Source organism: Azolla caroliniana, unplaced genomic scaffold (assembly GCF_043228905.1).
Source record: "Azolla caroliniana isolate FFs.n. ecotype wild unplaced genomic scaffold, voAzoCaro1.0.p SCAF_15, whole genome shotgun sequence".
Classification (NCBI taxonomy): Eukaryota; Viridiplantae; Streptophyta; class Polypodiopsida; order Salviniales; family Salviniaceae; genus Azolla; species Azolla caroliniana.
In genome coordinates this window covers 13,049,057-13,191,758 of record NW_028230450.1, presented here as the reverse complement: position 1 = coordinate 13,191,758, position 142,702 = coordinate 13,049,057, and the positions used below count along the sequence as shown (strand labels likewise).

General features: G+C 39.7%; 4 protein-coding genes and 40 non-coding genes across 49 annotated transcripts; all 44 read left to right on the top strand.

The window, feature by feature from the left end:
- Window positions 1–3,375: 3,375 nt before the first annotated feature.
- Window positions 3,376–6,926, top strand: LOC147854703 (GCN5-related N-acetyltransferase 4, chloroplastic-like). Its single transcript, XM_087331626.1, has 4 exons — window positions 3,376–3,548; window positions 3,669–3,903; window positions 4,558–4,809; window positions 6,286–6,926. Exons 1-4 carry the CDS (start codon window positions 3,434–3,436, stop codon window positions 6,563–6,565), a joined length of 882 nt encoding a protein of 293 aa, XP_087187752.1. The 5' UTR covers window positions 3,376–3,433; the 3' UTR covers window positions 6,566–6,926.
- A 29,101-nt stretch (window positions 6,927–36,027) lies between these two features.
- LOC147854702 (thylakoid lumenal protein (Mog1/PsbP/DUF1795-like photosystem II reaction center PsbP family protein)) lies at window positions 36,028–37,022 on the top strand. Its single transcript, XM_087331783.1, has one exon. It carries the CDS (start codon window positions 36,106–36,108, stop codon window positions 36,940–36,942), a length of 837 nt encoding a protein of 278 aa, XP_087187909.1. The 5' UTR covers window positions 36,028–36,105; the 3' UTR covers window positions 36,943–37,022.
- Window positions 37,023–45,028: 8,006 nt separating this feature from the next.
- Window positions 45,029–58,582, top strand: LOC147854701 (uncharacterized). Of its 6 annotated transcripts, XM_087331521.1 has the most exons (15): window positions 45,029–45,174; window positions 45,325–45,401; window positions 46,202–46,277; window positions 46,400–46,517; window positions 50,495–50,597; window positions 50,746–50,805; window positions 50,894–51,102; window positions 53,362–53,497; window positions 54,220–54,299; window positions 54,387–54,627; window positions 57,161–57,223; window positions 57,329–57,376; window positions 57,604–57,657; window positions 57,928–57,970; window positions 58,114–58,582. In XM_087331521.1, coding segments are annotated over exons 1-15 (1,404 nt in total). In that variant the 5' UTR covers window positions 45,029–45,080; the 3' UTR covers window positions 58,116–58,582. The 6 variants fall into 6 exon arrangements, 5 of the variants coding, with proteins under 5 accessions (XP_087187647.1, XP_087187649.1, XP_087187650.1 ...); XM_087331527.1 differs by lacking the exons at window positions 45,029–45,174; window positions 45,325–45,401 and having other exon boundaries at window positions 46,375–46,517; XR_015531050.1 differs by lacking the exons at window positions 57,161–57,223; window positions 57,329–57,376; window positions 57,604–57,657; window positions 57,928–57,970; window positions 58,114–58,582 and adding exons at window positions 55,304–55,385; window positions 55,516–55,743.
- Window positions 58,583–60,434: 1,852 nt separating this feature from the next.
- ALDH11A3 (aldehyde dehydrogenase 11A3) lies at window positions 60,435–64,373 on the top strand. Its single transcript, XM_087331227.1, has 10 exons — window positions 60,435–60,676; window positions 61,098–61,291; window positions 61,743–61,871; window positions 61,959–62,078; window positions 62,210–62,346; window positions 62,463–62,618; window positions 62,716–62,926; window positions 63,129–63,296; window positions 63,735–63,851; window positions 64,119–64,373. The coding sequence occupies exons 1-10, from the start codon at window positions 60,526–60,528 to the stop codon at window positions 64,230–64,232; spliced, it is 1,497 nt and encodes a 498-aa protein (XP_087187353.1). The 5' UTR covers window positions 60,435–60,525; the 3' UTR covers window positions 64,233–64,373.
- Window positions 64,374–73,634: 9,261 nt separating this feature from the next.
- Window positions 73,635–73,708, top strand: TRNAI-AAU (transfer RNA isoleucine (anticodon AAU)). Its single transcript has one exon. It is a non-coding gene; the product is annotated as a tRNA-Ile (tRNA).
- Window positions 73,709–74,050: 342 nt separating this feature from the next.
- On the top strand, window positions 74,051–74,124 carry TRNAI-AAU (transfer RNA isoleucine (anticodon AAU)). Its single transcript has one exon. It is a non-coding gene; the product is annotated as a tRNA-Ile (tRNA).
- A 2,046-nt stretch (window positions 74,125–76,170) lies between these two features.
- TRNAI-AAU (transfer RNA isoleucine (anticodon AAU)) lies at window positions 76,171–76,244 on the top strand. The gene has a single exon. It is a non-coding gene; the product is annotated as a tRNA-Ile (tRNA).
- Window positions 76,245–76,586: 342 nt separating this feature from the next.
- TRNAI-AAU (transfer RNA isoleucine (anticodon AAU)) lies at window positions 76,587–76,660 on the top strand. The gene has a single exon. It is a non-coding gene; the product is annotated as a tRNA-Ile (tRNA).
- A 428-nt stretch (window positions 76,661–77,088) lies between these two features.
- Window positions 77,089–77,162, top strand: TRNAI-AAU (transfer RNA isoleucine (anticodon AAU)). Its single transcript has one exon. It is a non-coding gene; the product is annotated as a tRNA-Ile (tRNA).
- Window positions 77,163–77,985: 823 nt separating this feature from the next.
- TRNAI-AAU (transfer RNA isoleucine (anticodon AAU)) lies at window positions 77,986–78,059 on the top strand. The gene has a single exon. It is a non-coding gene; the product is annotated as a tRNA-Ile (tRNA).
- Window positions 78,060–78,401: 342 nt separating this feature from the next.
- Window positions 78,402–78,475, top strand: TRNAI-AAU (transfer RNA isoleucine (anticodon AAU)). The gene has a single exon. It is a non-coding gene; the product is annotated as a tRNA-Ile (tRNA).
- A 342-nt stretch (window positions 78,476–78,817) lies between these two features.
- On the top strand, window positions 78,818–78,891 carry TRNAI-AAU (transfer RNA isoleucine (anticodon AAU)). The gene has a single exon. It is a non-coding gene; the product is annotated as a tRNA-Ile (tRNA).
- Window positions 78,892–79,130: 239 nt separating this feature from the next.
- On the top strand, window positions 79,131–79,204 carry TRNAI-AAU (transfer RNA isoleucine (anticodon AAU)). The gene has a single exon. It is a non-coding gene; the product is annotated as a tRNA-Ile (tRNA).
- A 1,260-nt stretch (window positions 79,205–80,464) lies between these two features.
- TRNAI-AAU (transfer RNA isoleucine (anticodon AAU)) lies at window positions 80,465–80,538 on the top strand. The gene has a single exon. It is a non-coding gene; the product is annotated as a tRNA-Ile (tRNA).
- A 428-nt stretch (window positions 80,539–80,966) lies between these two features.
- On the top strand, window positions 80,967–81,040 carry TRNAI-AAU (transfer RNA isoleucine (anticodon AAU)). Its single transcript has one exon. It is a non-coding gene; the product is annotated as a tRNA-Ile (tRNA).
- An 823-nt stretch (window positions 81,041–81,863) lies between these two features.
- Window positions 81,864–81,937, top strand: TRNAI-AAU (transfer RNA isoleucine (anticodon AAU)). Its single transcript has one exon. It is a non-coding gene; the product is annotated as a tRNA-Ile (tRNA).
- Window positions 81,938–82,279: 342 nt separating this feature from the next.
- Window positions 82,280–82,353, top strand: TRNAI-AAU (transfer RNA isoleucine (anticodon AAU)). Its single transcript has one exon. It is a non-coding gene; the product is annotated as a tRNA-Ile (tRNA).
- Window positions 82,354–82,695: 342 nt separating this feature from the next.
- TRNAI-AAU (transfer RNA isoleucine (anticodon AAU)) lies at window positions 82,696–82,769 on the top strand. The gene has a single exon. It is a non-coding gene; the product is annotated as a tRNA-Ile (tRNA).
- Window positions 82,770–83,008: 239 nt separating this feature from the next.
- On the top strand, window positions 83,009–83,082 carry TRNAI-AAU (transfer RNA isoleucine (anticodon AAU)). Its single transcript has one exon. It is a non-coding gene; the product is annotated as a tRNA-Ile (tRNA).
- Window positions 83,083–84,843: 1,761 nt separating this feature from the next.
- On the top strand, window positions 84,844–84,917 carry TRNAI-AAU (transfer RNA isoleucine (anticodon AAU)). The gene has a single exon. It is a non-coding gene; the product is annotated as a tRNA-Ile (tRNA).
- Window positions 84,918–85,788: 871 nt separating this feature from the next.
- Window positions 85,789–85,862, top strand: TRNAI-AAU (transfer RNA isoleucine (anticodon AAU)). The gene has a single exon. It is a non-coding gene; the product is annotated as a tRNA-Ile (tRNA).
- A 791-nt stretch (window positions 85,863–86,653) lies between these two features.
- On the top strand, window positions 86,654–86,727 carry TRNAI-AAU (transfer RNA isoleucine (anticodon AAU)). The gene has a single exon. It is a non-coding gene; the product is annotated as a tRNA-Ile (tRNA).
- A 758-nt stretch (window positions 86,728–87,485) lies between these two features.
- TRNAI-AAU (transfer RNA isoleucine (anticodon AAU)) lies at window positions 87,486–87,559 on the top strand. Its single transcript has one exon. It is a non-coding gene; the product is annotated as a tRNA-Ile (tRNA).
- Window positions 87,560–88,300: 741 nt separating this feature from the next.
- On the top strand, window positions 88,301–88,374 carry TRNAI-AAU (transfer RNA isoleucine (anticodon AAU)). The gene has a single exon. It is a non-coding gene; the product is annotated as a tRNA-Ile (tRNA).
- A 1,238-nt stretch (window positions 88,375–89,612) lies between these two features.
- TRNAI-AAU (transfer RNA isoleucine (anticodon AAU)) lies at window positions 89,613–89,686 on the top strand. Its single transcript has one exon. It is a non-coding gene; the product is annotated as a tRNA-Ile (tRNA).
- A 737-nt stretch (window positions 89,687–90,423) lies between these two features.
- TRNAI-AAU (transfer RNA isoleucine (anticodon AAU)) lies at window positions 90,424–90,497 on the top strand. The gene has a single exon. It is a non-coding gene; the product is annotated as a tRNA-Ile (tRNA).
- A 1,173-nt stretch (window positions 90,498–91,670) lies between these two features.
- On the top strand, window positions 91,671–91,744 carry TRNAI-AAU (transfer RNA isoleucine (anticodon AAU)). The gene has a single exon. It is a non-coding gene; the product is annotated as a tRNA-Ile (tRNA).
- Window positions 91,745–92,535: 791 nt separating this feature from the next.
- On the top strand, window positions 92,536–92,609 carry TRNAI-AAU (transfer RNA isoleucine (anticodon AAU)). Its single transcript has one exon. It is a non-coding gene; the product is annotated as a tRNA-Ile (tRNA).
- Window positions 92,610–93,367: 758 nt separating this feature from the next.
- On the top strand, window positions 93,368–93,441 carry TRNAI-AAU (transfer RNA isoleucine (anticodon AAU)). Its single transcript has one exon. It is a non-coding gene; the product is annotated as a tRNA-Ile (tRNA).
- A 741-nt stretch (window positions 93,442–94,182) lies between these two features.
- On the top strand, window positions 94,183–94,256 carry TRNAI-AAU (transfer RNA isoleucine (anticodon AAU)). Its single transcript has one exon. It is a non-coding gene; the product is annotated as a tRNA-Ile (tRNA).
- Window positions 94,257–95,494: 1,238 nt separating this feature from the next.
- TRNAI-AAU (transfer RNA isoleucine (anticodon AAU)) lies at window positions 95,495–95,568 on the top strand. The gene has a single exon. It is a non-coding gene; the product is annotated as a tRNA-Ile (tRNA).
- A 737-nt stretch (window positions 95,569–96,305) lies between these two features.
- On the top strand, window positions 96,306–96,379 carry TRNAI-AAU (transfer RNA isoleucine (anticodon AAU)). The gene has a single exon. It is a non-coding gene; the product is annotated as a tRNA-Ile (tRNA).
- Window positions 96,380–97,552: 1,173 nt separating this feature from the next.
- On the top strand, window positions 97,553–97,626 carry TRNAI-AAU (transfer RNA isoleucine (anticodon AAU)). The gene has a single exon. It is a non-coding gene; the product is annotated as a tRNA-Ile (tRNA).
- A 791-nt stretch (window positions 97,627–98,417) lies between these two features.
- TRNAI-AAU (transfer RNA isoleucine (anticodon AAU)) lies at window positions 98,418–98,491 on the top strand. Its single transcript has one exon. It is a non-coding gene; the product is annotated as a tRNA-Ile (tRNA).
- A 758-nt stretch (window positions 98,492–99,249) lies between these two features.
- Window positions 99,250–99,323, top strand: TRNAI-AAU (transfer RNA isoleucine (anticodon AAU)). The gene has a single exon. It is a non-coding gene; the product is annotated as a tRNA-Ile (tRNA).
- A 741-nt stretch (window positions 99,324–100,064) lies between these two features.
- TRNAI-AAU (transfer RNA isoleucine (anticodon AAU)) lies at window positions 100,065–100,138 on the top strand. The gene has a single exon. It is a non-coding gene; the product is annotated as a tRNA-Ile (tRNA).
- Window positions 100,139–101,376: 1,238 nt separating this feature from the next.
- Window positions 101,377–101,450, top strand: TRNAI-AAU (transfer RNA isoleucine (anticodon AAU)). The gene has a single exon. It is a non-coding gene; the product is annotated as a tRNA-Ile (tRNA).
- Window positions 101,451–102,187: 737 nt separating this feature from the next.
- Window positions 102,188–102,261, top strand: TRNAI-AAU (transfer RNA isoleucine (anticodon AAU)). Its single transcript has one exon. It is a non-coding gene; the product is annotated as a tRNA-Ile (tRNA).
- Window positions 102,262–103,434: 1,173 nt separating this feature from the next.
- On the top strand, window positions 103,435–103,508 carry TRNAI-AAU (transfer RNA isoleucine (anticodon AAU)). Its single transcript has one exon. It is a non-coding gene; the product is annotated as a tRNA-Ile (tRNA).
- Window positions 103,509–104,299: 791 nt separating this feature from the next.
- On the top strand, window positions 104,300–104,373 carry TRNAI-AAU (transfer RNA isoleucine (anticodon AAU)). Its single transcript has one exon. It is a non-coding gene; the product is annotated as a tRNA-Ile (tRNA).
- Window positions 104,374–105,131: 758 nt separating this feature from the next.
- Window positions 105,132–105,205, top strand: TRNAI-AAU (transfer RNA isoleucine (anticodon AAU)). The gene has a single exon. It is a non-coding gene; the product is annotated as a tRNA-Ile (tRNA).
- A 1,244-nt stretch (window positions 105,206–106,449) lies between these two features.
- Window positions 106,450–106,523, top strand: TRNAI-AAU (transfer RNA isoleucine (anticodon AAU)). Its single transcript has one exon. It is a non-coding gene; the product is annotated as a tRNA-Ile (tRNA).
- An 820-nt stretch (window positions 106,524–107,343) lies between these two features.
- Window positions 107,344–107,417, top strand: TRNAI-AAU (transfer RNA isoleucine (anticodon AAU)). The gene has a single exon. It is a non-coding gene; the product is annotated as a tRNA-Ile (tRNA).
- Window positions 107,418–107,759: 342 nt separating this feature from the next.
- On the top strand, window positions 107,760–107,833 carry TRNAI-AAU (transfer RNA isoleucine (anticodon AAU)). The gene has a single exon. It is a non-coding gene; the product is annotated as a tRNA-Ile (tRNA).
- The last annotated feature ends 34,869 nt before the right edge of the window (window positions 107,834–142,702 follow it).

Sequence of the window (142,702 nt, the reverse complement as noted above, 5' to 3'; positions counted from 1 at the left end):
ATGGAGGCGCATGAAGAGTCGTCTCACGCTTAGAAATGAGAATGCAATACACCTTAAGGCATCGCCTCATCTTCAGATTACACACGTAGAGAAATGGAGGGAGATAGTATTGGCGTCACATTGTGGCACATCGCACCGTTCTTTGACAAGTACTCTATCAAAGTTAAAGAGACTTTGGTCCAATGACCTTCGTGACCATGGGATCCCTAGTGCGTATGTGAAAGCAGTGATTGACCAATGTGGTTGTCAAGTTGTGTCGAGGTTAACTCCATGTGACATGGAGGGGACAAGTGTTGTGAAATATAAAAAGTCTAGACCCATAGAAGTGATCAAGATAGAGGCACATAGGGTTGATGATACGCTCATAGATGTTCAATTGAGGTATCACACACGCTTCCGTATAGGGATCACAAGGGGTGCACATGTGACTAGGTATAATTGTCACCAATGCGGTGTGGCCAACAAGCAATATCCATGCACTCGACGTAGAAAGCATTCATCTTGATGTGGGTGTACTTTTCATGTGAACGCTCGAATGAATGGCGGGGTTGACCATAGGACAGTGACCGTTTCAATATATGGACCTCATACGGATCATGTACTGGGAAGTAGACCAGATGCGTACTATTTGCCAATGGCCCCAAATGTTATAAGTTGTTGTAGAGATGACCTTTTTTATGTTGGTTGCGCATGACATGTGGCACGGATGAGCATGCGTAAGGAAGCATATCATAAGTCCAAGGCTAGTCCATTAGACCTTGTGAGTTATAGGTTCTTTATGATACCAAAGGAGGTCAATAACATGACCAACAAGTTAAAATTTGGGAGTGTCATGTCAGGGGTTGATTGGTCTTTGATGATGCAAGATGCCTATGCCCTCCGAGATCTTGGGAAGGTCGCTCATGTCCAACCCTACTTGCCTGGTGAATATGGATCTCCCGCAAGGCAACCGTTCATCTTGGTGCTCCAAGATGAATGGATGTTAGAGATGTGTGAGCGATTGGCAATAAACAACTCTTGGGCAATTGACTCCACGTTTAAAACAAACCAATTTTGCTTGCCATTATATGCAGTTGTGGCCCCAAATGCCATGGGAGTTGGTATCCCATTATGGTACATGATATGTAGTTCTGATAAGGGGTCTAACCATGAGCAAGTAGCTTTAGAAACTTGCTTGAGAGTCATATTTGCACGGATGCCTAGTGTGATGCCAAATGCCATAGTCATCGATAAAAGTTGGACATCATATAATGCCATAAGTAATGTGGTTGCAACAAACCGATTATCTTGGATAGTTACAAATGGGCAAAGGTCGCAAACACATTGTCGACTTTTGTTGTGTCACTTCCACGCAAAAAAAACATGGTTGGACAACTTGTTGCCAAAGGTAAGTGCAACTGAGAGAAACCATCTTTATAATCGGATGTGCCAACTCATGCAATGCATTATGGAATCCACATTCAATGCCCAATGTGAGGAGTTAAAGGTAGAATATGCAAACAAGCCAGGTGTTTGGCAATAATAGGAGGAGGATTGTGTGGCTTGACATGTGTGTGGAGGAAATTGTGGCCCAAATTTGGTAGAATGTTCAACTATGGACATGTTGACACTACCAATCTCGTGGAGAGACATTGGCAGTTTATCAAATATATTGCCTTAAGAGGGAGGATAAACTGATCAATTACCGATCTTGTGCATGTTTTAATTGAGGACAATCAAACTGGCACTTGCATCGGGGGTACTGTTATTGAATGGTACAAGCAACGACAAGAAATATGTGAGAGTGGTAGATTTGCACCACGTGCAAATTGTAGGGATCAAACAACAAGACTTAAAGAGGCCGAAAGGCTACTAGAGAGGTATGAAACTAATGATGTGACAATGCATATTGTGGACGAGCCCCGATATTGGTTTAAAATATTGAGCTTGACAAAACCGAATGTATGGTATAATGTATCGCTCCAATGTTTATATTGTGATTGCCTAGACCCTACGAGTAAATGTAAGCATATACTCGGCATCAGGATGATTATTGAGAGGCACATGCCACATCTATGTGGGTCGTTGCCTTTTATAGATCATGCAACCCATATGCGCAATGACCATTTCACAGAGACGGAAGTGGAGACAGAGGTAGGACCAGTCGAGGAGACAAACCCTATAACATCACAAATGGAGGAATGGGAGTCGAAAATACAAACGGTTGAGGGGGCTATTCAATGTCTTAGGCAAGGGTTACGATCCCTCAACCGTGCAACAATTTTGGGATGTATGGAGTCCATTGAAGAAATAGGTCAGACGCTAGTGTATCACCTAGGTGCACCAAAACCAACCAATGAAGAAGACTGTGGATCCATAGGGCGTAAGCAAGCAATTGGTGCAAAAAGGGGAGCATCAATCAACATTTCACAAGATCTTATTGGCAGCTCCCCAAGCACTTCCAAGGCACACACAGGAAAAATGCAAAGAGGCGCAAGTCGAGCTAGGAGGCGGTTGCCAATATGTGCAACAGAGAAGATGCGATGCTTGCATTGCGATGCCTTGACCTTTAGATCAAGGAACTCAAATGTTGATTGTTGCAAGAATTGTGGTCGTTTGCCATCATCTCCGGATGAGCCATAAACATAGCTTGAGTGGTTTTGCGGACCGGTGCATTTGGGTTTACAATGTTTCAAGTGGATTTATGTTGATTTATGAGTGCATTTGGGAGTATGTCATATGTTGATTTATGTTTTAAGTTTCCTTATTCAAGTAGGTCATCCTTTGATTTGGGTTTACGGTGTTTAAAGTGGATTTACATTCTCAGTTTTAAGTTTTATGTTTTTTAACTTTTATGTTTTATGTTTTAATATGATTATTTGTTTTAACATAAGTATGGTAAAGATCGTCGATTTTGAATAATTTAAGGTTGGATTTTGTGACTGTTTGATATGTTATTGTAAGTTTTAAGGGTAATGAACAAGCTTATTTGAAGATTTTGGTCGAAATGATACATTTGGTTGGGCGACCTGCAACGGTTGGGCGACCAATCGGTTGGGCAACCTGCAAATGTCAGGGTTGGGTGACCTAAAACAGTTGGGCGACTTGCAACAGTCAGAGTTGGGCGACCAATTGTGGTTGGGCGACCAACAACTCAGAGTTGGGCGACCTCTGACAGGGTTGGGCGACCATCGACTCAGAGTTGGGCGACCTCTGACAACTTTTTTTTTCGCGCGTTCTTCCTTATCGAAATCTGACGGTGCAGATCGCACGCGCCTTCCTCTAAGCGACCTACACCGTCTGTGGCCGCGATTCCCTCGCCAGCCCTCTCTATCATTTGATGCAGAATAGACACACGAGCGAGAGGGTCTCATATGAATGTTGTATCTCTCTCTCTCTCTCTCTCTCTCTCTCTCTCTGTCTCAGGCCTAAAGTCTACACCAAGGGATTGGCCATGTTACTGCTTCCTTCTTCCTCCTCCTCCTCCTCCTCTTCTTCTTCTTCTTCTTCTTTCTCTGTTATCCACCGTCGCCAGAGATTGTACCCAACCTCCCTCCATGTTTCACAGAGTAAGCTTCACTCACTCACTCACTCACTCACTCACTCACTCACACCCCGCGCTCCTTTTCTTGATTCATTTCTCGACCTTTAAGGTATGCATTCTCACCTCCTATTTGGATTTCCGACAGAACCCATCGGCAGAACAAGAACCCACAGGAAGGGTTGCAGATATTCTGAATCTGGATTGGATCCGAGACTCACAAATGATGATGGTTTATCAGTGGATTCTTTGGAGCAGCGCCGATTACGCCTCACCATTAAAGAGGCACAGGTTGGAGACTATTGGGCAGTTTCAGACACACATTGTAGCGCTTTTCTTCCTGATCTGATCTTCCCCATGGATGCTATTCTAAGGGTTGACAGGTAATTGACAAATAACTTGATAGAAGAAAGTTGCATATGGATAAATTGATGTGAGTTAAAAAAGATGGGGTACCATGGATGCTATTCTAAGGCTTGGCAAGTAATTGGCAAATAACATGATAGAAGAAAGTTGCATGTGGATAAATTGATGTGAGTTAAAAAGACGGGGTAAGAAATTGAGGTGAGAAGAAGGTTAATGTATCAATCAATGCTAACTGAAATTTGAAAGACGGTTGTGAAATGGATGTAAGTTGAAAGCCAGTGAAAATACTAATGTAAGTGGAAAGTCGTGAAGAACTGACTTAGGTTGAAAGACAGTGAAGAACTTGATGTAAGTTAAAAGGCAGTGAAGAACTTTATGCAAGTTAAAAGATGTCGAAGAACTTGATGTAAGGCAAGGGTTAATGAAATAATTGATGCCAGTTGAAACTTGAAAGATGGCATGTAATAGATGTGAAGAACTTGATGTAAGTTAAAAGATGGTGATGAGCTTGATGCAAAGTGAGACAATGAAGAAATGGATGCCAGTTGAAAGATGGTGAATAGCAGATTATATGTATGTTGCTCGAAGATAGCAGCTCCATTGATGTAAGTTTATATTACGCTAATGTAAATGCTCTTCTCATGCATACAAAATGCTTTTTCTTGATATAGGTTTTTGGCAATGTTTGGATCATTGCTATTGCCCGTTGGTTGTGAGAGGAAATGGCTGATTGCTGCCGGTTCATGCACATCTACACACTGTCCGGAGCATGATGAAATTGCTACTGGAGAACCTTTGCTTAGTTGGAAGAGATCAGATGAAGGCTACAGAGATAGCTCTCAGTTGGAGAGCATATTGGGTATTCTAACAGTCGACACTGTGGCAGAATTTTTACCAAAGCGAAAATCAACTCGTACAAGAAGGTTTGAACTCTAAATATATCTCTCCTATCAGATTTTATTACCTTCATGCTGTAGGTAATTTTTGTACCCAATAGGTCCTCACCATGAACCTTGGAAAGACCTAGTTCATGAAGTAACTGGGACACATGGGTGTCAGTCAGGATACATTCTCCACGTTTATCCAGGGTAACCTTTTAAGCACATTTGGTTGGAAAGTTCCCCATTGTTGATTTGACCAATAATTGAATGACCAACGGACATGCAATATAGTCCATAATAGAGAGGAAATGTCAGTAAGTACACTTTCAATAGTCCCACATGAAGTATTGGTTGTTTGACAATGTGGTTATGGTCATATTATGCCCTAACATTTAAATGTTAAAAATCATTTTTAATTCGTCAGAGTTTAGAGTTTTTTAATTATTAAAGAAAAAAGAGTACAAATATGTTAACACCACAAACCTCCCATAAAACTGAATAAATATCACGAATATGAGCAGTAGATTATTGACCAACTTGGGATGTCTAGGCTTAGGGTTGTAATGAGTAAGTGGTATGTGTGAGAAAGAAAGAAGTGGAATAGGTTTTTTGTATGGGTAAGAGAGTTGCTTGGAAGGTCTAGGCTTAGGTTGACTCAGGCCAACTTTTAGAAGAAAAACAAATTCAGCAATTTAGGAAATTCAGGAAATTTGTTTTGGATGCAATTTCTTCAAGACCTATTCTTGCTCAACAATTTCTTGCTTTTTTCCTCGTTCTAATTTCTAACTTAAAAAATTTACTCAATTTCTTTCATGTTTTTACGTCTGATCGTTTGTCAGATGTTAAAAATCTATGATTTTGGACAGTTTACAATGCACTTTTACTTTCTAAATTGTACCATTTTCTTGTCAATTGAGTCTGAATGTTTTTATGTTTAAATTTAGCGATGGAATTTCTTCTCTATATTTATTATATTGTATGATATATAAGTCTTAAAATAGTGCAAGTACACTGTGCAATTGAACATCATACAAGTACCATATTGTGCATCATGACAAGCTAAGAACATTTGACATGGAATTGGCAGAATTATTGCAGCCCCCAACCTGATCATTTTATTTCATTTTGGGGTCTACATTTAGTGAATATTGAATGGATACTTTGATAACCAATAACTTTGGCTATAGAAGGCAAAAGGACATTTAGGATGTAGAGGGTCCTGTTTTATCATTTGTGGCAATTATGTAATGGTATGGGATTCTGAATGCATTGCCATCCTTCAAATTTTAGAGTTAGATTTGGAGCACATTTCTTTTTCTTTTATTGGTATCTGAATGAAGCTAATTTGCTAGTGTTCTTGTATACCGTAGAAGATTGCAACACTGGTCTTGAACATGTGTTTTTCAGTCAGTATCTCCTTTTGAAATAAAATTATCCTTACTTTTTGTAACTAGCTTATGTTATTCGTCTTATTTAAGTTGGCTTATGAATTCGTTAATTATGTGGTTTCTTCTGTAGGACTGGAATAGCCTATATTTCGAATGTGGCCGTAAAGAAGAAAGCACGGAGGAAAGGCATTGCAAGGAGCTTAATCCAAGAATCAGAGAAAGTAGCAACAAGCTGGGGCTGCCATTCCATTGCTTTACACTGTGACAAAAACAATCCAGCTGCCATAGGTCTCTATTTAGGGGCTGGTTATAAGGTTGTGAAAACTCCTCCAGATGCAAAATGGCCACAACCAAAGGCCATTTCAGGCTCTGAGTTCTGCTTGATGATGAAACACTTGGGATTCAGCTAAGGTGTTTATCTGGTTTGTACAACAAATGACCATAAGCAGCTGTATTATATCTCAGGAAATGTTGACAAAAATGGAGCTAGCCATCACAGGTCAAGGATTAAACTTGCCACTTGTAGTATATCCTCCGACATGTCAAACACCATCATATTAGGCACTTGATTATGTACATTATTAACCCTAAATCCTATACCCTGGTCTCATATGGACCATTATTGAAAGGCTGTTCAGTTCATTTTAGTTCTATGTGGCTGTAAATTCAAGAAGGGGATTCAGGAGAATGCTATACAAACCATATGAGAACATCATGTTTGAGAACCCTGGATTGATTCATCAGATTTCTCAATACTCGAAGATGTTTTTAGTCAATTTACCAAGCATACCCACTAAATCTTGGTGCTCACATTTTGACATGTAAATGCTAGCTACCATAACATGTTCTCATGAAAGATATTGCATCACACGTTATAATTGTTGTTCTTACGGAACATGTTCATCCTTTGAAGAAGTTGCAATGTTTGCACCGGATAATATGGAGATGTGAGATATGATAAAAGTCCATGAATATATGATGACTAAATGGGGGGAAACAAATTGATTGACCTTACAAACCAAACAAAAGCTAATCAAATCCATTTCTTACATGCACACATCAATGTTGCATACTAAACGAAAGACAAGTCCCAACATACTTATGGAGGTTATTGATATCTAAGGAGAACCTTTCTTGTTATGCTTGAAATGTCAAAGATGCAACACATACAAATAACTCCAACCTTTCTTGCTTCTTTAATGCTTTAATTTCCCAATTGTGACTTGTGTAGCCTTTTATAAATATATAAAGTAGGTAGGGCTTCCATACATGTGCACTCTACACCTTGAGCATATGAAAGATCAAATTGGAGTTGAAACAAGCCCCAAACAGGAACCACAAAATGCTCATAATTGAGCTAGAGCCAAGCAAGTTATGCTAGTCTCATTATATGTACATTAACCTCATAAAGGGAGCATAAGAGGATAACAAAATGTTATGCAATATTATCATATACTATCAATTGCAATTTTGAGTGTATTAATGGATGTAAGGCCAATTGCATGATCTGTGTATATCTAGTGGGCAAGACATAGGACACAAGGGTATTGTTGAGGTTAGGGCTGCTTAGAAATGAAGAAGATGTGAATATGCATGGCATTTGTAGCTACGATAAGTAAAAAAATGTTGATTATTAGCGTATGGCTATATTATATTATAGTAGGGTGAGAAATAGTGGCACATCTCTCTTATACTAATTTAAAACCATAGACATGTAGAAATACCTAATATGTAGCACATTGATGTTTCTTTGAGACGAGTTATGATATCAATGTTAGATGGCACTTGGGTAAAGGGTTGTTAATAGTCTGCTATGTTCAAAAGGGGACTTAGAAACCCATCCACTATATGTACATTGTAAACTCTCCAAGCTAAAGAGTAGAAATTGGGAACAATTTGGTTTGCGATGAATGTCTGAACCACATAAACTATTGTTGTGAAGTTATTCACTTGCATGTGAAATGTGAGTAGGATCATCGAGGACTTGAACCAAAGAGGATGGGTTGTAGACTCAAATTGTCGTGTTGGAAACTTCAAGCTACCTTTTGATATTTGATTTAGTGTATCTATATAAATTTTAAATAAATCAGAACCATAAGAATAGTTAACCTATTTGTAAATACAAAGCTTCAAACACTAAAGGTGCATGGTTCAAATCTTGCTTTACATGAATACATCAATGTGGCACATTAGACCTGCCTACATAGTCATATTATTATTTTAATCCCTATTCGGACGTTAGAAGATGTAGAAGGCTCCAACTTCTCATCTGGTGATCGGAATCTCGTTCTGAAAGAACCAACATGAACCTTGTGACGAACTCTTCTCTTCGATAGTGTGAGTCTTACAAAACAATAATTTGAGGATGCTTCTTTTCACAAATCCGGCAACTTCATGCTCCGAACTCAAATCACAAACAAAATTTCTAACACGATCCTTGTTCAATAACAAGTAGTACTAAATAATAGATTACAAAATTTAGTTTTATATGGGTTCGTCGGCAATTGCCACGACCACAGCAAGAGCTTTTCATAATCGCGGTTCTGAAATTATCTCAACTTTGGTACATGGAGTGGCTTAGACGGGATACATGAATAAAGAGGTTCGAGATGGAAGCTTTGTGGTGAAGATTCAAAGGGATATCCTCAAGTTTTGGTTTATAGAACCAGTGAATCGACTTCGTTGCTTCTTGTAGTTTGTTGTCTTTAATGCCCTCTTGTTTTGCTACTCCAAACTAGTTCGAGATTTCGGCATTGCTTCGACATTGATCCCAAAATCCCCCCCAAAACAAAAAGTTCTCCTCTCCCTTTTATAAGTTTTAAGAGGGCTTTTATCAAAATAAAAAGTTTCTTTTTGTAGCACTTGACTTCAACTCAACTATACACCTTGTTGTTTACTATAGATCACGTTTGTCCCTTCATCATCCATTTCAAGATTTGAACCCTTCACCTTTCATTCATAATTTAAACTCATTAAAGTTAAGCTAAATATTTTTATTATCTTTAACTTTATCTTACCTCATGTCCTCTTGCTATACCTTTGGTCTATGCTTCAATCTTTTATGTATGTTTTGTTTAACTCATTTCCTAATATACACTAACAACATCACGACACCGCCGCAGGTTAATGGTTTAAACGGTTTGGTTTGGTTCAAGTTTAAATATTTGTAAACAATTCAATTTTGGTTTGTTTCTGAAATCCTTTATGAACTTAATGGTTTAAATGTTGTCGTGATGTGGTGTGGCCAAAGGTAGAAAGTGGGAAAAAGAAGGACAGAAGCTTGTGGAGAAAAGGGCAGAAATGCAAAAAGGAGGAAAGAAAAGGGGCGCACTAGTACATTAAAAAAATTATGAAAACATGGTGAATGAGGGTGGGGATTTTGAAATCCCTACAGTGAATCAAGGACTCTTTTATTCTCTTTTCATTTTCGAATAATGGCATTTTTGAGCTGTGCTCCCCCTTTAAAAGGAGGGGAAGAGGTCACATTTTGCTCTTTTAGTTCATTTTGGTGTTTTGGTTTTCTTCTTCTTCTTCTTCTTCTTGTGCATTTTGGTGTTATGGGTGCTCATCTTCGTCTCCTTTGTCTTCTGTGTTTGGCGTCTCGAACCTTCAAGGAGAGGTTCAACGAGCTCGTGCACTGATCGCTCGAAGGGAGGATAGAGTAGCTCGAGAACTCGGCCCCAATTCGTTGAAACGTAGCCATCGGTGGTAACTGCGGTCTTGGCAGCCCACTCGACTCACCATCACCGGGAGCTTCAACCCTCCTCTTCTATCTTTCTTTTTCTCTTAGTAACTTAATTAGTGGTTAGTGTTGCTACCACCATTGTAATTATCCACTCAAACCGTTGCACACCCCAACCTAAAAAGGGGTTTTCCTTGTTTAATCTAAATGTTTACGACCTAATATAAATCTCCCCATTCTTAATCTTGCTTGTCAATCCTTAAGTTTATTGTGAATGTTAACGTGCGGAAGCGTTAGATAGAACCGGCTCAGTCGGATAGCAACAGAGAAAAAGATGAAGGTTTAATAGAGAAGCTTAATACACAGAGAGTATATGCGGGAGAGACAGAGAGCAGAATGTAAACGTAGATTCAAAAAATAAAAACACTTTGTACATACAATGTGCTATAACAACACTATTTATACAAGTCCATGAAATGACTGACAGAAGTACCGCGTACTTCAATATTCCTATGTGCAATTGACACTAACTACGAGACAATGATTATCTAGTAGTCTAGGCTACTACTAGGCTTTCGGTTCGCGCTCGAATCCGACTCTCCGATCCGGCTGGTTGTTTCCGGATACCGATCCGGCTCACACTTATCCAGCCGATCCGGATCCCGGTTGACCTTGCTCGCTCAACACTCCCCCTCAAGCTCAACTTGAGGTCGAATCGTGATGTTAGTATCCGCGGCAGTCGGTTCTTCTACCCGGCTCCTTTTGGCGTCACTCCGCCTTGCTCGCACTCCCCGTCCAGTCCGGTCTTGTTTGTCGCAACCCTTCTGGTTCTGTGCACCTCGACCTCCTTGGTCGGCTTGTTTGCTCAACAGGCCCATTTAAGCTCCCTTGCTGCTGCGACTCCAGCGCTTGTCGATCCGTTAGTTCCTTCGTGTTGACGTCGACTTCTGCTGCATCCGTATCCACTTGGCCTTTAGTTGATTCGGCTCCTCTGAATCCAACTGTTGAAGCGAATCGGCTATCTCCGATTCATTTCCGCTCTTGTCTGAGTCAGTGTTCTCCAACTCGTCTTTTGGTTTCAAGCCCTTCACCACATCAGACCATGTCCGGGTCTTGGCCTTCTCCTTTCGGTCAGCTTTGTCCTTCTTTACTCTACCGTCGTTGCTACTCGTTCCAACTTCGACTTCCTTCATCGACTCGGCTTCCTTTTTCCTCTTGTCTCCCCTGTTGGTTCTTCCCTTTCCGGTTCCTTGTCCGGTGCCGTCAGTTGTTTCTTTGCCTTTGCCCGTTATGGCACCGGTTTCTTTGCCTTTGCCCGTTGTTGTGAAGATTTTCGGCAACGGTGTGAAAATCGCGTGGAATGGAGAAAATCGAGAAGGTCCAATGTGCACACGAATGAATGGGGCGATGGTTACACTCGTACGTTAGCAGGTTGTAAATATAAATGAAATGAGAACCCCTAAGGCCTAGTACCATTTTTGTGCATACCAAGGGGTGCAAGTTAAGTTTGAACCTTGCACCTCCAAGTTAAGACACAATTGACTTACCATTATGCTAAGTTATTACTTATTATACTTTCATCATTGTATTTTTCACATGTAAATGCTCATACATTAGAGCTTGAATGAGGGACATGGTCATCATGCATCACATGCGATGCATGAGCACCAAATGGCAATCATGCATTGCATGCATCTCATGCATCTCATGCATCTCATGCATTGTATGCATGTCTTACACCCTCACATGCATCATATGCATGGGGGCATCTATATAAGAAAGAAAGAAGGGGGGATCAATCAATCTATGAATCCGTCAAGTTATGTATCAAATTAATAATTAATAATAATAATAAACCTAGTTATCTTATTGGTGATGTGTCTTGTTTCTCTAAATTGAAGTCAAGGGTTCAAACTTAGAATTGGAATTTTAGTCCGTCTATCTATCTATCTATCTTAAACACTTTCTCAATTTTCTTTTCTCTAGATCTCTCACTCTCAACCACATCAGTGCGTCACTTCAGTTGCCTACACGTCAATCCACTGCACCATTGAGTCGGGTTCGGGTGCGTCTTCGACAATGAAGGACGACTCGACGATAAACCTAAACGACCAATTCCTTACAAGCAAAACTCACCCGATTCGTTCTCCCTGGTCAAAGACCTCAATGGTCCCATTCGACCGACCTGTAGGCGTGGAAATCCCATCATCAATCCTCCATAACCACTAGCGGATAGAGGCTCGGTGCTTGTCCGCACTTGTGGCGCTCACATTACGACACTTGGCACGTGTGTCACGCACCACGCGACACCATTCTGGCACCGGTTTCTTTGCCTTTGCCCGTTCTCCCCCTGAAGTGCGGCACGTCGAGATGCTGAACACCAAGAATTTCGGTGAAGTGTTGCAACTTGTCCAATCCAAGCGGTTTACTGAAGATGTCGGCAACCTGCCGATCCGTCTGAACATACCGAAGGTCGACTTCACCGCTCAAGACCCGCTCACACACAAAGTGATAATGCTCTTCTACGTGCTTCGTTCGAGCATGGAATATGGGGTTTTTGGCGAGCTGTATGCTGCTTATGCTGTCGTAGTAGATTAGGATCGGGGTCGGCACCTCAATCCGGAGATCTCGCAATAATCGCCCCGGTATTCAGCCTCAGTGCTTGACAGAGCCACTGTTGGCTGCTTTTTGCTACTCCACGCAACAGTTGCGCTACCAAGGGAAAACATGTACCCGGAGGTGGATTGGCGATCCAATCCATCACTAACCTAGTCGGCATCTGTGTATCCGACTAGCTCTTTAGTTATACCATGCTAGTATAATAGTCCCTGATCCTTCGTGTCGCTCACATACCGCAATATTCGATGCGTGCACTAAAGGTGCTCCATGGTTGGCTTCTGCATGAATTGGTTGATCACACCGACTGGATAACTGATGTTGGGTTGGGTGATTGTCAAGTATATCACGCTTCCGACTATTTGTCTGAACCGTTTCTCATCACAAGCCGGTCCAGAGTTGGGACGGAGCTTCTGGTTCCGGTCCAAAGGTGTGGAGATAGGTCAGCATTCCATCATGCCGAACTTGGACAACATATTCAACACATATTGTCGTTGGGAGAGCAATATGCCGTTGGGGGTTCGGATCACCTTGATCCCAATGAAATAATGAAGGTCCCCCAGGTCCTTAATCTCAAATGTGTCCGACAGTTGGGCCTTGACACGACCGATTTCATTGAGTTCGGGTCCGCTGATGACTAAATCATCTACATAAAGTAAGATGCAAACCGGACCGTCCGGACCTTGCCGGATGAACAACGATGAGTCGGATTTAGAGGTTACAAACCCCATCTTACGCAACCGGTGCGTGATCTTTGCATTCCAAGCTCAAGGGGCTTGTTTTAGACCGTAAAGTGACTTTAAGCCGGCACACCGCCGACTTGTTCATCTCCGACTGAAAACCAGGAGGTTGGATCATATAGACCCGTTCTTCAAGGTTACCTTGAAGAAACGTATTCTTCACGTCCATCTGATGAAGATGCCACCCCCTTGCTGCAGCAACCGTCGGGACCACACAAACCGTCGTCATCTTCGCTACCGGAGCGAAGGTCTCGTCATAGTCGATTCCGTGGGTTTGTGAGTATCCCTTCGCCACTAACCGGGCCTTGTACCGGTTAACCAAACCGTCAGCACCGTACTTTACCTTGTACACCCATTTGCAACTGATCAGTTTACAATGTCGGGGAGGGTCAACGAGGTTCCATGTGTCGTTGGCATTGAGTGCCCACATTTCTTCTTCAATAGCGGCACACCAATTTGCGTCCTTTGCCACTTTTGCGTAGCTCTCCGGCTCACGCACTTCCGCCACTTTGGTCATGTACGCATAGTGATGCACCATGTACTCATTGTACCCATACCGCGTAACAGGGTTCTTCTGGCAAGAAGACCGGCATAACTTGTCATCACCTGGTTTGGAGCCCTTCTTGGCTGGTTCGGACTTCGTTCCCGAAGATCTTCCTTCATCCTTTCCGGAGTCGGATTCTCTTCGATCCAACTCAACGTTGCCGGTTTCGTATTCCGACATTTTCTGCTTCCTTTTCTCTTTGCGCGTGAATCGTCTCCTTGGTTCCTTACACAGGGAGAGCATGGCAGAGTCTCCACTATTCGCCGATTCCTCATCCGACTAGTCAGTTTGACCCAGTCGCTCATTCGGTCCACTCAACCGAAACGAATCCGGACTCTCTTCTAGAGTCTCAAGCTCGTCGTCTTCTATTTGGACCGGTTCAACCTCACTGGCCTCAGCCTCCGAGATCGGGTTGGAGTTGGAAGTCGGAATCGGTAGAGAGTACCACGATGTCGTCTCGTCGAACTCAACATCTCGACTTACTCGGGCCCATTTCGTTCGGGGGTTATAGCACTTATACCCCTTCTGCTCATGCGAGTAACCGACCAGGATGCACTTCTCCGACTTCGGATCAAGCTTCCTCCGCTTCTCATCCGGTACATGCACATATGCTATGCTGCCAAATATCTGAAGGTGTCTCAAATTCGTCTTGCGCCCGAAATACATCTCGTGTGCTAACACCTTGTCACCGATCCAGGTTTTGGATGTAGACGACCATCTAGACCGCCTCAGCCCAGTAGAATTTGGGCATGCGCTTCTCCTCCAGCATTGTCCTCGCTGCATCGACAATCGATCGGTTCTTCCTTTCGGCCACACTGTTCTGATCTGATGTGTACCTACAGTTGAATTCTCTCCGAATTCCCTTTTGCTGCAGATAACTGTTGAATTGGCCGAAAATGTATTCTTTTCTGCCATCTGACCGCATGCACTTGATCTTCCTCTCTATTTCCCATTCAACCAAGCTGTGAAGGTTCCGGAAACACTCGAAGACTTCCCTCTTCCTCTGGATGAAGTAGATCCACGTGTGCCGGCTATGGTCGTCGATGAAGGAGACGAAGTATCGACTCCTGCCAAGACTGACGTTCTATGTCGGTCCCCATACATCCGAATGGATGAGGTCGAGCTTGTTACGGCTCCGGTTTCGTTCAGTGGGGAATGGAAGCCAATGTTGCTTCCCAAGTTGGCAGGGTTCACAAATTTCAGCCTTCCGGCCGCTAAATTTCGGCAAACCGAAATCGACTTGTTTCAATTGCAGGGCTTGAAGCCTCCGATAATTGACGTAGCTGATCCGCTTGTGCCATAGTTCTATGTCCGATTCAATCTTCTGTCCTTTGGCAAACAAGGCGGTGCCAACATCGTTTGTATCGAGGATGAACATCCTCCCATCTCTACGCCCTTGCGCAATAATCTGGCCCTCTTCTTCGATGAAGCACCCAAGGTGCATAAACCGAACTTGAATCCCCTGTTCAACGATTTGTTTGACCGACACAAGGTTCTTTGTGATTTTCGGAACGTGTAATACGTTCATCAGCTTCCCCCTCTGTCCGACATGGCTCAAAGGGACTTCTCCGACATGCACAATCAAGTGAGGAGTGTCATCTCCGGTTTCGACATCTCTCGGTTGATCCGGTATCTCTAGAAAAGAGAACCACTCTTCGTGGCTCGTCATGTGGTTCGACGCACCAAAATCAACGTACCGTACTTCCTCCGATTTGGAAGTAGTCTCCTTCATCGGGTTTGCCTTGTGTCTCATTACGAAGATTGGCCCCTTTCCGGTTTTCCCGGTTCTGGATCCCTCTAATCCTTTAGCGTAGTGCAAGCTTTGCCGATTTTCCCGACCTGATTTGTCGGATCCGGATTTGTCTGAATCGGTGCGCTTGTTCTAGCACTCGCTTTCCCTGTCCTTTTTGCCACAGTACCAACATTTCGTGTCAGGCATTCCTTGCCGGTTCCCGGCGCCACTTTGACTCCCCCTAATTGTGGAGGGTCTGGAACTGTTGTCGGCACTGTTTTTGTGTTGTTTGTCATGTTCTTGTCGGGCGCCTCCATTGTGTGCCGACCCACCTCGTCCTCCATGTCCAAGGGGCCGATCTGACTCCGTGTACAACATCCGGTTGTCCGATTGAGTGGTCCTCAACCCGCTCGTGTGGTTTTCTTCTACCATCAACATTGATTGTAAGTTAAAGAATGACAATGCCTTCTCCCAGGTGCAGATCGCCGTCCGGATTGGCCTGTACTGTTGTGCAAGTGCGTCACAAATCTCCTTTATTTTAGTGGTGTAGTCCGTAACCGACATATCTCTTTGCCTGATGTTGTTTAGCTCTTACCAGAGCTACAACTTACAGGCTATGGTACTCGCGGTGAAAATCTTCCGAAGATTTTCCCAGACCTCCTTCGGCATCTTTGCATCGTTGATGTAGCCGAGCATCTGATTGTGCACATAGGACGCGAGGCAATACAGTACTCGGCTCGCTCCTTGCTCCCATGCCGGGAAGTCCTTGTGTGTCGACTCTGACACTACCTCGTTGGTTCCTTCCACGTAGCTCCAATATCCATGCCCCAGCAGGTACTAGTGCATTTTATATGACCAGGACGTGTAGTTGCTCTGGTTGAGCTTCTCTGTGGGAAGTGAACTTGTCATACCTCTGTCCATATCTTTCTCTCTGTCTGTTGTTACTGGGTTCTAGGGTTCGTCTACGAAAGCAAGTGTCAATTGCAGAGGTTCTCAACTCTCGCGCTCTGATACCATGTGAATGTTAACGTGCAGAAGCGTTAGACAGAACCAACTCAGTCGGATAGCAACAGCGAAAAAGATGAAGGTTTAATGGAGAAGCTTAATACACAGAGAGTATATGCAGGAGAGATAGAGAGAGAGCAGAATGTAAATGTAGATTCAAAAAATAAAAACACTCTATACATACAATGTGCTATAACAGTACTATTTATACAAGTCCATAAAAGGACTGACAAAAGTACCGCGTACTTCAATATTCCTACGTGTGAGTGACACTAACTACGAGACAATGATTACCTAGTAGTCTAGGCTACTACTAGGCTTCCGGTTCGTGCTCGAATCCGGCTCTCCAATCCATCTCCCCAATCCAGTCGGTTATTACCAAATACCATCCGGATACCAATCCTGCTCAAGCTTATACAACCGATCCGGATCCAGTTGAGCTTGCTCGCTCAACATTTATGCTCTTTACTTAATCACTTGTTTCCACCCTAACCTCATGCATAAATTGTTGGCCTACTTGCGAGAGCAAGAAGGAGAAAAGAGAAGGACTTTGCTTCCTGTCAATTCTCGGCTCCCTTCAACTCTTCGCTCCCTTCGACTTTGCTTCTCGTCGACTCTGTGCTCCCTTCGAGTCTGCCTTCTCTTCAACTCTAGGGATTTTTCGACTCGTGAGAGGTTTCAACTCTAGAAAACCTTTGACTCTAAAGAGGTTTTGACTCTAGAGAACCATCGACATGGATGAGCTTCCAAGTCTGAGAAGCGCTTGACTCTATGGAGCTTTCGACTCTTAAGAGCCTTCGAGTCCCCTATCATTTGCACCCTCTTAGCCCTTCTGTCCTCCCTTGTCGAAGACCTCCATGGTCTTGTCATCATGTGTGGTGCGGCCAAAGGTAGAAAGTGGGAAAAGGAGGTGTGGAAGCGTGTGGAGAAGGAGGGGGAAGATGTAAAAAAAGGGGAAAAAGAAAACATTAGAGAGAAGAAAAGAAAAAAGGGGGCAACAGTCTGTGTAGAGATATTGAACGGAATAAAAGATTTGTCAGGACAACACGGATTAAGGAGAGCATTCATGTTGTATGCTCTCAGTAAACACAGGTCGGATACTTATTCCCTAAGCACCCTTATCAAATGTTGTGGTTGCGGATGGAATTTACAAATCAGAAGTTAATACAAATGGATTACTTACTAGTATTGTCCAATCGGCTCTACATTCTACACCTTAACCTCGAACTAAAATCAATTACACAAACACAATAACACAATAGACAAGGTGTATCCAAAGATAATTTTCTATTAAAATTCTCACACACTTGTACAACACATCTGCCCCTTTATATAGGGAGCATGGAAGGATTACATCAAGAATACATTGTCGTTCGGCAACGGTTACTAACTAACTACCTGTTCAGAATCAAGCTCAACCTAACATTGAGTGTGAACACACCCTTTGACAATCAATGAGCACTCTCTACACATTAACTATGTGTCATAGAATCATATTCTATAACACATCATTAATGAGTTCTATATTCCCCATGACTAACGAGTCTTCACATTCCTTAAGGTTCTAGAGAGAGAGTGGACATTGTAGTGAGTTAATGAAGAGAGAGGGCGACCTTATAAAAAGCACCCTCCTCCTACTTCATATAGTGTCGGTTGTGACTCCTTGTAATGCTACATTTTGTATTTGCTATTCTCCTTGTTAATGTACACCTTCTTCTTGAGTACTTCATTTTTCTTTCATCTATCTATCTTGTGTTTTCTCTTCTCTCATCTCTTTCCCCTTACACATACACATAACAAACATCTCTTCTGCTGCACAAGAATCATATCTGATTCTTTACTTGATATCAGAGTGATTTGGTAGCTCAATGTAGCCCATTCGCGTGTGTCAAGTGCTCTATGCCAACGTTCATGAAGAACCGGCTCATCGCTATCGTAGTGCGACTACATAGCTCGTGTTCGGGATCTGAGAAGGAAAAGAAGAAGTAGATATTCGTCGACAATGAATACTCAAATGGGGAGCGCTCTCCCTAACGAGAAGTTAGATAGAAACAATTTTGCATCTTGGGAGTACACGATGCACCAATACCTTGCTAGCCAAGGCTATTGGAGCTACATCAAAGGAGCACAAGAAAATCGACCCGACCCAAAGGATGCCGACTACTCAACATGGGAGCAAGCAGTGAATCGAGTAATGTATTGCTTGGCGACATGTGTTCATGACGACATGCTCGGCTACATTCGAGACGCCGAGATGCCGAAGGAAGCATGGGAGAAAGCTTTAACTCCACCAAGAGTTGAACAACATCCAACAAAGGGATTTGTCCATCACAAGCTACACCTTGAAGATCAATGAGCTTTGTGACTCGCTCGGCTCAATAAGTGTCAATGTGGATGACAATGAGATGGTGCAAATATGCCTCAGTGGCCTTGTACTACGGTTCGGCGCGATGAGGACCGTTGTACTAGCACGGGAGAATCCTCCCTCTTTCTTTGATCTTCAATCCATGTTATTGACTGAAGAAAACCATGTTTGAATGAGGAGAAATGCCTCGGAAGGCCACATGCTCCCTCTTTCTTCGATCTTCAATCCATGTTATTGACTGAAGAAAACCATGTTTGAACGAGGAGAAATGCCTCGGAATGTTATTGGGCACACATTCGAACGGAGGAATAGGACGTGGCCGAGCAAGAGACTGATTCGGCCAAGGACAAGGTGGACGAGGTCCGACTTATGAAAAATTTCCCAATTTCGGCAACAAGACGGAAGCCATTGAGGAACCTTCGGAAGAAGGGGGAGCTTCCATTCCGGTCCGAACTGACAAACCTCGATTGAGTGCGGATATTGCGGTTAAATCGGCCACCACGAAGAAGAGTGCCAAAAGAAGAAGCGTGAGTCAGCTTCCACAAGCCGACAACTCACCAATTACGCCACCAACTCCGACTATGACGATCATGGCGGAATGTTCATGATGAGTCATAGAGCAAATTCTATGTCAGCTTCTACTTCGAATAGTGCCTCTAGTTTGGAAGACATATGGTTCATCGACTCCTGTGCCTCAAACCATATGATGTCTCATCAAGAATGGTTCCGAGAACTTCGAGAGCCGGACCGACTCGGCTATGTCGAAATCAAAGACGACACTACTCATCCGATTTAGCACATCGGCAATGTTCCATTCGGAAATGAAGGTAACCAAACTTACATTAAGAATGTCTTGCATGTACCAACCATTACGAAGAATTTGGTCTCCGCCGGCCAAATTGTTGAGCTAGGGATGCAAGTTTGATTTAATCAAGGCGGTTGCTTCATCGAGAAAGAGGGTTGACTCATCGCTCGTAGACGAAGAGAGCCAAATCTTCATTCTCGACTCGCACGAGATGAAATCGGCCATGTTTGCAAAAGGTACCAAAGCCGACACCGACATAGATTTGTGGCACAAGTGGATTGGCCACATCAACCTCCAAAAGCTTAAGGCAATACAATCGAAAGGAGTCATCATCGCACTCCCGACCTTCAAAGAGAAAGAGATTGAAGGCGTATGTGCAGCCTGCCAATTCGGCAAGCAACATCGGCACCCATTTCCTAAGGAAAGGAATGTGAGCAAAGGCGTACTCGACGTAATTCATTCCGATGTATGGGGCCCAACTCAAATGGCTACATTCGGCGGATGTTGATCCTATGTGGCCTTCATCGACGACTTCTCCAAGCACACCTGGATCTATCCCATGCGGCAAAAGAGCGAAGTGTTCGGACACTTCCAAAAATTCAACAATGGAGTTGAAATAGAAACAGGTAGACATGTACGATGTCTTCGGTCGGATGGAGGAAAAGAGTACTTCTCCGACGAATTTTCAGCGTTTCTTCGGAAAGAAGGAATTTGGCAAGAGTTTTCGTGTCTACATACGCCACAATAGAACAGAGTAGCCAAACGAAAGAATCAGCACATCCTCGAAGTAGCACGGGCCATGCTTAAAGAGAAGCACATGCCGAAGTCGTACTGGGCAGAAGCCACCAATACAGCCTTCTACCAAATGAACTGGTGTACAACATCCAACGTGCATGAGGTTACTGCGCACCAGAAGTTTTTCGGAAACAAGCCGGATCTATCACATGTTTGGATATTTGGCTCACATTGCATACATGCACATCCCCGACGAGAAGCGACAAAATCTCAACCCAAAGTCAGAGAAATGTATCGTCGTAGGATACTCACTGGACCAAAAGGGGTAAAAGTGTTACAACCCCTCGACTCAGAAGGTTCATGTGAGTCGAGATGTAGTCTTCGACAAATCGGCATCATGGTACAAACCCGAGCAGACTCCTCCCGAATCATGTCTGGTCGACCCGGAATCCGCCAAACAAGAGATAGAAGATGGAAATCAACTCGAACACATGTTCGAAGAAAGCCCGATTACGACAAGGCTTAGTGGGCCACAAGAGCCCCCGAACGACCAAAGCACATCTCGGCCTACTTCGAAGATGGACAAAGACAAGGCGAAAAATAAGCCTAAGGCCTAGTGGCACTTGGGTTCATATAGAGGGAAACATATGTGGTTAGAAAATAGGGTAATTAAGGTATGGTCTTTTCATAGACCAACAATTTGGTGGAAGAATGTACTTCAGAAGGGTTGGTGTTCACATTTGTCATTTAGAGCGAAGGTGTTTATTTGGAGGGTTATGGTTGGTGGATTACCATTGGGTGATGCTTTATGCAAAAGGAAAATTACTAATGGTTTCTATTTCTTTTGTACGGTGGAAGTAGAGCACAATCGACATCGATTTATTTCATGTCCTGTTACAAAGATGGTTTGGAGATTTATTAATGCAATATGGATGTCCTTGACAAGAGTGATTCCATCTCCTTTCAAATGGGTTTTTGCACAAGTAGAATTAGGAGGTCTTTTACCTTCTTTTTAGATTATTTTGGATTATTTGAGGTATTATGGGCTTTGGTTTATTTGGCATATGCGAAATGCTTTTATATTTGATGAACAAAGGGGAGTACACTATTATGTGTTGAGATTGAAGGGGTTCCTTTTATGGCAATTTTCATTGTTGGAGATGTCAAGCATCTTCAATCATGAAGAGAAACAAGTATGTAAGTTAGTTGGACATCACATTTGTCATTTGGTCTGATAAGAAAGGTTAGGGGATGTTGAGAGACATATTCATGGTAATGTTATGAATATTTATCTCTCTATGTATGTAAAGTTGACTAACAAGTTGTAATAGGGGGTTTTTTTACATGCAATCAATATAATTGTGTGATTTTACCAAAAAAAAAAAAAAGACAAGGCGAAAATGCCGGAATATGAAGATGATCAATTCGATGGCAATGAATCGACTCACTCCCTCGACAATGAGTTCGGTGGCTTCGATGTACCTATCATGAGGACACCTTGTGTAAAGAAAGTAAAGAAAAACTTTGTCGCTCCACCCATGAGAAGAATCTTGTTAGCCGATTCGGCGACAACAATTATATGGCATACCACTATGCCTTTATGATGAAGGTGGTGACAGTTCGAGAACTGGAAAGTTTTTCGGAAGCAGCCAAGGATCCATGATGGGTCGAAGCAATGAACGAGGAGATGTAGGCACTATGCAAGAACGAGACATGGGATCTTGTTCCCCACTCACCGCACAAGAAGCCAATCGGCTGCAGATGGATTTACAAGGTGAAGTATAATGCCGACGGCTCCGTCAACCGCTACAAAGATCGACTCGTAGCGAAAAGATACACACAAACACATGGAGTCGACTATGAAGAGACCTTTGCCCCGGTGACCAAGATGACGACTGTGCGGACCGTAATTGCAGTTGCAACGGCGAAAGGGTGGCACCTCCATCAAATGGACGTAAAGAACATCTTTCTTCAAGGCGAATTAGAAGAGGTGTACATTGTACAACCACCCAATTTCGAATCGAGCATCCATTTGAAAGCAATCTGTTGATTGAAGAAGCCACTCTACAGCCTTAAGCAAGCACCGTGTGCTTGGCACTCGATGATAACACAATATCTTCATCAAATCGTCTTTCAAATGTCGAAATCTGACAATTCCCTCTACGTACGAAACGACTCTGAAAGCCTAATTGTCATCATCCTATATGTGGATGATCTGGTCATTGGAGGTGAAAGTCTTGTCGACATCGACAAGGTCAAGTCCCTCCTCTCTGGCAAATTCGAGATGGCGGACATGAAGGAGCTCCATTAATTCCTTGGCATCGAGGTAATTCGAACTCCAACCAGTATTATGATCTCTCAACGACACTACATCCTCAACTTGTTATACAATTTAAGGATGACTAAGTGCAAATCTATGGCAACTCCTCTCAATCGAACCCTCAAACTAGACACTGACTTCGGCACAAACGAGTGCGAGCTGACTCAGTATCAACAACTGATCAGGAGCCTCATCTATCTCACAATCACTCGACCCGACCTCAGTTATCTGGTTGGCCTCCTTAGCCAATTCATGCAAACTCCGCGAGATATTCATTTTGATTGTGCTAAATGAGTGTTACGATACGTGAGTGGAACGATGGACTATGGAATTCTCTATAGATCGGCCACGCCAATTCGTCTCGAAGGTTACACAGATGTTGATTGGCCCGGCTATAGAGCTGATCAACGATCGACCTCCAGATTTGTTTTCTCCCTCGGCAACGGAATGATTTCATGGAGTAGCAAGAAGCAGCGAACCATTGCTCTTTCGAGCACAGAGTCCGAATACAGGGGCGCAGCCATGGTTGCATGTGAAGCCGTATGGCTCAAGAGGATATTGAAGGATCTGGGTGTTCCCATCAAAGATCCGATTCCCCTTTACTGCGACAACACAAGCAGTATTCATCTGGCTCAGAACCCGGTGTTCCACGCACGCACGAAGCATATCGAAGTGCACTATCACTTCATTCGACAGCGTGTTCAAGCAGGAGATGTCGACCTTCAAGTCATCAACACGAATCTTCAAACAACCGACATCTTCACCAAGGCCCTAGGAGCCAACAGGCTTTGATAATTCATGTCAAACCTTGGATTGACGATCCCTAACTTGCCAAGCTTGAGGGGGAGTACAAGAGAGAACTGGATACCGTCCGAACCGGGTACCAACCGAAACGAACACCGGAGATCGCCCAAACCGGATACCAGCCGAAGCGGACATCAATTGAAAGGAACAGACCCGAGTTGAGCTTGAGGGGGCGTGTTGAGAATCAAGCTCAACCTAACATTGAGTGTGAACACGCCCTTTGAGAATCAATGAGCACTCAAAGGTCAAGAGTCACACCACTCTCTACACATTAACTATGTGTCATAGAATCATATTCTATAACACATCACTAATGAGTTCTATATTCCCCATGACGAATGAGTCTTCACATTCCTCAAGGTTGTAGAGAGAGAGTGGACATTGTAGTGAGTTAATGAAGAGAGAGGGCGACCTGATATAAAGCACCCTCCTCCTACTTCATATAGTGTCGGTTGTGACTCCTTGTAATGCTACATTTTGTATTTGCTATTCTCCTTGTTAATGTACACCTTCTTCTTGAGTACTTCATTTGTCTTTCATCTATTTATCTTGTGTTTTCTCTTCTCTCATCTTTTTCCTCTCACGCATACACATAACACACATCTCTTCCGCTACACAAGAATCATATCTGATTCCTTACATTACCTAATATTTACACGTAGGCATATTAATTTCGACTATTACGAAATCAACTTCGGCCCTGTCCGGCTCCTACTGTTTCGGGTACACAACTCCTTTTACATATCATTCGGCCTTTCAGCCAGAAAACTCGTTTTACACTCTAGTCGACCTGCCTAGCTAACAATTGAATGCAAAGGGCGCACCTCTTCCTATAAAAGGAGGGTCGGAGGGCACATTTTGAGTCCTATAGGATTTTGGGTGTTCTAGTCTCCTACAAACTCTATTGTGTTCTTCGCCTTTGACATCTTATACATTCAACACTTGGAGGAGTTTTAGAGAGTGGATCTTCAAGGTAGTACGCCAGTCCCTCAAAGAGAGAATGGAATGGCTTGAAAACACTACCTTGACTCATGGTGTCAATGACATCAGTGGTTGTAGCGGTCTTGGCAGCCCACTCATCTACTCTTCATTGGAAGGTTAATCCCTCTTTTTTCGTCTTTCTTTGTTGCTTAATTAGTGGTTATTATTACCACTACCATTGCAATTGCCAGCCCTTACTGCTATACAGCTTGACATATAAATTTATGAGTTTCTTGTAATTAATCAAACGTTTTATAATCCTAAGTAAGGATCTTTGAGTTTGAGACTCCTGAACTGAACCATTGTCAATTGCTGCTAAAGTGTAAAATGCTATCTATTTGCACTCCCATTGTTTTCTCTGTTTGTCCTCTCTATTCCCATCGTTTCGGACAAGGAAATAGTTCATTGTAGCCTTTCTTACATTGCGGGTGGACACAATCTATGGCTACAAATGCCTCTCCCTTTTCACAAGTGCTTGTTGGCATAAAAGGCCGACTCCTTCCTAATTCTATCCGTCCGAGTGTGAACTCGTTAATAAGTTAGGGCTTAATATATAAGCGAATACCTAACATTGTAATGAGTGATGACGAGTGGAGTATCGTATCTCTGAGAAAGAACAAAGTAATAAAAAGCTTTCCATTAAAGCTCCATCTGTGTAAGTCTCCACGCCTATTCTATTTTCTATATGTGTTGTTTGTTGTTCAGTACCGACTACAGATCCATACACGTTTCCGCACATAGCACTCGTACTCACAACTGGTATCAAGGTTGAATCTTTGTTGTTCGGCGACAACAGACAACAGAAGAAGCTGAAAGAAAAGACCAGGTCAGAAATCTCAAGTTCACAAACAGAATATGGCTTCAACATTCGGAACAAGAGTTGAAATCAAAAAAATTGACGGCAAAAACTTTGCCTTGTGGAAGGAGATGATGCAGGATGTGCTGATCATTCGAAGACAGGTCGAAGCCATTCCGCACGGCGAAAAACCTGCTTCAATGACTGTCGAGGAGTGGAGATCAACGGACAAAATTGCTCGCTCCACCATCTGAATGCATCTGGTCGAAAACATCTATTTCAGCATAGCGAAAGAGACAACAATGTTCTCATTGTGGGAGACGCTATAAGTTGTCTATGAGAAGAAGTCCTCATCTTCGAAACTGATCTTGATCAAACAATTGTTCAACATGAAGGTGAAAGAGACTGATTCGGCAACCTCCCACATCAACACCTTCAGTCGGGTGTTGTCAGAGCTCTCGTCACAAGGGATCAACTTCGAAGAAGAAGTGAAAGCCCTTGCCCTCCTATCGAGCTTGCCAGCAAGTTGGGAGGTATTCTGTACGACTTACGCCAATAGCCGACCGATCCTAAATCTAGACGAAACAACCAGCCAAGTCCTCATAGAGGACATCAGGCGAAAATCGATGGGACTAACCATCGATGAGTCTGCAGAAGCCCATCACTCGATCGAGTCATTCGACCGACAAAGTAGAACAAAAGAACAAGCCGATAGACCCAGTCGGCGCTACAACCGATCGAAAACAATGGGACCGACAACAGTCGAAGTCGAGAACAGGTCGAACAAGTGAGTACTGCACACACTGTAGGAAAGCTGGCCACAATGTTTCCGACTACTAGTCAATAAAAAGAAAAGAGAGTGGTCGGCGATCAGAGCGGAATCGGGAACTTTCCGACTCGAACCACTCTCTAGTCAGCAACCAGATCAATGTTGTCGACACCCAATCCGGAGAAATCCTCTCACTAGAGGATTCGATGATCGGAGAAGTCCTCTACATTGCACAAGTTGCACACACGTGGCTACTAGACTCTGGTGCCACATTTCATGCGACCCCCAACGTTGAATGGTTCTCGAACCATTCAACCAACACTAGCGGCACAGTCTGACTGGGAAACAGGCAAGAGTGCAAGGTAGCCGGAACTGGGGAGGTTCCCATCAGATTGCCAAATGGCAACACGATAACCCTGCACCGAGTTCGGCATGTACCCAATCTAAAGAGGAGTCTGGTCTCCATCAGCATGTTAGCCGAAGAAGGGTATCGAATGACTCTACACAAGTCAACATGGGTGATCAGCCGAGGAAACCTCAAAATCGGTAGTGGGCATAAGTATAATAATCTATACCCATTGATGGTGATCAACCCTGAAGGGGCCGTGAACGTAGTTGAGAAAACCGACCCGAACTTATGGCATGGCCAACTTGGCCACATGTCTCAAGCCGGACTTGATCGGCTGATGTCGGTCGACTACATCCCGAAACTCCACGCAAAGATGGACTTCTACGAGCATTGTCGATATGGGAAACAGACCCAAAGTCCGCACTCTCTCCACTACGAGACGGTACGACAATCCCTAGAGTTCGTGCACACAGACATATGTGGGCCCATGCTAGAGTGATCACTAGGAGGCTCCTGGTACTTCATCACATTCGTAGATGACTGTACACGGAAAGTTTGGGCATACTCCATCAAGTCCAAAGATGAAGCACTCGAGGTCTTCACTCGATGGATATATGAAGTGGAGAACAGGTCGGGACACAAAGTGAAGACACTCTTATCCGACAACGGAGGTGAGTACACCTCTAGAGCCTTCAAATAGTACCTGTCCGAAAAAGGGATCCGGCATCAAATCACCGTTCCTTACACACCCATGTAGAATGGGGTGGTTGAACGGATCAACCGAACAATCCAAGAGAGGGTGACGACAATGCTCCAGCAAGCCGGACTGAAGCTGGATATCTGGGCCGAGGCATTGCAAACGGCAGTATACTTGATAAATCTGGCGCCGTCAAGAGCAATTAGGCTCGAAGTGCCACAGGCACTATTGTTATGTACACATAACGTTGGTGAGGGTAGGTCACTAATATTTACATTAGTGAAGGGTATGTTCACTATTATTAAAAAGGGGACTAATGATTGGATAGAATGAATGATATGTGCATGCACTATCATGATTTAGACAACCAATGAATAGAGAGCCTTTTAGAAAGGCACATCTATTCAAGGGGCCTAGGAAAAGGTATAAATATGAGGCTTAGCTACCCTCATAGAAATCACGTCGGAAGGCTGCTGTCGTAGACACCGGTGGTGCGGGCTAGGCTTTCGTCTCGACGATCGTGTTTATCTCTTCCAAGGTATTAGTCATCCTAATATCCGGCGGTATGGGACGTCGGTGGTAGGTTGGCTATGTCTAGATCATAGCTCGGGGGTGGTCGGGTGGAACGGGTTCTTCTATCCAATCTATTTTCTTCCTTTTTTCTTGATTTGGTCTATTGATTAGTAATAGACTCTTAACAGTGGTATCAGAGCTTTTACTAACAATTTTTTTGTTGTTTTGATGTTTTTTGCGTGTGAGCGAGGGGGATCTAACAAGGCTCGTCATGCTCTTCTCAGGATCAAAACAACACTCTAAACCCGGTATTCTTCTTTTTTGATCTCTTCTCTTTTTCTATTATGCGTTCTTTATGGTCGAATCAAATTGGTATTACGTTTTATTCTCTTTCTTTCTACCTCCTACTACGCTACGATTTTACTTATTATTATGCATCGGGCCGAGCGTGTTTGCACTAATCGCACACGCTCAACTCATGGCCTTTTGCATATTGCGATATATATCCCACTCTCTCCTCTCTTGAACTCTTACGATAATAATTATTCTTGTGCATTGGGTCGAGCGTGTTTGCTCTAATCGCACACGCTTATCTCATGGTCGTTTTGCATATGATGTTGAGTATACCACTCTTCCCCTCTATTGAGCCATCACTTGGCCGATTCTAAGGGATGATGTGGCCTTGACGAGGTGTATGTTGCCTACCTATGCCACTCTACTCTCTATTAAGCCATCAATTGGCCGATTCTATGGGATGTTGTGGCCTTGACAAGGTATATGTAGCTTACATATGCCACTTTCCTTTTTAATTAGCCATCAATTGGCCGATTCTAAGGGATGATGTGGCCTTGACGAGGTATATGTCACTTACCTATGCCACTTTCCTCTTTAATTAGCCATTACTTGGCCGATTCTAGGGATATGTGGTGGTCTTGAGGAGGTGCATGTCAACTACCCTAGGGTTTCGTATCTTAGGGCATGTTTGATTCCATACACCTAATTGTTGATTATTCTAATTAAATTTTAATTTCATAAGTATTGTTTCACTTATATGATTTTCTAGTATTGTTTGGTTATGTCGGTCGTGAGTTAGGTGGCCGAGCTGCTGCTTGGTGGCGTGGCCTAAGGACCGCAAAAAACTTACCCACAATTTGGGAAGGTTTCGTTGATGTTTTTAAGAAACAATTCTTGCAGCCACCTTCTCAAACCGAACAAGCGCAACACTTGCTCACATTGTCTAGTAAGCCATTTACCTCTCTCGAGGATTATGTGCATCACGCTCGGACCCAGATCCAAAAATCGGGACTTACGGGTGAGAAATGGTTTGTCGCTTGTTTTTTGAATGGTATTCCCAATGGGGATTATCATTGGATTGTCCATGACAAGGACCCGACAACTTTCGAGGAAGCCGTCAACATTGTGTTGCGATACCATAGGACTTCCAAGAAAGACCACAATAAACCTGAGTTCGCCAAAACTCTGAATGTCAAGTTCATTGGGAAACGTAAGCAATCCAGTGACACTCTTGACCGCGACTCAAAGAAACCGAACCTCTTCTGTGCATATTGCAAGAAGCGGGGCCACACAAAGGATACCTGTCGTCGTCTTGAGAGGAAGTCAATGAACACCCCTCCTCAAGACAAATCTACGAGTCACACAGGTGAGTCTTTTGATATTGTTGAAGTTCATACCAATCACTTAAGTTTATGTGAATGCACTTTTCCTTCACATTTACTTGGACCTAATGATTTACTCCGAGCAGTCGGATATATCAATGGAACACAAGCACATTTCTTGTTTGATTCCGGTAGTTCTCACAATTTTCTTAATGATCACTTTGCGCAGCAAATGGAGCTCCACATAAACGCAAGTGATCATATCTATCGAGTTCACATGGCAAATGGAAACGTTCAATACATCAGTGGCATTGTTTGTCAACTGCCAATTCAAATAGATACTTATTTGGAGAAGCTTGACTTTCATGTTATGAAATTACAATCCGCAGATGTCATTTTAGGATATCCTTGGTTTTTTAATAAAAACCCTTCTTTGTCCATTGATTGGGTTAATCACTCAATCACATTTGAACTTAATAATTGTAAACATTTTATTCAATGTTCCAAACTTCCTTCTCATTCACTTGTGTCTTCTAAATCTTTAAGTGAGTATTCTAGTTCATTAATTTATTCGTGTGTAATTGATCCTGCGGTTCAATTTTATTATTTTAATATTGACGCCACACAATTACCACATTTTGAGCAACGATTACTCGACTCTATTTTAGAGGATTTTCAAGATGTGTTTCCTACTGAATTACCGCTTACTTTACCACCTAAACGTAATGTGGACCATCAAATTGAACTCATCCCTGGGGCTGCTCCTGTGAGCATTCCACCTTACCGACTTAGTCGATTAGAAGAGGATGAGATCGCTAAACAACTTAAGGAATACTTGAGTATGGGCCACATTAGGTATAGTAAATCACCTTGGGGTGCGCCAGTTCTATTAGTCAAGAAGAAGGAAGGTTCGTGGCGAATGTGTATCAATTATCGCCGTTTGAATAAAATGACAATTAAGAATGCATATCCATTACCTCGTGCCGATGATTTGATTGATCGTTTGCACGGGGCTCGATATTTTACGAAAATTGACTTACGAACTGGTTATCATCAGATTCGCATCGCCGAGGATGATATTCCTAAAACCGCTTTTCGTACACGCTATGGCCATTATGAGTTTTTAGTCATGCCCTTTGGGTTGACTAATGCTCCAGCCACATTCCAACAAGCGATGAATGATGTTTTCCGAGATCAACTCGGTGATTTTGTTGTCGTCTTCTTGGATGATATTTTGATATATAGTCGTACCTTGCAAGATCATGTTCAACATGTTCGATTTGTTTTGCGAAAGTTGCGTGACAACTCTTTCTATGCAAAACATTCAAAATGTGACTTCTTCCAAAAATCTATTGTGTACCTAGGTCATTTAATTACAGAAAATGGCGTTGAAATTGAACCTTCTCGTATTGAAAAGGTTAAACTTTGGCCCATTCCTCGTAATATTCGTGAACTTAGATCATTCTTAGGGTTTGTTGGATTTTTACGAAAATCAATTCGTAACTATTCCAAATTGACTACGCCATTAACTGACCTTTTAAAAGGTCATCTACGTAAGTCTGTCAAACCAATTTCATGGAATGAACAACTTGACAAATCATTTGAGACACTCAAGGAGCATGTGTGTCAGGCTCCCACTCTTCTATTACCAGACCCTTCTAAGCCTTTCTCAATTGAAACCGATGCTAGTGATTATGCTATTGGTGCCGTTCTTTATCAAGGTGATCACCCTATTGCTTTTGAAAGTAAGAAGCTTGATGCTGCTCAATCTCGGTATTCGGTTCAAGAGAAAGAGTTGTTTGCGGTGATACACGCACTTAAAACATGGAGGCACTATCTCTATGGAAATAAATTTGTGGTTACAACAGACCATCAATCATTAAAGTATTTTTGTGACCAGCCCGATCTTGTTGGTCGTAAAGGCCGTTGGGCTGACCTTATGCAAGATTTTGATTTTTCCATACGATATCGCAAGGGTTCTATGAACACCGTTGCTGATGCTCTTAGTCGCATTAAAGAAGTTAACATGCTTAGCTTCACGGAAATAAAATCTGATCTTTTAGATCACCTTCGAGGGAAATACCTTGATGACAGTTATTTCTCAAAATACTGGACGAAAGCCGAATCTGGTTTAGATGCCGATACTAGCACCCTACCCTCGAAGGCGACCTTTCACATTACAAACGGTTTGCTCTACCGTAGTGGAAAGGTCTGTGTTCCAGATTTACCAAATGTTAAACAGAAAATTTTTCATGAATGTCATGATGCACCATCTGCTGGTCATCCTGGAATACAACGCACACTCGTTCTCATCTCGTGTACTTTTTTTTGGCCTAAGATGCGCTCTGACGTGCATAAATACGTAACTCAATGCTTACAATGTCAGATTAATAAGTCGGAACGACTTAAAGCTGCTGGTCTTTTACATCCCTTAGATATTCCCAACAATAAATGGGAAAGTATCTCGATGGATTTTATTGTTAGTTTACCTCGTACACAGAGGGGTCATGATGCCATATGGGTTGTCGTTGACAGGCTAACAAAATTAGCTAGATTTATTCCTACAAAAACCACGGTAACCGCTCAACAGTTGGCTTATCAATTTGTTGATGAGTTATTTCGTTTTTATGGATTACCGATGGATATTGTTAGTGATCGAGATTCCAAGTTTACTAGTGACTTTTGGACTCAGGTCTTTAAGAAACTAGAAACTACGTTGAGCATGAGTTCCGCAGATCATCCTCAGTCTGATGGACAAACTGAACGAGTTAATCAAATTATTGAGGACATGCTTCGAGCTTATGTAGCAAAAACCCCTTCTAAGTGGGAGCAATACCTTCCTATCTTAGAATTTGCCTATAATAGCTCTAAACATACATCCACTGGATATAGTCCTTTTATGTTGATGTATGGTTTTCAGCCACGTGCCCCAGTTGATGTCACGATTCATCGTGATACATTAGACAGTACACGCAATTTTTTGCAAGACATGAACCAAATGCTGCATATTGCCAAAGAAAATGTCAAGACAGCTCAAGATCGTGCTCGATTTTATGCTGATCAGGATAGACGTCCTCGTGCATTTACTATTGGTCAAAAAGTTTTTTTGCGTGTCCCGACTGATTCTACGTCATTATCTACGGGCAAGTGCGCTAAGTTAGCCCCACGATATTGTGGCCCATTTGAAATCCTTAAGCGAGTTGGGTCATCTGCTTATCACCTTGCCTTACCTCGTAACGTTGGTATTCATCCTGTTTTTCACGTCAGTCGTCTAAAACCATTTTTAGGCTCTGGTGATAACACCATCACAATCCAAGATCTTGTAACATTAGAGGATTTTTCTTACAAACCTCATGTTCCTGAACGAATTCTTGATTCTCGTACTAAACGTTTACGTTCTAAAGAGATTCGGCTATTCAAGATCAAATGGATGGATAAACCTATTGATGATGCCACATGGGAACGCGAGCATTCGCTTAAGGCACAATTTCCTCACTTTATATTGCAAGAGTGCAATCTTTTGAAGTAGGGGAGTATGTTATGTACACATAACGTTGGTGAGGGTAGGTCACTAATATTTACATTAGTGAAGGGCATGTTCACTATTATTAAAAAGGGGACTAATGATTGGATAGAATGAATGATATGTGCATGCACTATCATGATTTAGACAACCAATGAATAGAGAGCCTTTTAGAAAGGCACATCTATTCAAGGGGCCTAGGAAAAGGTATAAATATGAGGCTTAGCTACCCTCATAGAAATCACGTCGGAAGGCTGTTGTCGTAGACACCGGTGGTGCGGGCTAGGCTTTCGTCTCGACGATCGTGTTTATCTCTTCCAAGGTATTAGTCATCCTAATATCCGGCGGTATGGGACGTCGGTGGTAGGTTGGCTATGTCTAGATCATAGCTCGGGGGTGGTCGGGTGGAACGGGTTCTTCTATCCAATCTATTTTCTTCCTTTTTTCTTGATTTGGTCTATTGATTAGTAATAGACTCTTAACAACTATGGTCTGGCAAACAACCGACCTACAATAGGCTCTGTATATTCGGATGTGAAACCTACTCGTTCATCCCCAGGGACAAAAGGACGAAGCTGGCACCCCGTGCAACAAAGTGCATATTTCTCGGTTATGGAACTGATGGGGACTTCGGCTACCAGCTATGGGACCCTGAGAACCGGAAATTGATCCGGAGCAGCAACGTAGTCTTCAATGAATACTCTATCTTCTCTCAACGGAACCAACAGAAAATAGTTGGTAAGAAGGTATCCTTCAAAGATGTCAGCACTGTCGTAGAAGGACCGACCTTGCAAATGGGTGTTCCGATACAAGTATGTATCCGACTCAGAGAAACCCAAGTACAAAGCTCGGCTTGTCGTGAAAGGATTCAAACAAGAATACAGGGTCGACGACGATGATATATTCTCACCAGTAGTCAAGATGACCACCCTCTGACTCCTACTAGGAGTCGTGGCGACAGAAAATTTAGAGCTCGAGCAAATGGACGTAAAGATAGCATTCCTACACGGAGATCTGGAAGAAGACATATACATGTCTCAACCGGCAGGCTTCACGGCAACGCGGGAGGACAATCACCTCGTATGTTGACTAAAGAAAAGTCTACATGGCCTAAAACAAGCGTCGAGAATGTGGTACCAGAAGTTTGACTCCTACATATGGCAGCTTTGATACAACAGATCAGACTTCGACCCATGCATGTATGTTCGGCAATTGGCCGACAAGTCAAGGATCCATCTGATCCTATACGTCGACAACATGTTGATTGCAGGGAGCAACCAAGTAGAGATCGGTAAGCTCAAGTGCAGCCTTCACGCAAAGTTTGCGATGAAGGAACTCGGACAAGCCCGACACATACTGGGCATGAGGATAGAGCGAAATCGGACGACTAAAACTCTCCAACTCTCCCAGTCCGAATACATCCGCAAGGTGCTGAAGTGCTTCAACATGGAGAACGTGAAGCCAGCACCGACACCGCTTCCAACGTCGATCAGACTATCAAATAGAGACTCTCCTGCAACGGACAAGGAGAGAGATCTTAATGGAAAGATACCCTACGCATCAGCATTAGGAAGTATCATGTACGCAATGGTGGTGACCGAACCCGACCTAGCCTATGTCGTAGGGGTGGTCAGCCGGTACATGTCAAACCCAGGAAAGAAGCATTGGGAGGCCGTCAAACACATTCTTAGGTATCTAAAAGGAACCACGGATGCACAGCTGACTTTCAGACTGACAATCTCAGCCGAAATCGAAGGCTACACCAACTCTGACTATGCCGGGAACACGGACAATCGAAAATCGACATCAGGTTACATCTTCACCTATGGTGGTGGTGCGATATCATGGAGGTCGAAACTTCATGAGTGCGCAGCTCTATCTACCACAAAAGTCGAGTATATAGCAGCATTGGAAGCAACGAAGGAAGCGATCTGGCTGCACCGACTGACTGCCGACTTTGGAACTGCAAACCGAATAGACCGACCAGCGCCAACTATCTATTGCGACTTACAGAGTGCAATACACCTCATCAACAATCCCGTCTACCATGCGAAGACGAAGCACATTGAGGTGCGGTATCATCATATTCGGGAGCTCATGACCAAGAAGAAACTCGAAGTCCAGAAGCTCGAACTGAGGTGAACATCGCCGATTGCCTGAAAAAGCCACTCCTAGATCAACGTTTCGGAATGCTAAGGACGAAGATGGGGCTATGACAAGCGACCAAGCAGAAGAAAGCCAAACGAGGAGCAGAAGGTAAGAGCTGACCGACACTCATACTATACCTCTGTCGACTCGACCACTTGCCGACAGACTTGTAACATAAGATCTAGTTAAATTTGTAATCTAGGTTTACGGGGGAGATAACCCCAAGCACTTGTACATGCAAGAAAGAGTAGTCCTTTTACGGGGGAGTTTGTTGGCATAAAAGGCTGACTCCTTCCAAATTGTATCCGTCCGAGTGTGAACTCGTTAATAAGTTAGGGCTTAGTATATAAGCGAATACCTAACATTGTAATGAGTGATGACAAGTAGAGTATCGTATCTCTGAGAAAGAACAAAGTAATAAGAAGCTTTCCATTAAAGCTCCATCTGTGTAAGCCTATTCTATTTTCTGTATGTGTTGTTTGTTGTTCAATACCGACTACAGATCCATACACGTTTCCGCACATAGCACTCGTACTCACAGTGCTTCAACACTATCATCAAATCGTATGAAAAAATGTCACTTCAAGTTTGGTGACCACCAATAAAAGGGATGACTCATTATTGGTAACCCCCTCCTATTGGAGTTAAAAAAAGATGTAATCAAAATATGAATTGCGTAACGTCAATAAAAAGAACAATGTGATCCATAGGTGATCAAAGTCGGTGTTGGTTGGGAATCAGGATAAGAGGGCTCGAACCAATATGTGAGACCGAGACACACGCAAAGCTTAACAAGACATCCAAGTGAGCTTTTTCTTACTCATCTTACGCGCGGCCGAAGGTCCATCCGCCAATGTGATGTCCGCCCAAAATCGTGGACATATCATGAGATTGTGTGTGTTGTGTGCGTGTGAAAGAAAGGCTAACAAACAAGCAAACAAAAGATTTGAGGAATAAAGAGAAGAAGAAGAAGAAGAATTGGATTTGGAATGGATGGATGGATTGGATATATCATATACAGATACATATATGATATATGATATGTGTGTTATGTGTGCAGGCAGGCATACATATGGTTAAATAGATGAAGAGAGCAGCAGATTTAGCAGAAGAAGAAGAAGAAGAAGAAGAAGCAGCAGAGTTTCACAGGTAAGGCTATATATATATATATATATATATATATCTAGATCATCATCTTCCTCCTTCAGCCATGGCTTCTTCTACTTGGGCCCTCGGCTCCTCCCTATCTCTGCTAAAGCCCCCAACTGTAAGTGACCAAATCTGGTGTGGCCGCAATGCATCACTTCACCATCGCCATCATCACTCCACACTCGTCATCAGAGCAGGCTCAGGAAGTAGCGGAGGCATGTCGGATCGCAACGATATGAAAGGCATAAACAGAGCAGTCACAGCTGCTGCTGGGGCAGCGGCAGCCATTTTACTAAGCTTTTCTGGTGCCATGGATGGCTGCTCAGTGGCCATGGCCATGGCGGCGGAGGAGGCGGTTGCAGCGGGGGGCTTCTACGAGTATTACGGCACGGCCGCGAGCGCATCTAGCTATGGCGGATTCGGAGGCAACGCATCGAAGAAGGACACAGCAGAGTATGTGTATGATGTCCCGAATGGCTGGAAAGAGAGGCTGATCTCCAAGGTGGAGAAAGGCACCAATGGCACCGACAGCGAGTTCTTCAACCCTAGGCGGCGAGCCGAGAAAGTGTACCTCACCTTCTTGTCGGGATTCAGCCGTCTTTCGGGCCGAGACACGGTCCTCGGGAACCTCGCCCTCTCGGACGTAAACCTCCAGGACATGATCTCCTCGGCCGACAACATCCAGGCGGCCGACCGCACCGACCCCGCCTCGGGCCAACTCTACTATGATTTCGAGATCGATAGCCCCGTCGCCCATTCCCTCATCTCCGTCACTTGCGCCAACAACAAGCTTTATGCCCATTTTGTGAATTCCCCGCCCGCCAATTGGGCCACCGATGCCCCCGTGCTCCGCCACATCCATGACTCCTTCACCACCTCCGTCGCGCCCCGCGATTGATCTGTGATGTGTACATCCACTTCATCGTTTTGTATGAAACTTCTACATATATATATATACATGTACTTTGAGATTGTCAAGCCCCTCCTGACATCTTACATTGGTATGGTTTGTTTTGCTTTCTTCTTGTTTTTTGTTTTTTGTTTTTGTTTTTTGTGTTTCTGAATCAAACAAAACAAAGGCATTACATGCTGCATATCACAATGTATGTGATTCATTGCCCCTAGGCTTACTTGCCCTTGGGGGGTGTCATAGCCTTTTCTTCTCGATCGTTGAATCAGGCAAAAAGGACTAGATCCTAACTAAGATATGAGAGCTTTCCTCGAGAGAATTCGGCAAGAAACATGGATATGAAGGATCCTTTGACAAAAAGCCAAGCATATAATGGTCTCTTGAATCTCCTTATTTTGGTATTCCATCCCTCATGTCCACCCATTTGGCCACACCCATTTGGTATGCTTCACATCACATATGGTCACACCCACCCATGTCTCTATATATGTAATCAATGTCTTCCTATAATTAATTGTCTCCAATATACTTACTTCTTGCACAGGCATCATCCAACCATAAGTGTGTAGTCCTTGCATATCTATGCAAGTCAAAAGATATGAATGTAGGAGGGGTGTCATTACAAATGGTGAGGGCTAGTTTGAGATGAAGGTGAATTTTTACCCAATTATTCCACATTGTTTTCATTCATAAATCCATCTTGCATCGAGTGAAAGATAGGCAAAGATGAGTGATCATTGCGTCCACACCTTCCATTCTCATTCAATGTCATGTGATTAGAAATAAGCATATTCATGTGGCCATTGAAGCAATATTGTATGAGCGTGGATGGTATCATCAATGTCCCAACAATTGTAGCGATAGCTAATAGATGAGCTTCTATTAGCTATGATATATATGGCCTCTTATTTAAAATTAACACTCTTCTAGTTTAGCTTTGATACCACTCTAAGACATCAATAAAATAAATCCTACATAACATGGTAGGGCTTTCCTCCCAAGCATCCAATATATTGTCATCTTCCCCATGTCCTAGCTTTGACCTGTAAACCTTCATGCAACACACAAATATCATGTTGGGACTACCGTGGTCCTTACAACTCCCCCCGTTGGGACATAATGAGGCATTGAAATCCCCTTGGCCCCCTAGGATCAAAGGATTATGATCATCATTGATTTCTTTTGAAGCCTCTCCAAAGGTTGAGCTTATATCCTCCAACATCTCCTACCCAATCTTAACCATTCTTTATCCTTATGCCGAAACTTGATATAAAACCTAGATCTCCTATTTGGTGTCACATTGGAATATACATCTCGACTAGCCAATGGTTCACCTCAACCATATCTATCAAACTCAAGAATCTTCAAACCTCTATCTCTAAATATTTAAGATACTCTAAACTCCATATTTTGTTTGAATGTGGTAAGTATCTATCGTACACCATCCCTACACGCTTCAACCACATAGGCAAAGGTGTTGGTATCGGCCAAGTGGCAAGAAAGAAGAAAAACAAAACAAGAGGACAAGAAGTAGGAAAACAAAAGGGAGAAGACACTTAGGTTATGGCAATTAGGACAATAATGAAATCTCTCCAATTATCAAGATATATAGTCTTGATTACAAGCACTAAATATTTTGTGACCTCGAATTCCAAATTTGATTGAGGATACTCTTGATATATTGATCATTTGGGGTGGGGGACATAAAAGGTTGGGTAAATTTACAACGAATTATGTGTATATCCATCTTATTAGTAGGCACACATGGATGGTGGATTGGATTAGGAAAGAGTAGGGAATCAAGAGGTTTGATAGCGGATGGCAAAGGGTGGTGCCATTAGGATAGAAGTCTTGTATTCCTTTCAAAGCAAAATTATTTATTTGACAAGCATGGTGGCTTGATTACCGGTAGGTGTTGCCTTCCAACAATGGAATGCCTATTTAAGCACATGTTATTTTTGTACGGTTGTGGAGGAACACAAACCCCATAGATTTATTAGTTGTCTGGTAGCAAGACCTATTTGAACATTCATATTGGGGGTATGGGGATTTTCTAACTAGGGTATCAAAATCCCCTTTCCAAATGATTTTTGGTCAAGGTGAGATTTGATCGCCCCATTCAAAGTTTCCATTTGTGTTTGAGTTTCTGTGGTATTCATAATTATGGCATAATTTGTGGATGTGGAATGCAAATGTTTTTTATGCTTAATATAGCGTTCAAAGATCAACTAGATGTTTGTAACATTATAGGAAATCATGCCCAACAATTGTATTCACTATTATAAGATAGCATAATGAAATAGGTCCACCTAGAGGAATTAAGAAATAAGGGATGCAATGGTCAATTAGATGGGATTCGCTTGATATTACATCCCCATCTAATGTAGTTATATATTTTGTAGGTAACATAATTACTACTTCTAAACAAAAAGAGACATATAGGTATGAAAAAGGCCCAAGTGTAATAAGAAAACTATAAAGTCACTTTTTACCATTTTTGAAAGTTCTCCTCAGTCTCATTAGCTTAAGAGCTAGTGGTTTCTTTATTAGTCTATAAGGTCATGCCTATAACACTTCTCTAAACAAGCATCTAAGTTGTCATTATTCCATCTTAAGAACTTAGACTAAGGTGTAGGACATTGTTAAGACATATTGTAATGCAAGTTAAATGGTTTTCCTTACATTAAGCATATTATGTAATCGTTTACTACTTAAACATGTCGATTAACATATTTGATCATATTGTTTTTAGCTAGAGCCTAACATTGAGCTTAAGGACTATTAAGTAGTATTACTTCCAATAGGTTTATGAACGGTTGGATACTTGTGCCTATTGGCATTGTTGGAATTAAGGTAAATGTCAATCCAACCTCATCCAATGATACATGTGTGAGGAACACCAATAGAAGGGATTGTAACATGAGAAATAAAGAATCTCAAATCTAACATAGAGAAATGTTATATGGAGAGCCATAACTTGGTTAAAGATATTCTAACCTCTAGAACTACAAAATTAAACATCTTGGCTAATAAAAAAGCCCATATGAAGAGTTGTAATCCTATGCCAAATGCTTCAATGTACCACAATCGGGGCATCTTTTGTTGAAAGACTACTCAAGTTCTCATCCTTCTATATCCCATTTAATATGGATTTTGGATTTTATTCAACTAATGATGAATCTCTATCTACAATTATTCCTATTTAAGAAACACAAAGAACACATATGCCCACTCTTTATTAGACTATTCACTTGCTTTTAAAGGTGCTATATCATTATGGTAAACACTTTTGCCTTCCATACATTAGTTTACATATTGATTGTTGAAGTTTTGGGTCCTAATCTTGTTCTACAACGCCTATTGATTCTAGAAAATTAACCAAACATCTGTATATTGGAATGCATGTTGTATCAATGTACACATAGAATCCACATTCCCATAATGATAACATACTTAGAATTGACATTCCATCTTCTACATGTTTGCACATATATTGTGCGGGTTGCAAACTCATGTTTGCATTGAGTTCTTTTGATTAGTAGTGCCAATTGGATCAAAATGGATTTCAATTATGGTGTCCAAGAGCTCATAGGAATCCATAAATCTTGAAGTTTCACAATATGTCAATTCATCTTGTTGAACATGCCTTTTGAAGGTTTTGGGGGGCATGACATCACCCTATGAAGGATTGCACTTTTTCCACTACCACTTGACATGAAACTCACAATTTTTAGTTTAATCGTCATCGTCTCTTATGTAATTTCCCCCTTAATTCCTAGTTGTCTAGCAAGAACAAAACTTCTACAATTAGACCATGCCAAAAAATAGAGTGTTGCCTCAACAAATGAATAGCACAAGATACACGGGAAGAAATATATTATTTGTGTTGAGCATAGCCCATAAGCGCAAGTATGACAAAGAGATGATAAAATGAAGATATACACTCATGTGCCCCTAAGGGAGCACAAATATAGCTTGGGGACTAGAAGTGAAGAACCGACCTTTAACCCTCTTGCAACGGTTTGTTAGGTCTCTAATCCTAACATTATTCTCAATGTACATTGTATTATTGTCCACATATAGTACCAAACCCTTGGTTGAACCACATAGATTTGTTGAGCATCTCAACACTTTTTCGCTTGAAAACATGATCATAATCATAATCTTATTCTTCTGTCGAGTTCCCATAACCTTGCTGCTTGCATATTAATCTGTGCAACATAATAATGAAGAACCCATAAGGCATAGATATACCTTGAGTAGTGCAAAATGAACTACTAAGGGTCATTGTATATAATAGACCCCCAAATCCTAGTGCTTCGGCATTTAGCAGCAAAATAAACAAACGACAAATGGTTGTCATAGAGAGCTTATACTAACCATTAAAAGCACGGGAATCAGTGTCAACTCAAAGGAGGAAATAAGGAAAATGGGAAAAGAGGGATATCAACATAAATGTGAATATCTATAAATGAAAAGAATAGTATAATAATAAAAATAGCTTAATAGCTTAATGATAGGGCTATCAATTGTGCAAAAGAAGATGCAATGTGTAAGTCTTAGTTTTATGGGAAAGGAGTATGTGAGCATTACTTCAAGTCTCACTATTAAAAAAGGGAGAGGATGGCTCATTTTGGGGTTCCAACTTTTGATATTCATTGTTTTGGACGTCTTCATTTCTAATTTTAGGGTTTCTTCTTCTTTTGTTTTACTTAGAGTTTTACGGTTGGGAGCGAATGAGTGTGAGAGTGGAGTTAGTCCACGTCTCCTTCATCTTCTTCTCTTATTGTTTTGAGCTTTTGTTCACCACCACCAAGCCATAGTAATGGGTGGGCATGTTCGAGGGGAGAATGCAGAGTTCTATTCATCGATTGAGGAAGGAAGCTCAAAGTGGCACGGAGTACCCCACATCAACAAGAAGCAGTATAACAATTGATCGTAGGCGGCCCACCGAACACCATGAAGTTTGAATCTTCATTGATAAATTAACCATTATTACCTTTTGTAAACACTTATTGTAATTGTCATATCAATCATTTTGCCATTTGTAAACCTGTTATAAACCAAAAAGTGATTTTCTTGCTAAAAAACTTGTGGTTTGGTCTTAATCAAGGTTTGTTGTGTTAATCTAGTGCGATCAACCTTGTTCTTAGCCATTCGAGTGTTGTGGTGAGAGAGAGAGAGAGAGAGAGAGAGAGAGAGAGAGAGAGAGAGAGAGAGAGAGAGAGAGAGAACAAAAGATATATTAACATCTTCTAAGATCAAATTTGGCCCATGAGATAATTGATTACAACAAAATGGGAAGTGTACCCAATCAATGAAATTAAAAATAAAATAAACATAGGTAAAAGAGTTACAATATTGTACAAAAGATGTTATTGTGTAACATATTCTATAAAGGAAATGGCTATGTGCTAGAGCTAGTTTCATTACTATCCAAGCCTCTTGAAAAGGAGTGGGAGATCGAAGGTTTTCAATCTAGGAGTGGCCCATGGTCCCGATGTAAAAGATATCCCGATCATAGCTTCTAGGTGATGTAAATCACGTTCCCTATCCTACCTTTGTGATTGTCTATGCATCCTATTAATAAAAACTACTAGTTGAAAAAAGCTTCTACTAGCGTAGGGGGTAAAGCGAACTCTACTCTAATGATGTCATGTGGCATTGTCGAATTGCTTCCGAGCTGACATGATAACATCATCACCAACAGTCTCTCTATCTGCACATACATGAAAGGTGGTAGCCTTGGAGCCCCAACCGTTGATGCATACATGAGGGAAGGGGTCACTAATGAGTCAACAAGCCACCCCTTATTTTGTGGCTCTTTAAAGTATGTGTGGTGGCATTGTCCCTCTAAGAGTGAGAGGCGTGCATATCCTCTTGTTAATCTATCTTTGGTTGCTTGTGTCATCGAAATTTACCTGAGCGAGCACTAAAAGTGACTACAAGATATACATATCATCCAACTACCGCAACTAGTCTATGAGAGAGTGTTAGGTTACATTTAGTCCTAACCTAAGAAAATGTGTGGAAGATAAGGACTTTAGTTTCACCTAGATTCACGACCAATCCTCTTTGTTTGCAAAAGTCATCTAAGGCATTAAGGTGCCTTTGTAGGTTGTGTTCAGACTCAAAAGAGTAAATCTATATCGTTTGCATAGAGCAAGAAATTGACTTGTGTACCCTCAAGGACTACTTTGTTGCCTCCCTTACAATCAATAAAACCAGTTATCTCATCAATGTAGATCCCAAAAAGAGTTGGTGATAGGGGACAACCTTGTTTTATACCAACGGTGCTATGTGAAGCAATTGGATAGGCCATCAAGTCATCATACACACCTAGAGACTTGCTTATATAAAGAATAAATGGCCCAAATCATGTAATTTGGTATCTCTAAGCTTGTAAGTTTATCAAACAACTACTCTCTAGGGACTATGTCAAAGGCTTTGTAGAAGTCCACAGAACAAACAATGTAAATTCCTCTTGCGAGCCTTGGTTTGGTTAATTAAGCATTTAAGTGTGAAGATAAGGTCAATAGTAGAGAAGGCTCGTCTAAAGTTGGCATGTTTGGGTGCTGTGAGACTTAATGTCTCCAGATAATCATTGAGCTTTGCTTCCATTACTGAATCATATAATGTAGTGAGCATATGACCAATCATAATGGTCCTATATGTATTTGGGTCCATGGGGTCCCCTCCTTTACGTATAGGGGTCATTGTGTTCATGGTCCATTGTGGTGGAAAACCCTCCACAAGGGCAACATTGAAGATTAGAGTGAGAAAAGGAGCTCATGTGTGATCCATGGACTTTTTATGTTGTAATTTCTTTATGACCTTAGTGACTCTAGAGGTTGTGAATAATGTCCCCATGGTAGGTTGAGGTGTAGAAGGCATAAGAATGGGTGGGTAGTTCATGACTTGGTAAAGTCTCTTTGTATATGTGTGCCAAGTGTTGGGATCCTCGATGGGTATTTGTGGTCTTGGTTCCCATAGTCTCTTCCATGCAATGGCACAATCATTACTCATGATCATAGGGTAACCCAATATTGAGATGCCTTATGACGTGTCAACTTGCGTGTTTATTTGTGAGCTTGTACTAAGGTAATAGTACCATTAAGTCACGATACTTTAAGTTTTCTATATAAGTCTCTACAATCCTCATCATACCATCTATTCTATGGCAGAGACCCTACTCTACCTTGATTGGAGTGTTTTGTGTGTGGGAAACTGCTAATTGTTGTAGAATGAAGGATGTGTGTAAGTTGTGTAGTAAGATTCTCTAAAGGAAAGGAAGAATCAAGAGAGGAGAGATGAGCTTGAACATGTCGAGATTAAATGCAAGAGAGTCACTCATGTATGAAATGTGTTGTGGTGTGATGGCTTGGTTGAATGAAGTTGATGGTGTTGGAGATATCACTTTTTTATTTTAAGAAGCTATGGTTAACACCAATAGGGCATGGGGCCACCCGAAAGGAGTTGTAGTTGACCACTCTCATCACTTGTGTCCCAACGCCTTGTCTCACATCGCAATGCATGTGAGCTAAGTCACATGGAAGTGATGGTTCGAATGGTAGACAACAGGATGGGGTCTAACATGTATCAAGAGAGTCTAGTGAGGTCGAATTGCAATGCTAGCAAATGAGCCTTCGACTCTACGAGCCCTTCGACTCGAATCAAATCACTAAACCGACAATGCCATTTCGCAAAGTGAGGAAGTTACACGACGCAGCCTATAAAGGGAGCGGGTTTAAATATTCTTACAAGAAGTCCTCCCTAGTTTAGGCCACTCTCTCATCATCTCATACTCTCTCTCTCTCTCACTCACTCACTCATCATCTCACTCATTCACTCACTCACTCACACACACACACTCTCTCTCATCATCTCATCATCTCCCAAGGAACTCTCTCTCTCATCATCTTCTCATCATGTGGAATGGGAAAGGGCTAGTTCTGTAATTTCTACGATCTATGTATGTATGTATGTATGTATCTTTATTTGTTTGTAATGTTATGTTATTACTTACTTACGTATACATACATATTCGTTGGAAAGGGAGAGATTTAAAGTTAGTTATGTCTGCAGACGCAGACGCAGACGCAGACGCAGAAACGTAGTAGCGAGCGATGGCGATGGCGATGGCGGCAGAGGAGGTGAAGCCTTCCAAGCCTCGCCTCCCACGCTTGCCCCTTTCCCTCCTGTCCAACCACAACGATTCCGGTGAGCACACATCTTCCTTTCCTGGCCTCTCTTCAGCTTCCTTCAAACCCTAGAAAACAAAGCTGCGAACCCTAAACAGAAAACAAGAACAACAACAGTTATAGTAATAATAATTCTCTCTTCGTTTCGATTTTGTGCTTTTTCATTCAGTGACCAAATACAAGAATGAGTTGTTCAATGGCGTTCGGGATGAAACAGAGCAGCTGGAATCTCTCGTGGACAATAAGGTCCCATCCCTAACTTCCTTGCATGTAAAATTTTATAACATATCTGCTTGGATAAACCTTTCCAACATATCTTTCCAAGAGAAAGGTGATTCGCGAATTCCTTATTCTGTGTTGTTCCTAGAGAGTCGAGAGAACAGTATTCTTAGATTCCTTCAATGTCCACCTATTGTGAGAACTTGAAAACTTTAGCATCCCCTTCATGCAAAAGAACTCTGGCTCCTAAACACAGCCTTCCCCCAGATGTAATTGCAATTCATATCACGAGAATGTCTACAACAGCTAGATATTATCCATGAAAACGGAGTTGCTTGAAAAACTTTGAGATTCAATTTACTTCATCACAAGAAGGAACGTTTTCATATACTGGTGTGCATGTACGTACACATGACCATCTCAAAACTCCAGTGAACATTATAACGTTACATCATGGACAATGAATATTGTTATTCTTAGGTAGATCAAACCTAGCATCCTGACTTCTTTTGGTAGTGTGCTATAGTAGGCTAATTCTCTCTTATACAAAAGCATGATTTTGATTCAAGATACTTTTTGGAGGGTTCTGCCATATGCAATGGGCCACATCCTCCAAATTATATCACCCTTTAAAGTTGCTATTAAAGCACTATAATTTTTGTTTCAGGTCATATAAAAGTTTTGAAATTTTTTCATTAATGTGCTGGGATAAATAATAATCTTCATTAATTTGCTTTCTAAATTGTTTTTAGATGGTGCTTTATAAAACTCTATGACAGTGCATACTAATTTTTCTTTTTATATTGAAAACAAAATATCATCTGCAGGATGAAGGGACTATAGAATTGGCTATGAACTGCCTCCTTACTAGTGAAAGAAGAAAGGAACGATGTTCTTCTGGTGGTATGAACTTCAAAGAAACAATATTCTTCTCTATTCTAATCTGTTGGAATTCTTCTTTTATTTTCTGGTTGTAAGAAGATACAATATTCATTATCAGAAGTATGAAATGGTCTTGCGTGCAGTCATTGTAGGGAGTAATGAATTTTTATCACCAAGGTCTGGCTGTCTGTCTCCTTTATCAAGTGCTCGTTTACCTGGATCAAGCATTCATAGTCATTACTCTCAAAATTTATATGAAAGGTAAGACTTTGAAGAGACATTCATAATTCTAATGCATCAATACCATGAGGTTTATCTCAAACTTGACTATTATGCGTCTTCTAATTTTTTTTTAAAGTCTTGATTTATGAGCGTTCAACATAAGAGGAACCTCTGAGAAATGCCAATGCAAGGAAAAGGATGACAGCAGAATTATGTGATGTGGGATCTGAGTGAATGTTCTTGGCCATGGATAGACTCTCTCCACTTCAGAAGTCTTTGATTCTTTCAGCACATTCATTGGATAGGGAGGGAGTCATGCCTGGGAGGAGTTACAACAATCTCAAAGGATTGTCTCTTGATTTGCGTTCTAGTTGTCATTTTCATTTTGTGGGACACTTCCAAACAAGCAGCCTACATCTAAGTGCTAAACACGGTGACAGGTGCGTTGATGATAAGTCCCACAGTGGTTTATTATGTGTGGACCTTGGGATACATTTAGCTGTAGCAGTATATACACTAATTTTCTATTGTCTTCAGAATTAGGTCACATGGGTCTTTTCTATAGCAAATATATTATGTGCTGTTTAATAAACACAGTACATGACTGTGAACATATGCCATAATAAGCACACAAAACTATAATTAGTTTCAGTTTACACTTGCATTATTCCAATAACAAGCTGGAGCTTGGAAAGTTTTTGAAATGAATTATGATTATTCATTTTATTCTCTGCACAGGAAATGTTCACAGAGCTCCTGTTCTGGATCTTACTTAACACATAAAAATCAAGTTTGATACAATGTGTGTACTTGTAAATATTAAATACTAAATTCTTCCTATGAATTGGAGCTATGTTATTAGCAATTAGATAACCATCTTTTTAGGGTTAATGCCATTACTTTCTCTTCTGAACGTTTTTTCGACAGCCTGATCAACCTTGGGTAAATATAGGACAATTTCAGAGGTGTTGTGGCGATCCCCAGTAATTGTCATTTATAGTCTATTCTATATAGAGACATGTTCTAAATGCAAGGGAGGCATCATGCATGTAAGATTTCTTCTTCTACGAGCTTGCAATGCATTGTGGCACCAAACCTGAGTTGTGCTGGTTGCAGCGGATGATTACATATATTCAAGCCATTCGATTTTAGGAATCTAAAATTTTTCCTTTATCACTTGCATTGAAGAGTTGACATAAACTGTTGTAATCTTTGTTAGTTCTCATAGGTCATTATGGTCTTTTAGAAACCTTCAAGCATCTTTCTTCTTGGTAAGAAGCGACAACAATCTAGGAGAATAGCTATGGGCTTATTGTCAGCATTAATGTATCCATTCGAGGTCTTCAAGATGGGAACATCTAGGTTTGACATTCTTTTCTTCACAACTTTGAAATGGATATGTGGCTCTTCCAAGTAGTGTATTGTTTATTTTATGTGAGCAACTGTCCATCCATGCCTCCTAGTTAACATCATCCTGAAATGTCTCAGCATGAAATAGTTTCGTCCTGGAAGGGACCATAGGGCAACACGGCAACCAAAATAAATACATTATCAATATATATCAGTTTCAGTTGCCATTGTATATGTATATAATATTTATTAGACGTTTAAGACCAAAAACAAATGTTTTTCATGATGTATAATTTTGAAATATCGGGATGTATTATTCAAAAGCTATACATAAATAGTAGGAGAAAATGTACATAAGGGTTGTGATTCAATTTTCAAATGCAAAAGCTATAACATAAATAATAGGAGAAAATGTGCATAAGGTTTATGATCAAATTTTCACCAATGTCATGTCAGATCTGTTTGAGGGGTGTCTCACATTCCTGCAAAAAAACATTTTAGTCATTTTAGATGTTTTGCTTTTCAGACTGCCTGCAATGTATTTTGTTGCTTCTCTTTGGTATTTGAACTCAGAATTTTGGTCATGATTCTATTTTGGTATGTTGTGTCTGTATTCTTCATGTATTTCTTTACGATTTTGCTGCATGAAAGAAAGAAAGAATTTGCTGGCATGAAAGAAAGAAAGAAAGATCAATGTCTTTTAAGCAGCCAAAATGGCTATAAGACAAAACAAGAATTTCATCTTAAGATGTTGTCTTGTCTTTGAAAATGACAAACCAAAATAAATGTAACTAAATATAAATAAAAGTGATGAAAGAATCCCCACGTTCTCAAGTCAGGTAAGTGTTATTTTTTTCTTCAAAAGGTCTCAACATGGGTCAATCCATAATAGAAAGATCTCCAAAGTGAGGGAAACACTTTTGATGCTGGGAGATAATGGCTTTTTGTTAGCGATACTATCTAATGTAAGCATGACAATAAGGAAACAGATAAGATAATAAAGAGACAGAGAGAGAAAGAAGGGTGCCAATCAACCCAACTACCCCCAAAAGGGATCGAGACGGGCCCGAACCTTGAACGGCATCCCATACCACCGCCATGGCTTTGAGTCGTACTTGGTACTGGCACGCTCACCACAAGGGTCTATTCACCACAATATCACAATCTCAACGCAGTCAAATGATACCCAATGAGGATAGCTAGACCCAAGGCCCCTAGTCAAGTTCACACTTGGTCCTTAGGGTTGTCTCAATCCCTAAGATTAAAAGCAATCCTCCCTTCTTTATATTCTCCATTAACCCTCACAACTCTTATCCTCATTTGTAAAAAACTACAGCACAAACTACCACGGGATAAGTATTGTTATGCACGTAACACTTTTACCTGTTTTGATGACTTTTCCACAGGGCCAAGGTCTATGTGCAAGACAAATTGCTATTGCCTGATTAATTGTAGCCACTTTGTAGTGTTCTAGTGAGGAGCATTTGTGTAGACCTTGATTGACTTGTAGCATGAGCAAGAGTATTGGGGCTAAAGAAAGCTGTGATTGTTCTTTTTTGATGAGATTGTGTGGCTGTATTGTTGTCCTTCAACAACTTCTCCCTATGTCCCTTGAGTTCTAGCAAGAACAATCCCAAGCACCATTGGTTCTCATATTTCATTACCTTGCATAATACAACATAATGTTCTTCATATTCCTCTCCTTGATCACAATTGCCAGATTCTATCTTCCAGAGATGTACATGCATATCTTGCTACCTTGATCTCTAATTATGGGAAGAGGTTCATAGTTGCTGCATCACATTGCACAGCGCATGCAATAGATGAATATCCATATAAAGAGGTTGTTATGAAAAATCCATTCTCCGATGTGTGTAAAATTGTGGCTTATAGTGGGCCATCTTCTTGCCAAGAGGACTTATGGGCTGATCCATTATCAGTTTTCTTCCGTTATCCAATTTCATAATATAAGTTTGGATCAGTTTATTCTTCTCCAATTTAAACATGTTCAAATAGGAACAATCCAAGTTGTATATGAATGGGGGTTGTGCATTTATGTTTATGTTATGTGAGTCAAATCATTTTTATGTCTCAGCTTACCAAAAATGCTTACCTCCATGTGCAGCAAACTATTTTGATGCAATTGTTATCTCAAGTTCAACATGTTCAAATAGGAACAATCCAAGTTGTATATGAATGGGGGTTGTGCATTTATGTTTATGTTATGTGAGTCAAATCATTTTTATGTCTCAGCTTACCAAAAATGCTTACCTCCATGTGCAGCAAACTATTTTGATGCAATTGTTATCTCAAGTTCAACTTCACATCATGATTGTAATTTTTGGGGCAACCTGTTGGCTATCAATGCAATATTTTCTGTGTATTTAGTTTGAAGGAACTCAGGAACAATCTTTGTTGATGAGCCTGTCTTGTGACTTATCTTGTCTGGTTTCCTGAGTAAATAGCATCCACATGTATCACTGGTTGTAGTACTGTCAGCAAAGATGTGCATTTGTGAACCAACTCCAGGCTCTAAATTGGATGGAAGCGTACTTCCTTAATAATGTAATTTAATTGATGGCATACAATAGTTTCATGCATCAAGAGTTTTTTCTGAGAATTGTTTTTCCAGGTTATGACATACTATTATTGGTTTTGTAAAACAGAGAATGTACCTCATTGCCCAATTCGGCCAGAGAACCATATGGAAGAAATGAGATGTTGCTTAGATGCCCTCTTCGAGACAGCCTACGGAGCCGATTTTCCAAGGTAAATGATCCATCTGTCTAAGTTCGTCTCATAGTAAGGTCTTTCTAAATGAGATTTGTAATATATCTTGTGTTCTTTATTGATGGAGGATTTCTAAGAATTGTTTATTGAATAATTACTGAATTTTATGGTTTTCTTTGAAAAAAAGAATACAGCCACAGGGGAAAATATCACAGATTCAGATTTTGGACAACATCGTCAAACAATGGTATCAATAAGTTTTCCTAATTTTCATGAAGCAAAAAATATGAATGCTGTCCTCGCTAATTTCTAATGTGTACACTGCTTTTTGCTAGAAAGGGCCTCTTGAACAGAAATTGTTACAGCATGGGATCACACCTATTTTTGAACCCAAATTCACTCAAGAAATTCCAAAATGCTTAGCACCACTTATTCCAGATGTATCAGATCTGCGTTTTTTTCTTATTTGTTCGGGTCCCAAGCAAGGGGGTCAAATCCAATGTCACATAAGAAGGGTAGTGAACTCTTACAACATGTATCCAAGGTATCCTCTTCTACATGATATTGGAATAAACTACATATTCTCCTTATTAGAATTATAGTTCTATATGCTGTATCAAAATGTATTTGGATGTGAAGTTTCCTTTAGCATGACTAATAAGGGCCATTGAAGCAATTTACCTGGAGAATAAGTTAGCTGGATCCATGTTAATATTTATCTGTATGTATCCATCCAAATGTTCAAAAGATTTATTTTATGAGCTGTGATGCTCATATAATTTCTTTGATGCTTCTCATAGAGTAGACAATTGTTTTAGTCTCATTGGCTGTTTTAAGTCTTTTAAAGACGTTATCACATCCATCTTTCTTTTCCTCGTGGCCCTCTTCCTCTCTAGAACCTTCGCATAGCATAGGTTGTACTGTTTATTCTGGTGGCTTAAAAATGTTATCTTTTTCTCTATGTTTTCTGAAATTCGGCCTCTGTTAGATTGTGTGGAAAACAAGAGCATGCATAGGCAGATACTTGAGATAGAGCCCACAGTAAAGATAACAGAGCTTAATATATTATTAGCAGAACATCGAAAATGTGATTACAACAAGGATTTTGATACTATGCTCATGTGCTCCTTAATGAGCAGATGCAGATACAACTTAGCTGGTGAACTGAGAGCTAGCCCTAGAATACAATCTAAGTTTTGTTTGTATATCGGACATTGTTAACCCCAACAGCTAGCCCATCTATCTTATTCAATGCACTTGCTTTCTATTGACCACAAGTGTGATGGCAGTTGGCATTTGGTCGTATCTGACAGCTTGTCCATACTTCCTAGTCCATAAAATATAGTCTGTACCAAACCTGTTAAAGATGGACCTTATATCTTTTGTGCTGAACTCATGCTTAATGAGTTTTTCAAGCTGATGAATAGAAATACGAAATATTGGAAGTGAGAGTGGCTTTCTTTGGTTTGAATTGACGTACTATTATTAATACAATTATATAACTGCCTCCATCAACTGATCAGAAACTCCTGTTCCTTCCATACTAATTTCTTTTTCTAAAAATTATTATTATGGATTATTAAATGCCTTTCTGAAATCAGTGAAGCATCATTTTAACTTTTGATCTTAAAGTTCACTTTTTTCCATGAATAAGCACCACAATCTACTATATCATAATCCATTGTGCGCGTTCCTCACTTCAGTTGAAGCAAGCATAGCCAAGTAGGAACTGTTTCATATAGTAGGTAGCATCATGTATGATATTTTGCCATTTCATTACTGAAATTTTAAAAGTTTTCTAAAAGTTGCTGGAACTTCAGAAACTTTCGAAACTTTCTTGAAATTTAGCAATTTTCTGAATGATTATAACCTTTACAGCTTCCTTATAGGGTTTTGACAAAAAGGAAACTAAAGTGGCAAAAAGGTTCCCAAATATATGAGCCATGTGAATAGTGGATGATCTCTGAAGCAGGCCATGTGTCGAAACCCAATTCGGGCCGTGTGTTGTGTGTGTGCTTACTGCCATTTGAACTCCAAAGACACTTAGGCCCCCGAAAATAGAATATCTTGGGAGACTTCTTGCGTATGTGTTGAAGATAAATTAATAAAACCATAAGAGATCAAAAGGTTTTGCGGAAAGAACCTTGTAAGTAAATAAAGAAATGTTAAGGATACAGAAGCGTTCACTGCAAATCATAGACTGAAGATTGAACGCTAACTTGAATCAGAAGGCATAGAATCTGCACTTGATTAGATATCTGTTACTGGGAGCTCTTCTCTGGAAAGGTCCACTGCAATATTTGACAGGAGGAACAAGCATTCACCTTTTCTTCAATTGCGTTCGTTTGCATTCAGAACCCTTTCATAACCATACCCTCTTTGCATAACATTTACGCGCATGCAAAGTAGAGTGATTTTGAGCGAATTTTAAAGTATAAACTGTCATTATACCATGCCATCAATCATATTTCGTTATATTTTCAAGAAAAGTGCCAAACAAGTTTTTCAGATGCTCTATAGACACATAAATGAGGTTGATAAGAAAATATTTAAATTCGGCTTCGTCTGTAGCTTAGGCCAATCCTATTTACCCACCATACCAATATTTATAAACATGAAACTGAAACAGAGAATCTTTGTTTTCAACTGTAATCACCACAACTCATTTCTGTTCCATATTATTAGCTCATATTGACTTTAAGTCCCAAGCCCCTTGGATATGTTCATTGTTGTTTGTTTCTGGACATGCAGTCTCAGATTAATTTGTGAGTTTCATTCCTGCACCATTTCTCAATTTTGATAGGTACAAATTATTTCTTACAAAGGGTGATTTCTTCTTGCTGTCAGCAAGGAAGCGAATGAAGATTAAAACGAGTAACTATATTATTTCTCTAGATGAGGATGACATCTCAATGAAAACAGGAAATTACTTCGGAAACGTAAGTGTGTTGCTATATTTCTTTGTAAATAGGAAGCAAATAATTGTGTTTTACTTGGTGGATAATCAACTTAAATTAGGAGAGGATTAAAAGATGTTTTCTTGCAAGGAGGACTCTATGCAGAATTGGCACTTAATAGACCCCTTTCTATTATACCATTGTTGCAAACCTCTGTTATATAAATATACCTTCATGTAATTTGCAGATATATTTTGGCAAGGTTTACATGTTCTTCTAGAAAACATGGTATATGCAGAAATCTGAAGAATTTTGAAAACTCTGAAAAATACAACAAATATTCTATGTTATGTTTAAAACAATGTGTTTGATAGTGTATGAGACAGGAGAATAGATATTTGAAAGAATCGTGAGTCTTTAATGGGTTAATGACGGCCTATCCCATAGTTATCTGTTCAGTTACTAGATCATATTGAAATGGTTGCTAAGAATCTTATCAATTTTGGTGTGAATGGTTCAGGGTGGATTCCTCATGGTATGTAAGGAATAGTTCACTGAGTATTGAATGAAAGGGCTACCTATTGTAACATATCCGTTTTTCTGTGATCATGTAAAATATGACAAAATGGCTTAGCTTAAGTGTTGGTATTAAAGGATTTATAAAGAATCAGAATAGTTTACAGTGGACTGTTCTGCATACTTCATGTAAGGAAATAAAACCCACTATTGGAAGTTGAACCTCTGAGACATCTAGTTATTTACAGGTTCAATCAAATTTTACCCGAACAAAATATTGGTTCTATGATAAAGGGGACACACCGAAAATCAATCGAGATGAATCATGGTGAGTACTTGAAATAAATTTTCATTCCTTGCAACAAATTTGTGATTTCAGTCCCTTATGGTAGACAAATTTGTTTGTATACATTAGGTACAACAGACCCACAGATAGAGTCGAGCTTGGTGCTGTTTTATATGATCCAGACTTGTTTGGAGTCGACAGTCCTCGCAAAATGACAGCAATAATTCCAGCAATTGATTCTGATGATAGGCCTTTCAAGTTTGATCCAGAATTGAGAGATTCACCAAATATTCTAGATAGATTCTACAAGGGTATTGATCGTGAAAAAATGGTTATCATGAAAACCAAGATGCCAGAATGGAACCAAGAGGTGGAATATAGTAAAATCACATGTTCTGAGTATTTTAGTAACCGGAAAACGTCAACTAATATTCTGAAGAACATGATCTTCTACTATTCTTGCAAGAAAGAAAATCTAAATAAAATTCTAGTCCCAGAAGAAAGCAATCAAAGATAAGACACCTAAGCCACCTTGAAGACAGCATATATAATTAGGAGTTCTCTTCTGAAAGTACTCTTTTTATGGAAAGGCTATATAGTATTAGGGTACCATGACCAAATACAAGGTAATTCTTTCTGTCTCACTCTCCTGTTGGATTTTTCTGACAATCTCTTCATCTCCATCTGTCTTCCACATGTTGTAGAAGTGCAATTGCGAACATCTCTTCGTCTTGCTACCTTCAAACAATTATGCTGTGGATGAATTTTCCGATCTCTAATAATGCTTGAGTGAGCTGAATCAAGATGTCCATGCAACTGCAGACTCTCCTCGGCTATTATTTTATCTTGATCTGAAAAAGTTCTTGATGAATTTTTCAGATTCTCAATACAACACCTCAAAAGAAATAAAGATATAGTAAATTCTTTTAAGAGGCCAAAGTAGTTTATATGACCAAACAAGATATTACATCTTAAAATGTTGTCTGGTCTTTGAATAAGTGTAACAAAATAGAAGTGTCAAAAAATCCAATTATCTATACTTGTAGATTCGATCAGATAGACCTCCAAAGTGAGGGAGGCACCTATGATGGTGGTAGATAATGGAGCGTTTATCCGTCCATGACAAGGGTGCGGGATTGTGGTCCAAAAGACTGTTGTATTTATGCATAACAAATTGTTATTGCCTGATCAATTGTAACCCCTTTGTAATAATATCCTGGTCAGGAGCCCACTTATGTCACCCTTGACTAACTTGCAGCATGAGGGGTGATGGCGCTAAAGAAAGTTGTTATTGCTCTTTTTTGATGAGCTTGTATGGTTTTCCAACAACTTCTCTTTGTATCTCTCAAGTTCTAGCAAGAACAACCCCAAGCACCAGTCGTCACATATTCCATTATTAGATGACTGGGCCAAAGCCTTGGTTAAAGAGGAAATTATATCTCCCTCGTATTTATAAAAAAACAATAGTGGCAAAACATAGTGTTCTTCACATTTGGCATATTCATTCTTTCAGAGCTGTGTATGCATACCTCACTCCCTCTTTGATGTGAAGGTGTCCATAACTTCCCTATCACATTACACTGCACAGAACATGCGATAGATGTATATCCATATAAGAGGGCTTAATGATGAATCTGACGCTGATATGTGTAAAACATGTGGATTATAGTGGGCCATCTTCCTGCCAAAAGATGTTATGGTCTGATTGATGACCCATGTTCTTCCGTTATCCAAATTGATTGAGCCTTATGCATCAAATTTATATATCTTCTCTGGGCAATAGCATTGTGTCCGTGCACACAGACCACCGTCACCTGGACTAAGAACTAAACGCCGATCATTGCCGATTAAAAGGCAACAGTTGACAACCATTGGCAGCAGTTGATTATTCCTATCAATTATTTCATTGTAATATCTTGTTGAGTCATATCTGTCATTTTTGTGTATCAGAGACATTGATACATCTTTTTTTTCTGGAGTCAATTGTGCTCTACAAACTGCAACTATCACTGTCCAATCATCAGGAACCTTGGCAAGATCCAGATAGAAAATAGAATTTGCAGAATTGAGTCATATATAAAGTAAAAATAATTCCTGGAGCATCAAAATTTTGTATGTGGGCTAAAATGGATTTGAATAATATATACGAAAAAAAGGTTGGTACAAAGGCCAAACCAAAGTTTGGGCAACCTTTCCTTGTCGGAACTAACTTTCTGGTATAATTCATTATGAATTTTTGAAATTCTTCATGGCATGTTATCATTTTACTGTGTTGTTTGGGCAGCCTTTCCATGTCAGAACTAAATTTCCAGAATAATTCATTACAAATATTTGAAAAGTCACATTCTTCATACCATGTTATGAATGTATCTACATTTAAAAGTCTATAAAGATAGAACGTTTTTCAAATTCTTTTATACCATGTGGACTTTCCTCTTTATTTAGTTTTAACATAAGATGGGTCATTGTGCTTTCTTTTAACTGAAGTTTAATCTATTAGAAGAGGTTGTACACCTTATACCAATCCCCATTATACATGGAACCGATTCATGTTCCATTTAGACGGGATGGCTTAACATCCTGTGTGTCTCATTGCACAAGAACTTACAAGTGATCTGGATAAAACTTATTGTTCTGTAGGATCTGATTTATTCTTTTTGGCTTTAATTATATAATAGGAACTTGATTTATTGTGATGAGAGGGACGTGCTTTCAAAATATGAATGGCATCCTACTTTTATAATTTGAAACTAGAAGTTTAAACTTCTGATCCAGAAAATTGGATATAAAATGCAACGTGTATGTTTCTTCATTTGAGTGCTGAGAATGAATAAACGATGAAAATATAATGTAAACAAATCTCATGTTAGGAACATTTTCCTGAATGCATCATGTTTCTACAGTTAAAGTCTTATTGCCTAAACTTCAATGGACGTGCAACACATGCTTCCGTAAAGAATTTTCAGGTTAGAAGAAAATTCCCTTAATTTTGCAATGTAGTTATCATTTCAATGTTGAAGTTTTGTGTGAATGTGGATCACAATCAGCTGATTCTTTATTATTTTTTGTAGCTTGTAACAGAACTCAACAACAACTATATAATCTTACAGCTTGGAAAGGTGAATTTTTTGCAATAAATTCCTCGCTTATAGTTATAACCTAATGGCAAGGTTAGTAGATAGGTAATAAGCCCTGCAAAGTAAATTTTTTGCTTAGATTCGACCATATTTGTTGGGCTATAATTTCTTATTCTATTGTAGTTCATTTCATCAATGTAAATATGAAGAAAGTTTGTAAGCAGGTTTGTTTTCAGCAATCTTAATCCCAACTGTATTTGTGATAACAGGCAGGGAAGAATTATTTTACCATGGATTATCGGCATCCAATGTCAGCTCTACAGGTATAGTGGGTCTCTCTTTCTCTCATATATGAAAATAGGACAACATAAAGTTAGTAATAAGTAGTATGAACTGTCCTTAGAGATGCTTCTTGACAATCATTTGATTAACCTTGCTCTGTTACCTACATGTAATGAGTTGTGTTTAAGGTCCTGTCCGTTCTGAAATTTTAATGCTACAAGTATTCTCTTATTTTTTTTGCGAATAGCTTTCTCATTTTGGAATTTGGAACTTACTTGACTAATCACAAAGTTTTTCCTGTATGTTTGCAGGCCTTCTCAATATGTCTCTCAAGCCTTGATCATAAATTTGCATGTGAGGAAACCTACCCTTACATTTTGTTTTCTGCTCTCTCAATACGTCGTTGAGATTTACCATTTGACATTTCCATTTTCCTCATTGAGATACATTTTACAAACTTGAAATTGACATACCATTCCATGGCTGTTCATGTTCAGGATAAAATGACATGAACATTCTAAATCCAAAAGATCATCACTCTGTTATCATCTCTTGGATCCAACCTACCAAGGGTTTTTCTAGCCATGCTGGGTATGTTGAAAATCTCAATCAACTGTCTACTTCTAAGAATCAAAATGAAGTTTTTTGTTCTTGTGCTTCATATTGCAGGCTAGAAGGCATTTCATGACAAGCCCTCTGACATGTACAACAGTGATCAAAGGTTAAACCTATGGAGCTATTCCATGGATTAGCATTCCACACAAAACTGTATAAAATTGCATAAACTGTATCATAATTAGCCTACATCAAGAGTTTGGGGAGGCTGCAAGGTTCATATGAAGGGGTTATATATATTGTATATCCATTGTTCCAGTTGTAGGGTGTTGCATCATCTTTCATTCATTCACACTTCTTAATGTCATTGTTCATTTTTATTATATAAAAAATCAACTTTAAGGTTGTAAAGTTGGCTTCATGAATGTCTAATGTCTTAAGGCTCAATGAAATTTTAGTCCAAGCCAATTGTTTGCTTTCAAATGTTATGCGCTCAACTCAATGTCTTGGCATCACAAGATGGTCGCGTCAAAACGATAGAATTGTCTTTAAGAAGGAACTGAATCATGGATTTTGAGACACATTTTTAGGGGGTTCACTCATCATCAAAGGGTTTTTTATATTTTACTTTGCTTAGATGAGTGCCAAATATTTCATTAGAGAGTTGCTTGTTCTTTAATGGAGGTTGTAATTTTTGTTAGTAAATTACCACATGCATTTGCCAACCCATTGGGTTTATACTATTTGTATTATCATTGATTAAACTTGGGTTTGCATGATTTGACAATGCCATATGCATGTGCCATAGCTCTTCTGGACAATGTAAGTGTTCTAAAATAACATTAAGTGGTAACTCAATATGTTTTATTTCTTAACATATACAACAAAATAGTTTATTTTGAGCATCAATCCTTGTTTACATTATAAGATATTATTAATATTTGTCTCACCATGTGTTTCTTGCTATCTTTGTAGAATTATTTTAATTATATGCTTTTGTGATCTTATGTGCCTTGGATTGGTTTGATTTTGATTTGCATTGGATTTCTTTCATGATCTTACGTTCTTTTATATTGTATTGCATTTGAGTTTTCTCAATAGCATATACGCTATCTTTGTCCCTATCAATGTGCCTTTATCTTGCTTTTAATATGGCAATTTGAAAACAACATGAACTTCATATTTGTTGAACATTTCCAACTACTGGATAGAGATGATATCACATGTTGTGAATAGTGTTAGCCATATGTGATGGGCTTTGTTTAAAAAAAAAGTGCAATAGTAGCACACATTTTGAAGTTTGGCTAATAAATGAAGTGGAGAAGATTTCAAGAATTTGGTTTCTAGACACTACGATGAGGGGGGTTTGTTCTCTTGATCATGAAACATTTTTCGTTGCTTCCTTTGTAACGGGACATTCACAATTTTGAACACAAATTCTACTCATTAGCACATCTTAGACTATGTGTACAATCTTTACTCGATCAAATGCATTGCATATTGTCAAATTTTAATGAATGCAATTGAATGTTATGCTTGCTTGTTTCATAGTCAAATTTCTAATAGTAAATGCATATCTTCTACTCAATATTCTCACTCTAAAAGCTGTCTTTAATCTTGTTTATTAGCCAATAGATTTTACATTAATATGTATACGTGCTTAGAAATTGAAAACTCTCATGCCTAATCAAAGTTGAGGCTCCTAAACACATCGAAGTCAAAATAAAGCTTGTTTATTTGAAATGTAACACATCTTTAAATATTAGGCATGGAATTACGTTTTAAGGGGAATTGATCGACACGAAGAAGAGAACATTGCTAAGCTTTCGAACCATAGATCTCCACAAATATCACAATTTGGTTGGTAATGTCAATTAAAATCGGTGATCTCATCTCGACGATCTCATCTAGCTTGTATCAATATCATCACAAGATCAAATCATTAAAATCGATGACGATCGCATACCGTCCATCTTGTCTTCTAGCATGCAAAAAACCAAAACCCATCTGATTAAACTCGATGATCACATCTTTTCTTGTGTTATTCGTATACATACATAATGATAATACATAGGGATTGATCCCCCAAAATCATTAAGGAGATGTTTATTATCCTTGTCCTTTGTAAAGAGTTTCAGAAAATGATAAAAATGCCCTCCCTCTGTTTTGGGCGAATTCCCAATGATACCCCTACTCCTCCTCCTCCTGCGAGGCTTGAATTGGCATGAAACGACATCATGCATGGATCGCAATCTCTGTCTCTGTCTCTCTCTCAGAGCAATCTCTCCGCATACACAGGCAGAGCTACCTCCACGCTGCCATTGGATTACAAGAGGTTCTTTGTATTACATATTATGGCTGGGAAGGGAGTGTTTGCTGATCTTGTAGACGAGGAGAGCGCTACATTCAGCTACTATGCCGATGGGCAGTGGAAGAAATCCTCATCTGCCCACTCTGTCCCTGTCCTCAACCCTACTTCCATGAAGCCACACTTCAAAATTACAGGTATGAATCATCTCTCTTCTTCTTCTCCTCAACAAAATCAAATGTATATATGGACACTCATTGGACATAGATTCTCAACAGCTAACATGAAACCATTGTCTAATATGTATATAAAATTCCATTCTTTATGTTGTTATGTATGCATATGTTTGTCTCACCGGATTTTCCGAAAAACAAATGTATATATGGACACTCATTTGACATAGATTCTCAGCAGCTAACATGAAACCATTGTCTACTATGTATATAAAATTTCATTCTTTATGTTGTTATGTATGCATATGTTTGTATCACCGGATTTTCCATTCTTAACGATGATGGAAATCTATAGGCTCCTCATCAGGCTCTTTTCGTGGTTTTCAGATCATATGAAAACCATGTCATGATCCTTTCTTTTTGTTTTGATGGTCTTTTTTGAAAGCTTGCACAAAAGAGGAGGTGGAACGTGTTCTAGAAGGTGCCAAACCGGCCCAGAGGATATGGGCCAGGGTGCCTCTCTGGAAACGTGCTGAAACTCTCCACAAAGTCGCCAACCTCCTGAGAGAAAATAAAGATGTCATGGCAGAATGCTTGATCAAGGAAGTGGCTAAGCCTGCAAAGGATTCAGTTGCTGAGGTAAAGGCAATTTAGCTCTTTTGGTTACTATGTGTGCATATACATATACGTACATATACGTATATGTATGTGTGTATGTATGTATGTATGTATGTATGTATGTATGTATGTATGTATGTATGTATGTATTTATGTGTATATACACACACACACACACAAATTTGTTGTGTTTTCTTCAGTGTATGTATGCTATCAATATTCATCCATTTTGAACTTATTTATAGGATGTCATATGGTTCATATCCAGCCTTGTCCTTACATCCAAACTGATGCGATTATGCTTGTGATGTGCATTATGAAACCCAATTGATTTTTACTTTCGGAACTTCATACAACGTGTGCATTTCATATCAATTATAAACCCCAACCCTTTTGTTTATGACCTAATTGAAAATGAATTGAAGAAATAACCTAACCACTTTTGGAAGTTTTAAATCATTCTATGCAAAAGGTGACTAGATCAGCAGATTTGATAGATTACACTGCAGAAGAAGGTATTAGAATCCTTTCTGAAGGGAAGTTTCTGGTTTCAGATAGTTTTCCAGGGAATGACAGAAACAAACTTTGCCTCTCCTCCAAAGTAAGGAAATTATGTTCAGAATTATTAGACATCATTTAATGCTTTATTTTTCTCAAGCTAATACAGAAAAATATTATATTTCCCAAGATACCCTTAGGCGTGATCCTTGCAATACCGCCTTTCAATTATCCTATAAATCTTGCTGTTTCAAAGATTGCGCCTGCATTGATAGCTGGAAATGCAGTTGTTTTGAAGCCCCCAACTCAGGTGATAAGAGCTTTCATTACAATCTTTCAGGAGAGTTTTGAAATCACATGAAAAGAATTGGCTTCTTAATTTTTCTTGGAAGACGTGGCTTCACTGTATGTTCCTTTCCTTTTTATCTTGCTCAAACTCAGGGGGCAGTAGCTGCATTACATATGATGCATTGCTTTCATCTTGCTGGCTTTCCAAGGGGCTTGCTCAGTGCTATAACAGTAAAGGCCTCAGAGCTCGGCGATTTCCTCACAACCCATCCAGCAATCAATTGTATCAGGTCTTTTACACACAAAATCATGCACAATACATTTGTTTCTTCTAAAATCTTTAATCTATATGTCATTATTGGAAATAGATTTCTCATTTTGTGCATATTTTTCCGCTTTGTTTCAGCTTTACGGGTGGAGATACAGGCATTTCTATCTCAAAACGGGCTGGCATGATTCCATTGCAGATGGAGCTTGGCGGGAAGGATGCTTGCATTGTATTGGATGATGCAGATCTTGACCTCGCTGCGGCCAACATCGTCAAAGGAGGGTTCTCTTACAGGTTTTCTCCATATAAGCAAGGGAAATATATGAAATATATGTCTTTACTTATACCTTGTCAAAAAACTGATTGCCTTATCTCATGAAGTCCATTGCAGTGGGCAGAGGTGCACGGCAGTTAAAATTGTGTTGGCAATGGAGTCTATCGCTGACAAATTAGTTGAGAAGGTGAATGCTAAAGTTAATAAGCTTACGGTTGGTCCTCCAGAGGCAGATTCAGATGTCACTCCGGTTATCAGTGAAGCCTCAGCCAACTTCATCGAAGAACTTGCTAATGATGCACAACAAAAAGGAGCTAATTTGTGCCAGGTTAAATAAGATTCCCTTGTTAAGCACTTCCTCTGTAATGAAGCAGTTTGTTGGTTTGAGAAGTCCAAAAGTTACTGCAATGCCTACATTTTAGGATGAATTTTTTTTTTGTGCTTTTGTTTTCTCTGGTTGTGTAGTCATTCTTTTTGTCATGGTACGAATCATAGTTTATATGATGCTCAATGAACTTCTTTTCTTTCAGGAGTATAAGAGAGAAGGTAATCTCATATGGCCGGTTCTGATTGATCATGTGACGACTGACATGCGCATTGCGTGGGAGGAGCCATTCGGTCCTATTGTACCTCTCATCCGTATAAAAAGTATTGATGAAGGTGTGAAGCATTGTAATTCCAGTAGATATGGCTTGCAGGTTCTCTCCTCACAAATAATTCCATAATTTCTAAAAGTCGTCATGTTTCATCTGAGGATCTATCTCATTCATGATACACTCTGTCATCAAGAAGACAATCCATCTCATTTACAGGACACTAGAATATATTTTTCTCCTCTCTATTGATTGGGTTATCAAGGATCCTTATTCATTTATATTATTTATTGTGACTTTCTAGATTTTCTTCTCTTTAGTCTCTCACCGTCATCCAGTTTTAGGATAAATTTACGCAGTTTTTCTGTTTAGGTTCTCTCGTTCTAAATGATAATTGTAATGCATGTGTATTTGCTCAAAAGTAAAAAGAAAACTTATAATAATTTGGTAGTACTTCCTTTACTATTAATTCTACTTTTTTGATGTACATCCTTATTGGGATTGGGATTGAAAATCTGAATGCCTGGACTTACATTATGTCAGGGATGTGTTTTCACAAGCAACATCAACAGAGCCATGATAATAAGTGATGCTATGGAGACTGGGACAGTTCAAATCAATTCAGCCCCAGCCCGTGGCCCTGATCACTTCCCTTTCCAGGTATACACCATAATTATAAAAGTTGCATCTGAAAAAACAAGTATTTATAATTGTCAGCATGATCAACATTTCTTTATGATTATCCTTCTGACCCACATATCATTTCCTTTACAATTATCAATACGACCCAACATATTGGTTTTCTTATTTTTAGTTTATGACTTTCGATAATAACTAGGATGATATGTTGACAGGTGAAACAGATAATTGTGTCATTGTGATATCCTTAATACAAAAACAAATCTTGGGTTCTTCTGTAATGTGTAGGGGCTGAAAGATAGTGGTATTGGATCACAAGGGATCACCAACAGTATTCACATGATGACCAAGGTCAAAACTACAGTCTTTAACTTGCCGGTGCCTTCCTACACCATGGGTTAAAGAGCAGCAAATAACTCTTATAATCCATTGATAGATTGTTACTACTATTGTTGTATATCTATACATCTATAAAGCAATCTCATTAAGTCATGTCTTCTTACACATGACAATTGAAAAACACGGCCTTGGAAAGATTTGGTTGTAATTAATAAGGAACGAAACATTATTGAGAGCCAATTCTATTTATAGTGCAATCTCATTTAAGTAATAACTCTGGCACATAGTCATTAATAACATGTAGTTATGTTTAGAATAATCTGAAAGTATTCAACGTGTATCGTATGTTTTAGAGCTGCTGTTTTAGAACATGTATTCTATGCTTTAGAGCTGCTATTCTAAGTATCCTATGTATTTAACTAGTACTTATGTTTTCAGAGAAAAATCAAAAAGTTCAAAATAAAATTATAATTTGGCCAAAAAACAATTGTTAAATGATATATATACTACAAGAAGTATTTAACGTATCCTACACGTATTCAACCTATTTTATCTTTAGAATATGTTTTTAAAGGAAGGATTTGGTTGTAAACACCAAGGATTTAAACATTATTGAGAGAAATTTGGTGCATATACTTGGGATAAGTTATAAAAGCAAATTTATATTGGACAAATCAAATTGTTTTGGTAGCAAAGAAATCTATTTGTTGTGTACATACTCAACTAGCCATTTGTTATATATGTATATAGTAAAAACGAGGAATGGTAATTCAAGTAAAAAAAGGTTAGCCATGGACGAAAATCTTTGCCTACACTATTTACAATATTTACTATCTCTTTATTTGCATCTTTAGCATTAACAAGAATGAAAGGGTTCACATCAAAATTAGTAGTATTCCTAGCAGTTGTCACACATAAGCAATATTCATTCTTATGGAAAGCTAGAATCAATATAGTAAAAGCTATTGATAGATGATTAAACCCCATCTATCCGTTATACATATATGTTGCATCAAAACCTTTTATGGGTATAAACAATCTAACAATTGGATCCATTCTTGCGACAATACACACACGTGTGTGTGAAATGCGAGTAGTACCATTGGGCGCTTGAACCAAAGAGAATGGGTTGACTCAAGTTGTCGCTTAGATGACTTCAAGTTACTCACCGTTATTGGCTTTAGCACTAATAGTCGGCAACGGTTCGGTTTGAACCGAACCGAATTGCGAAACTGCGACGTAGCGTTTTTAAAATAAATAAATTGAAATAATCTTTTCATTTTCAAGACGTATTCTCACATTTTAGGAAAATCTTTAAAATTTTGAAAAATTAAAATGAAAAATAATGAAATATTTTAAAATTTTAAGTTTTGTCGCATAGATGACTTCAAGTTACTCACAATTATTGGCTTTAGCACTAATAGTCGGCAACGGTTCAGTTTGAACCGAATAGAACCGTGAACCGGGAAACTGCGGCTTAGCAGTTTTTTTTAAATTTTTTTTTTTTTTTAAAACAATCTTTTCATTTTCAAGACTTATTCTCACATTTTAGGAAAATCTTTAAAATTTTGAAAAATTAAAATAAAAAATAATGAAAAATTTTTAAATTTTTAAATTGAATTTTGACCTAATTTGAAAACCGAAACCGAACCATGAACTGTGGTTTTAACGGTTTGAATTTTTTTAAACAGTTCAGTTTAACAGTTTCGTGGTTCGGTTTAACGGTTTGTTTGCTTCAAGTTTCAAAATTTTTAAACAATTCAGTTTTGACACTCTCAAACCGAACCAAACCGTTGCCGATTTTTATTTAGCGCCCAATCTAAGTATGTCTAAAGAGTGTAGATTTGTGGGTTTATGGATAAAAGAGTGATTATGGAATTAACTTGTGTATGTGTGTATTCATATCTATGTGATTGTTATATAAATGTGTGGAAGTGTATGTTAATGTGCATAGGGGGATGTTTGTGTATGTGTAGTGAGTCAATATTCTCGGACGTCTTTTTCGGTGTTTATAGAGTGTGTGCTTATGTATATGCTTTGATGAGCGTGTGTGTGCGCGCGCGTATATGTATGTATGTTTTAATGTTTAGAGTAGGTAGGGATGTTTGGGTTGGTAGAGTGACTCATTGATATACTTTGATGCTTGTGTGTGTGTGTATACATACATAGTACATGTATGTTTGTTTTAATGTATAGGTAGGTAGGAGAGGTGTATGAGGTGTTAGAGTGATGACGTTGCGGGATGTCGCATTTCAACGCATAAATGATAGGTGATGGATGGGAAGTGAGTGTGGCGGCAATGGGTGGCAATGATAGCTAGCGCAAAGGCGACACGGCGGTTGTAGTAGCCACAACCTTGAGGAAGCTCCTCGACTCAAGTCGAATGGTCAGGTGTCAAGCTTTCTTGAGGCTTGATGCTTTTAAACGGGGAGTCGATGAACTTTTCCTTGATGTTGATGTGGCCCTCAAGGAATTAAATATCTTGAATACTACAAATTTGTGACAAGTTGCTAGGTTCGGTTTGTGTGGTGCGTTCGACTCTTACAGTCCGAAAAAACTTTGATTGCTTAGAACTTTTTACTTAGTGGTCGGAATCACTTTCTAAAAATTTATGTGTCCCATAATTTATTTTTCATCGAAATTTCTCCAATTTCACGTGAGTTCGTGCCTCATACTCATATTTTCGAGCCAAAAATTTCGCTCCAATCCTTGTTTGACCACAATTAGCATCAAATAGTAGAATTACCATAAATAAATTTATATAAATATTAAAAAACATGTTACATCAAAACTGCACATATTGATTAAGATACAATGAGATAAACTCGACTGTGTTACATAGGGTGGCTTATATGGTAGGTAGATAAGATATAAGTTCATATGATTTCCAAGTAGAGCATTTGAGAAGAGATTCTTGAGTTGTGGTGCAATGTTCCATTAGAGAATGGCCATGTTGCCCCTAACATGCACCTATACTTATGTTTTCAAGGTGCCTAATGTGAGAAAAATGCGGATCAAGATTCAAACCCTTGATCATTCCGTTCCGAAAGTAAGTTCTTGTTGATTGAGCTATGCCTCTCTATGGTCTTCACCTTATTCGCATATCCTTCTTGTTGTATTTTGCCCTATTCTTCAACCTTACATGTATCTTGAATTTGATGTTTTTCCTCTTATGATCACCTCACATCACAGACACTATTCCGAACTCATTCGTCTCATCCGGATCACTTCTTTCAATTTGATCAGCTATCTCCGATCCGTTCCCTCTTTCATCTGAATTGGTTGTCTCCAGCTCATCCTCCTTCAAGCCCTTGACCACAGCTGACCATGTCCTAGTTCTTGCCTTCACCTTCAGGTCAGCTTTGCCCTTCCTGGCTCTGCCACCTGCCTTGCCTCTCTCAACTCTACCTCCCCCTTGTGTGGTTGGCTCTGGCTTCGGCTCTCTCTTTCGACCGTTCCCCCTACAACTGGCTAGTCTACAGTTAGCCGTTCTTCTTCCACTTGTCCTCTCGCTTGATCCGTCCTCGACTTCTTCAACCATTCCAGATTCAAACTCTGCATTCGATGCGGCTTCTTAGACATCATCTCTCTCCCTTTCGCCCTTGCTTCAACTTTCACTTCTCCCCCTCAAGTTTGGCATGTTGAGGTGTTGCAAGCCAAGCATACTTGAAAAATATTGCAACTTGTCCATGCCGAGAGGTTTGGTGAAGATATCGACCGCCTGTCAATCTATCGGAACATACAAAAGTTCCACTTCACCGGTGAGAACTCGCTTGCATACAAAGTGATAGTGCACCTCAATGTGCTTTGTGCGAGCATGGAAGACGGGATTCTTCACTAACTTGATGTTGTTGAGGTTGTTGTAGTAGATCACCGTAGGATCAAACACCTCCATACACAAATCCTTCAACAACCTTTTAAGCTATATGGCTTTGCATATCGTGACAGCCACTCCTCTATATTCGGCCTCAGTGCTCGATAGTGCAACTGTCTACTTCTTCTTACTACATGCGATTGCGGCGCTCCCAAGTGAAAACGTATACTCGGATGTGGACCTGTGATCGCCAACATTTCCGACCCAATCGGCATTCGAGTGGCCAACCAACTCTTCGGCTATACCGGTCCGATACAACGTCCTATCCTTAGTGCCGTTGACATATGACAATATTCTTTGTGTCCACTGAAGGTGTTCGATGGTCAGCTGCAACATAAACTGACTGATCAATACGACCGGATAGCTGAGGTCCATCCAGGTGATGGTAAAATATATCAAGCTTTCTACTATTTGTCGGAACTGTTGAGTTGCAAGCCGTCCCAGATTCGGGGCGAATCTTGACATTTCTGTCAAGAGGAGTTGAGATGGATTTGCAGTCTGTCATTCCGAACTTGAAGAGTATACTCAGCACATAATGCCTTTGGTTAATCAATATGTCTTTTGGGGTGCAGATCACTATGATTCCGAGGAAATAATGAAGGTCCTCCAAATCCTTCATGTTGAATGATACTGCTAATTGGGACTTGACGCAGCTAATTTCCTCCTAGTCGGTACTGGCGATGACCAAGTCATCCACAAAAAGCAAGATGCTTACCAACCCGTTCTGACCATATCGGATGAATAGGGAGGAGTCCGACTTTACCAGAGTAAACCCCACCTTACGCAGTGTTGAGTGGCAAGCTCAACCAAATCCGGATCGGTTGAATAAGCCTGAGCCAGATCAGTATCTGGAAGGATGAGCCGGACCGGTGAGCCGGTGAGCTGGGGAGCCGGTTAGCTGGATTCAGTAGTAACCAGAAGCCTAGTAGCAGCCTAGACTACTAGGTAGTTAATGTCTCGTAGTTAGTGTCAGACACTCGTGTGAGCATTGAAGTACAACGTACTTCTGTCAGTCCTCTTAGGACTTGTATAAATAGTGTTGTTGAGCATGTTGTATGTATAGAGAATTTTAAAGAGTTGTTTATAATAGATTTAAGTTGTTCTGCTCTTGCTCTGTCTCTATCTCTCCTGCGTACCTTTTGTGTGTTAATCTCTCTCTCTCTCTGTTGCCATCCGGCTGAGCCGGTTCTGTCTGACACTTCCGCACATTAACATTCACATGGTATCAGAGCGCGAGGGTTGAGAACCTTTGCAGCCGACATCAGCATCTGAAGACAAACCCTAAGACCCGGTAAGAACAAAAAGAGAAGTGATGGATAGAGGAATGGCTAGCTCGCTCTTGGTGGAGAAGCTCGCCAGATCCAACTACACATCTTGGTCATACAAGATGCATCAGTACCTGCTTGGGCATGGTTACTGGAGCTATGTCGACGGAGCTAACGACACAACACCTGATGCGGCACACAAGGACTTCCTAGTGTGGGAACAAGTGGCAAGTAGAGTGATGTACTACTTTGCGTCTAGTGTCGGAGACCAGCTGCTGAGCCATGTTCGAGATGCCAAGACGCCAAAAGAAGCTTGGGGAAACCTAAAGAAGGTTTTTGCGGCAAGCAGTACGGCCCGAAAGCTGCAACTCCGACAGGAGTTGAGCAATGTCCGACAGAAGGACATGTCGGTAGCCGATTACACGGCCCAAATCAAAGAGATCTGTGACTCACTTGCCTCTATCAAAGTCACTATAGAGGAAGATGAGATGGTGCAGATCTGTCTTGGGGGCCTAGTGACTAAATTCAGAGCATTCCGAACGGCGGTATGTAGAAGGGAGAATACGCCGTCATTTTTCAACTTACAGTCGATGCTCCTTGTAGAGGAGAACCACCCCGGTGCGTCAAGAAGTGCACCCACGGACAACTGGATGCTGTACACGGAGGTGGATCAGCTCCGTGGGCATGGTGGACAAGGTAGGTCGGCTCGCAAAGGTAGCGGCCGGCAAGAGCAGGACCGAAGGCACAGAGAATGTGCCGACAACAGTTTCGGACCCTCCACAAGCAGGGGGAGTCAAGGTGGCACCGAGGACGGCAAGCAAAGGCCGACACGGAATGCTGGTACTGTGGTAAAAATGGCCATAGAGAAAGCAAGTGCTGGAAGAAGCGCGCCGATTCGGACAGATCCGGATATGGCAAGGTCGGCAGAGAGAACCGACAATACTCACACTATGCAGAAGGATCGGGAGGATCCAAAACCGGAAGAGCCGGTAAAGGGCCAGCCTTGGTGATTAAACATGAGGCTAACTCAATGAAGAATTCCACTTCCAAATCGGAGGAAGTGTGGTACGTTGATTCCGGTGAGTCGAATCACATGATGAGCCACAGAGAGTGGTTCTTTTTCTTGGAGAAACCGGAACAACCGGGAGTCGTCGAAACTGGAGACGACACTCCTCACCCAGTCGTGCATGTCGGAGGGAAGTCCCTTTGAGTCACGTCAGATAGAGGGGGAAGCTGATGAACGTATTACACGTTCCGACTATCACGAAGAACCTGGTTTCAGTCAGTCAGATCGTTTACCAGGGGATGCAGGTGTGGTTTACGCACCTTGGGTGCTTCATCGAGGAAGAGGGCCAGGTTATTGTGCAAGGGCGCAAAGATGGGAGGATGTTCATCCTCGACACCAATGACGTCGGCACCGCTATGTTTGCGAAAGGGTAGAAGGTCGAATCGAACATTGACCCGTGGCACAAGCAGATCGACCACGTCAATTATCGGAGGTTTCAAGATCTGCAATCGAAGCAAGTCGTTTTCGGTTTGCCGAAATTTAGCGACTGAAAGGCCGAAATTTGTGAAGCCTGCCAACTCGGGAAGCAACATCGGCTTCCATTCCCCACCGAATGAAACCGTAGCCGTAACAAGCTCGACCTTATTCATTCGGATGTATGGGACCGGCACAGAATGTTAGTCTTGGCGGGAGTCGATCCTTCATCTCCTTCATTGACGACTACAGCTGGCACACTTGGATCTACCTCATTGAGCGGAAGAGCGAAGTCTTTGAGTGTTTCCAAAACCTGCAAATCTTGGTTGAACGGGAAACGAAGAGGAAAATCAAGTGTCTGCGATCGGATGGCGGGAAAGAATACTGTTCTGGCCAATTCAACAGTTATCTGCATTAGAACGGAATTCGAAGATAATTCAGCTGCAGGTACACACCGGAGCAAAAGGGTGTGGCCGAGAGGAAGAACTGGTCAATTATCGATGCGGCAAGGGCGATGCTGGAGGAGAAGAGCATGCCCAAATTCTACTGGGCTGAGGCGGTCCGGACGACCGTCTATATCCAAAACCGGATCAGTGACAAGGTGTCTGCGCATGAGCTATATTTCGGGCGCAAGACGAATTTGAGACACCTTCACATATTCGGTAGCATTGCATATGTGCATGTGCCGGATGAGAAGCGGAGGAAGTTGGATGCAAAGTCAGAGAAATGCATCCTGGTCGGTTACTCGCATGAGCAAAAGGGGTATAAGTGTTATAATCCTCGGAAGAAGCAGGTTCGAGTTAGCCGGGATGTTGAGTTTGATGAGACGACATCATGGTATGTCTTACCGGTTCCGACTTCCGACCCCGTCCTGTCAGTCCTCTCAGGACTTGTATAAATAGTGCTATTGAGCACTTTGTATGTACAAAGAATTTTAAAGAGTTGTTTATAATAGATTTAAGTTGTTTTGCTCTCGCTCTGTCTCTGTCTCTCCTACGTACCTTCTGTGTGTTAATCTCTCTCTCTCTCTCTCTCTGTTGCTATCCAGTGAGCCGGTTCTGTCTGACGCTTCCGCACATTAACATTCACAAGCAATCTCTGCGTGATCTTTGCATTCCAAGCACGGGGGGCTTGCTTCAATCCATAAAGGGAGTTCTTCAGTTAGCAGACGGTCGACTCGTTCATTCTGATTTGAAATTTGGGAGGCTACATCATATACACTTGTTCCCCAAGGTCTCCTTGCAAGAACATGTTCTTCACGTCCATCTAGTGCAAATGTGATTCCCTAGCCGTTGCACCGCCAACAACACCCAGATGGTCGACATCTTTGCGACCGACGCAAATGTCTCATCATAATCGATGTTGTGTTGCTGCGTGTAGCCCTTGGTCACTAGTCGGGTCTTGTATCGGTTGACAGAGATATCAGCGTTGTACTTTACTTTGTATAACCACCTACATCTGATCGGCTTCACTCCTTTGGGGGTTTCAACCAAGTCCCTTGTCTCATTCTCCGCTAAGGCACACATCTCTTCCTCCATTGCAGCTCGCCAATTGGCATCCTTCGCCGCCTCTGCGTGGCTCTCTAGCTCATGCACTTCTGCCATTTTTTCCATATATGCATTGTGATAAACCATATATTCATTGTACCCATATTGGATTACGAGGTTCTTTTGGCTGGTGGATCGGGGCAACTTCTAGTTCGCCAATTTTATGGCCCTCTTGGTTGACTCCGACGTCAACTTTGGAGGTCCATTTTCGAACCAGTCGTGTCGGATTCCCCTTGATCTCACATTTTGGCCTCTGTTCCATATCCTGGCATCTTCATCTTCCCCTTCTCCTTGCGCGTAAGACATCTCCTTGGCTTCTAGCGTAGGGACTGCACGACCGAGTCTTCGTTGCTCACCAGCTTCTCATCTGGTTGGCCACCCTAGGTCAGCCAATCCAGATTTGGTCCACTGAGTTGGAAGGAAATCAGACTGTTCGGAAGTCTAGATTCCTGTCCTTCTCCAACTGATAAAGTTATTGTAAAGGCACATGTTGATGAAGCATCTTATGTATGTCGTTGTCTTCATATGCATTACTTCCCAGGTTGCTGCATTGATCTTGTCTGGTCTTTTGTCTCCAAATTGTACTAGTAGCCAAAGATCTTTAACCACTAACATGTCCCTCATCTTCGAGTTCCACATTGGGTAGTTGGAGCCAATGCTCTTGAACATGCCACTGAATGACCCTTCGATTTTCGTTCTTCTATTGAAGCTTATAACACAAGCTCTGATACCAGCATCCAAAGATCTTTAACCACTAGCATTTCCCTCATCTTCGACTTCCACATTGGGTAGTTGGAGCCAATGCACTTGAACATGCCATTGAATGAACCTTCAATTTTTTCCCCTCTGTTGAAGCTTATCACACAAGCTCTGATTCCAGTATGATAAGAATCGCTCTCGGCCACAACTGAGTTATAACCTCACGACGATGGAAGAAACAAATAAACAGGATACGATATTAATGCACTTACAAAGTATGTATGTTGCCGCATATTAAGGCGAGATTATTGTATATTGGTTATGCACGTTTAGGATAAAATTGTAACTTATAATCCAGACATATCTTTTAAGATTGGCTAAAATTGAAATTAAATATATAACTTTCAAGATTGGCCATTGAGTATATAACGATTTTGTATAATTAGGAATAGGCAACTCAAATAGGAAACCTCTACAACAAGTTTGGAAAAGATTTATGTATTCATTCATGTCGCACGAGTATATAACGTTTTCATATACTTTCAAAATGTGAAAAGTAAACATTCAATATGTAGGCTTGCCAATATACAAAATAGAAATGGCCAATTAGCTCAGTTGGTTAGAGCATCGTGCTAATAACGCGAAGGTCGCAGGTTCGAAACCTCCATTGGCCACAATCAATTGGTCTTCGTTAGTATTTCCCAAGCTCTCCAATGACTTCACCATTCGAATAGCCATAAAGTTTCTTGACTATGACTAGAAAAATTTAAAACAAAAGTATGTATGTTGCCGCATATTAAGACGAGATTATTGTCGATTGGTGATGCACATTTAGGATAAAATTGTAACTTATAATCCAGACATATCTTTCAAGATTGGGTAAAATTGAGATTAAATATATAACTTCTCATATAACTTTCAAGATTGGCCATTGAGTATATAACGTTTATGTATACATTCAAAATGTGAAAAGGAAACATTCAATCTGTAGGCTTGGCATAATGTAAAATAGACATGGCCAATTAGCTCAGTTGGTTAGAGTGTCGTGCTAATAACGCGAAGGTCATAGGTTCGAAACCTCCATTGGCCACAATCAATTGGTATTCATTAGTATTTCCCAAGCTCTCTAACGACTTCACTATTCGAATAGTCATAATGTTTGTTCACGATGACTAGAAAAATTTAAAACAAAAGTATGTATGGTGCCGCATATTAAGGTGACATTATTGTCGATTGGTTATCCACGTTTAGCATAAAATTGTAACTTATAATGCAGACATGTCTTTAAAGATTGGCTAAAATTGAGATTAAATATATAACTTGTCATATGAAATTATCTTTCAAGATTTGGTTTCCTTCGAATACAAAGTGATAACTTCGAATTGAATAATGGAAACCAAAAATGACCATTCAAGATTGGGTATACTTGTTGACAATAAATTATTAACTTCGAAAAGGAAAATAATCATTCATGATTGGGCATATTTCTTGAGAATAGATTGATCACTTATAGATCAAAATCATCCTACGCGATTGGGTTTACTTCAAATAGAAAAATTAAAAACAACAGGTAAACTACTTACCCATATTAAGTTGTGCACTTTCACGATTGGGTATATATCCTTAGGATAAAATCATAACTTTTAGTCCCAATCAATCATTCTTCATTGGGTATGCTACTTTAGGAAAAAATGATAACTTCGAATACAAAACAATCATTAGAGACTCCATTTACACATTAAGGATAAAATGATAATTAGGAATAGGCAACACAAATAGGAAACCCCTACAACAAGTTAGGAGAAGATTTATTTATTCATTCATGTCGCACGAGTATATAACGTTTTCGTATACTTCCAAAATGTGAAAAGGAAACCTTCAATGTGTAGACTTGGCAATATACAAATAGAGATAGCCGATTAGCTCAGTTGGTTAAAGCGTCATGCTAATAACGCGAAGGTCGCAGGTTCGAAACCTCCATTGGCCACAATCAATTGGTCTTCGTTAGTAATTCCCAAGCTCTCTAACGACTTCACCATTCGAATAGCCATCAAGTTTGTTGACGACGACTAGAAAAATTTAAAATAGAAGTATGTATGTTGCCGCATATGAAGGTGTGGCGAGATTATTGTCGATTGGTATGCACATTTAGGATAAAATTGTAATTTAAAATTGTAACTTATAACTTATTGAATAAAGGAAACCAAAAATGACCATTCATGATTGGGTATACTTGTTGAGAATAAATTATTAACTTCGAAAAGGAAAATAAGCATTCATGATTGGGCATATTTCTTGAGAATAGATTGATCACTTATAGATCAAAATCATCCTTCGCGATTGGGTTTACTTCAGATAGAAAAATTTAAAACAAAAGGTAAACTACTTACCCATAATAAGTCGTGAACTTTCACGACTGGGTATATATCCTGAGGATAAAATCATAACTTTTAGTCCAAATCGATCATTGTTGATTGGGTATGCTTCTTTAGGATAAAATGATAACTTCGCATACAAAACGATAATAAGAGACTCCATCGACACGTTAAGGACAAAATGATAATTAGGAATAGGCAACTCAAATAGGAAACCTCTCCAACAAGTTAGAAAAGATTTATGTATTCATTCATATCGCACAAGTATATAACGTTTTCGTATACTTTCAAAATGTGCAAAGTAAACATTCAATGTGTAGGCTTGGCAATATACAAAATAGACAGGGCCAATTAGCTCAGTTGGTTAGAGCGCCGTGCTAATAACGCGAAGGTCGCAGGGTCGAAACCTCCATTGGCCAGAATCAACTGGTCTTCGTTAGTATTTCCCAAGCTCTCTAATGACTTCACCATTTGAATAGCTGTAAAGTTTGTTGACGACGACTAGAAAAATTTAAATCAAAAGTATGTATGTTGCCGCATATTAAGAAGAGATTATTGTCGATTGGTCATGCACGTTTAGGATAAAATTGTAACTTGTAATCCAGACATATGTTTCAAGATTGACTAAATATGAGATTAAATATATAACTTCTCATATAACTTTCAAGATTGGCCATTGAGTATATAACGTCTTCGTATACTTTCAGAATGTGAAAAGGAAACATTCAATGTGTAGGCTAGGAAATATACAAAATAGAACTGGCCAATTAGCTCAGTTGGTCAGAGCGTCGTGCTAATAACGCGAAGGTCGCAGGTTCGAAACCTCCATTGGCCACAATCAATTGGTCTTGATTATTATTTCCGAAGCTCTCTAACAACTTCACCATTCGAATAGCCATAAAGTTTCTTGACGACGACTAGAAAAATTTAAAACAAAAGTATGTATGTTGCCTCATATTAAGACGAGATTATTGTCTATTGGTCATGCTCGTTTAGCATAAAATTGAAACTTGTAATCTAAACATATCTTTCAAGATTGTCTAAAATTGAGATTAAATATATAACTTCTCATATAACTTTCCAGATTGGCCATTGAGTATATAACGTGTTCGTATACTTTCAAAATGTGAAAAGGAAACATTCAATGTGTAGGCTAGGAAATATACAAAATAGACATGGCCAATAAGCTCAGTTGGTTAGAGCGTCGTGCTAATAACGCGAAGGTCGCAGGTTCGAAACCTCCATTGGCCACAAACAATTGGTCTTCGTTAGTATTTCCAAAGCTCACTAATGACTTCACCATTTGAATAGCCATAAAGTTTCTTGATGACGACTAGAAAAATTTAAAACAAAAGTATGTATGTTGCCGCATATTAAGACGAGATTATTGTCGATTGGTTATGCATGTTTAGGAAGAAATTGTAACTTATAATCCAGACATATCTTTTAAGATTGGCAAAAATTGAGATTAAATATATAACTTTCAAGATTGTCCATTGAGTATATAACGAATTTGTATAATTAGGAATAGGCAACTCGAATAGGAAACCTCTACAGCAAGTTTGGAAAAGATTTATGTATTCATTCATATCACACGAGTATATAACGTTTTCGTATACTTTCAAAATGTGCAAAGTAAACATTCAATGTCTAGGCTTGGCAATATACAAAATAGACATGGCCAATTAGCTCAGTTGGTTAAAGCATCGTGCTAATAATGCGAAGGTCGTAGGTTCGAAACCTCCATTGGCCACAAACAATTGGTCTTCGTTAGTATTTCCTAACCTCCCTAATGACTTCACCATTTGAATAGCCATAACGTTTCTTGATGATGACTAGAAAAATTTAAAACAAAAGTATGTATGTTGCCGCATATTAAGACGGGATTATTGTCGATTGGTTATGCACATTTAGGATAAAATTGTAACTTATAATCCAGACATATCTTTCAAGATTGGCTGTAATGGATATTAAATATATACCTTCTCGTATGAAATTATCTTTCAGGATTTGGTTTCCTTCGAATACAAGGTGATAACTTCGAATTGAATAAAGGAAACCAAAAATAACCATTCATGATTGGGTATACTTGTTGAGAATAAATTATTAACTTCGGAAAGGAAAATAAGCATTCATGATTGGGCATATTTCATGAGAATAGATTGATCACTTATAGATCAAAACCATCCTTCGTGATTGGGTTTACTTCATATAGAAAAAATTAAAACAAAAGGTAAACTACTTACCCATAATAAGTCGTGAACTTTCACGATTGGTTATATATCCTGAGGATAAAATCATAACTTTTAGTCCAAATCGATCATTCTTGATTGGGTATGATTCTTTAGGATAAAATGATAACTTCGCATACAAAACGATAATAACAGACTCCATCAACACGTTAAAGAGAAAATGATAATTAGGAATAGGCAACTCAAATAAGAAACCTCTACAACAAGTTGGAAAAGATTTATGTATTGATTCATATCGCACGAGTATATAACGTTTTCGTATAATTTCAAAATGTGCAAAGTAAACATTCAATGTGTAGGCTTGGCAATATCCAAAATAGAGATGGCCAATTAGCTCAGTTGGTTAGAGCGTCGTGCTAATAACGCGAAGGTCGCAGGTTCGAAACCTCCATTGGCCAGAATCAACTGGTCTTCGTTAGTATTTCCCAAGCTCTCTAATGACTTCACCATTCGAATAGCTATAAAGTTTGTTGACGACGAGTAGAAAAATTTAAAACAAAAGTATGTATGTTGCTGCATATTAAGAAGAGATTATTGTCGGTTGGTCATGCACGTTTAGGAAAACATTGTAACTTGTAATCCAGACATATATTTCAAGATTGGCTAAATATGAGATTAAATATATAACTTCTCATATAACTTTGCAGATTGGCCATTGAGTATATAACGTCTTCGTATACTTTCATAATGTGAAAAGGAAACATTCAATTTGTAGGCTAGGAAATATACAAAATAGACATGGCCAATTAGCTCAGTTGGTTTGAGCGTCGTGCTAATAATGCGAAGGTCGCAGGTTCGAAACCTCCATTGGCCACAATCAATTGGTCGTCATTAGTATTTCCGAAGCTCCCTAACAACTTCACCATTCGAATATCCATAAAGTTTCTTGACGAAGACTAGAAAAATTTAAAACAAAAGTATCTATGTTGCCTCATATTAAGACGAGATTATTGTCGATTGGTTATGCTCGTTTAGCAGAAAATTGTAAATTGTAATCCAAAGATATCTTTCATGATTGGCTAAAATTGAGATTAAATTTATAACTTCTCATATAACTTTCATGATTTTTCATTGAGTATATAACGTCTTCGTATACTTTCAGAATGTGAAAAGGAAACATTCAATGTGTAGGCTAGGAAATATACAAAATAGACATGGCCAATTAGCTCAGTTGGTTAGAGCGTCGTGCTAATAACGCGAAGGTCGCAGGTTCGAAACCTCCATTGGACACAATCAATTGGTCTTGATTAGTATTTCCGAAGCTCCCTAACAACTTCACCATTCGAATAGCCATAAAGTTTGTTGACGACGACTAGAAAAATTTAAAACAAAAGTATGTATGTTGCCTCATATTAAGACGAGATTATTGTCGATTGGTCGTGGTCGTTAAGCATAAATTTGTAACTTGTAATCCAAACATATCTTTCAAGATTGGCTAAAATTGAGATGAAAATATACAAAATAGACATGGCCAATAAGCTCAGTTGGTTAGAGCGTCGTGCTAATAACGCGAAGGTCGCAGGTTCGAAACCTCCATTGGCCACAAACAATTGGTCTTCGTTAGTATTTCCAAAGCTCCCTAATGACTTCACCATTTGAATAGCCATAAAGTTTCTTGATGACGACTAAAAAAATTTAAAACAAAAGTATATATGTTGCCGCATATTAAGACGAGATTATTGTCGATTGGTTATGGATGTTTAGGAAAAAATTGTAACTTATAATCCAGACATATCTTTTAAGATTGGCAAAAATTGAGATAAAATATATAACTGTAAAGATTGGCCATTGAGTATATAACGATTTTGTATAATTAGGAATAGGCAACTCAAATAGGAAACCTCTACAACAAGTTTGGAAAAGATTTATGTATTCATTCATGTCGCACGAGTATATAACGTGTTCGTATACTTTCAAAATGTGAAAAGGAAACATTCAATGTGTAGGCTAGGAAATATACAAAATAGAGATGGCCAATTAGCTCAGTTGGTTAGAGCGTCGTGCTAATAACGCGAAAGTCGCAAGTTCGAAACCTCTATTGGCCATAATCAACTGGTCTTCGTTAGTATTTTCGAAGCTCCCTAACAACTTCACCATTCGAATATCCATAAAGTTTCTTGACGAAGACTAGAAAAATTTAAAACAAAAGTATATATGTTGCCTCGTATTAAGACGAGATTATTGTCGATTGGTTATGCTCGTTTAGCAGAAAATTGTAAATTGTATTCCAAACATATCTTTCATGATTGGCTAAAATTGAGATTAAATTTATAACTTCTCATATAACTTTCAAGATTTTTCATTGAGGATATAACGTCTTCGTATACTTTCAGAATGTGAAAAGGAAACATTCAATGTGTAGGCTAGGAAATATACAAAATAGAACTGGCCAATTAGCTCAGTTGGTTAGAGCATCGTGCTAATAATGCGGAGGTCGCAGGGTCGAAACCTCCATTGGCCACAATCAATTGGACTTCATTAGTATTTTCGAAGCTCCCTAACAACTTCACCATTCGAATATCCATAAAGTTTCTTGACGAAGACTAGAAAAATTTAAAACAAAAGTCTATATGTTGCCTCATATTAAGACGAGATTATTGTCGATTGGTTATGCTCGTTTAGCAGAAAATTGTAAATTGTATTCGAAACATATCTTTCATGATTGGCTAAAATTGAGATTAAATTTATAACTTCTCAAATAACTTTCAAGATTTTTCATTGAGTATATAACGTGTTCGTATACTTTCAAAATGTGAAAAGGAAACATTCAATGTGTAGGTTAGGAAATATACAAAATAGACATGGCCAATAAGCTCAGTTGGTTAGAGCGTCGTGCTAATAACGCGAAGGTCGCAGGTTCGAAACCTCCATTGGCCACAAACAATTGGTCTTCGTTAGTATTTCCAAAGCTCACTAATGACTTCACCATTTGAATAGCCATAAAGTTTCTTGATGACGACTAGAAAAATTTAAAACAAAAGTATGTATGTTGCCGCATATTAAGACGAGATTATTGTCGATTGGTTATGCATGTTTAGGAAGAAATTGTAACTTATAATCCAGACATATCTTTTAAGATTGGCAAAAATTGAGATTAAATATATAACTTTCAAGATTGTCCATTGAGTATATAACGAATTTGTATAATTAGGAATAGGCAACTCGAATAGGAAACCTCTACAGCAAGTTTGGAAAAGATTTATGTATTCATTCATATCACACGAGTATATAACGTTTTCGTATACTTTCAAAATGTGCAAAGTAAACATTCAATGTCTAGGCTTGGCAATATACAAAATAGACATGGCCAATTAGCTCAGTTGGTTAAAGCATCGTGCTAATAATGCGAAGGTCGTAGGTTCGAAACCTCCATTGGCCACAAACAATTGGTCTTCGTTAGTATTTCCTAACCTCCCAAATGACTTCACCATTTGAATAGCCATAACGTTTCTTGATGATGACTAGAAAAATTTAAAACAAAAGTATGTATGTTGCCACATATTAAGACGGGATTATTGTCGATTGGTTATGCACATTTAGGATAAAATTGTAACTTATAATCCAGACATATCTTTCAAGATTGGCTGTAATGGATATTAAATATATACCTTCTCGTATGAAATTATCTTTCAGGATTTGGTTTCCTTCGAATACAAGGTGATAACTTCGAATTGAATAAAGGAAACCAAAAATAACCATTCATGATTGGGTATACTTGTTGAGAATAAATTATTAACTTCGGAAAGGAAAATAAGCATTCATGATTGGGCATATTTCATGAGAATAGATTGATCACTTATAGATCAAAACCATCCTTCGTGATTGGGTTTACTTCATATAGAAAAAATTAAAACAAAAGGTAAACTACTTACCCATAATAAGTCGTGAACTTTCACGATTGGTTATATATCCTGAGGATAAAATCATAACTTTTAGTCCAAATCGATCATTCTTGATTGGGTATGATTCTTTAGGATAAAATGATAACTTCGCATACAAAACGATAATAACAGACTCCATCAACACGTTAAAGAGAAAATGATAATTAGGAATAGGCAACTCAAATAAGAAACCTCTACAACAAGTTGGAAAAGATTTATGTATTGATTCATATCGCACGAGTATATAACGTTTTCGTATAATTTCAAAATGTGCAAAGTAAACATTCAATGTGTAGGCCTGGAGATATACAAAATAGAGATGGCCAATTAGCTCAGTTGGTTAGAGCGTCGTGCTAATAACGCGAAGGTCGCAGGTTCGAAACCTCCATTGGCCAGAATCAACTGGTCTTCGTTAGTATTTCCCAAGCTCTCTAATGACTTCACCATTCGAATAGCTATAAAGTTTGTTGACGACGACTAGAAAAATTTAAAACAAAAGTATGTATGTTGCTGCATATTAAGAAGAGATTATTGTCGATTGGTCATGCACGTGTAGGAAAACATTGTAACTTGTAATCCAGACATATGTTTCAAGATTGGCTAAATATGAGATTAAATATATAACTTCTCATATAACTTTGCAGATTGGCCATTGAGTATATAACGTCTTCGTATACTTTCATAATGTGAAAAGGAAACATTCAATTTGTAGGCTAGGAAATATACAAAATAGACATGGCCAATTAGCTCAGTTGGTTTGAGCGTCGTGCTAATAACGCGAAGGTCGCAGGTTCGAAACCTCCATTGGCCACAATCAATTGGTCGTCATTAGTATTTCCGAAGCTACCTAACAACTTCACCATTCGAATATCCATAAAGTTTCTTGACGAAGACTAGAAAAATTTAAAACAAAAGTATCTATGTTGCCTCATATTAAGACGAGATTATTGTCGATTGGTTATGCTCGTTTAGCAGAAAATTGTAAATTGTAATCCAAAGATATCTTTCATGATTGGCTAAAATTGAGATTAAATTTATAACTTCTCATATAACTTTCAAGATTTTTCATTGAGTATATAACGTCTTCGTATACTTTCAGAATGTGAAAAGGAAACATTCAATGTGTAGGGTAGGAAATATACAAAATAGACATGGCCAATTAGCTCAGTTGGTTAGAGCGTCGTGCTAATAACGCGAAGGTCGCAGGTTCGAAACCTCCATTGGACACAATCAATTGGTCTTGATTAGTATTTCCGAAGCTCCCTAACAACTTCACCATTCGAATAGCCATAAAGTTTGTTGACGACGACTAGAAAAATTTAAAACAAAAGTATGTATGTTGCCTCATATTAAGACGAGATTATTGTCGATTGGTCGTGGTCGTTAAGCATAAATTTGTAACTTGTAATCCAAACATATCTTTCAAGATTGGCTAAAATTGAGATGAAAATATACAAAATAGACATGGCCAATAAGCTCAGTTGGTTAGAGCGTCGTGCTAATAACGCGAAGGTCGCAGGTTCGAAACCTCCATTGGCCACAAACAATTGGTCTTCGTTAGTATTTCCAAAGCTCCCTAATGACTTCACCATTTGAATAGCCATAAAGTTTCTTGATGACGACTAAAAAAATTTAAAACAAAAGTATATATGTTGCCGCATATTAAGACGAGATTATTGTCGATTGGTTATGGATGTTTAGGAAAAAATTGTAACTTATAATCCAGACATATCTTTTAAGATTGGCAAAAATTGAGATAAAATATATAACTGTCAAGATTGGCCATTGAGTATATAACGATTTTGTATAATTAGGAATAGGCAACTCAAATAGGAAACCTCTACAACAAGTTTGGAAAAGATTTATGTATTCATTCATGTCGCACGAGTATATAACGTGTTCGTATACTTTCAAAATGTGAAAAGGAAACATTCAATGTGTAGGCTAGGAAATATACAAAATAGAGATGGCCAATTAGCTCAGTTGGTTAGAGCGTCGTGCTAATAACGCGAAAGTCGCAAGTTCGAAACCTCTATTGGCCATAATCAACTGGTCTTCGTTAGTATTTTCGAAGCTCCCTAACAACTTCACCATTCGAATATCCATAAAGTTTCTTGACGAAGACTAGAAAAATTTAAAACAAAAGTATATATGTTGCCTCGTATTAAGACGAGATTATTGTCGATTGGTTATGCTCGTTTAGCAGAAAATTGTAAATTGTATTCCAAACATATCTTTCATGATTGGCTAAAATTGAGATTAAATTTATAACTTCTCATATAACTTTCAAGATTTTTCATTGAGGATATAACGTCTTCGTATACTTTCAGAATGTGAAAAGGAAACATTCAATGTGTAGGCTAGGAAATATACAAAATAGAACTGGCCAATTAGCTCAGTTGGTTAGAGCGTCGTGCTAATAATGCGGAGGTCGCAGGGTCGAAACCTCCATTGGCCACAATCAATTGGACTTCATTAGTATTTTCGAAGCTCCCTAACAACTTCACCATTCGAATATCCATAAAGTTTCTTGACGAAGACTAGAAAAATTTAAAACAAAAGTCTATATGTTGCCTCATATTAAGACGAGATTATTGTCGATTGGTTATGCTCGTTTAGCAGAAAATTGTAAATTGTATTCGAAACATATCTTTCATGATTGGCTAAAATTGAGATTAAATTTATAACTTCTCAAATAACTTTCAAGATTTTCCATTGAGTATATAACGTGTTCGTATACTTTCAAAATGTGAAAAGGAAACATTCAATGTGTAGGTTAGGAAATATACAAAATAGACATGGCCAATAAGCTCAGTTGGTTAAAGCGTCGTGCTAATAACGTGAAGGTCGCAGGTTCGAAACCTCCATTGGCCACAAACAATTGGTCTTCGTTAGTATTTCCAAAGCTCACTAATGACTTCACCATTTGAATAGCCATAAAGTTTCTTGATGACGACTAGAAAAATTTAAAACAAAAGTATGTATGTTGCCGCATATTAAGACGAGATTATTGTCGATTGGTTAGGCATGTTTAGGAAGAAATTGTAACTTATAATCCAGACATATCTTTAAGATTGGCAAAAATTGAGATTAAATATATAACTTTCAAGATTGTCCATTGAGTATATAACGATTTTGTATAATTAGGAATAGGCAACTCGAATAGGAAACCTCTACAGCAAGTTTGGAAAAGATTTATGTATTCATTCATATCACAGTAGTATATAACGTTTTCGTATACTTTCAAAATGTGCAAAGTAAACATTCAATGTCTAGGCTTGGCAATATACAAAATAGACATGGCCAATTAGCTCAGTTGGTTAAAGCATCGTGCTAATAATGCGAAGGTCGTAGGTTCGAAACCTCCATTGGCCACAAACAATTGGTCTTCGTTAGTATTTCCGAAGCTCCCTAATGACTTCACCATTTGAATAGCCATAAAGTTTCTTGATGATGACTAGAAAAATTTAAAACAAAAGTATGGATGTTGCCGCATATTAAGACGGGATTATTGTCGATTGGTTATGCACATTTAGGATAAAATTGTAACTTATAATCCAGACATATCTTTCAAGATTGGCTGTAATGGATATTAAATATATACCTTCTCGTATGAAATTATCTTTCAGGATTTGGTTTCCTTCGAATACAAGGTGATAACTTCGATTTGAATAACGGAAACCAAAAATGACCATTCATGATTGGGTATACTTGTTGAGAATAAATTATTAACTCCAGATTGGCCATTGAGTATATAACGTGTTCGTATACTTTCAAAATTTGAAAAGGGAACATTCAATGTGTAGGCTTGGCAATATACAAAATTGACATGGCCAATTAGCTCAGTTGGTTAGAGCGTCGTGCGAATAACGCGAAGGTCGCCGGGTCGAAACCTCCATTGCCCCGAATCAATTGGTCTTCGTTACTATTTCCCAAGCTCTGTAATGACTTCAGCATTCGAATAGCTATAAAGTTTGTTGACGACGACTAGAAAATTTAAAACAAAAGTATGTATGTTGCCGCATATTAAGAAGAGATTATTGTCGATTGGTCATGCTCGTTTAGCTTAAAATTGTAACTTGTAATCCAAACATATCTTTCAAGATTGGCTAAAATTGAGATTAAATATATAACTTCTCATATAACTTTCCAGATTGGCCATTGAGTATATAACGCGTTCCTATACTTTCAAAATGTGAAAAGGAAACATTCAATGTGTACGCCAGGAAATATTCAAAATGGACATGGCCAATTAGCTCAGTTGGTTAGAGCGTCGAGCTAATAACGCGAAGGTCGCAGGTTCGAAACCTCCATTGGCCACAAACAATTGGTCTTCGTTAGTATTTCCGAAGCTCCCTAATGACTTCACCATTTGAATACCCATAAAGTTTCTTGATGATGACTAGAAAAATTTAAAACAAAAGTATGTATGTTGCCGCATATTAAGACGAGATTATTGTAAGTTATAATCTAGACATATCTTTCAAGATTGTCTGAAATGGATATTAAATATATACCTTCTCGTATGAAATTATCTTTCAGGATTTGGTTTCCTTCGATTACAAGGTGATAACTTCGAATTGAATAAAGGAAACCAAACATGACCATTCATGATTGGGTATACTTGTTGAGAATAAATTATTAACTTCGGAAAGGAAAATAAGCATTCATGATTGGGCATATTTCATGAGAATAGATTGATCACTTATAGATCAAAACCATCCTTCGTGATTGGGTTTACTTCATATAGAAAAAATTAAAACAAAAGGTAAACTACTTACCCATAATAAGTCGTGAACTTTCACGATTGGTTATATATCCTGAGGATAAAATCATAACTTTTAGTCCAAATCGATCATTCTTGATTGGGTATGATTCTTTAGGATAAAATGATAACTTCGCATACAAAACGATAATAACAGACTCCATCAACACGTTAAAGAGAAAATGATAATTAGGAATAGGCAACTCAAATAAGAAACCTCTACAACAAGTTGGAAAAGATTTATGTATTGATTCATATCGCACGAGTATATAACGTTTTCGTATAATTTCAAAATGTGCAAAGTAAACATTCAATGTGTAGGCTTGGCAATATACAAAATAGAGATGGCCAATTAGCTCAGTTGGTTAGAGCGTCGTGCTAATAACGCGAAGGTCGCAGGTTCGAAACCTCCATTGGCCAGAATCAACTGGTCTTCGTTAGTATTTCCCAAGCTCTCTAATGACTTCACCATTCGAATAGCTATAAAGTTTGTTGACGACGACTAGAAAAATTTAAAACAAAAGTATGTATGTTGCTGCATATTAAGACGAGATTATTGTCGATTGGTCATGCACGTTTAGGAAAACATTGTAACTTGTAATCCAGACATATGTTTCAAGATTGGCTAAATATGAGATTAAATATATAACTTCTCATATAACTTTGCAGATTGGCCATTCAGTATATAACGTCTTCGTATACTTTCAGAATGTGAAAAGGAAACATTCAATGTGTAGGCTAGGAAATATACAAAATAGACATGGCCAATTAGCTCAGTTGGTTTGAGCGTCATGCTAATAACGCGAAGGTCGCAGGTTCGAAACCTCCATTGGCCACAATCAATTGGTCGTCATTAGTATTTCCGAAGCTCCCTAACAACTTCACCATTCGAATATCCATAAAGTTTCTTGACGAAGACTAGAAAAATTTAAAACAAAAGTCTATATGTTGCCTCATATTAAGACGAGATTATTGTCGATTGGTTATGCTCGTTTAGCAGAAAATTGTAAATTGTATTCCAAACATATCTTTCATGATTGGCTAAAATTGAGATTAAATTTATAACTTCTCAAATAACTTTCAAGATTTTTCATTGAGTATATAACGTCTTCGTATACTTTCAGAATGTGAAAAGGAAACATTCAATGTGTAGGCTAGGAAATATACAAAACAGACATGGCCAATTAGCTCAGTTGGTTAGAGCGTCGTGCTAATAACGCGAAGGTCGCAGGTTCGAAACCTCCATTGGCCACAATCAATTGGTCTTGATTAGTATTTCCTAAGCTCCCTATCAACTTCACCATTCGAATAGCCATAAAGTTTCTTGACGACGACTAGAAAAATTTAAAACAAAAGTATGTATGTTGCCTCATATTAAGACGAGATTATTGTTGATTGGTCGTGGTCGTTAAGCATAAATTTGTAACTTGTAATCCAAACATATCTTTCAAGATTGGCTAAAATTGAGATGAAAATATACAAAATAGACATGGCCAATAAGCTCACTTGGTTAGAGCGTCGTGCTAATAACGCGAAGGTCGCAGGTTCGAAACCTCCATTGGCCACAAATAATTGGTCTTCGTTAGTATTTCCAAAGCTCCCTAATGACTTCACCATTTGAATAGCCATAAAGTTTCTTGATGACGACTAGAAAAATTTAAAACAAAAGTATCTATGTTGCCGCATATTAAGACGAGATTATTGTCGATTGGTTATGCATGTTTAGGAGAAAATTGTAACTTATAATCCAGACATATCTTTTAAGATTGGGAAAAATTGAAATTAAATATATAACTGTCAAGATTGGCCATTGAGGATATAACGATTTTGTAAAATTAGGAATAGGCAACTCAAATAGGAAACCTCTACAACAAGTTTGGAAAAGATTTATGTATTCATTCATGTCGCACGAGTATATAACGTGTTCGTATACTTTCAAAATGTGAAAAGGAAACATTCAATGTGTAGGCTAGGAAATATACAAAATAGAGATGGCCAATTAGCTCAGTTGGTTAGAGCGTCGTGCTAATAACGCGAAGGTCGTAGGTTCGAAACCTCCATTGGCCACAAACAATTGGTCTTCGTTAGTATTTCCGAAGCTCCCTAATGACTTCACCATTTGAATAGCCATAAAGTATCTTGATGACGACTAGAAAAATTTTAAACAAAAGTATGTATGTTGCCGCATATTAAGAAGAGATTATTGTCGATTGGTTATGCACATTTAGGATAAAATTGTAACTTATAATCCAGACATATCTTTCAAGATTGGCAGAAATGGATATTAAATATATACCTTCTGGTATGAAATTATCTTTCAGGATTTGGTTTCCTTCGAAGAAAAAATGATAACTTCGAATTGAATAAAGGAAACCAAAAATGACCATTCATTATTGGGTATACTTGTTGAGAATAAATTATTAACTTCGGAAAGGAAAATAAGCATTCATGATTGGGGATATTTCATGAGAATAAATTGATCACTTATAGATCAAAACCATCCTTCGCGATTGGGTTTACTTGATATAAACAAAATTAAAACAAAAGGTAAACTACTAACCCGGAATAAGTCGTGAACTTTCACGATTGGGTATATATCCTGAGGATAATATCATAACTTTTAGTCCAAATCGATCATTCTTGATTGGGTATGCTTCTTTAGGATAAAATGATAACTTCGCATACAAAACGATAATAACAGACTCCATCGACACGTTAAATAGAAAATGATAATTAGAAATAGGAACTCAAATAGGAAACCTCTACAACAAGTTGGAAAAGATTTATGTATTCATTCATATCGCACGAGTATATAACGTTTTCGTATACTTTCAAAATGTGCAAAGTAAACATTCAATATGTAGGCTTGGCAATATACAAAATAGACATGGCCAATTACCTCAGTTGGTTAGAGCGTCGTGCTAATAACGCGAAGGTCACAGGTTCGAAACCTCCATTGGCCAGAACCAACTGGTCTTCGTTACTATTTACCAAGCTCTCTAATGACTTCACCATTCGAATAGCTATAAAGTTTGTTGACGACGACTAGAAAGATTTAAAACAAAAGTATATATGTTGCCGCATATTCAGAAGACATTATTGTCGATTGGTCATGCACGTTTAGGATAAAATTGTAACTTGTAATCCAGATATATGTTTCAAGATTGGCTTAATATGAGATTAAATATATAACTTCTCATATAACTTTGCAGATTGGCCATTCAGTATATAACGTCTTCGTATACATTCAGAATGTGAAAAGGAAACATTCAATGTGTAGGCTAGGAAATATACAAAATAGAACTGGCCAATTAGCTCAGTTGGTTAGAGCGTCGTGCTAATAACGCGAAGGTCGTAGGTGCAAAACCTCCATTGGCCAGAATCAACTTGTCTTCGTTACTATTTCCCCATTCGAATAGCTATAAAGTTTGTTGACGACGACTAGAAAATTTAAAACAAAAGTATGTATGTTGCCGCATATTAAGAAGAGATTATTGTCGATTGGTCATGCTCGTTTAGGATAAAATTGTAACTTGTAATCCAGACATATGTTTCAAGATTGGCTAAATATGAGATTAAATATATAACTTCTCATATAACTTTCAATATTGGCCATTGAATATATAACGTCTTCGTATACTTTCAGATTGTGAAAAGGAAACATTCAATGTGTAGGCTAGGAAATATAAAGAATAGAACTGGCCAATTAGCTCTGCTGGTTAGAGCGTCGTGCTAATAACGCGAATGTCGCAGGTTCGAAACCTCCATTGGCCACAATCAATTGGTCGTCATTAGTATTTCCGAAGCTCCCTAACAACTTCACCATTCGAATATCCATAAAGTTTCTTGACGACAACTAGAAAAATTTAAAACAAAAGTATGTATGTTGCCTCATATTAAGACGAGATTATTGTCGATTGGTTATGCTCGTTTAGCATAAAATTGTAACTTGTAATCCAAACATATCTTTCAAGATTGGCTAAAATTGAGATTAAATATATAACTTCTCATATAACTTTCCAGATTGGCCATTGAGTATATAACGTGTTCGTATACTTTCAAAATTTGAAAAGGAAACATTCAATGCGCAGGCTTGGCAATATACAAAATAGACATGGCCAATTAGCTCAGTTGGTTAGAGCGTCGTGCTAATAACGCGAAGGTTGCAGGTTCAAAACCTCCATTGGCCACAATCAATTGGTCTTCATCTGTATTTTCGAAGATCCCTAACAACTTCACCATTCGAATAGCCATAAAGTTTCTTGACGACGACTAGAAAAATTTAAAACAAAAGTATGTATGTTGCCGCATATTAAGACGAGATTATTGTCGATTGGTCATGGTCGTTTAGCATAAAATTGTAAGTTGTAATCCAAACATATCTTTCAAGATTGGCTAAAATTGAGATTAAATATATAACTTCTCATATAACTTTCCAGATGGGCCATTGAGTATATAACGTGTTCGTATACTTTCATAATTTGAAAAGGAAACATTCAATGTGTAGGCTTGGCAATATACAAAATATACATGGCCAATTAGCTCAGTTGGTTAGAGCGTCGTGCTAATAACGCGAAGGTTGGAGGTGCGAAACCTCCATTGCCCACAATCAATTGGTCTTCATCAGTATTTCCGAAGCTCCCTAACAACTTCACCATTCGAATAGCCATAAAGTTTTTTGACGACGACTAGAAAAATTTAAAACAAAAGTATGTATGTTGCCTCATATTAAGACGAGAATATTGTCGATTGGTCATGCTCGTTTAGCATAAAATTGTAACTTCTAATCCAAACATATCTTTCAAGATTGGCTAAAATTGAGATTAAATATATAACTTCTCATATAACTTTCCAGATTGGCCATTGAGTATATAACGTGTTCGTATACTTTCAAAATTTGAAAAGGGAACATTCAATGTGTAGGCTTGGCAATATACAAAATTGACATGGCCAATTAGCTCAGTTGGTTAGAGCGTCGTGCGAATAACGCGAAGGTCGCCGGGTCGAAACCTCCATTGCCCCGAATCAATTGGTCTTCGTTACTATTTCCCAAGCTCTGTAATGACTTCAGCATTCGAATAGCTATAAAGTTTGTTGACGACGACTAGAAAATTTAAAACAAAAGTATGTATGTTGCCGCATATTAAGAAGAGATTATTGTCGATTGGTCATGCTCGTTTAGCTTAAAATTGTAACTTGTAATCCAAACATATCTTTCAAGATTGGCTAAAATTGAGATTAAATATATAACTTCTCATATAACTTTCCAGATTGGCCATTGAGTATATAACGCGTTCCTATACTTTCAAAATGTGAAAAGGAAACATTCAATGTGTACGCCAGGAAATATTCAAAATGGACATGGCCAATTAGCTCAGTTGGTTAGAGCGTCGAGCTAATAACGCGAAGGTCGCAGGTTCGAAACCTCCATTGGCCACAAACAATTGGTCTTCGTTAGTATTTCCGAAGCTCCCTAATGACTTCACCATTTGAATACCCATAAAGTTTCTTGATGATGACTAGAAAAATTTAAAACAAAAGTATGTATGTTGCCGCATATTAAGACGAGATTATTGTAAGTTATAATCTAGACATATCTTTCAAGATTGTCTGAAATGGATATTAAATATATACCTTCTCGTATGAAATTATCTTTCAGGATTTGGTTTCCTTCGATTACAAGGTGATAACTTCGAATTGAATAAAGGAAACCAAACATGACCATTCATGATTGGGTATACTTGTTGAGAATAAATTATTAACTTCGGAAAGGAAAATAAGCATTCATGATTGGGCATATTTCATGAGAATAGATTGATCACTTATAGATCAAAACCATCCTTCGTGATTGGGTTTACTTCATATAGAAAAAATTAAAACAAAAGGTAAACTACTTACCCATAATAAGTCGTGAACTTTCACGATTGGTTATATATCCTGAGGATAAAATCATAACTTTTAGTCCAAATCGATCATTCTTGATTGGGTATGATTCTTTAGGATAAAATGATAACTTCGCATACAAAACGATAATAACAGACTCCATCAACACGTTAAAGAGAAAATGATAATTAGGAATAGGCAACTCAAATAAGAAACCTCTACAACAAGTTGGAAAAGATTTATGTATTGATTCATATCGCACGAGTATATAACGTTTTCGTATAATTTCAAAATGTGCAAAGTAAACATTCAATGTGTAGGCTTGGCAATATACAAAATAGAGATGGCCAATTAGCTCAGTTGGTTAGAGCGTCGTGCTAATAACGCGAAGGTCGCAGGTTCGAAACCTCCATTGGCCAGAATCAACTGGTCTTCGTTAGTATTTCCCAAGCTCTCTAATGACTTCACCATTCGAATAGCTATAAAGTTTGTTGACGACGACTAGAAAAATTTAAAACAAAAGTATGTATGTTGCTGCATATTAAGACGAGATTATTGTCGATTGGTCATGCACGTTTAGGAAAACATTGTAACTTGTAATCCAGACATATGTTTCAAGATTGGCTAAATATGAGATTAAATATATAACTTCTCATATAACTTTGCAGATTGGCCATTCAGTATATAACGTCTTCGTATACTTTCAGAATGTGAAAAGGAAACATTCAATGTGTAGGCTAGGAAATATACAAAATAGACATGGCCAATTAGCTCAGTTGGTTTGAGCGTCATGCTAATAACGCGAAGGTCGCAGGTTCGAAACCTCCATTGGCCACAAACAATTGGTCTTCGTTAGTATTTCCGAAGCTCCCTAATGACTTCACCATTCGAATAGCCATAAAGTATCTTGATGACGACTAGAAAATTTTTAAACAAAAGTATGTATGTTGCCGCATATTAAGAAGAGATTATTGTCGATTGGTTATGCTCGTTTAGCAGAAAATTGTAAATTGTATTCCAAACATATCTTTCATGATTGGCTAAAATTGAGATTAAATTTATAACTTCTCAAATAACTTTCAAGATTTTTCATTGAGTATATAACGTCTTCGTATACTTTCAGAATGTGAAAAGGAAACATTCAATGTGTAGGCTAGGAAATATACAAAACAGACATGGCCAATTAGCTCAGTTGGTTAGAGCGTCGTGCTAATAACGCGAAGGTCGCAGGTTCGAAACCTCCATTGGCCACAATCAATTGGTCTTGATTAGTATTTCCTAAGCTCCCTATCAACTTCACCATTCGAATAGCCATAAAGTTTCTTGACGACGACTAGAAAAATTTAAAACAAAAGTATGTATGTTGCCTCATATTAAGACGAGATTATTGTTGATTGGTCGTGGTCGTTAAGCATAAATTTGTAACTTGTAATCCAAACATATCTTTCAAGATTGGCTAAAATTGAGATGAAAATATACAAAATAGACATGGCCAATAAGCTCACTTGGTTAGAGCGTCGTGCTAATAACGCGAAGGTCGCAGGTTCGAAACCTCCATTGGCCACAAATAATTGGTCTTCGTTAGTATTTCCAAAGCTCCCTAATGACTTCACCATTTGAATAGCCATAAAGTTTCTTGATGACGACTAGAAAAATTTAAAACAAAAGTATCTATGTTGCCGCATATTAAGACGAGATTATTGTCGATTGGTTATGCATGTTTAGGAGAAAATTGTAACTTATAATCCAGACATATCTTTTAAGATTGGGAAAAATTGAAATTAAATATATAACTGTCAAGATTGGCCATTGAGGATATAACGATTTTGTAAAATTAGGAATAGGCAACTCAAATAGGAAACCTCTACAACAAGTTTGGAAAAGATTTATGTATTCATTCATGTCGCACGAGTATATAACGTGTTCGTATACTTTCAAAATGTGAAAAGGAAACATTCAATGTGTAGGCTAGGAAATATACAAAATAGAGATGGCCAATTAGCTCAGTTGGTTAGAGCGTCGTGCTAATAACGCGAAGGTCGTAGGTTCGAAACCTCCATTGGCCACAAACAATTGGTCTTCGTTAGTATTTCCGAAGCTCCCTAATGACTTCACCATTTGAATAGCCATAAAGTATCTTGATGACGACTAGAAAAATTTTAAACAAAAGTATGTATGTTGCCGCATATTAAGAAGAGATTATTGTCGATTGGTTATGCACATTTAGGATAAAATTGTAACTTATAATCCAGACATATCTTTCAAGATTGGCAGAAATGGATATTAAATATATACCTTCTGGTATGAAATTATCTTTCAGGATTTGGTTTCCTTCGAAGAAAAAATGATAACTTCGAATTGAATAAAGGAAACCAAAAATGACCATTCATTATTGGGTATACTTGTTGAGAATAAATTATTAACTTCGGAAAGGAAAATAAGCATTCATGATTGGGGATATTTCATGAGAATAAATTGATCACTTATAGATCAAAACCATCCTTCGCGATTGGGTTTACTTGATATAAACAAAATTAAAACAAAAGGTAAACTACTAACCCGGAATAAGTCGTGAACTTTCACGATTGGGTATATATCCTGAGGATAATATCATAACTTTTAGTCCAAATCGATCATTCTTGATTGGGTATGCTTCTTTAGGATAAAATGATAACTTCGCATACAAAACGATAATAACAGACTCCATCGACACGTTAAATAGAAAATGATAATTAGAAATAGGAACTCAAATAGGAAACCTCTACAACAAGTTGGAAAAGATTTATGTATTCATTCATATCGCACGAGTATATAACGTTTTCGTATACTTTCAAAATGTGCAAAGTAAACATTCAATATGTAGGCTTGGCAATATACAAAATAGACATGGCCAATTACCTCAGTTGGTTAGAGCGTCGTGCTAATAACGCGAAGGTCACAGGTTCGAAACCTCCATTGGCCAGAACCAACTGGTCTTCGTTACTATTTACCAAGCTCTCTAATGACTTCACCATTCGAATAGCTATAAAGTTTGTTGACGACGACTAGAAAGATTTAAAACAAAAGTATATATGTTGCCGCATATTCAGAAGACATTATTGTCGATTGGTCATGCACGTTTAGGATAAAATTGTAACTTGTAATCCAGATATATGTTTCAAGATTGGCTTAATATGAGATTAAATATATAACTTCTCATATAACTTTGCAGATTGGCCATTCAGTATATAACGTCTTCGTATACATTCAGAATGTGAAAAGGAAACATTCAATGTGTAGGCTAGGAAATATACAAAATAGAACTGGCCAATTAGCTCAGTTGGTTAGAGCGTCGTGCTAATAACGCGAAGGTCGTAGGTTCAAAACCTCCATTGGCCAGAATCAACTTGTCTTCGTTACTATTTCCCCATTCGAATAGCTATAAAGTTTGTTGACGACGACTAGAAAATTTAAAACAAAAGTATGTATGTTGCCGCATATTAAGAAGAGATTATTGTCGATTGGTCATGCTCGTTTAGGATAAAATTGTAACTTGTAATCCAGACATATGTTTCAAGATTGGCTAAATATGAGATTAAATATATAACTTCTCATATAACTTTCAATATTGGCCATTGAATATATAACGTCTTCGTATACTTTCAGATTGTGAAAAGGAAACATTCAATGTGTAGGCTAGGAAATATAAAGAATAGAACTGGCCAATTAGCTCTGCTGGTTAGAGCGTCGTGCTAATAACGCGAATGTCGCAGGTTCGAAACCTCCATTGGCCACAATCAATTGGTCGTCATTAGTATTTCCGAAGCTCCCTAACAACTTCACCATTCGAATATCCATAAAGTTTCTTGACGACAACTAGAAAAATTTAAAACAAAAGTATGTATGTTGCCTCATATTAAGACGAGATTATTGTCGATTGGTTATGCTCGTTTAGCATAAAATTGTAACTTGTAATCCAAACATATCTTTCAAGATTGGCTAAAATTGAGATTAAATATATAACTTCTCATATAACTTTCCAGATTGGCCATTGAGTATATAACGTGTTCGTATACTTTCAAAATTTGAAAAGGAAACATTCAATGCGCAGGCTTGGCAATATACAAAATAGACATGGCCAATTAGCTCAGTTGGTTAGAGCGTCGTGCTAATAACGCGAAGGTTGCAGGTTCAAAACCTCCATTGGCCACAATCAATTGGTCTTCATCTGTATTTTCGAAGATCCCTAACAACTTCACCATTCGAATAGCCATAAAGTTTCTTGACGACGACTAGAAAAATTTAAAACAAAAGTATGTATGTTGCCGCATATTAAGACGAGATTATTGTCGATTGGTCATGGTCGTTTAGCATAAAATTGTAAGTTGTAATCCAAACATATCTTTCAAGATTGGCTAAAATTGAGATTAAATATATAACTTCTCATATAACTTTCCAGATGGGCCATTGAGTATATAACGTGTTCGTATACTTTCATAATTTGAAAAGGAAACATTCAATGTGTAGGCTTGGCAATATACAAAATATACATGGCCAATTAGCTCAGTTGGTTAGAGCGTCGTGCTAATAACGCGAAGGTTGCAGGTTCGAAACCTCCATTGCCCACAATCAATTGGTCTTCATCAGTATTTCCGAAGCTCCCTAACAACTTCACCATTCGAATAGCCATAAAGTTTTTTGACGACGACTAGAAAAATTTAAAACAAAAGTATGTATGTTGCCTCATATTAAGACGAGAATATTGTCGATTGGTCATGCTCGTTTAGCATAAAATTGTAACTTCTAATCCAAACATATCTTTCAAGATTGGCTAAAATTGAGATTAAATATATAACTTCTCATATAACTTTCCAGATTGGCCATTGAGTATATAACGTGTTCGTATACTTTCAAAATTTGAAAAGGGAACATTCAATGTGTAGGCTTGGCAATATACAAAATTGACATGGCCAATTAGCTCAGTTGGTTAGAGCGTCGTGCGAATAACGCGAAGGTCGCCGGGTCGAAACCTCCATTGCCCCGAATCAATTGGTCTTCGTTACTATTTCCCAAGCTCTGTAATGACTTCAGCATTCGAATAGCTATAAAGTTTGTTGACGACGACTAGAAAATTTAAAACAAAAGTATGTATGTTGCCGCATATTAAGAAGAGATTATTGTCGATTGGTCATGCTCGTTTAGCTTAAAATTGTAACTTGTAATCCAAACATATCTTTCAAGATTGGCTAAAATTGAGATTAAATATATAACTTCTCATATAACTTTCCAGATTGGCCATTGAGTATATAACGCGTTCCTATACTTTCAAAATGTGAAAAGGAAACATTCAATGTGTACGCCAGGAAATATTCAAAATGGACATGGCCAATTAGCTCAGTTGGTTAGAGCGTCGAGCTAATAACGCGAAGGTCGCAGGTTCGAAACCTCCATTGGCCACAAACAATTGGTCTTCGTTAGTATTTCCGAAGCTCCCTAATGACTTCACCATTTGAATACCCATAAAGTTTCTTGATGATGACTAGAAAAATTTAAAACAAAAGTATGTATGTTGCCGCATATTAAGACGAGATTATTGTAAGTTATAATCTAGACATATCTTTCAAGATTGTCTGAAATGGATATTAAATATATACCTTCTCGTATGAAATTATCTTTCAGGATTTGGTTTCCTTCGATTACAAGGTGATAACTTCGAATTGAATAAAGGAAACCAAACATGACCATTCATGATTGGGTATACTTGTTGAGAATAAATTATTAACTTCGGAAAGGAAAATAAGCATTCATGATTGGGCATATTTCATGAGAATAGATTGATCACTTATAGATCAAAACCATCCTTCGTGATTGGGTTTACTTCATATAGAAAAAATTAAAACAAAAGGTAAACTACTTACCCATAATAAGTCGTGAACTTTCACGATTGGTTATATATCCTGAGGATAAAATCATAACTTTTAGTCCAAATCGATCATTCTTGATTGGGTATGATTCTTTAGGATAAAATGATAACTTCGCATACAAAACGATAATAACAGACTCCATCAACACGTTAAAGAGAAAATGATAATTAGGAATAGGCAACTCAAATAAGAAACCTCTACAACAAGTTGGAAAAGATTTATGTATTGATTCATATCGCACGAGTATATAACGTTTTCGTATAATTTCAAAATGTGCAAAGTAAACATTCAATGTGTAGGCTTGGCAATATACAAAATAGAGATGGCCAATTAGCTCAGTTGGTTAGAGCGTCGTGCTAATAACGCGAAGGTCGCAGGTTCGAAACCTCCATTGGCCAGAATCAACTGGTCTTCGTTAGTATTTCCCAAGCTCTCTAATGACTTCACCATTCGAATAGCTATAAAGTTTGTTGACGACGACTAGAAAAATTTAAAACAAAAGTATGTATGTTGCTGCATATTAAGACGAGATTATTGTCGATTGGTCATGCACGTTTAGGAAAACATTGTAACTTGTAATCCAGACATATGTTTCAAGATTGGCTAAATATGAGATTAAATATATAACTTCTCATATAACTTTGCAGATTGGCCATTCAGTATATAACGTCTTCGTATACTTTCAGAATGTGAAAAGGAAACATTCAATGTGTAGGCTAGGAAATATACAAAATAGACATGGCCAATTAGCTCAGTTGGTTTGAGCGTCATGCTAATAACGCGAAGGTCGCAGGTTCGAAACCTCCATTGGCCACAATCAATTGGTCGTCATTAGTATTTCCGAAGCTCCCTAACAACTTCACCATTCGAATATCCATAAAGTTTCTTGACGAAGACTAGAAAAATTTAAAACAAAAGTCTATATGTTGCCTCATATTAAGACGAGATTATTGTCGATTGGTTATGCTCGTTTAGCAGAAAATTGTAAATTGTATTCCAAACATATCTTTCATGATTGGCTAAAATTGAGATTAAATTTATAACTTCTCAAATAACTTTCAAGATTTTTCATTGAGTATATAACGTCTTCGTATACTTTCAGAATGTGAAAAGGAAACATTCAATGTGTAGGCTAGGAAATATACAAAACAGACATGGCCAATTAGCTCAGTTGGTTAGAGCGTCGTGCTAATAACGCGAAGGTCGCAGGTTCGAAACCTCCATTGGCCACAATCAATTGGTCTTGATTAGTATTTCCTAAGCTCCCTATCAACTTCACCATTCGAATAGCCATAAAGTTTCTTGACGACGACTAGAAAAATTTAAAACAAAAGTATGTATGTTGCCTCATATTAAGACGAGATTATTGTTGATTGGTCGTGGTCGTTAAGCATAAATTTGTAACTTGTAATCCAAACATATCTTTCAAGATTGGCTAAAATTGAGATGAAAATATACAAAATAGACATGGCCAATAAGCTCACTTGGTTAGAGCGTCGTGCTAATAACGCGAAGGTCGCAGGTTCGAAACCTCCATTGGCCACAAATAATTGGTCTTCGTTAGTATTTCCAAAGCTCCCTAATGACTTCACCATTTGAATAGCCATAAAGTTTCTTGATGACGACTAGAAAAATTTAAAACAAAAGTATCTATGTTGCCGCATATTAAGACGAGATTATTGTCGATTGGTTATGCATGTTTAGGAGAAAATTGTAACTTATAATCCAGACATATCTTTTAAGATTGGGAAAAATTGAAATTAAATATATAACTGTCAAGATTGGCCATTGAGGATATAACGATTTTGTAAAATTAGGAATAGGCAACTCAAATAGGAAACCTCTACAACAAGTTTGGAAAAGATTTATGTATTCATTCATGTCGCACGAGTATATAACGTGTTCGTATACTTTCAAAATGTGAAAAGGAAACATTCAATGTGTAGGCTAGGAAATATACAAAATAGAGATGGCCAATTAGCTCAGTTGGTTAGAGCGTCGTGCTAATAACGCGAAGGTCGTAGGTTCGAAACCTCCATTGGCCACAAACAATTGGTCTTCGTTAGTATTTCCGAAGCTCCCTAATGACTTCACCATTTGAATAGCCATAAAGTATCTTGATGACGACTAGAAAAATTTTAAACAAAAGTATGTATGTTGCCGCATATTAAGAAGAGATTATTGTCGATTGGTTATGCACATTTAGGATAAAATTGTAACTTATAATCCAGACATATCTTTCAAGATTGGCAGAAATGGATATTAAATATATACCTTCTGGTATGAAATTATCTTTCAGGATTTGGTTTCCTTCGAAGAAAAAATGATAACTTCGAATTGAATAAAGGAAACCAAAAATGACCATTCATTATTGGGTATACTTGTTGAGAATAAATTATTAACTTCGGAAAGGAAAATAAGCATTCATGATTGGGGATATTTCATGAGAATAAATTGATCACTTATAGATCAAAACCATCCTTCGCGATTGGGTTTACTTGATATAAACAAAATTAAAACAAAAGGTAAACTACTAACCCGGAATAAGTCGTGAACTTTCACGATTGGGTATATATCCTGAGGATAATATCATAACTTTTAGTCCAAATCGATCATTCTTGATTGGGTATGCTTCTTTAGGATAAAATGATAACTTCGCATACAAAACGATAATAACAGACTCCATCGACACGTTAAATAGAAAATGATAATTAGAAATAGGAACTCAAATAGGAAACCTCTACAACAAGTTGGAAAAGATTTATGTATTCATTCATATCGCACGAGTATATAACGTTTTCGTATACTTTCAAAATGTGCAAAGTAAACATTCAATATGTAGGCTTGGCAATATACAAAATAGACATGGCCAATTACCTCAGTTGGTTAGAGCGTCGTGCTAATAACGCGAAGGTCACAGGTTCGAAACCTCCATTGGCCAGAACCAACTGGTCTTCGTTACTATTTACCAAGCTCTCTAATGACTTCACCATTCGAATAGCTATAAAGTTTGTTGACGACGACTAGAAAGATTTAAAACAAAAGTATATATGTTGCCGCATATTCAGAAGACATTATTGTCGATTGGTCATGCACGTTTAGGATAAAATTGTAACTTGTAATCCAGATATATGTTTCAAGATTGGCTTAATATGAGATTAAATATATAACTTCTCATATAACTTTGCAGATTGGCCATTCAGTATATAACGTCTTCGTATACATTCAGAATGTGAAAAGGAAACATTCAATGTGTAGGCTAGGAAATATACAAAATAGAACTGGCCAATTAGCTCAGTTGGTTAGAGCGTCGTGCTAATAACGCGAAGGTCGTAGGTTCAAAACCTCCATTGGCCAGAATCAACTTGTCTTCGTTACTATTTCCCCATTCGAATAGCTATAAAGTTTGTTGACGACGACTAGAAAATTTAAAACAAAAGTATGTATGTTGCCGCATATTAAGAAGAGATTATTGTCGATTGGTCATGCTCGTTTAGGATAAAATTGTAACTTGTAATCCAGACATATGTTTCAAGATTGGCTAAATATGAGATTAAATATATAACTTCTCATATAACTTTCAATATTGGCCATTGAATATATAACGTCTTCGTATACTTTCAGATTGTGAAAAGGAAACATTCAATGTGTAGGCTAGGAAATATAAAGAATAGAACTGGCCAATTAGCTCTGCTGGTTAGAGCGTCGTGCTAATAACGCGAATGTCGCAGGTTCGAAACCTCCATTGGCCACAATCAATTGGTCGTCATTAGTATTTCCGAAGCTCCCTAACAACTTCACCATTCGAATATCCATAAAGTTTCTTGACGACAACTAGAAAAATTTAAAACAAAAGTATGTATGTTGCCTCATATTAAGACGAGATTATTGTCGATTGGTTATGCTCGTTTAGCATAAAATTGTAACTTGTAATCCAAACATATCTTTCAAGATTGGCTAAAATTGAGATTAAATATATAACTTCTCATATAACTTTCCAGATTGGCCATTGAGTATATAACGTGTTCGTATACTTTCAAAATTTGAAAAGGAAACATTCAATGCGCAGGCTTGGCAATATACAAAATAGACATGGCCAATTAGCTCAGTTGGTTAGAGCGTCGTGCTAATAACGCGAAGGTTGCAGGTTCAAAACCTCCATTGGCCACAATCAATTGGTCTTCATCTGTATTTTCGAAGATCCCTAACAACTTCACCATTCGAATAGCCATAAAGTTTCTTGACGACGACTAGAAAAATTTAAAACAAAAGTATGTATGTTGCCGCATATTAAGACGAGATTATTGTCGATTGGTCATGGTCGTTTAGCATAAAATTGTAAGTTGTAATCCAAACATATCTTTCAAGATTGGCTAAAATTGAGATTAAATATATAACTTCTCATATAACTTTCCAGATGGGCCATTGAGTATATAACGTGTTCGTATACTTTCATAATTTGAAAAGGAAACATTCAATGTGTAGGCTTGGCAATATACAAAATATACATGGCCAATTAGCTCAGTTGGTTAGAGCGTCGTGCTAATAACGCGAAGGTTGCAGGTTCGAAACCTCCATTGCCCACAATCAATTGGTCTTCATCAGTATTTCCGAAGCTCCCTAACAACTTCACCATTCGAATAGCCATAAAGTTTTTTGACGACGACTAGAAAAATTTAAAACAAAAGTATGTATGTTGCCTCATATTAAGACGAGAATATTGTCGATTGGTCATGCTCGTTTAGCATAAAATTGTAACTTCTAATCCAAACATATCTTTCAAGATTGGCTAAAATTGAGATTAAATATATAACTTCTCATATAACTTTCCAGATTGGCCATTGAGTATATAACGTGTTCGTATACTTTCAAAATTTGAAAAGGGAACATTCAATGTGTAGGCTTGGCAATATACAAAATTGACATGGCCAATTAGCTCAGTTGGTTAGAGCGTCGTGCGAATAACGCGAAGGTCGCCGGGTCGAAACCTCCATTGCCCCGAATCAATTGGTCTTCGTTACTATTTCCCAAGCTCTGTAATGACTTCAGCATTCGAATAGCTATAAAGTTTGTTGACGACGACTAGAAAATTTAAAACAAAAGTATGTATGTTGCCGCATATTAAGAAGAGATTATTGTCGATTGGTCATGCTCGTTTAGCTTAAAATTGTAACTTGTAATCCAAACATATCTTTCAAGATTGGCTAAAATTGAGATTAAATATATAACTTCTCATATAACTTTCCAGATTGGCCATTGAGTATATAACGCGTTCCTATACTTTCAAAATGTGAAAAGGAAACATTCAATGTGTACGCCAGGAAATATTCAAAATGGACATGGCCAATTAGCTCAGTTGGTTAGAGCGTCGAGCTAATAACGCGAAGGTCGCAGGTTCGAAACCTCCATTGGCCACAAACAATTGGTCTTCGTTAGTATTTCCGAAGCTCCCTAATGACTTCACCATTTGAATACCCATAAAGTTTCTTGATGATGACTAGAAAAATTTAAAACAAAAGTATGTATGTTGCCGCATATTAAGACGAGATTATTGTAAGTTATAATCTAGACATATCTTTCAAGATTGTCTGAAATGGATATTAAATATATACCTTCTCGTATGAAATTATCTTTCAGGATTTGGTTTCCTTCGATTACAAGGTGATAACTTCGAATTGAATAAAGGAAACCAAACATGACCATTCATGATTGGGTATACTTGTTGAGAATAAATTATTAACTTCGGAAAGGAAAATAAGCATTCATGATTGGGCATATTTCATGAGAATAGATTGATCACTTATAGATCAAAACCATCCTTCGTGATTGGGTTTACTTCATATAGAAAAAATTAAAACAAAAGGTAAACTACTTACCCATAATAAGTCGTGAACTTTCACGATTGGTTATATATCCTGAGGATAAAATCATAACTTTTAGTCCAAATCGATCATTCTTGATTGGGTATGATTCTTTAGGATAAAATGATAACTTCGCATACAAAACGATAATAACAGACTCCATCAACACGTTAAAGAGAAAATGATAATTAGGAATAGGCAACTCAAATAAGAAACCTCTACAACAAGTTGGAAAAGATTTATGTATTGATTCATATCGCACGAGTATATAACGTTTTCGTATAATTTCAAAATGTGCAAAGTAAACATTCAATGTGTAGGCTTGGCAATATACAAAATAGAGATGGCCAATTAGCTCAGTTGGTTAGAGCGTCGTGCTAATAACGCGAAGGTCGCAGGTTCGAAACCTCCATTGGCCAGAATCAACTGGTCTTCGTTAGTATTTCCCAAGCTCTCTAATGACTTCACCATTCGAATAGCTATAAAGTTTGTTGACGACGACTAGAAAAATTTAAAACAAAAGTATGTATGTTGCTGCATATTAAGACGAGATTATTGTCGATTGGTCATGCACGTTTAGGAAAACATTGTAACTTGTAATCCAGACATATGTTTCAAGATTGGCTAAATATGAGATTAAATATATAACTTCTCATATAACTTTGCAGATTGGCCATTCAGTATATAACGTCTTCGTATACTTTCAGAATGTGAAAAGGAAACATTCAATGTGTAGGCTAGGAAATATACAAAATAGACATGGCCAATTAGCTCAGTTGGTTTGAGCGTCATGCTAATAACGCGAAGGTCGCAGGTTCGAAACCTCCATTGGCCACAAACAATTGGTCTTCGTTAGTATTTCCGAAGCTCCCTAATGACTTCACCATTTGAATAGCCATAAAGTATCTTGATGACGACTAGAAAATTTTTAAACAAAAGTATGTATGTTGCCGCATATTAAGAAGAGATTATTGTCGATTGGTTATGCTCGTTTAGCAGAAAATTGTAAATTGTATTCCAAACATATCTTTCATGATTGGCTAAAATTGAGATTAAATTTATAACTTCTCAAATAACTTTCAAGATTTTTCATTGAGTATATAACGTCTTCGTATACTTTCAGAATGTGAAAAGGAAACATTCAATGTGTAGGCTAGGAAATATACAAAACAGACATGGCCAATTAGCTCAGTTGGTTAGAGCGTCGTGCTAATAACGCGAAGGTCGCAGGTTCGAAACCTCCATTGGCCACAATCAATTGGTCTTGATTAGTATTTCCTAAGCTCCCTATCAACTTCACCATTCGAATAGCCATAAAGTTTCTTGACGACGACTAGAAAAATTTAAAACAAAAGTATGTATGTTGCCTCATATTAAGACGAGATTATTGTTGATTGGTCGTGGTCGTTAAGCATAAATTTGTAACTTGTAATCCAAACATATCTTTCAAGATTGGCTAAAATTGAGATGAAAATATACAAAATAGACATGGCCAATAAGCTCACTTGGTTAGAGCGTCGTGCTAATAACGCGAAGGTCGCAGGTTCGAAACCTCCATTGGCCACAAATAATTGGTCTTCGTTAGTATTTCCGTAGCTCCCTAATGACTTCACCATTTGAATAGCCATAAAGTTTCTTGATGACGATTAGATAAATTTAAAACAAAAGTATGTATGTTGGCGCATATTAAGACTAGATTATTGTCGATTGGTTATGCATGTTTTAGGAAAAAATTGTAACTTATAATCTAGACATATCTTTTAAGATTGGCAAAACTTGAGATTAAATATATAAATTTCAAGATTGGCCATTGAGTATATAACGATTTTGTATAATTAGGAATAGGCAACTCAAATAGGAAACCTCTATAACAAGTTTGGAAAAGACTTATGTATTCATTCATGTCGCACGAGTATATAACGTTTTCGTATACTTTCAAAATGTGAAAAGTAAACATTCAATGTGTAAGCCTTGCAATATACAAAATCGACATGGCCAATAAGCTCAGTTGGTTAGAGCGTCGTGCTGATAACGTGAAGGTCGCAGGTTCGAAACCTCTATTGGCCTAAATCAACTGGTCTTCGTTAGTATTTCCCAAGCTCTCTAATGACTTCACCATTTGAATAGCCATAAAGTTTGTTGACGACGACTAGAAATATTTAAAACAAAAGTATGTATGTTGCCGCATATTAAGACGAGATTATTGTCGATTGGTTATGCATGTTTAGGAGAAAATTGTAACTTATAATCCAGACATATCTTTTAAGATTGGCAAAAATTGAGATTAAATATATAACTGTCAAGATTGGCCATTGAGTATATAACGATTTTGTATAATTAGGAATAGGCAACTCAAATAGGAAACCTCTACAACAAGTTTGGAGAAGATTTATGTATTCATTCATGTCGCACGAGTATATAACGTGTTCGTATACTTTCAAAATGTGAAAAGGAAACATTCAATGTGTAGACTAGGAAATATACAAAATAGACATGGCCAATTAGCTCAGTTGGTTAGAGCGTCGTGCTAATAACGCGAAGGTCGCAGGTTCGAAACCTCCATTGGCCACAATCAATTGGTCTTCATTAGTATTTCCGAAGCTCCCTAATGACTTCACCATTTGAATAGCCATAAAGTTTCTTGATGACGACTAGAAAAATTTAAAACAAAAGTATGTATGTTGCCGCATATTAAGACGAGATTATTGTCGATTCGTTATGCACATTTAGGATAAAATTGTAACTTATAATCGAGACATATCTTTCAAGATTGGCTGAAATGGATATTAAATATATAACTTGTCGTATGAAATTATCTTTCAGGATTTGGTTTCCTTCAAATACAAAGTGATAACTTTGAATTGATCAGACGAAAGCAAAAATGACCATTCATGATTGGGTACACTTGTTGAGAATAAATTAATAACTTCAAAAACGAAAGTAATTATTCATGATTGGGCATATTTCTTGAGAATAGATTGATCACTTATAATTAAAAATCATCCTTCGCGATTGGGTTTACTTCAAATAGAAAAATTAAAAACAAAAGGTAAAATAACCCATATTAAGTCGTGAACATTCACGATTGGGTAATATCCTGAGGATAAAATCATAACTTCTAGTCGAAATCGATCATTCTTCATTGGGTATGCTTCTTTAGGATAAAATGATAAATTTGAATACAAAACGATCATTAGAGACTCCATTTACACATTAAGGATAAAATGATAATTAGGAATAGGCAACACAAATAGGAAACTTCTACAACATGTTTGGAAAAGATTTATTTATTCATTCATGTCGCACGAGTATTTAACGTCTTCGTATACTTTGAAAATGTGAAAAGGAAACATTCAATGTCTAGGCTTGTCAATATACAAAATAGACATGGCCAATTAGCTCAGTTGGTTAGAGCGTCATGCTAATAACGCGAAGGTCGCAGGTTCAAAACCTCCATTGGCCACAATCAATTGGTCTTGGTTAATATTTCCAAAGCTCTCTAACGACTTCACCATTCAAATAGCCATAATGTTTGTTGACGATGACTAGAAAAATTTAAAACAAAAGTATCTATGTTGCCCCATATTAAGACGATATTATTGTCGATGGGTCATGCACGTTTAGGATAAAATTGTAACTTGTTATCCAGACATATCTTTCAAGATTGGCTAAAATTGTGATTAAATATATAACTTCTCATATAACTTTCAAGATTGGCCATTGAGTATATAACGTTTTCGTATACTTTCAAAATGTAAAAAGGAAACATATAATGTGTTGACTTGGCAATTTGTACAATAGATATGGCCAATTAGCTTAGTTGGTTAGAGTGTCGTGCTAATAACGCGAAGGTCATAGGTTCGAAACCTCGATTGGCCACAATCAACTGGTCTTCGTTAGTATCTCCCAAGCTCTCTAACGACTTCACCATTTGAATATCCATAATGTTTATTGACGATGACTAGAAATATTTTAGAAAAAGTATGTATGGTGCCGCATATTAAGGCGACATTATTGTCAATTGGTTATTAACGTTTAGGATAAAATTGTAATTTATAATCGAGACATATCTTTAAAGATTGGCTAAAATTGAGATTAAATATATAACTTGTTGTAACACGTTCGCGTTCACAAGTGGAAGGGTCGCGCATAAATGGAAGGATAAGGGAAATTTTGGTTGATTTTAGGGCTTTTTCAATGATTTTACAAAACACATTGTTACCAGTATCATACATGTTCAAACATATTATGAAAAAGGTGAAAAATCCACTATTTTCGTGATTTTGAAGCAACTAAATAAAGACGAATTTGAAAAAGTTACATTCTCAATTTATATCACAAACTTTACAACCAATGTTATTTTATAAGACGATTTTTTAGAAATCATAAGAATTCAAAACACATGCTTTTATATTACTCGATTTGTTAGAAGCGGAATGTAGTTACACTTAATAGGCAAATATACATTCATGATCACTCCTTTACGGAGAATCATTACTATAACTAATATACAGTGAAGATTCCTCCTCATCATCCTCGGATGTACCAATCAATGCATTATCTTCGTCATAAACCAAATGGTTTGACTCTAGATTATATGTAGCAGATCTCGTTTGCCTTTGACTCGAGCCACCTTGTAGACCTGGTAATTTTTCTTTTATTATATCTATTGTTGACTTCCTTAATCGTTCGGCTTTTGTAAGTGTGAAGTCGTACACGATGATATCCACATCAGAGATATCAAGGGTCGAGGTGTTACGAATGTTTCGCTTCCTCTTCCTACCTCCCTTTCTTGTTGGGCATTCAATCATCTCCAATGTATACTTACCTGTAAAAGCATTTGCACTTCTAGTGTTGTATCAATGAACGTTTATAGATTTGATCGTGTTTTCTATTTCATGCATTAGCACTTCTAGAATTTTACCAACCCAAAATTGGTGGCCATGTGAGTTCTCATTAGCCGGTGTTGCAATCAACATCCCTGCCGTGAGGTCTTGCAAATTTCCTTGCCATCTAGCTTCGGCTGCTTTGGTCATCCTTGGTCCCACATAAATGTCTCTTTGTTGTGGATGGACCAAACTGTCATTAATCGCATTTGTTGGTTGCTCTGGAGTTCTATTTACATGATCATGTTGCAGCGACCATGTGAATGGCGTTTCCAAATTCCAATTATCACCAAATACACAATTGTCTATAATTCCTTTCTGATCACTATAAAATACGTCCCACCATGACGTGTCTTGTTCTGCGGCATATTTCTTGGCAGCCTCAATATGCTTTCTTTTTTCTTCTAAGGCTTGGAGCCATAACCGTTTTTGTTTCGATACCAAGTCACTCTGCAACTGTCCTTTCTTCTCAATTGGCATATGCTTAGCTCCATGGACAATTGTACTCGGCATACAAAGTAATAACTGGCAACCACCTTCAGGTTCCCATGTTGTAGAAGATGAATATTGTTTAGCATACAAAAGTGTAGAACCACTTATTTCATTTTTTTTTATCATAAAAATGTGATTGAAGCTTATATTGTTTAACTGGGCAAGCACTTTAACATTCCCAACACCCCCATCTGATATATATCTCTTAAAGTCATATACCTCCTTCAAGTGTAACACTTTTGGGCGTGGTGTATATGCATCACAAATGACATCAAATAGTTTAGGTAAAGTGAAAGCATCATGCCGAGACAACTGTCTGGAGAATGTGCTAAACATCTTATCTATATGGTCATATGTGTGGCCAACCAAAAGAAAATTGACTTTCACTTTCCTAAACAATTCTTGGTTGACCAACATACTTAGATAACCAAACATAGTTGAATTTTTAATTGAATGTATAGAACAGGTGGGAAAGGTTGGCCCCAAGACATCAAAACTCGGTGAATCACTGTAATTGTTAGGTTAGGGTCATTGTGAACATTGGGGTATGTAATGAAGACGTGAGGTCCAACAGACCTATTATAAGCCAAGCATCCCACCAAGTGCATTTGAACAACGCACTCATCATTGACATCTTTGGGGAGCCTCTGTATATGCGGCAAGCACGTCTTCTTCTGGTTCATGCCATCTATCATTAAGCACATGTATTGTTCGGGCCTCTTCAAACACTTCTCTCTATGATGCATCACCTTCTTTCGTTCTAACGATTGTGCCTCACGATGCTCTTGTAGTAACTTCTTACTCATATCCTTTTCCATTGATGTCTTTGCACCTTTAGCCAAACTTTTAAGATTTGCACAAATGGAGCAATACCCCATGCGTACTTTACGTGGAATGATAACATTTGAAAACCAAGCTCTCCATAATCTTGTGAATTGGCTATATGTGACTGACCTATTACATGAGCCCACCATATCAGATCGATAGACATCATAAACTTCCCGACGTGTGTAATTATCAGAAAGGTGCATCCTACCTGTAGTGGGCATTACTTCACAATTTAACTGAAAGTAACTTTTCATCCAACCAATAGCATGTCTTCCAATTGCACCTTTCTTACTTGGAACCTCTTTAGAATTGAGCATCTGATCCCCGCTAAGTAGACGTTGTTGTACTCTATGTAGCCGCATGTTACTAACACATAACGCAATTTTGAATGCAACTCTACATATCTGTTGCGCATGGAAGATATTGTCATGATATGGCAAGACTCAAACCCATGACCTTAGGTTATATGGGTCGAGCTCTTGACCATTATATCATCTATTGTAATACGTAGGATATTATTTTCATTTATATTTTATTATAGGAAATTAATGTATATTCCAAATTTCTCTGGAACATTCTAGAAGCTTCAGGATTACTCCTGAGAACACTATAAAAGAGGGCACTAGGCATTATGTTGAACAAAATTGGTTCAACGCCAGTCTTTAGCCTCATAGCCCTTTTGTACTTACTCTTCTTATAATATATAATCTGTTGTCATCCTCTCTCGTCCTCGCTATCTCTCCTCTTCTCTCTTTCTCTCTCGGGAGTCTTACGCAGTCCCGTCCCCTTAGTTTTAATAGTACTTCCCTTCTCTAGTACTAATTCTCTCTCTGTTTAGTACTAATCCTATCTCTGTTTAGTACTATTCCTGACAGATATAATACTCGAATGATACTTTGATCCCCGTACATTTGTCAGATACTAGTTGCATATGTGACCCGAGGTAAGTATCTTGCTCATCACCGGTCATCGAAAAATAGTATCGCCTTAATTCTCACAACTTTGATTTTCCAATCATAGACATACAACCACGGGCACAACATATTTTTTTGACATCAAATCCAATCTGTTTATCTGATGTCACCAAGCTAAATCTAGCCAGACGAATTCTTCGTGGGATTCTTCTAATATGCATAGGGCTCCCAGATTTCTCTTCCTGCATAGAGGTTGGTGTAACCTTATTACAATCTAATTCTTTGTTGTGACCATCGCCAATGTTATTCAATGTTTCCTTGGCACTACCTTCAATCTCCGTATCTTTATTAATATCGTATTCTTCAATAGAGAACTCTTCACATGTGTCATTATTTACATTCCCTGTAGGTGAAGATGAGCTGAGACAATATTCTTCAATAGAATATGGTGAGTCTGTCGACAGACAATATTCTTCAATAGAATATGGTGAGTCTGTCGACAAAGAATACTCTTCAGTAGAAAACGATGAGTCTGATGACAAACAATATTCTTCAATTGAGAACGGTGAATCTTCACTCATGGCTTAAGGTCTAGATAGGGCTCTGTAAGTTATGTGCTTAGGGTAAGGCAAAAAACTAATAAGCTCCTCTCTAAACATATACTCCTCTCTAAACATAAACTTCTCTCTAAACAAAAGCCAAATCAATAGAATGTCTATATTATTTAATATTATATTAATACAATACATAAAAAATTTATTTTTAATATAGTAATTGTATTTAAAATATCAATAATTATTTAAACTACATAGATATATGAAGTTAAATCAAGTATAATATAAATCTAATCATATAGAACCTCTCACTCATTGGTTCTTTAAGGCTCACCATTTTAAATATTAGACTTATCAATCATTGGTTAATTCATGCCCACATCTTTAATACACAGCATTTGAGAGTCACAAATTTTTTTGCTTTTAGTAATCAATCATTGGTACATTCATGAACCTCTATCATTGACTCCTTCATGACCTTTGAAGTCATTGCAGGTTGTTATGACTATAAAAGATTGATCAATATGTTAGTTTGACTTTGTAATCATTAATGCAATCATAAGTTACTCTAGTTAATGTGACTGTGGTTACCAACTAACTATCCTCAAACTTACCAACCTTGGTTAAGGTGACTATGGTTACTTTAACCAATGTGGTCAATCCCTATAAATAGGAAGACCTTGTCATATTTCACTCACAAGAGCACACAAGAGCATAGAAGAGCACACAAAGCGTACAGAGCACATAGAGCACACAAAGCACACAGAGCACGAAGCACGAAAGCGCGATCTCCGCCTCCACTTCCACACGATCAACCATGTCTTTAAAGAGAATCGAGCGCGAGGACTCCAGGTAGGCCTCTAACACTGTGGACATTTTTGTAAATATGTTTTGTCGCTCAAGAATTCGATACGGCGTATCGAGTTACTGTATAAAATACAAACTTTATACAGGAACTCAATACGACGTATCGAGTTCCTATTTTCTTTTTTGCTTTTTAAACAGGAACTCGATACGCCGTATCGAGTTCCTGTTTAAAGTGTAGGTTTTATACAGTAACTCGATACGGCGTATCGAGTTCCCGTTTAAAGTTTAGGAAAACACAGGAACTCGATACGGCGTATTGAGTTCCTGTTTAAAGTTTAGGTTTTAAACAGGAACTCGATACGGCGTATCAAGTTCCTGTTTAAAAAGCAAAGAAAACACAGGAACTCAATAGGGCGTATCGAGTTCCCGTTTAAAGTTTAGGTTTTAAACATGAACTCGATACGCCGTATCAAGTTCCTGTGTTTTCTTTGCTTTTTAAACAGGAACTCAATACGTCGTATCCAGTTCCTGTATAAAAGAAGGCCCTGAAAGAGAAAAATTGTGTTTTTGGGGCAACAATTAATTATTCTGTGGAAAAGATATCAAATTGTCTATCAAAATCAGTCTTTTTTATGTTGACTTGCCTTACTTTTAAAAAAAAACATGCTCTAATTATAGGTGTTTTATGACCTACTATAGCTTAAAATAGTAGAAAATAACCCACAAATTACCTTTATGATAGCAAATTCTCCTCAATATAGGTCTGGAACTCGATACGACGTATCAAGTTCCTGTTTAAAAAGCAATGAAAACACAGGAACTCGATAGGGCGTATCGAGTTCCCGTTTAAAGTTTAGGTTTTAAACATGAACTCGATACGCCGTATCAAGTTCCTGTGTTTTCTTTGCTTTTTAAACAGGAACTCAATACGTCGTATCCAGTTCCTGTATAAAAGAAGGCCCTGAAAGAGAAAAATTGTGTTTTTGGGGCAACAATTAATTATTCTGTGGAAAAGATATCAAATTGTCTATCAAAATCAGTCTTTTTTATGTTGACTTGCCTTACTTTTAAAAAAAAACATGCTCTAATTATAGGTGTTTTATGACCTACTATAGCTTAAAATAGTAGAAAATAACCCACAAATTACCTTTATGATAGCAAATTCTCCTCAATATAGGTCTGGAACTCGATACGACGTATCAAGTTCCTGTTTAAAAAGCAAAGAAAACACAGGAACTCGATAGGGCGTATCGAGTTCCCGTTTAAAGTTTAGGTTTTAAACATGAACTCGATACGCCGTATCAAGTTCCTGTGTTTTCTTTGCTTTTTAAACAGGAACTCGATACGCCGTATCGAGTTCCTGTATAAAAGAAGAGCCTTAAAGAGAAAAATTGTGTTTTTGGGGCAACAATTAATTATTCTGTGGAAAAGATATCAAATTGTCTATCAAAATCAGTCTTTTTTATGTTGACTTGCCTTACTTTTAAAAAAAAACATGCTCTAATTATAGGTGTTTTATGACCTACTATAGCTTAAAATAGTAGAAAATAACCCACAAATTACCTTTATGATAGCAAATTCTCCTCAATATAGGTCTGGAATCAATATAAGTCATACCTCCTCTTTAAAAGAATATATAACCCTGTTTACTTATTACGATATATATTTTCTAGTTTGAATAGCCCTGCCTAAAATAGATTTTTGAATATAGGACTACCATGTACTCTGAATGCATGATTGATATTTTCACTTCACCACTAATCGCCTGCTAGTGTCAGGAACAGTACTAAGACAGAGAAGGAATTAGTACTAAAAGAAGTATTAGTACTAAGAGAGGTGAAGAACTCTCGAGAGAAGGAAAGAGTGAGTGAGAGGGAGAGAGAGAGAGATCGATCGAGAGAGAGAGAGAGATGATAAGAAAAGATATATATTATGTGAAGAGAATGTAGAGTAGTAGCTAGGAGGCTAAAGACCGGCGTTGAACCGGTTTGGTTCGAAATAATGCCTCGTGCCTCCTTTTATAGTGTTCTAAGGAATACTCCTGATGTTTCTAGAATGTTCCAGAGAAATCTGGAATATACATCAATTTTCTATAATAAAACATAGATGAAAATAATATTCTACGTATTACAATGTATAGTCTGATGGTCAAGAGCTCGACCCATGTAGCATTAGGTCATGGGTTCGAGTCTTGCCATATCATGACACTATCTCCCCTTTAAAACGACGAGTGTAACGAGGACCCGGTTTGTCTGGATATTGATGATGAAAGACTTCAAGAAGTGCACGAGCATTGGTGACATTCTTTATCGGTTCCCAAGTACGCTCACTGGGACTATATCCTAGCCAATCGACTAGATAGTAGAGCTTGTTGCGAACAATCTTGGAATCAAGGATGGCAGCAACCTCGTACTCAGGTCCATCTTCAAGCTCAATCGGGGGTGGAGGTTGTGTAATACGTCCTGGGATGGTGCTCTCTTGATAGGGTTCAAGGAGAGAACTATGAAACACCGGATGTATCCGAAGTTGTGGAGGTAGATCGAGACGAAAAGCGACATCATTAATCTTTCCTATGATACGGAAAGGACCTAATCGCCGATAATCCAACTTCTCGCATGGGCGAGTAGTCTTGATGTGTCGTCGGAGTAGCCATACCCGATATCCAATGTTAAAACTGGATGGGAGTCGATGACGATCCACATAAACCTTGTGTGTTTGCTGAGCTTGTTGGAGATGAGTAGATAAATCTGCTTGTATCTTGCGTAATCGCTCCAAACGATCCTCCGCGCAAGGATTTGTGGACACCTCTGGGGTTTCAAGTACACACCACCGGGGGTGACATCCTGTATAAGCATAAAATGGCATAACTTTAGTCGATGCGTGGATAGAGTTATTATAGGCAAATTCGGCGAAGTGGAGAATATCTGCCCAGTCATCCTGATGATAGCTGAGAAAGCACCACAGGTACTGCTCCAACGTTTGATTTGTTCGTTCAGCTTGGCCGTCGGTTTGTGGGTGGTAGCCGGAGGAGAGGTTACAAGTGACCTTGAGCATTTTAAAAAGGTGCTTCCAGAATTTTGACACGAATTGGGGTCCACGGTCGCTGACGATACTATCGGGAAGTCCATGATGCCGACATACTTCACGCATGACAATTTCGGCGGTGTCTTCACTGGTGATTTCCTTAGTACATGGAAAAAAATGAGCCATCTTCGTATATCGATCTACCACTGTTAGAATCGCATTGAACCCCTTAGAGACTGGAAGATCTGTGATGAAGTCTAGAGCAATGGATTGCCACGGCTTGCTTGGAATTGGTAATGGTTCTAATAAACCATATGGATGATGCCTTGGTATTTTCGCTCTGTAGCATGTGTCACAAGTCCGAACAAAATCTTCAACAAATTGTCGCATACGGGGCCACCAGAATGATCGTTGTACTAAATCTAATGTTTTAGTACTACCAAAATGCCCAGTTGTATATGTGTCATGACAATTTTGTACTACTTGAAGGCGGGAAGAACCAATAGGAACATACAAAAGTTCTTTAAAGAAGAGTAATCCATCATGGTATTTGAATTGCCGATAGTCTGCACCTGGTGGTTGCGACTGTGAACACGACGCTCGAGAGGGGTCAATTTGTGCTAGTATAGCTTGGGCGAAAGCATCTGTCTTCAGGTCCGCACGTATGATATCGATAACGTGGGAATCCATGGGCATGCCAAAGACCTGTGTTGCTTGCAGTCGTGCCGGTCCCAAGATTACTTGCTTTTGGTTATCGAAAGCTGGCTCGCCGGGACGCGGTGCTAGGCACGAACACCGTGATAATGCATCTGCTTTCCCTTGATGTTTCCCAGGTCGATATGTAATCTTGAAGTCGAAACGCGTGAGAAAATGGGCCCACCGAGCTTGACGTCGATTTAACACACGAGCGTCTTGAAAATAGGCGAGGTTTTTGTGGTCATTGAATACAGTGACTTGATGAGAAGATCCCTCTAGAAAATGCCTCCATTGCATAAAAGAGTGCACTATAGCCAATAGCTCTTTATCATGAATTTCGTAGTTGATTTCGGCGGCGTCAAACTTGCGTGAGTGAAAAGCCACAGGATGTAGCTTTTCATCATTACCTCGTTGTGATAGAATGCTTCCCAATGCAAAATCCGATGCGTCCGCTTCCATGATAAATGGTTTTTCTGGATCAACGTGAGCTAGAATCGGAGCCGATGTAAATGCCTGTTTAAGATTCTCAAAAGCCATGTCCGCTTCTTCAGACCAAACGAACGATTGTCCCTTCCTAGTAAGTTGTGTAAGAGGCAAAACGAGCTTTGAGTAATCCTTTATAAACTTACGGTGTCGTGAAGATCCGTCACTACACGCGGATCGTGAGGCGGAACCGCCGGGGTTCTGGACCAGAAGGATTTAGAGTCGATACAAGCTTTGGCGAGAAAGTACTTAAGATAGATTGGGAAAGAGAGAAGTTGAGATTACACGATCAATTTGATAACAAATTTCTTCCTCTTAATTTTCATAAAAAAAACCGTGTTTTTTCTCCTCCCCCTTCCCTCTTTTATAGATGCTCTCATGCATATGATGCATGTGAGGGTACAAGACATGCATAAATTGCATGTTTGCCATTTGGCGCTTATGTATTACATGTGGTGCATGATAACCATGTCACTCATTTTAGTTCTCATGTATGAGAATTTACATGTAAAAGTACAATGATAGAAATATAATTTCAACTAAATAGCATGGCTTAATGGTAAGCCATTTGACTCCTAACTTGGAGGTGCAAGGTTCAAATCCTTACTTGCCCTCCTTGTATATGTAAATATGTATATATATTTATATATTTATTTATCTAGTCCCCGTTGCCGGATGCCGGATGCCGCCGGATTGCCGTCAGATGCCGCCGGATCATCAGCTCCATCGCCGGTCTGGTTTTGGTTGGCCAAAACCCTTTAAGAGTAGCTAGCCCACCTCCACTCTTAGTTCAAGTTACCTTGAACTCTCTATGCTCCACACATAGACACAAAGATAATATCTTTTGCTCCACCTTATATATGATGAGAGCTGTATTTGTCGTGCCTATGTGGGATATCTCACAATTTTCTCCTTTCCTTTTACAAACTTTATACCCTCATATCTTGACATTTAGTTGTCTGTTTCTCGTGTAATAAAGTGCATTCGAAACCTCCATCATTTTGTACTTAGATATTAAATCTATTTAAAATGTTATCTTCACAATTATTGTACTACGTGATTCATACTCGATTTCGTACGTTTTATGGGATTTTCACACTATTGCCGAAAATCTTCACGACATCCCTCCATCATTTTGTACTTAGATATTAAAAATGTTATCTTCACAATTATTGTATTATGTGATTCATACTCGATTTCGTACGTTTTGTGGGATTTTCACACTATTGCCGAAAATCTTCACGACATCCACCCCCACCAAACCGCACGTCCTCCGGTACGTGCCAAGAAGAGAAGAAGTGAGATTTCGTCTACGATGATCAATTAGATTCCTCCATGTCTTCATTTTCATCCAGCCTATTATGTTCATCGTCGAGGTAATCGAGGTCAGGATCCTTGTCTTGTCTTTTCTTGAAAAGCTTTACTCTTTTTCCCGCAATGGGTACGACCAACCTTGATCCGTCTAGTTCCGCAAGGTGGTATGTGGCATTATCGTTGGCACTTGTCACCACATACGACCCGAACCATCTTCTTGCGAACTTCCTTGTTGTACTATGTTGATTGTCAAGGGTGCTGTCGTAAACCAAAACCCATTCCCCTTCTTCAATCTTCTTGGGATGAAGTCGATGTGTGTTGTCGAACCGAACTTTGTTCTTTACTCGGGCTGCCTTCATCATCTTTCACGCTTTTTCTAAATCTTCAGGTCTTCTTTCAAGTTGCCTTATCTGCGCCGCTAATAACTCTTCTCGGCTTATCTCGTTCTCCCACGGTATCCCTACCCATGAGGCGATCGTCCTTTCGATGGGCATAATCGGCTTTTGTCCATACATAAGCTCCGTCGGCATATACCCTGTCACCGAGCTATGTGTCGTTCTATCGGCCCACAAGGCATAGGGTAATAGTCGTGGCCAATTCCCGACTCGACCGTTGCATGCCCGTACGATGGCTTTAACGATAGGTCCATGCCCTCGCTCGATCTTCCCATTTGCTTCCGGATTGTAGGCAGTCGTGAGGGAGAGCTTCACGCCTAGTCTTTCGAAGAGCTCCGTCACTTCGTGCGCGTCCAACTCGCCTTGGTCGGCCACTATCTTCCCTACACATCCATATCGGCAAACAACATCTTCAAGTAAAAATTTACAAACGGCTCAAGTCGTCTTATTTGTCAAGGCTCGTCCTTCCACTTGATTTGTCAAGTCTTCCCTTGCGAGCGCTAAGTACTTCATTTGTCCCACTCCCATTGGCATCGAGACCAGATCCACCATCCATTTGAAGTGAATGGTGAGTGGGTATGTCGGCTTTAGCTCATCACGATGACGTATATTTGAATATATTTGGCAAGTTTCACATGTGGACACGAAATGGAGTACATCTTTGTACTTGCTTGGCCACCAGTACTTCTCCTTCAATTTTTCGAACGTCGCCCATGTTCCTCTATGACCTGCCCAAGCACTCTCGTGGAATTCGGTCATCAGCGTCTCTTACTCTTCTTTCTTTACCACCACTCGACGTGGTATTCCTGTCCTTCTTTTTGGATGTCGCCAAAGGAATCCTCCCTTCAAGAAGTATCGATAAGCTTTCTTTCGGATTCGTAGGGCCTCCTCCTTTGTCAACGAAGCATTTGTCGTCAATGTTCTTAGGAATCTATCGATGAGTAACCATTCTCCTTCGTACTCGTTCTCGTTGAAGGCGTGGATGCTTTGTGTGTCCTGGTCTTCTTCCGACAATCGAGCCATCTTGAAGAAGTTGAGGGCGACATCTTCATCTTCCGAAACCATGTTACTTCCATTTGAAAATCTTGCCCTCGACAGCATGTCAGCCATGGCGTTCTTCTTCCCTGCGATGTGACGGATCTCTGGGTTTAAAGACTTGATGTAGGCGATCCACCTTAGCATAGCAAGATCTGGGGTCGCACATCCCAAGACCATTCCGAGAATTGGGAGACAATCTGTCTCTATTATCACTTTTGACCCGATCAGGTAATCTTTGTCCGTCTTCACTGCCGACACAATACCCCAAAGTTCCCGCTTGACTTGGGCATATCTTTGTTGCCGTTCGTTGAGAACCTTTGCTCCGAACCGGACGGCATATCGCGCATTATCTTCACCTTCTTGATTGATGACCCACCCGATTCCGGTTGGGCTCGTATCTACGGTCACGTAAATTGGTTTCCCTTCGGCATAGTCGGCCTTCCTTAGTGCCGGAGCTTCAAGAAGCAGTTTCTTTAATCTTCGCACCGCCTCTGTGTGCTCGTCTCGCCATTCAAACTTTATTCTTTTCTTTAGTAGTCCATATAACGGTTCGGCGACATGAGCGTAGTGAGGGATCCATATATGATAAAACGCGCACGCTCCAAGGAACCTTCGAACCTCCGTTTGGTTTTCGCATTCTTCTTTCATGTCTTGGATTGCGTTCACTTTGGATGGCGAGGGCTTCCGGCCGTATGCTCCACACAAGTGACCTACCACCAAGATCTCCGATTGCCCGAATGCGGATTTTTCTCCCGAAAATGTCAAATTCGCATCTTCGAGCCTTTGAAGCACCTTCTCGCAATCTTTCATATGATCCGCAACGAACTTTCTACAACCTTCCTTATCTTTCCATTCATCTTTCTCCTCATCCAAACATCCTTTTATCGGAATATCATCCAAGAATGGCATCGTGATGTCCGGAATGCAATCCTTCAAGACTTTATTCATGGCATTCACCATATGAGCCACCGAGTTCGTTGCGCCTTGGGGTAAGGTACACATCCGCACAAGCCCGATCGGAGTCCTCATGGTTGTAATGTCCCGACTGTCGATCGCCAACTGGAATTGGTCATATCCGGAGTAGAGATCGCCAATGGAGTAGATGGACCGGCCCGCAAACGCTTCGGCAAATTCGTCCACGCTCGGACCGATTCCGGCATTTCGAATTGTCACCTTGTTGATGGGTTGAAGATCTTGGATGAATCGCAATGATCCATTCTTCTTCGGCACCGTGAACCACCTATTGGAATAAGGAGCATTCGACGGTTCTAGAATTCCCATACTCACCTTCTCCTTTAAGAGCTCGATCAGCTTCGGAAGGTGTGCTCTCGGAACTGGTATCGGTTTCAAATTCCAAGGCACATGAGGCACCGTGAAGATCACCATTGGCTCTATAACCTTTGGGTCGGCGCATCCGATTTCTCGTGGGAAGAATGCGAAAGGCTTCCCATGTCTCTCAAGCATATCGCGAAACATTCGCTCCTCTTCAAGGAGAAGGAAATCCTCCTTTCCAACTCGTAGCTTCCCCTTCGTCTCTTTGGTGAAGTCATGACCTATCTTCTTCGGATCTCTTAAGCTTGGATCGTTAGCGACTTCCTTCATCTTTTCCCAGCTATCTTCCGGTAGCGGAACCGCAACTGGCTTGATCTTCTTATCCACCGTTTTATATTTCGTGCTGATGTCAGCTTCCTTCATCGAGATGCCACGACGGTATTCATCGATGATAGCGTACATGTTGACGGAGTTAACCGAAATCACACGTTGGTTGTGAAGATAGCTCAAGTCCACGACGTCCTCGATTTCGCCGATGGTGTCGTTAAATGAGGCTTCTTCCATAATATGAGTCACGAACTCTCCTTCTTCTATTATATTCTCTTCTTTCAGCATCTTCTCGAATTCTTGTATCCGGCGCTTGTGCTTCTTGTCGGGTAGTACTAGTTTACATGCGCCACTAGGTGTGACACATGTCGCTTCTCCTTGCAATCCACGCACTCTCCTTCTCGAACTTCTTCGCTAGCTCTTCAATGATGTCGTCATCAATCTTCTTTTCTTCCACGTTACTTTGTCTTGGCGGCTCAGCTACTTTCGGCGGTCTTGCTTTCTCTGTGGTAGTCGGTCCCGTCAAGTCGGTGTCATCAACCCATTGGCGACGCTTGTCGAGCCTATTGCATGAACGCTTCACCGCGATCCAGTCCGCTACGAGCCCATTTGCTTGGGTATCATCTTCGAGAAGAGTCCCCAACTCCCGTCTATCCTTTATGTCCACAGCCTTCAAGAAGTACAAAGTCTTGTCCTCTTCAAGCATAACTTGGTCCGTATTGGGGAGACGACTAAACATCTGGTCGAATTCGTCGTACACCCTCGAGATGCTCATCTTCTTATTCTTCTTCTCTATCCACTTCATCAGGGCATGTCGAGTCATCCTCGTTGAGTCTTCAGTCACGAACTCCGCTAGTATCGTTTTCTCGAACTCGGACCATGTTGTCTTACCTTCTTGAAGCTCGATGACGCGTCTTTGGATGTTGTTGGCGACAACTCTCTTGAAGCTTGCGATTTGACGTGCCTCGGACACATCCCTTTGATTCATCTCCCTTCTATATGCATCAAGGAACTTCGTAACGTTCCTTCCATCGAATTGGCCCTCGAGCTCTACGACACGATCGACAGCCTTCTCCACGCTTGCATCGTTGTCCTGAGATCTCATCATTTGCTCGACGATTAGCATCATCCTTTCGAGCTCTCCCACTTGGTTGCCTGAGGACGCCATCTCCAAGTATTAATCTCGACTTGATCCTTCCTACCACCTCGTTCATGTCGGGTTCACCACTTAATTATGTCGTCAAGATCCGTCACTATTCGCGGATCGTGAGGCGAAACCGCCGGGGTTCTGGACCAGAAGGATTTAGAGTCGATACAAGCTTTGGCGAGAAAGTACTTAAGATAGATTGGGAAAGAGAGAAGTTGAGATTACACGATCAATTTGATAATGAATTTCTTCCTCTTAATTTTCATAAAAAAAACCGTGTTTTTTCTCCTCCCCCTTCGCTCTTTTATAGATGCTCTCATGCATATGATGCATGTGAGGGTACAAGACATGCATAAATTGCATGTTTGCCATTTGGCGCTTATGTATTACATGTGGTGCATGATAACCACGTCACTCATTTTAGTTCTCATGTATGAGAATTTACATGTAAAAGTACAATGATAGAAATATAATTTCAACTAAATAGCATGGCTTAATGGTAAGCCATTTGACTCCTAACTTGGAGGTGCAAGGTTCAAATCCTTACTTGCCCTCCTTGTATATGTAAATATGTATATATATTTATATATTTATTGGTTCGCCGGATACCGTCGGTTATCGGTGCCTCGCCGGATGCCACCGGATCATCGGCTCCATCGCCGGTCCGGTTTTGGTTGGCCAAAACCCTTTACGAGTAGCTAGCCCACCTCCACTCTTAGTTCAAGTTACCTTGAACTCTCTATGCTCCACACATAGACACAAAGATAATATCTTTTGCTCCACCTTATATATGATGAGAGCTGTATTTGTCGTGCCTATGTGGGATATCTCACAATTTTCTCCTTTCCTTTTACAAACTTTATACCCTCATATCTTGACATTTAGTTGTCTGTTTCTCATGTAATAAAGTGCATTCGAAACCTCCATCATTTTGTACTTAGATATTAAATCTATTTAAAATGTTATCTTCACAATTATTGTACTACGTGATTCATACTCGATTTCGTACGTTTTATGGGATTTTCACACTATTGCCGAAAATCTTCACGACATCCCTCCATCATTTTGTACTTAGATATTAAAAATGTTATCTTCACAATTATTGTATTACGTGATTCATACTCGGTTTCGTACGTTTTATGGGATTTTCACACTATTGCCGAAAATCTTCACGACAACGATAAAAATTGGCAAAGCCTAGAAAGCATTGCACATCCCACACCGAACACGGAGTTTGCCATTCTACCACCGTTTTGACCTTAGCTGGGTCCATGGAGATGTCTTCTGAGGAAATGACATAGCCGAGAAATTCCACCTGGTTGCACCCGAAACTACATTTTTCCAGCTTTGCATAGAGACCATGTTCTCGAAGTCGTTTTAGTACTAATAGTACATGAGAATCATGCTCTTCCTGGGTCTTCGAGTAAACCAGTAGATCATCCAAATAGATGATTAGACACACATCCAAGAGATCTCGGAAAATATCATTTGCCATGTGCTGGAAGACTGTTGGCGCATTAGTGAGGCCGAACGGCATGACCGTATACTCGAAGTGCCCATATCTGGTGCGGAATGCGGTCTTCCATTCATCTCCTGGTCGGATCCGTACGAGGTTATAGGCTCCCCCCCGTAAGTCAATCTTCGTGAAGAACCTGGCACCATTGATCCGTTCTAAAAGACTTGAGATAAGGGGGAGTGCATACCTATTTCGGATTGTAACCTTATTCAAGCCACGGTAATCTACAACGAGCCGAAGTGAGCCATCCTTTTTCTTGACGAAGAAAATGGGTGCACCGGCTGGAGATTTCGAATGTCGTATGAAACCATTCTCCAAATTCTCCTCTATATAGGCTCGAAGGACTTCCAGTTCGGTTGGTGACAAATTGTAGATCGGTCCCCAAGGTGGCTCTTTCCCCGGTTGTAAATCGATGGGGCAATCATATGGTCGATGGTGAGGAAGCGTACTGGCTTGTACTTTATCAAACACATCGGCATACTGATGATACTTCTCTGGAAGTTGAACGGTGGAATCCTCTTTAGTGGTGATGGAGGGGTTTACTGATATTGCGAAGAGGAACATTTCTTCCTTGCATCCTTCCTCACGCAACTGATGTAGTGAAATCGTTGCAATCTCATGAGTAGACCCTTGGGCTTTTCGATGCCGGATTTCTCTTGTCTGCCAATCTATGTCTGGGTTATGTAATTCGAACCATGGTAATCCTAAGACAATGGGGTGTTCTGGGATGCTAATTATATTAAATGATATGACACATGCTAGATTATCTAGGACAACATTAACGGACTCTGACTCTTCTATGATATTTCTTGAGGCAATGGGACGACCATCGACGACTACTACAAGGGCAGGACACGTGAGTTTTCTGAGAGATATCTGATGAGCTTGGGCAAATTTCCTATCCATGAAGCAAGAATTAGCTCCAGAATCTAGAAGTGCTAAGACATATACTGGAGGAGTACTTTTAGTACTAACAGTTACTTGGGCTATGAACACATTGCTAACTTGCTTAGAGGGAATGGAACCACTAATGGGCTGCACAGATCTAGGGCTGTCCAACCAAACGACTCCTATTTTGGCTGGAATTAGTCGTTTAACTCTTCTTCTAACTGACTAAGGACATCAAATTTGTTCGCTAGATTTGGGCTATTAGTACTATTAGGACTATCAGATATCCCTACTGAAATAGACTCGGGTTTAGTACAATTAGAACTAGCAACTATTTGGTTTACCTGCCTTCTTGGCCTATGGGGACAATTTACCGCGATATGCCCTGATCCACCGCAATAAAGACATAGTCGGTTTGCTCGGCGTCGTTGCTTTTCTTCTTCCGATAGCGGTCCACAACGATGTGTGGTGTCAATTTCCATCGGAGTTGGAGTACTTGCTGGAGGCGCATTATATGACTCCCTTGGAAAAGGTTTCGCTACCACTGAGGCATAGGTAGGCTCTGATCTTGCCCTCGGAATCTGGAATTGTCGTTCTGAACGTCGTTCGAAGAGGCGGTTGTCGCATCTCACCGCGCGACTAATTGCTGTTGTTAATGACTTTGGCTCTTCGGGGAAGGTCAAGAGTAAATCCTTGACATCGTTGCGTAAGCCATAACGGAATTGCTCCATCAATGCGTGATCATCCCAAGGGATATCGGCAACGAGTAGGTGGAAATCTGCAGCGTATGCGGAAGCTGGACGATCACCCTGGCGTAATCGCCGGATTTTGTTCATTGCAGTCCTAATTCTGTCAGTATCTCCAAAATAGGCCTTAAACTCACTTATAAATTCTTCAAAACTGTTTAATAATGGAGAATCCTTTTCCAACAATGGAGCAAACCATGCTAACGCTGAGCCACTAAGCAGAGTGCCTACTAGTCCCACTCGTGATGCATCTGTGGGATAACGAGAAGGATGCATTTGTATCACTAAACGTGCCTGATTCAAAAACCCTCTAAACTGTGATCGGGTCCCATGAAATTTTGCAGGAAGACCGATCTTGGGTTCTTTGTGAATCCCTTGAGTGCTTGATCCTTGTTGTTGTAATGATATGATAGTCGCTTCGAGTTGTTGTAGACGTAGTGTCAACTCCCCGTGTTGTTGTTGTTTTTCCAGCACTATTTGTTGAAGATCCCCCAACAAGGGATGATTTTCTTGTTCTAGTGCTACAAATTTCTCTTTTAAGCATTGGAGCTCCGAGAAAACAGATTGGTATTCCTGAGCGCTAACAGTTTCCATTTTACTAGGGAGGACAAGAGGATTAATATAGAAGATAAAAGGAATAGGAGGAAAGGAAGAGGAGGAAAGGAAGATCGACCAAAAATCGGTTCAAACTGTCAGGAATAGTACTAAGACAGAGAAGGAATTAGTACTAAAAGAAGTATTAGTACTAAGAGAGGTGAAGAACTCTCGAGAGAAGGAAAGAGTGAGTGAGAGGGAGAGAGAGAGAGAGTGAGTGAGAGAGAGAGAGATGATAAGAAAAGATATATATTATGTGAAGAGAATGTACAGTAGTAGCTAGGAGGCTTAAGACTGTCGTTGAACCGATTTGGTTCGAAATAATGCCTCGTGCCTCCTTTTATAGTGTTCTAAGGAATACTCCTGAAGTTTCTAGAATGTTCCAGAGAAATCTGGAATATACATCAATTTTCTATAATAAAACATAGATGAAAATAATATTCTACGTATTACAATGTATAGTCTAATGATCAAGAGCTCGACCCATGTAGCATAAGGTCATGGGTTCGAGTCTTGCCATATCATGACAGCTAGTAAGAACCGTTCTTCATCTACTTATTTATATTTTAATATACAACCTTAATCTACGTGACGACCTAACTTATGTTTTTGCATGTACTTTCTTAAATAGGTCATTTGAGAACCTGTAGGACCGACCCGTGAAGAAAATAAAGCTTCGCATACATGGTTCTCCAATCGAAGCCCAGACCATGGTAGTTCCTGAGTCCATGAAGAGAGGAAAAAAGCTTCTCTTCAACGAGGAGACAAAATCTCAACCACACATTGACGTTAGCCAAAACAAACTTGTAGCAGCTACTGGAGGTGAAGATCTTCCTGACCGTGATCTAACAGACAAGGAATGGTGTATGCAATATGTTAGATATAATCAATGATCAGCCCCAAGTTGTAAATCTATCCCCATATGTGCTCTTAGAGTGCACATTTTGTGATAGCGCCCCAAATGAGGAGCGGCTAGTGTGCAACTCGACCATATGGGTCGATAAGGTGTTAATCTAGGAAACCGTAGATGCGTAGGACACAATATATTTAGGAAAGAGAGAAATAGATAAAAGGATTGGCTAATCAAGTCAGCTAGAATATTTTGTGGGCAAGTTACGATGTACTTAGTCTTGAAGTATGCGTCATTGACTTCAAGATAAGCATTATCTAGCACTAGCCTGTACCTAGGGAGTTGGGTCATATTAAATGACAAGTCAGTTGACAGAAAAGGAATATCTCCACTACTGTCAACTGACTTGCACATTTATACTAAGACCAAACATAGATTATAAGTCACTTTTCTCACACAGTGGTTAGATTGATCATCAGTCCCCACTAATTTTGTAGTGAGCCCGTCCATATCCTATCTAAGCTCTAAGGTGTGAGCGCATGGGAAAACTACCATTTTGAACTACTCTCATATGTAATAGAAATTCTGTTTTCATATATCCATCTCTGCAGTTGTAACTCTATATACCTATCTACTCGATTCTCAATATTTCTAATATGGTATCAGAGCGAAGAGGTTGATCTAGATTAGCTATATACGGGTAGTTGCTGTCTAGCAACAGAGATAAATAGAGAGAGAGAGAGAGAGAGAGAGACAGAGTATCAATGGCCTTGTCCACGAATGTTGCAGCTGCTCCATTGCGCATTCGCCCACCTCCATTGTCTGATGGAAAGCTAGATGGAACCAACTACACTCTATGGAAGTTCAAAATGTCTGCCATTTTGGATTCCTACGAGTTGTTGGAAACAATCATGGGACCCACAGGGGGAGACCCTGAGCCCATGGCAACCTTTGACCCTGCACACCCTACCACATCAATTCCTCCAAATGCTGATCTACTTCGAGCCTGGAAGAGAAGGAATGCTGATGCGCTATGTACCATAGTCACTGGTGTATGTGACTCCGTACTAACACTAGTGCAACATACAACTAGGGCACATGAAGCTTGGAGCATATTGGCCAGCCAGTATGAGACCAGAAACTATACAAGGATACAAAACCTCGAAAATCAGCTTGCTGCAGAGAAGCTCGCTGATGGAGAGAAAGTAGAATCCTTTGTAAAAAGGATTAAGGATCTTCAAGATCAGTTGGCGGCTGTTGGAGTAGTCGTCTCTCAAGAGGATATGGCTCGTCGGTGCATTCGAGTACTTCCTTTCAAGTATGATGGCATTGTGACAGCATTGAACACTCAGGTTCGACCCACTCCTTTAAAATTTGATGAACTAAGTGCAATGCTGCTTGAAGAGGAGCTTCGGCTGAAGACAAGAGAAGAAAGGGAAGATTCAGCATTTGTCTCTAGGACTAAGGGTGAAGGGGCATCCAATTCAAACAATGCGAATAGGATACCGAAGAAGAAGAAGTTCAATGGATCGTGTTTCTACTGTGACAAGAAGGGTCACACAATCAAGGATTGTCGAAAGAAGATGGCGGATGAGAAGAATGGTTCTAATAAGACTTCTTGGAGAGAGCCCGAGTCCGCTAACAATGTCGTAGATGAACTTGAGTTATGGGTCGCAACTGAAGAAGTGTGTTCTTCAGCTGACACTCAAGTTGTTGATGAGTCTTGGATTCTCGATAGTGGAGCATCCCGACATATGACCAGTAATCGTGACTGGTACAGTTCTTGGACACCTCTACAAGAGCCCATCAATGTTGTGGTCGGGAACAATGCTCGATGTCCGGCCAAAGGAACCGGAACCGTCTCCCTCAAAGCAACGACCGGTGGGACAAAGCATCTCTCTCAAGTGTTGTACGTGCCAGATCTGAAGAAGAATCTACTGTCCATTTCTGCACTGACTGACAAGGGTCTTGATGTTCGATTCAAGAAGTCGGGTGCAGAAATAACAGATTCTGCTGGCAAGGTTGTAGGAATAGGGGTGAGGCGCAACAATCTCTATGAGCTGAGCGCGTTTACCATTTCTACTGACCACAGCACAAGTACCAACACAAAGCAATGGCATGAGAGATTTGGGCATCTCAACGTTGCTGTGTTGAAGGAGATGAAGAAGTCGAATATGGTAGTTGGGTTGCCAACCTTATCTGACTTAGGTCATGTTTGTGATGCTTGTATGATGGGCAAGCATCAAAGATCAGCCATTCCAAAAGAGAGTCAAAATCGGGCAAAGACTCCTCTACAGCTAATACACATTGACCTCTCTGGAAAAATGGTGACTCCTGCAATGGGTGGATCTCTCTACTATATGCTAATAGTCGACGACTTCAGCAGAAAGATGTGGGTTTACTTCCTTCGGGAGAAGGCTGAAGCTTTTAAAATCTTCAAAAGATGGCATAAGTTTGTCGAGCGAGAGTCTGGAAAGTTAGTGAAGGAGCTACGCTCTGATCGAGGTGGAGAATTCTTATCAATAGAATTCTGTGAGTATTGCAAAGAGCATGGAATTAAGCGCCAACTTACAACTGCCTACACCCCACAACAAAATGGCGTTGTCGAACGTCGAAATCGAACAGTTGTCGAGATGGCTAGGTGTATGTTGAAGGCACAAGCGCTGCCCGACCCATTCTGGGCTGAAGCAGTGAACACAGCAGTTTACATCCTCAATTGGAGCTACACGACGGCACTTCAAGGGAAAACACCCCAAGAAGCTTATTCAGGCAAGAAACCTTCAGTGCTGCACTTCAGAACCTTTGGGTGTATGTGCTACGCACATATTCCAGATGTGAGCAGAAAGAAGCTGGATGCTAAAAGCAAAAAGTGTATCTTTCTCGGATATAGTGAAGAGTCAAAGGCCTATCGACTCTACGATCCAGAGGCAAGAAAGATATTGACAAGCCGCGATGTGGTGTTCGATGAGGAACAACCACAGCTAGCTGAGAACAACGATTCTCAAGTTATCTCATCAACTGAAGAAGTATTTTACCCAATCCCGACCCATTATCCAAAAAAGGAAGTTGAACCATCTGATGGTAATGGTTCACTAGTTCAGCCTATGCCAGTCCCACATGTAAAGAAAATACCTAAGTGGGCTCAACAACTCTTCAATGATCATACTCCTAAAGTTGAGTTTCCTGAAACTTCAACTGATGGATTACGAAGATCAAGAAGAATACAGGAGCAAGGAAGAACCTCTGACCACATTGTCAACATGGCTCTGATGGTGGACATCATAGGCTCAGTGAGTGAGCCGACCTCGGTGGAGGAAGCTATGGCCGACCCGAAGTGGAAAGAGGCGATGATATCAGAATATGATAGCATCATGAAAAATGACACATGGGAGTTGGTAGAGAGGCCAACAAAGAAGAAGGTGATAGGCACGAAGTGGGTATGGAAAGTAAAGTATAAAGCTGATGGCTCTTTGGAGAAATTCAAGGCCAGGCTAGTAGCGCAAGGATACTCCCAAATTGAAGGGTTCGATGTACAAGAAACATTTGCCCCGACAGCTCGCATGACAACAATTCGAATGGTCATAGCGTTGGCTGCTTCAAGAGGATGGTCGATTTATCAAATGGATGTCAAATCAGCATTTCTGAATGGGCATCTCAAGGAGGAGGTATATGTGACACAACCACCGGGGTTTGAGATACCGAATTCAGAAAACAAAGTTTGCAAGCTGAAGAAGGCACTATATGGTCTAAAGCAAGCACCAAGAGCTTGGAACAAGAGGATAGACAGCTTCTTACGATCAATCGACTTTAAGCAATGTGCTTCGGATGCAAGTATGTATGTCAAAATGAAGGACGGGAAACAAGTCATCATTATCATTTATGTGGATGATCTAGTACTTACTGGTGACCATGAAGAGTGCATTGGCCAAACACAAGAGTGTTTGAAAACTGAGTTTGAAATGACAGACTTGGGGATTCTACACTACTTCCTTGGAATTGAGGTTTGGCAAACCTCGGTCGGCATCTTCATGTCACAAAGAAAGTATGCAACAGAGATCTTGAAGACCTTCGGGATGATGGACAGCAAGTCGAAGTCGACTCCAATGGAGTCAAACTGCAAGCTATCCCAAGAAGACTCATCACCAATGGTTGACATAAGGAAGTATAGACAACTAGTAGGAAGTCTAATTTTCCTATGCAACACTAGGCCGGATATTTGTTTTGCAGTCAATGTGGTGAGTCGATTCAGCAACAAGCCGAAGGAGACTCATTGGAAAGCTGCTCTACGTGTATTAAAGTACATTGTGGGTACTTTAAATTATGGAATCTTCTACAAGCCAACAATTGACCAACTTAGTGGATATTGCGACTCCGATTGGGCTGGAGATAGTGATTCCAGAAAATCAGTTTCTGGATATTGTTTTTCAATAGGATCTGGAGCTGTTTCATGGAGTAGTAAAAAACAACCAACAGTGGCACTATCTTCAACGGAGGCAGAATACAAAGCAGCATGCATAGCGGCATGCGAGGTAGTTTGGCTAAGAAGAATCCTTATGGATGTGGCAGTCCCAATAAGGACGGCAACGGTATTGAGGTGTGACAATCAGAGTTGCATGGCCATTGCCAAGAACCCCGTATTTCATGCACGTACTAAACACATAGAGATTCAGTATCACTATGTGCGGGAGCTAATAAATGATGAGATTGTGGAGCTTGAGTACTGTCCAACATCAGAAAATGCTGCAGATATCTTCACAAAGGCGCTTGGAGCAGAACAGTTGCAACAACACCTTCGACGACTAGGTGTTGGCCCAATTCCAAGTGAACTCAATGGGTTGATCATTGAGGGGGCGTGTTAGATATAATCCATGATCAGCCCCAAGTTGTAAATCTATCCCCATATGTGCTCTTAGAGTGCACATTTTGTGATAGCGCCCCAAATGAGGAGCGGCTAGTGTGCAACTCGACCATATGGGTCGATAAGGTGTTAATCTAGGAAACCGTAGATGCGTAGGACACAATATATTTAGGAAAGAGAGAAATAGATAAAAGGATTGGCTAATCAAGTCAGCTAGAATATTTTGTGGGCAAGTTACGATGTACTTAGTCTTGAAGTATGCGTCATTGACTTCAAGATAAGTATTATCTAGCACTAGCCTGTACCTAGGGAGTTGGGTCATATTAAATGACAAGTCAGTTGACAGAAAAGGAATATCTCCACTACTGTCAACTGACTTGCACATTTATACTAAGACCAAACATAGATTATAAGTCACTTTTCTCACACAGTGGTTAGATTGATCATCAGTCCCCACTAATTTTGTAGTGAGCCCGTCCATATCCTATCTAAGCTCTAAGGTGTGAGCGCATGGGAAAACTACCATTTTGAACTACTCTCATATGTAATAGAAATTCTGTTTTCATATATCCATCTCTGCAGTTGTAACTCTATATACCTATCTACTCGATTCTCAATATTTCTAATACAATATGTCGACTCAAAGAAAAAAGACGTATTGTATACAACAAAGAAGAAGGGGGAGGGGCAACTTGGAAAGGAAACCCCATTTATGTGTGGCCGTATTCTACGATTTGACTACGAAGATGCAGATTCGGCCAACATACTGGTAATGATAGAGTGCTCCAAGGGGGTAGGTAAAGTGTTCCTTTCAGAAGATCTTTTAGTAAAGGAATCTTGTGGGCCATAAGCGTTCATAAAAAATCTTGAAAGCTCACAAAACCTTATTGTTACCTTGAGGCCTTATATACAAGGCCATGTAACTCTAAGAGATGAAGTGCCCTCCCCATTGAAGGCCATAAAAAGGGTATCCAAAGTCCAGTCAAGACCACCAAAGAAGAAGACAACCAAAATGTTAGACTCTGATTCAACAAGTGAAAACGAATAGGAGGACAATAAGGGGACGCCAGGAGCTGAGCTGGCATCGGGTGTTTTGTCATCCGAGCAGAATAAGATAAGGAGAGAGTTAATGCAGCGTAAACTAGTCAGGAAAGCGCAAGTGTTTAATTTGCCTATAACACACATCCATCGGCCCCCTATTGATGAAAAAACAGGTCGACGACCACTTGAGATTAGAGAGCCACATCGCATGCATGTTCAAAATCTCAAGAAAAACATGAAAATTAATCCTCATGCCACTGTGGTGCCTTTTATTGTTATGGTAGATCCTTAAGAATGTGAAACCATTGAAGATTTTGATATTAGAAAGCATGATCAATATAATTACTTTGTCATTCGTGGATCGCATTCAGCGGAGGCACGTCGGCAACTTGTGAGAGAACATCCAACGACTTTCTTCTTCAAGTATGCCGAGTGCAAAATTTATGTTGGGCTCACAACCGAAGAGGCTAAGCTGTTGGCATGGGACCATAATAATGATAATAACTATAGGCAGAAAATGTCGTCCATTGAGCGTATACAGTTCTTCCACCACGAGTATTTGGACGTGAAACAAAAGTTTGGTGTGAAGTTACGTCCAGGCCTACGACGTCAATGTCTGCATGAAGTCGGCATTGTTGTAGATGATAATGTTAAGTCCGATGGTCTTCGAGAATATGAGTCTTGGTTTCAATTGGCGTTTAGAGATGGAGAAGTATGGGACCTACAAGATCAAATCTTCTCAATGTGGGAGAATAAGGAGGTAAAGTGTCAACCACAAAAGAAATGTAAGGTTGACCCTCAACTAGAGTTCAAGTCACAAGCCGCCAAGAAAATTGACTTGACAATTGAAGAAGAGGCAAACGAAATGAAGCTATCTCTGTGGAGAGCGATGCAGGGTATTAAGGACGACCAACTTCTTGTGTCTGTTTTGTCAAGGGTTGTGGCGAAAGATTTAAGCCTTGAAGAAATGGTCACTGAGTTCAATAAGTAAGTCTTTCAAATACTAATATTCAAGTCTATATGGTGTAATTCAAAGTTCTAATCTTGATTTCTAATATTACAGTCATAAGGTGTACATGAAGATCCAAGAAGTTATGATGAAACAACTTGGATGTATAACTTGGGAACAAGTGACCGAGGATTATCCTCTAACGTCTTCATATAAGGCGTTATCAGAGTATTTTATTGCATTCAAGGATTGGGTTAGTATTGATGGTTTTTCATTACCCTTTCATCATATGTAGAGCTTGTATAATAATACCTGATGTCCTATTGCTTCTATTAGAAACCGTATCGAGCCAAGAAACAAGGAGAAGTTAAGGATATACACGATTTCCCTACATCCTTCCTTGCACATCTCAAGCGAGCCAGAAAAGAAAAGGATCGTCGCTTAGTCAAGGCGTATGAAATAGAGGAAGATGGCTTCTTTAAAAAATTTAGCCACAAAAAAGATATTATATGAGAGATCTTTACTACAATGTGGTTTGCGGCGATGTCATTGACTTGATCCAAAAAGTGCCAAAGAAGGAATATACGCTAATGATTGCGGATATTCCTTATGGATTTCGAATGGTTGGGTCATCATACGATGATGAACCGTTAGAGGATGGTCAAGGATTTCGCTGAGCTAACAACTGCATCCTTGTGGCGAATAGTTGTCTTTCATAGTATGGACCAAGGGTACTCGGTAGCTCAAGCTGATGATTTGTTTGGATTTCACATTATTAATACAAATTTTGGGTTTTACCTAGTGGATTCTGTCATGATATGGCAAGACTCGGACCCATAACCTTATGGTATATGGGTCGAGCTCTTAACCATCAGACCATCTATTGTAATTCATAGGATATTATTTTCATGTATGTTTTATTATAAGAAAGTAATGTATATTCCAGATTTCTCTACAACATTCTAGAAGTTTCAGGATTACTCCTGACAACACTATAAAAGAAGGCACTAGGCATTATGTTGAACCAAATTGGTTCAACACCAGTCTTAAGCCTCTTAGCCGATTTGTACTTATCTTTCATATAATATAAGAGTTGTTGTCATCATCCTTCTCTCTTTTCGCTTCTCTCTTTCTCTCTCTCTCGGGAGTCTTACGCAGTTCCGTCCTCTTAGTACTAATAGTACTGCTCTTCTTCAGTACTAATTCCATCTCTGCTTTAGTACTATTCCTGACAGTTTGAACCAATTTGCCGGTCCTCCAACCTACTTGTCGTTCTCCCTCACCCTCCTACCCTTTTCCCTATACTATGGCTACTGTTAGCGCCCAAGAATATCAATCCGTTTTCTCCAAGCTACAATACTTAAAAGAAAAATTTGTTGCCTTGGAACAAGAAAACCAACGGATGATAGGGGATCTGCAACAAATCGCTCTAGACCAACAACAAATGCAGCAACAGCATGGGGAGTTAGCATTACGGGTGCAACAACTCGAATCGGCATTACAACAACAAGGATCAAGTCCCCAAGGATTTCGTAAAGAGCCGAAGATTGGACTTCCTGTGAAATTTGATGGAACGCGATCGCAATTTAGGGGATTCCTTAATCAGGTACGATTAGTCCTCCAAATGCATCCTTCCTAATATCCCACTGATGCATCCCGAGTCGGCTTAATAGGTACGTTGCTTAGTGGCTCAGCCTTAGCATGGTTCACTCTGCTTCTAGAAAAACAATCACCCTTGCTTAATAACTTTGAAGATTTTATTAGTGAGTTTAAAGCCTGCTTTGGAGACACCGGCGATTGTGTCAAGGCGATCGTCCAGCCTCTGCCTACGCTGCGGATTTCCGCTTACTCGCTTCAGATATACCCTGGGATGATCAAGCACTAATGGAGCAGTTTCGCAATGGCCTGCGAAACGATGTCAAAGATCTACTTCTAACTTTCCCCGAAGAACCAAAGTCTCTTACGGAGGCAATCAGTCGAGCGGTCCGATGTGACAACCGCCTTTTCGAACGGCGTTCGGAACGTCAATTACAGATACCACGCTCTAGGCCAGAGCCCACTTACGCCGCAGTCGCGGCTAAACCGTTTGCACGAGACATACCTCAAGCAAATACTTCGACACCGATGGAGATCGATACCATGCGTTGACGCGGCCCGTTATCGGAAGAAGAAAAGCAACGACGACGTGCCAATCGATTATGTCTTTATTGCGGTGGACCAGGGCATATCGCCATCAATTGTCCCCATAGGCCAAGAAGACAGGTAAATCAAATCGTCGCCTATACTAAACCCGAGTCAATTCTTCCCTTCGGAGTGTCTGATAGTATTAATAGTACTAATAGAGTGTCAGATAGTATTCATAGTACTAATAGCCCAAGTATCTCAAACAAATTTGAAATCCTTAGTCAATTAGATGAAGAGTTAAACGATTGAGTCCAGCCAAAATAGGAGCCATTTGGTTGGACAGCAACCCTAGATCTGTACAGCCCATTAATGGTTCCATTCCTTCCAAGAAAGTTAGCAATGTGTTCCTAGCCCAAGTCATTGTTAGTACTAAAAGTACTCTCCCAGTACCCGTCCTAGCACTTTTAGATTCCGGAGCTAATTCCTGTTTCATGGATCGAAATTTTGCCCAAGCTTCTCAGATATCCCTAAGAAAACTTCCTTGTCCCGCATCTGTAGTAGTCATTGATGGTCATCCCATTGCTTCCGGGAATATTGTAGAAGAATCAGAACCCATTCAAGTTGTCCTAGGTAGTTTTGTGTGTGTAATATCATTTAATATAATTAGTAGTCCAGAGCATCCCATTGTCCTAGGATTACCTTGGTTTGAATTACATAATCCAGCCATAGATTGGAGAACAAGAGAAGTCTGATATCTACCACCCCAAGAATCTACTCACCAAGTTTTGACCATTTCACTCCATCAATTACGCGAAGAAGGACACAAGGAGGCAATGTTCATATTTGCAATATCAGTACATCCTTCCAGCACTATTAAGAAGGACTCCTTAGTACAACTTCTGGCAAAATATCATCCTTATCCCGATGTATTTGACAAGGTAAAAGCCGGTACCCTTCCTCATCACCATCCCTATGACTGTCCCATCGATTTACAACCAGGAACCGAGCCACCATGGGGACCAATTTACAACTTGTCACCCACCGAGTTAGAAGTCCTTCGAGCCTACATAGAGGAGAACTTGGCAAGCGAGTTCATCCGTCATTCGAAATCTCCGGCCGGTGCACCCATCTTCTTTGTCAAGAAGAAAGATGGCTCACTTCGTCTCGTCGTTGATTACCGCGGATTGAATAAAGTCACCATCCGGAATAGGTATGCACTTCCTCTTATATCAAGTCTTTTAGAGCGAGTTAATGGTGCCAATTTTTTACCAAAATCGATCTACGAGGAACGTATAACCTCGTGCGGATCCGACCGGGAGATGAATGGAAGACCGCCTTTCGCACACGGTATGGGCATTTCGAGTATACTGTTATGCCGTTCGGCTTAACCAATGCACCCGCAGTCTTCCAACACATGGAAAATGATATATTCAGAGACCTCTTGGATATCTATTTGATCATCTATCTGGATGATCTATTGATTTATTCGAAGACCCAGCAAGAGCACGATTCTCATGTACTATTAGTACTAAAGCGACTCCGCGAGAATGGTCTTTATGCCAAGCTAGAAAAATGTAGCTTTGACTGCAAGCAAGTGGAATTTCTAGGCTACATCATCTCCTCAAAGGGCATCGCCATGGATCCAGCTAAAGTCCAAACTGTACTAGAGTGGCAAATTCCACGGTCGGTAGGAGATGTACAATGTTTTCTAGGTTTTGCTAACTTCTACCGTAAGTTTATACAGGATTATTCAAAGATTATTTTACCCCTCACACAACTTACGAAGAAGGGCCAAGCATTTCTTTGGTCCATCGAAGCAGATATGGCTTTTCGGCATCTTAAGAAAGCCTTTACATCAGCACCGATTCTAGCTCATGTGGATACCAGCAAACCATTCATCATGGAGGCTGATGCTTCAGATTTCGCCCTCGGTAGCATCCTTTCTCAACAAGGAGATAAAGAAGAGTTGCATCCGGTGGCTTTCCATTCGCGCAAATTCGATGTCGCGGAAATCAACTACGAAATACATGACAAGGAGTTATTAGTCATCGTGGATTCATTTGTGCAATGGCGGCATTTCTTAGAGGGCTCTCCACATCAGGTCATTGTCTTTAATGATCATAAAAATCTTGCTTATTTCCAGAACGCTCAGGTACTAAATCGACGGCAAGCTCGGTGGGCACAATTCCTCACGCATTTCGACTTCAAAATCACATATCGACCGGGAAAGCAGCAAGGAAAAGCAGATGCACTATCACGACGTTCATATCTTGCACCTCGTCCTGGTGATCCAACATTTGATAATCAAAAGCAAGTAATCTTGGGACCAACACGATTGCACACGACGCGGATTTTTCACACCCCGATGGATTCACGGATTACAGATGACATACGTGCAAACTTGAAGACGGATAGTTTTGCTCAAGACATCCTGGCACACATTGATACTTCTCGGGCATCCTGTTCTCAGTCTCAACAACCAGGTATTGACTACTGACAATTCGAATATCATGATGGTTTGTTATTCTTTAAAAAGCGCGTATATGTCCCCGATTGCTCCTGTCGCCTTCGAACACCCTCCACGCTAAGAGTAGTTTATGAAATGTAACTTAGAACGTAATGGAAAGGGAGCTATTCTTGAGAGCATTTTGAGTGCATTTCACATCTTGGTGGAGATGACGGGCAAAGCAACCCCAACTCACGACCCCAACAACACACGCCACGATGCAACACGACAACAACGGCGGCAACACCAACTCAATGAATTCGGAATTCCTCCAACAACAAATTCAAGACCATCAGCTCACATCGCCAATCGACCAACTGGTTGAAGCCCTGTCCAACATTATTTTACAAGTTAACCATACTAACCAAGCCATGTTGTCATTTCTTTCAGCAAAATCCGAGCCACAACAGAATCTCCCGGACCCTCAAGTTCGCCCAAAACCATTCTCCGGCGTACCATCGGAAGACGTCCTCTCTTGGCTGGATCATTTCGAAATAGTGGCCAGTTACCACTAGTGGCCACACCCCCGGAAGGCAATGGAAATGAAGACACTCCTCGAGAATATCTCATCAACATGGCTCGTACAACAACCCGAAGAGACACGCAACGACTGGGATCTGTTATGAGCAGCCATGATTCTGAATTTTTCTCATCAAGACTCCCGCCAGACGGCCCTACAACAACTCGAGTCAATTGCCCAACAACCACGTGAACCCATCACCCAGTTCGTGGTTCGGTTTGTGCAGATCCTACGTCGAGCTGACGCCAACATGTCGGAAGACATGAAGTTGTTTTTCTTCTGGCGGCGTATCCGACATGACCTCCGTCGCCGTGTACATGATCAAGGCCCAACGACACTACACGAAGCCATCGTCACCGCCCAACGCATCGAAGCTGCAGATGCGCATGACATGCACACACCAGGTAATCTAAGTCACGATCATACAAACAGTATGCCAGCTGTCACTCCCATGGACATCGACCTCCAAAACGTGCAATTACGCGCCAAGCGTGCAATACCCAAACGAGATAGCCAGGGACGCCCCAAATGTTTCTACTGCAACAACTATGGCCACATTCGGCGTCACTGCCGAAAGTGGAAAAATCACCAACAGAAGCAGAACGTCCAATTAGCCGATGTTGCCTCCCTCTCTGAGCTCCCGGAAAACTAATGCGCGGGGTGCCGCAGGGAGAGCCCCCCCCGCACGTCCACGCCTCCATGTCATCAACTTCTCCCGTTTCTCCCACGATCGAGCTGCCCCCACACGTCCACACCTCCACGTTATCACCTTCACCCGTTTATACCACGATCGAGCCGAACCCACATGTCCATGCCTCCACGTCATCAACTTTGCCCGTTTGTACCACAATCACCCACCTCCAACACACGACCTAAGAAGTTCTCCTCGACTCCGGCAACAACATCTCTTCCATCAGCGCAGATTTAGTCACCCAATTACAACTTCCCACGAGCCACGCACCGCCCATTAAAATCCTCTTCGGGTGTACCACTCATATGCAAGTCATGTGCATGCTCACCATTAGTTCGGCCCAGATTCAACATTGTTTCTTCGTCCTCCTGCACCAGTTGTTCCCATTCACCTTAGGATGTGATTGGTTCCTCCATAGTCGAGCCTGTCTCGATTTCTCCTCACAACAGCTAATCCTCCCCAATCACCTTTCGATCGCGCTCTTCACTACTCCGCGAGATACCACCCACATCAGCAACACACAGTACCTGGTATCACCAATAGAGCGCATACACGACATCCGACGGCTCCTAGCCACCTTTCCCTTGTTTTCTACACCACCTGCAAAACCTCCCTCGGTCCGTTTTCCAATCCACCACACGATTCCTACAGGCAACGCCCGCCCCATCCACGCAACTCCTCGACGTCGCTCGCCTCTTTACCACGAGTGCATCGACAACGCCGTGAAAACTATGCTACAACAAGGGATTATCACACCTTCCAAGAGCAAGTGGATCTCGGAGCCACACATGGTAAAGAAAGGGGATGGCTCTTACTGTTTTTGTGTCGACTTCCGACAACTAAACCATGTCACCACCCATGACCGATATCCTCTCCCTTGTATCAATGACCTCCTTGACCAGCTCGGCAAATCAAAGTACTTCACTTCCCTCAATCTGGCCTCGGGATATTGGCAGATCCATATGATTCCTAAAGATGCCCACAAAATTGCATTCCGCACTAGGAAAGGCATTTTTCAGTTCACACGGACGCCCTTCGGCCTATCCGATGCTAGGAGCACATTCCAGCGAATGGCTAATGCCATCTTCGATGATCACATCACCCGCTGCGTCGTCATCGTCTATCTAGACGATATTTTGATACATACAAGCACTTGGGTGGAACACCTTCAAGTCCTTCGGGAGGTCCTCACTTGTGTTCCACGCTATCGATTGCAGCTGCAATGGAAGAAGTGTCGATGGGGTAGTACGCGCCTCCGCTTCCTCGGGTACGTCATCTCCTCCGACGGAGTACAAATGGACCCAGAGAAGACGGAAGCAGTCCAAAAATTCCCACGCCCCACCACAGTTAAGCAGCTTCAACGCTTCCTCGGCCTCCTCACGTTCTCTCTCAGCTTCATCCCATGGCTAGCCGACCTGTCAGCCCCACTACGCGCACTCCTGCAAAAAGACACACCCTTCCTATGGACCGAAGCCTGCGAATCTAGCTTCCTGCAGCTCAAGCGAACACTCCAAGCCTCTGACCTCCTCGCCCACCCTAATTTCACGAAGCCTTTCCATCTGCAGACGGATGCCTCCAATGTCGGCCTTGGTGCGGTCCTCCTCCAATCCGACAAGAACGACCAACTACGCTCGATTGCCTACATAAGTCGGTCATTTACCAAAGCCGAACAAAATTACTCGACAACCGAAAAAGAGTTGCTCGCCATCGTCTGGGCATTCCATCGTTTCCACCCATACCTACACGGATCAAATACATCAGTCAAAACCGACCATCAGCCATTGCTCTCCCTCATAAAGAAGGCTCATCCACCCGGTCGCTTACTCCGTTGGGCTTTGGCGCTACAGGATTACACATTCACGTTGCGCTATCGCCGTGGTCCCCAAAACATCATCGCCGATGGATTATCCCGAATATCCTTTCAGGAGAACCAAGTCGCGTCTGACACAATCAATTTCCCCATATCCTCGTCCCAAATCGCCAACATGCAACAACACGACAAAAAAATCCACGACATCTGCCACCGCCTACAAGCGGAGCCCACATCATCCCTCACCAAGCAATTCATGATCCAGGATAATGTCCTGCTTTTTTGCCAAGTAGGCAAGGAACCCCGGGTCTACGTGCCTGAGCAACTGCGCCTATCTTACCTTCGTTTCTTCCACGATCACCCGTTGTCCGGCCACTTGGGTTTTCATAAGGTGCTAGACAAAATCCGTTGCAAATTCTATTGGCCGGGGCTACGCCACGAGGTCACCTCCTACATCAAAGCATGCAACTTATGTCAGGCCATCAAATCACCTCAAGTGGCTCAAGGCCTCTTACATCCGATACAAGTTCAAGCTCCATTTGAAATTGTCGGATGGGACATTATGGGCCCCTTTCCCGAGTCACAAGAAGGGAACAAATTCATCCTCGTCATAACCGAGTACTTGACACGTTGGGCTGATACGGCCGCTATCCCAGATGCCAAGGCTATGACCATCGCCTCCAAACTATTGCAGAAAATCATCTTCCCCCATGGGTGCCCACTCCAAACAATTAGGAATCCAACAATTATTCACGTCACCCTACCATCCGCAGACGAATGGATTGACAGAGCGCCTCAATCGAACCTTAAAACAACAAATCTCGTCCTACATCGATCCGCTGCACTCGACCTAGGACCGGATCTTGCCCTTCGTTACACATGCCTACAACACAATTGTGCAAGCCTCCACCCACATTAGCCCATTTCGGGCCCTTTACGAAAGGGACCCGCGCTTACCCCTAGAAGTGGTCGTTTCTGACCGGTCAATAGTCGTCCCGCAACCAATCACACGACTCCACTCTGATGCAGTGTCCTGGTGGTCGCACCTGCAACAACTCCAGCCCCTCCCCCACAAAGCCATCACGAGCAACTTGCGCCAAGCACAGCTGCGCCAGAAACGACAACACGATGCAAGTCGCGCCAACCATCAACAACAAAGTCCTCGTCTATTTTCCCATCCATCGTCGCAGCCTCAGCGAGTCGCTCATGCACCGATGGATCGGTCCCGTCGAAGTTCAAAAGCAAATACGCAACACTACATATCTGCTCCGCCTCGCCTCCAACAACCGCTCTACCTTTGCCCACCAGTCTCGCATAAAGCCCTTCCATCAGCTACCATTGCCCATGCCCACGCTCATGCCCACGCCCATGCCCACGCCCACGTCCGTGTCATCCCCCCACCTAGAACCGTCATCCACGCCCCGTCGCGATCCGACCGCACAATAACATTTTTTTACAAGGGGGAACTGTGGCGGTCA

Excerpts from the sequence above, each read along its gene's own strand:
- LOC147854703 (XM_087331626.1), top strand. The coding sequence starts at position 3,434 with ATGTTACTGCTTCCTTCTTCCTCCTCCTCCTCCTCCTCTTCTTCTTCT. Across the intron at positions 3,549-3,668 it reads CTCCCTCCATGTTTCACAGA|AACCCATCGGCAGAACAAGA; the intron begins GTAAGCTTCACT and ends GATTTCCGACAG. Across the intron at positions 3,904-4,557 it reads GCTATTCTAAGGGTTGACAG|GTTTTTGGCAATGTTTGGAT; the intron begins GTAATTGACAAA and ends TTCTTGATATAG.
- LOC147854702 (XM_087331783.1), top strand. The coding sequence starts at position 36,106 with ATGGCTTCTTCTACTTGGGCCCTCGGCTCCTCCCTATCTCTGCTAAAG.
- LOC147854701 (XM_087331521.1), top strand. The coding sequence starts at position 45,081 with ATGGCGATGGCGATGGCGGCAGAGGAGGTGAAGCCTTCCAAGCCTCGC. Across the intron at positions 50,598-50,745 it reads TACGGAGCCGATTTTCCAAG|AATACAGCCACAGGGGAAAA; the intron begins GTAAATGATCCA and ends TTTGAAAAAAAG. Across the intron at positions 53,498-54,219 it reads CAGGAAATTACTTCGGAAAC|GTTCAATCAAATTTTACCCG; the intron begins GTAAGTGTGTTG and ends AGTTATTTACAG.
- ALDH11A3 (XM_087331227.1), top strand. The coding sequence starts at position 60,526 with ATGGCTGGGAAGGGAGTGTTTGCTGATCTTGTAGACGAGGAGAGCGCT. Across the intron at positions 60,677-61,097 it reads GCCACACTTCAAAATTACAG|CTTGCACAAAAGAGGAGGTG; the intron begins GTATGAATCATC and ends CTTTTTTGAAAG. Across the intron at positions 61,872-61,958 it reads AACTTTGCCTCTCCTCCAAA|ATACCCTTAGGCGTGATCCT; the intron begins GTAAGGAAATTA and ends ATATTTCCCAAG.